The sequence below is a fragment of the Echeneis naucrates genome, chromosome 9 (genome assembly GCF_900963305.1).
Source record: "Echeneis naucrates chromosome 9, fEcheNa1.1, whole genome shotgun sequence".
Classification (NCBI taxonomy): Eukaryota; Metazoa; Chordata; class Actinopteri; order Carangiformes; family Echeneidae; genus Echeneis; species Echeneis naucrates.
In genome coordinates, this window is record NC_042519.1 from 8,477,124 (window position 1) to 8,599,503 (window position 122,380).

The 122,380-nt window shown below is 41.4% G+C and overlaps 11 protein-coding genes and 1 long non-coding RNA gene across 20 annotated transcripts; 8 read left to right on the plus strand and 4 right to left on the minus strand.

Annotated features, from left to right (window-relative positions):
• Nucleotides 1-1,880: 1,880 nt before the first annotated feature.
• Nucleotides 1,881-3,909, minus strand: LOC115049099 (uncharacterized). The gene is made up of 3 exons (XR_003841106.1): nt 3,790-3,909; nt 2,868-3,351; nt 1,881-2,373 (listed from the first exon to the last, which is right to left on the minus strand). It is a non-coding gene; the product is annotated as an uncharacterized LOC115049099 (long non-coding RNA).
• Nucleotides 3,910-7,873: 3,964 nt separating this feature from the next.
• LOC115048756 (dual specificity protein phosphatase 18-like) lies at nt 7,874-9,136 on the plus strand. The gene has a single exon (XM_029510488.1). It carries the CDS (start codon nt 7,908-7,910, stop codon nt 8,451-8,453), a length of 546 nt encoding a protein of 181 aa, XP_029366348.1. The 5' UTR covers nt 7,874-7,907; the 3' UTR covers nt 8,454-9,136.
• On the minus strand, nt 8,969-14,135 carry tgoln2 (trans-golgi network protein 2). The gene is made up of 4 exons (XM_029509864.1): nt 13,784-14,135; nt 11,240-12,210; nt 10,788-10,871; nt 8,969-10,683 (listed from the first exon to the last, which is right to left on the minus strand). Exons 1-4 carry the CDS (start codon nt 14,133-14,135, stop codon nt 10,678-10,680), a joined length of 1,413 nt encoding a protein of 470 aa, XP_029365724.1. The 3' UTR covers nt 8,969-10,677.
• A 2,495-nt stretch (nt 14,136-16,630) lies between these two features.
• tcf7l1b (transcription factor 7 like 1b) lies at nt 16,631-48,169 on the minus strand. 2 transcript variants are annotated; one of them, XM_029509839.1, is made up of 12 exons: nt 47,183-48,169; nt 46,982-47,054; nt 46,745-46,872; nt 29,224-29,307; nt 22,536-22,671; nt 21,991-22,093; nt 21,472-21,555; nt 19,572-19,715; nt 19,241-19,403; nt 19,037-19,144; nt 18,820-18,871; nt 16,631-18,227 (listed from the first exon to the last, which is right to left on the minus strand). In XM_029509839.1, exons 1-12 carry the CDS (start codon nt 47,366-47,368, stop codon nt 17,740-17,742), a joined length of 1,749 nt encoding a protein of 582 aa, XP_029365699.1. In that variant the 5' UTR covers nt 47,369-48,169; the 3' UTR covers nt 16,631-17,739. The 2 variants fall into 2 exon arrangements, with proteins under 2 accessions (XP_029365699.1, XP_029365700.1); XM_029509840.1 differs by having other exon boundaries at nt 16,633-18,227; nt 19,241-19,400.
• Nucleotides 48,170-61,648: 13,479 nt separating this feature from the next.
• Nucleotides 61,649-67,156, plus strand: ube2d4 (ubiquitin conjugating enzyme E2 D4). The gene is made up of 7 exons (XM_029509945.1): nt 61,649-61,930; nt 63,164-63,227; nt 63,329-63,360; nt 63,459-63,536; nt 63,697-63,802; nt 64,345-64,438; nt 64,541-67,156. Exons 1-7 carry the CDS (start codon nt 61,907-61,909, stop codon nt 64,584-64,586), a joined length of 444 nt encoding a protein of 147 aa, XP_029365805.1. The 5' UTR covers nt 61,649-61,906; the 3' UTR covers nt 64,587-67,156.
• A 431-nt stretch (nt 67,157-67,587) lies between these two features.
• On the plus strand, nt 67,588-76,675 carry dbnlb (drebrin-like b). Of its 4 annotated transcripts, XM_029511328.1 has the most exons (15): nt 67,594-67,796; nt 70,722-70,777; nt 71,001-71,113; nt 71,198-71,272; nt 71,595-71,744; nt 72,155-72,232; nt 72,701-72,852; nt 72,965-73,019; nt 73,274-73,345; nt 73,566-73,689; nt 73,987-74,103; nt 74,449-74,520; nt 74,739-74,797; nt 74,915-75,002; nt 75,678-76,675. In XM_029511328.1, the coding sequence occupies exons 1-15, from the start codon at nt 67,714-67,716 to the stop codon at nt 75,812-75,814; spliced, it is 1,431 nt and encodes a 476-aa protein (XP_029367188.1). In that variant the 5' UTR covers nt 67,594-67,713; the 3' UTR covers nt 75,815-76,675. The 4 variants fall into 4 exon arrangements, with proteins under 4 accessions (XP_029367192.1, XP_029367188.1, XP_029367190.1 ...); XM_029511329.1 differs by lacking the exon at nt 73,987-74,103 and having other exon boundaries at nt 67,600-67,796; XM_029511330.1 differs by lacking the exons at nt 73,987-74,103; nt 74,449-74,520 and having other exon boundaries at nt 67,597-67,796.
• A 3,299-nt stretch (nt 76,676-79,974) lies between these two features.
• Nucleotides 79,975-87,192, plus strand: arid5a (AT-rich interactive domain 5A). 2 transcript variants are annotated; one of them, XM_029510743.1, is made up of 8 exons: nt 79,975-80,086; nt 80,420-80,636; nt 81,758-81,828; nt 83,841-84,009; nt 84,091-84,143; nt 84,864-84,961; nt 85,045-85,204; nt 85,313-87,192. In XM_029510743.1, exons 2-8 carry the CDS (start codon nt 80,516-80,518, stop codon nt 86,543-86,545), a joined length of 1,905 nt encoding a protein of 634 aa, XP_029366603.1. In that variant the 5' UTR covers nt 79,975-80,086; nt 80,420-80,515; the 3' UTR covers nt 86,546-87,192. The 2 variants fall into 2 exon arrangements, with proteins under 2 accessions (XP_029366603.1, XP_029366604.1); XM_029510744.1 differs by having other exon boundaries at nt 79,987-80,086; nt 80,416-80,636.
• A 1,510-nt stretch (nt 87,193-88,702) lies between these two features.
• On the plus strand, nt 88,703-92,423 carry gins4 (GINS complex subunit 4 (Sld5 homolog)). Of its 2 annotated transcripts, none has more exons than XM_029510984.1 (8): nt 88,703-88,985; nt 89,089-89,175; nt 90,265-90,378; nt 90,466-90,563; nt 90,650-90,738; nt 90,903-90,993; nt 91,145-91,249; nt 91,998-92,423. In XM_029510984.1, the coding sequence occupies exons 1-7, from the start codon at nt 88,893-88,895 to the stop codon at nt 91,239-91,241; spliced, it is 669 nt and encodes a 222-aa protein (XP_029366844.1). In that variant the 5' UTR covers nt 88,703-88,892; the 3' UTR covers nt 91,242-91,249; nt 91,998-92,423. The 2 variants fall into 2 exon arrangements, with proteins under 2 accessions (XP_029366844.1, XP_029366843.1); XM_029510983.1 differs by having other exon boundaries at nt 88,704-88,985; nt 91,541-92,423.
• A 781-nt stretch (nt 92,424-93,204) lies between these two features.
• On the plus strand, nt 93,205-94,519 carry ppp1r3c2b (protein phosphatase 1 regulatory subunit 3C2, duplicate b). Its single transcript, XM_029511380.1, has 3 exons — nt 93,205-93,244; nt 93,357-93,426; nt 93,536-94,519. Exons 2-3 carry the CDS (start codon nt 93,386-93,388, stop codon nt 94,365-94,367), a joined length of 873 nt encoding a protein of 290 aa, XP_029367240.1. The 5' UTR covers nt 93,205-93,244; nt 93,357-93,385; the 3' UTR covers nt 94,368-94,519.
• A 959-nt stretch (nt 94,520-95,478) lies between these two features.
• On the minus strand, nt 95,479-98,145 carry phyhip (phytanoyl-CoA 2-hydroxylase interacting protein). Its single transcript, XM_029511277.1, has 4 exons — nt 97,969-98,145; nt 96,415-96,589; nt 96,100-96,217; nt 95,479-96,025 (listed from the first exon to the last, which is right to left on the minus strand). Exons 1-4 carry the CDS (start codon nt 98,143-98,145, stop codon nt 95,479-95,481), a joined length of 1,017 nt encoding a protein of 338 aa, XP_029367137.1.
• Nucleotides 98,146-106,689: 8,544 nt separating this feature from the next.
• On the plus strand, nt 106,690-110,114 carry polr3d (polymerase (RNA) III (DNA directed) polypeptide D). Its single transcript, XM_029511242.1, has 9 exons — nt 106,690-106,800; nt 107,786-107,950; nt 108,101-108,144; nt 108,243-108,397; nt 108,512-108,636; nt 108,729-108,888; nt 109,024-109,271; nt 109,347-109,499; nt 109,679-110,114. Exons 2-9 carry the CDS (start codon nt 107,792-107,794, stop codon nt 109,793-109,795), a joined length of 1,161 nt encoding a protein of 386 aa, XP_029367102.1. The 5' UTR covers nt 106,690-106,800; nt 107,786-107,791; the 3' UTR covers nt 109,796-110,114.
• A 621-nt stretch (nt 110,115-110,735) lies between these two features.
• On the plus strand, nt 110,736-120,836 carry LOC115049071 (glycerol-3-phosphate acyltransferase 4). 3 transcript variants are annotated; one of them, XM_029511028.1, is made up of 13 exons: nt 110,736-110,863; nt 111,444-112,043; nt 114,044-114,113; nt 114,215-114,515; nt 115,804-115,878; nt 116,004-116,093; nt 117,961-118,054; nt 118,165-118,280; nt 118,445-118,500; nt 118,606-118,691; nt 118,802-118,930; nt 119,304-119,383; nt 120,084-120,836. In XM_029511028.1, exons 2-13 carry the CDS (start codon nt 111,876-111,878, stop codon nt 120,190-120,192), a joined length of 1,374 nt encoding a protein of 457 aa, XP_029366888.1. In that variant the 5' UTR covers nt 110,736-110,863; nt 111,444-111,875; the 3' UTR covers nt 120,193-120,836. The 3 variants fall into 3 exon arrangements, with proteins under 3 accessions (XP_029366888.1, XP_029366889.1, XP_029366890.1); XM_029511029.1 differs by having other exon boundaries at nt 110,799-110,933; XM_029511030.1 differs by lacking the exon at nt 110,736-110,863 and adding an exon at nt 110,978-111,371.
• Nucleotides 120,837-122,380: the final 1,544 nt, after the last annotated feature.

The following is a 122,380-nucleotide window of genomic DNA, read 5'->3' on the forward strand; positions in this document are numbered from 1 at the left end:
AATTTATTGTCTGAAAGGCTTCGAGGTGATAGTTTAAGATTAATATGATTAATTAAATGAATATGATAAACAAAATCATTTGGTAATTCATCATGTCACATTCATTGCAAACAGACACACACACACACACACACACACACACACACACTTGCACACACAGACACATATACACACACAGAAGCATTCTACCATTTCAATTATTATTAAACTCTTAGTTATTATTATTCTGTTAGTACGTACAGTAAGTAATGCAACTTCTGCTTCCTTAACTCTGCCGCTCTTTGCAAGGTTAGTGATTTTAGTTTTTGTTAGATTATTAGTTTATTAGTAGGTTAGTTTGTTAGTTTGATGGGAGCTATTAAAAGTTCCTCAGGTTAGTAACTCTTACTTAAACTTAAACTAGGACATGTTAGTATCTGGTCAGGGAAACAAAACTACCCATCTTCTATTGTTGTCCATAACAGCACAACACATTCTCATGACACTAGAGGATGTTCTGGATAAAAGCATCCATGTAATGTGATTTGATGAACACACCTGGTACTGTGAGGCATGCTTTGATCTGATTAAAGATTAACAAAGAGGTATCAGGACTGATATGTTAATGTTTCAGTCAGAGAGAGCAGAGATGTTAGTAAGAGCAACAGGTGGGCCTTTCCAGCCTCACCATTGTTAGTATCAACACCATAAGGAGTGAGTGGTGGAGCTGAGGTCTGGCATGGCTTGTGTCTCACTGAAATACCTGTGATGACACCAAGCCAGGCACTTACCTCCAAGGTTCCACCACACAGTGCAGAGGCAGAGACACAGAGCTGGCCTCTGAGCGTGCAAATTTAGCTCTTAAAGTGTGACACCATTCACAATTTGATGAAAATCACTTTTGTTAGGATTGTTTTAGAACATATGGTCAGCTGTTTAATACCAGCCGCTGTGTCTGCTCCTCTTTTCAGGTTGTGGTTAATAACATTCTCCTGCCCAAGTCCTGAAACCCTTCTTGACTTACTCACTTCAACAATCTTTTTCATTGATTTTTCTTCAGTGATTAATATGAGGCGATTATTTCTGGAAGAAGGATTGCAGGATCATGAGAGAGGAGTGAGCGCCTCAGACTGTGCAAGGGGGTAAAGCAGAGGGTTAGTCAGTGTGTTAGAGATCCAGGCCAGCCACCAGCAATCAGATGACAAGTTAGTAATCAACCGACTGTTAGCAGACATTAGTACTGTTAGATATTAGTGAGATTCTGTTAGTGCAATCCAGACCTGGGTAAAAAGCTATTTGCACATAATTATTAGCATTTGCTGTAATTAGCTTGATTATCAGATGATGGGGCTGTAAGCATCAGGACAGTTTAATTAATGCCAGCAGGCATAATTTAGAAAAATACACACCATTCATTTTCAGCACCATTGTGATTATCTAAAAATCCCACCCAACTGGTACTTGAATGAGGGCATAATAAATGCTAACAATCATTTGTAAATATTTTTTTATCCCTTTTTCTGGTACATCCAGTGGCTAAAAGGAGACAATCAGGCATTTAAAAAGTTTGTAGCTATGAGCTTGTAGCTTCAGGCCCCTTACAGATAGTTTTTTTTTTTTAATCAGACATTCTTCATAATACACATGCACATATACAGGAGCGAACACACGCAGACAGACACACACACACACACACACACACACACCTACAAAATAGAGCCCATGCATAAACACATGCACTCACACTGACACACAAATACACATATCCATCCCAGTAAAAGGAGTAGTTCCTATAGGTCTATATAGTACATTAGAATAATAGAATTAAGCTTGCTAACAAATAAAAAAAAATTGTGCACTACACAACATCCTCACACACTTAAGCAGATGTGTGTGTGTTGTTGTTGGTTGTTTTGTTTTTTTTGTTTTTTTTTTTTAACATTATAGGATTAAAATATTAGCGCTTTCTGGTTCCAGATGTTGGGTCACGAGAGAAGTTAAAAAAATAGCAGGGCAGCCGAAGAAAGCAAACATGCGGTGTTCGATTGCTTTAGAGTCAGTGTTTTTGATCAATGATGAGAGAAAAATGTGGCAGTGGGGGTGTGGGGAGCAGTACGGGTATTACTCACAGCCAGGGAGAATTAGCCTACACATGTTTAGGATAGACAAAGAAATCATTTTAGACTCAAAACACAATCCACAAAATACCTTTCTGCTACATCGGATCATGCTGACACTGACTAAAAAGGGGTTGGTGGCAGTTTTAACTGTTCAAAGCTCTGTTCCTTGATACACCAAAGCGACAGGAGTCTTCTGTCAGTGGGAAAAGATGTGAACATGGCTCTTCTCCTCCTGATGGTACCGGATAGCCGTAATGGCGCCATGCATCAATCACTGTGGTAAAAATGACACGACAGCTGTTACTGTAGTGACTGATGGTGTGATTCACATTCCTGTCAACCTCATTACAAGACATACTTTCAAAGACTTGGTTTTTTTTCCCGTTGTGGTTTAACAAATATGCAAACATTTTTTGGATAATGTTGAATAAACAAATCTGGAAAGTAAATTATGCTAATCTGATTTGGTCATGGTCTCCATTTTTCTGTTGGTTTATCTCCCCTCTTAACTATAATCCTGGAAAAGAGTGAGCATATGGGGGAAAATATGGCAGCAATTTAACACATAACTAATCTCCCATGTTCTATCAGTTCCTCTGTTTATCTCCACTCTCAGCCAGCACCCGAGGCTTAACACTGGGACGCATACTGTATGTGGGCAAAGGCAAGATAACAGTCCATAAAAATGGGATCTGCATTTTATATTCATCCATATTGGAGTGGAAAGAGAATATGAGACGAATAACAACCACAGTGGTGCAACTTTACCGTGATGTTTTACTAGTGAAGGCAGCACAGCAGAGGGCAATGATGCGATGCTGCCAGGTGTACTAAGAGGTCCGGCTCAGTCCTAATCGGTTGTTTCATCAGTGTAACTGGAGAGGAACACACAACACAAAGCAGCAGAAAAGTGTGACTCAGCCCAACTGTCCTCTGGAGGTACCCCAGGGAACGTCTCCTCTTTCATTGCATTGTTTCCCCTCACTGCTTTTTTTTTATTTAGAGGAATGAGACTGAAATACACCCACCATATTACCCACTGAGTGAGTAATACTAGTATGCTCTTAAATGGAAGCTGTGTGACAGCGAAAATGAACCTCGTGGTTTTAATGAAGGTAATCCATCCTGTGCACATAACCTGTCTTGTGGCTGGCTCCCACGTGGCTCCTCCTGGTGTCCTGACTGGCGACATGTCAGAAGCACTGATGGTGAATCCAGTCCAGATCTCATGCAGCACCGACCACCAGGTTACCTTAAAAAAGTAAAAAAAAAAAAAGGAAAACATTTCAAGTCAAAATAAATGTATCATTTACATTTTTTTCTTACCTTACATATTTGCATATAACAGCACATATAACTTTATATGCACATAAAAAAAAATACTAAAAATACTGGACAACTTGTAACATATGGCTACAGCCATGTCTTCTGTATAACCTACAGCCTCACATTAAAAAAAACACTATTTCTAAGCCTGCATCCACCAGAAAATGTTTCTCTATAAATAAATATATTTTAATATTCATAAAGCAAGCATGTCAGAGTGAGGCGAGAGGACTAGGCCCTCTGGTGCAGGAATATCAGGGAGCGTCTCATTAGAGAACAGAAAAAGCCAATACAAAACAGTTCGTGGATATAAAAGAAGCAACAGCAACAACAACAATAGTACCTCTGGTTTTTCCTCTTTTACCTTTGATCCCTGGGTCCCGCAGCTTCAAACACATGAACACGGTGCAGAAAACAGCCTCATCTTCCGCTCCTTTTTCCTTCTCCATGCTGACAAAAAGCTGTTTGTGTGCTCAGGATCTGCAGTAAAAAAAAAAAAAAAAAAAAACCTTGTCGCCTCCCCAAAGCTACGCACTAACACCGGCCCAGAGCCGACAGCAGCTGCGCACCGACCGGAGGAGTCCGGTGAAAACGGGAGAAAGCGGGGGAAAGAAAATGGACGGGAAGGACTGAGCAGAGGAGGAGGCTCCACCGAGCGCTCCCCAGCTGCTGCCACAGGTTTACGGTCTTTTGTATGCGCGCCCTTCGTTCACCATCTGTGTTTCCAGGGCAACCGATGACTGCCTGCAGGCATCCTCATCATCAGCATCCAGCCCAAACACACAACACACACAACACACCCCCCCCCCCCCCCCTTCCGTCCACACACTGCTCATACAGCTATTTTTACAGTCATTTTAACCTTTATTGACGTTTTTTGTTTTGTTTTTTTTTTCAACTGGAGGATTCTTCTTCTAACTGTGGTTTCGTGTCTCTTGTGTGTGGGAAAACTTGAACACACACAAATCATGAAAACACGCAACGAGAATATTATATAACAATGATAATACATATTGCAGAAAAACAATCTGCGCTGATTTGATTAAAAACGCTCAATTTACATCAAACACGTTTATTCATTTATTTATGTGTTTAGCAGCCCAGTTGGAGCTGGTGGCAGAGGGAACTGTTTATTTCATTGTACAGCTAATATTGTCCATCCTGCTATCCGGGGTCAGGTCGCGGTAGTTAATATTATCGCGATTATTATTGTGATTAGAGGTTTTTTTTCTGATGAGTGGAAATGGTTTTTATGTTTGTATGTAAGCATTGCTTGGGCCTAAGGGTGGTGCTATTGGAAAGGATATTATGAGGTACTCACAGGAGACTGTTGGGATCTTTATCAAATGTGTGTAAGGAAAATTGACAAAATTCTTCGACAGGGCTAGTTAGTTTTTGTACAAGTTATTATACTGCTAAATTGAATGAGTTTGAAACCTGTGCTTTAAGTTCAGTATCTTTCATTGTCTGCTCTTTGACCCTTTTCTTTTTCTGACAGACCAGCAGTGAAAATATCAGTACAACAAGCTACAAAGAAACAATCTAATCAATGAACAGAAGTGATATTTAGATTTTAAATGAAATATTATTAACCTGACAGTGAAGGTTGCAGATTGTGTAGAGACTTGTGTGGATACTGATAGATGTTTTAGGAGGCAACTAGCATTTTATGCTATGAACGCCCTCTGATTACTTGAGCCAAAATATATCACGGGAATTTATTAGGTATTTGTCAGGATATTTTCGTCAAGATCAAAATGCTTACCTCTAGACCTTGCTACCCTCGGACCTGTGCCAAGCCACAAAAGTTTAAAGACCAAAGCAAATAAAACATGGCAAGAATATAGAATCCACAACAACCTATGACGGAGCCTCAGGCAATTGATTCTCTGTTATGTTGCCATAAGAGGTCATTTTCTTTGAGCTAAAGACACGTTGGTACCATCAGAGTCAGCTAAAGAGGTCTTCATGATGAAGAGGGACAGCAGAGAAGAAGCTTGTTGTAGTAACATAACATCAAGTTCTCATTCAACCAGCTGCTTGGAGCACATAAAACTGGTAAGGAAAATTCAACTTCACTCAGACTTGAAGCCAGAAATATAATCGGTAAACCATTTCCATCAGCCCCTCCGAGTGAAACTAAGAGATTTCAGTCTGTCTTTCACTGTCCCAAATAAGATGTGTGGGATGGGAAAGAAAACAGAACTGCAATCTGCAACGCTTACCAACATCTTTGTAGTTGTGTGTCTCTGCCCCTAAATGATCAAGCATAAATGTCAATCTTCCGTATACACACATATTTTGAAGTAAAGCGTTTTTTTTTTATATCTGTCCAGCCTGTGCTGTAACTCTGTATGGATCTGCATCCATACTGACAAACCTGAAAACGTATGCGCAGTCATCAGGTACACTGGGCATGTACCGGCCTGTGTAAACAGGAAGCAAAGTCTGTTTGCATATACTGTGAGTACCAGTCAGTAAGTAACTAAAAATATCTAGACGCAAATGCAAAGACCGTTCTGCCTCAGACACGTCCAAACCTAATACAAACACGAAGTAAAATATTGACAAATGCAGTATTTTATCTATATTTTAAAGGCATTGTAGATATACTGGGGCATCCAGCTGACCACCTGCTGTGTGCTGGATACCACACCTACAAATATTTCCTATTTCCAGAATAAGCAAAGATGGTAGATAAACATATATTATTTCGTCAAGATAGGCAACCATTATTATAAACTTTTAACACATTAAGCTGGCTCAGTTCAGCTGTGGGCTCATTGGTCGATGGTGGGTCAACAGATGACGGTTCAACTCAGACCTGCTGCAGAGAAGCCAGAATTCTTTGACATTTTTTGACATAGGGACCTGGCTTCGATTGAAAAAGCACACACAAAAAAAAAAAAAAAACTCACTGAGTCCTTGGAGTTTTTGGAGTCACATTAAGCCAAGCAGGAATAGGTGTTGAATCTCCTGGGAAGGGACAAAAGGACAGCGCTGTACATAGGTGATCTCTGATGAAGGATGAGTTCTTTAAAAGTATGCACAATGTTGTTATGCTATTGAACCTGGTGCATATTATCTCCAATCTGGAAAAACAACCTTTGAACAGCATGTCAGATTTACTGTCAAGTTTATACACTCTAATCTGGCCTGTCTTGGAATCAAAACACCTCAGCAGGATTTCTCCACAAACCTTTAGTCGGGCCACACGAAGGAAAACAAGGGCAACTTATACATTGTGTTGGAAAACACAAACATGGATGGAGTAAACACTACGGCAAGGTCTGCCATATACATAAATGGATTAAAGCATCTGATCCCACAATAATTTCAGTCCCTTTAATATAATTCATCATTCATTATCAACAGCACAGCAGTCTCATGCTATTACACACACATATTGCAGTGGGTGCATGTGAGGGATAATAATTAGACCTCTGTTGCTCTGGATTTAAATTCCTGATTCACACCATAAAAAGAGTTATCTGTCCTCACCTATTAGAAGTTCATCCACTGGGTCTCAGGCTCTGGAAGGTCATTAACGCCTTTCAAGTGCAAATCCCCGGCTCTGAGCAGATATGGTCTATCCCGTTAACTTTGGCTTCCAGCTTCAATTTGAACCCAAATTCATCATCATGTGTGCTATCCCTGCTCTTCTGAGTCCCTTCTGCATCTCTGTGTCAGACTGTCAGAGCCAGAGGCACATTGTTTTCAGGTTGTCATCTGTTCTATTCTCACAGACAGGGTATTTTAGTAACATCTTCAAATTTGGTCAAAGGTCAAGGTGACTTCACAAAACACAGATTTGGGTATCACTGACCTTCAGCATTAAAAGAGCCATTTGGACATGTTTCCCACCAAATAAAACCCACCTGGAGCCACAAAACCTATTTGATCGCTATAATGGAGATAGTTTTATTACAGTTATGCTGTGTATATAAGAACTGTAGAGCTGAAAAATAATCCCCAGCCTGTCGGCAATTGGTGTCACAAACAGGGTACGAGGCAGATTTGAATTGACAAAATATTGAAAAAACTTTTAGTTCAATGTTACAAGATCAACTAAATCTCCTATCATTTAACTATCATAACTACAGTGAATTTTCTTCTCAAAGCCACAGGGAGGGAGGGATGAAGGAGTCTTCAGGAAGTTGATTTTCAACTGTGTCGTTTATCGACCAAGCAATTCATTTAACACTCAGTTTTGTTTTGTTTTTTTTTGTTTGTTTATTTGTAAACGTTTTATCTCTTAACCAGCAAGACATTACAGAATTAATGAAACACTCGCCGTGTCTCTAACGCCTGTCAGTGGAACCGTTTCAGGCTACAATAAAACTAATCTAAACCTCAGCCAGCTGAGGGCGACAGCGTATCCGCTCATGTAAGTTTGGCCTTCCTGAGCTGCCGTACAAGCGTCAGCGTCCCTTTTCTGTCTTCCGGGATATTTGTGTGTCGGCGGTAAACTTGCTGCAGCAGATGCATCGGCCGGGCCCTGCAGGTTTCTCAGGTCTCTGCCGGGTCACCGATCACCTGTACCTCAGTAACGCCAGAGCTGCCAATGATCCGGCTCAGGTGGCTCGACACGACATCACCTGCGTCATCAATGTCAGCGAGAGCAGCGGCCGCCTCCCCGCTCCTCCGGGCGTGGAGTACGTCCACATCCCCGTCCCGGACTGCCCGAGCTTCCCTCTGGGAGATCACTTTGAAGAAGTGGCAGGAAAGGTCGAGCGGACTGCAGGGCGCGGAGGCCGGACCTTGGTGCACTGCAACGCCGGGGTGAGCCGCTCCGCCGCCCTGTGCATGGCCTACCTGGTCCGGCACCGCGACATGACCCTGCTGGAGGCCCACAGGTGGCTCAAGATCTGCCGACCCCTGGTCCGCCCCAACAACGGCTTCTGGAAGCAGCTCATCCGGTACGAGATGGAGGTCCGCGGGGAGAACTCCGTCCGAATGACCCCCTCCTCCATGGGAGATATACCAGACTTATATGAGGAGGAGGCCAGAAATATGACGCCAGTATGAGGCCATTGATGTGTGTTCCCTCCTGGCTTACTTATGGGCAGTGGGCAAATGCAACTACAGGACAACTCAAGCCCTGCACAGTATTTTCACGTCATTTTACTCCACCAACTTCATCTTGCAACTGTAACCATCAGATACCTTTAATATGATATGATATAAACCATGACTGGTTCATTTTGTTGTGTTAACTTAATTGCTCCCAGTCTCTTTGCCGTTTGGCCCGTTCAAAATATGAACTCTTGCTCCATTAAGTCTAAAATGTCCAGTTAACTTTGCATGAATGATTTTCCTTTTAAACTTCTAGGGTGGATCACTACTTGGTGCTCAAAGAAGGCAAATTCTAATATTTAACAAAAAAAAAAGAGAAAGCAGTTTGGAAAGTTGGTGTGTAATCGTTATTGCACAAACCATGAGATTTATCTTGTGATTCTTTGGATGAGAAGTGCTTTTACTTACAGAACGCAAATTCAGGAAACAAGCTCATCTGAGGCTTCAAAGTACAAAAGCATTTATTGCAGATTCAATAGTCATCTAACAGGGTTAAGCAAAAAAAAAAAAAAAAAACACCCTAATTTTAAGGACAGCAGTTTGTTTTCAGGGATAGCCATTCTGAACAAAATGAAAGAAATACTGCATCCTTAATTATTTGGCTACAAAGGCATTAAACTTCACTATTACAGCTATTCTGGTGGTTGTTTTTCCCATTTTGATTAAAAAAGAAAGATCTCACAATGAAAATATATTTTTGGGACATAAAATGGACTTTGATTTTCCTCTCCACAGAAAGGGCCCTCCTTAGATTACAACCACTGTCCCAGTAAAAATATATTAATTTGTCAAACAGGCACAATACAAGAGTCACACATTCAATCACAGTAAAATGATTCACAATTTGGCACAATCTGTTCATTTTAAACATCAACACGCACATCTAAAGGACAGTTTAAATTAACTAGTGGTCAATCTATCCCCAAAGACATACATTTTTCTCAAATAGTGCACCCCCAACAGCCAAAACAATACAGCTGTTGGCACAGTTTTCTCGAGCAAAATACTTTTTAGTCACGCAACATTTCAGACTACAGCTTCAAAGCAGAGTAACAAGAACCAAGTCAGAGAGATAACTGCCATCGGAGGTGTTGGGAAAACATATTTGACAGACTGACAACCAGCATTTCAACACCGCAATCCGTTCCACTAAGACAGTTTTGCATGACATTCAGATGAAAAGCGAAACATTTAGATGTGTGTATCAAACATTTATAGTCCCATGGTTCTGAATGTTCCTGCAGAGTTAGGGATCGAAATATTGACACCATTCTTATATTCATTCATTTTTAGCGTGAAGCAACAGCTCACAAGTGGCTAACTTAGGTTAGCATAACCTGGAAGCCCCTGAAGTAATTAAACATATAGCCTCTTGTTGGAAAGCAACCTGTTGTTTTAACACTTCGATTTCTGTATGGATATAACAAAAGAAATGCAAGTCATGGCCTTTACTTCTACCGATGAGCACATTTTGTCTGGCTAGCTCTTGCTCCTTGCTTGCAGTCTTTATGCTGGACTTGCCAATCAGAAACCGGATGGTGCTAATCTTTTCATGAAATTCTCAGCATTTGCAAGTCTCTGCCTGTAGTATGTGAATATTGACCAGGTATCCCACTAAGAGAATAAAGCTTGTTCTTACATTCATCTGGCCAACAACATGTGGTTGTAAGCAGAAACCCCATTGTGATACTTCAGCACATCTAAGTGGAATCTGGATACATTTTAGCAAACATACATTTAAAACATCTGCACAGTATGTAAGATTCAGATGGCTTATTCAGGTACACAGTGCGATCACTAATGTACTGTACAAACAAGGCTGAAATCCAAACAGCTAATATTTACTTTTGCTACTAAAATATCCTGAGTTGGGACCTTAATCAGGTCAAACTACTAGATTACCTATGAAGTGGAATAATGACACAAGTGCAAAGAACACATGCTTATTTAACCTTCACTGCATTTCACAAAGTCCCTCAATAAGGCAACGATTTCTTCTGCATAGTCATGCAATAAGCATCTAAGAGTACAAAATAGAACTATGTTCATTTAATACAAGATGAAATCAATGCAGATACACCAAGAAAATATCCAACTTCAGTACTCAGTCTTTTCTCACACAACCCAAAGTGTACCCAGCTGCTCCAGGCCACCACCTCCCATGAAAGACTTAAGATCACATCTAAAACAAAATTCAGAGAATTTCAAAACACACATAGTTAATGAGAGTTCATTAAAAATGGAAATAGAAAAAAGGGGATACGGGCTGTTATATCAGCAACTTACATGTTGTTCCAGCTTCTGATATTCTGCTGACTTAGGTCGACGAGCAGATCTGGATTTCTTTCCCTCCAACACAAAGGCAATTATCTGAGAGAAAACAACAACAACAAAAAAAATAAAAAATTATGGAGAAGTGGCTTTCACTGGCTTGTCTGGTGTATGAAACAAATTAGGATTTAATTAGTTCAAATTTCTTCAACAACAACAAAAAAAGTTGTATCTCATACTAATAGTTAAACATTTCTAGGAAATGTTTTTTTTTTTATTGCAGGAATTAAATTTTTATACCAGCATCGTATCAGTGCAATAAGTGTGAACCCACTCTTGGAAGTATTGTTAGCTTAGTTAAGCATAAAGCTAACTTGGCACATTGAGCGGCAGACAAACAATATGGGGTGAATTGGGCGTTTTCATGTATTCACTTGAAAGAGGTCAGAGTAAGAAGAAAAGGTTACCTTCCGCTTGTTGTGGTAAGTGATGTAAAGCACAGCCACCAGCACAGCTGTGCACACAAGGTAGGCAAAGAAATGACCACTTTCAGTGTCGTCCTTCATCTCAGGTGAATTATGCGAACTTGTGTCCCCTGAGTTGTCCTTGTGTTGCTCCTTTTTTTGGGTTTCTTTAACGTTGTCCTTCTCCTCTTCTGGTTTTCCCTTAATGTCCTTCTCCTCTTCTGGTTTTCCCTTAATGTCCTTCTCCTCTTCTGGTTTTCCCTGACTGCCCTTCTCCTCTTCTGGTTTTCCCTTAATGTCCTTCTCCTCTTCTGGTTTTCCCTGACTGCCCTTCTCCTCTTCTGGTTTTCCCTGACTGCCCTTCTCCTCTTCTGGTTTTCCCTGACTGCCCTTCTCCTCTTCTGGTTTTCCCTGACTGCCCTTCTCCTCTTCTGGTTTTCCCTGACTGCCCTTCTCCTCTTCTGGTTTTCCCTGACTGCCCTTCTCCTCTTCTGGTTTTCCCTGACTGCCCTTCTCCTCTTCTGGTTTTCCCTTACTGCCCTTCTCCTCTTCTGGTTTTCCCTTACTGCCCTTCTCCTCTTCTGGTTTTCCCTTACTGCCCTTCTCCTCTTCTGGTTTTCCCTTACTGCCCTTCTCCTCTTCTGGTTTTCCCTTACTGCCCTTCTCCTCTTCTGGTTTTCCCTGACTGCCCTTCTCCTCTTCTGGGGTTTTCTTACTGTCCGCCTGCTCATCTGGGTTTTTCTTATCTCCCCCATTGGTGACCGTTTCTCCTGGTTTTCCCTCACTGGAATCTTTACCAACAGTTGAAGTCTGCCCTTGCTGATTTTTTGGATTTACTTGTTTTCCTTGGGCTTCATTATTTTTGTTAATTGTTGTCTTGGCCATATCCTGAAGTTTGGATGCTGAAGTCGTGCTCTGACTTTTTTCAGGCACAGTAAGAGGGTGTGAGTTTTGAGCACTCTGTAGTGGACTCCCTGCATATGAGATAAAAACAAAGACGACAAATACTTACTGACAAAATTCTGCTTTGGTGACATGCACATCTATTGGGTGTTGTCACAAGTTCTTCACAACTCCAATAACATCGTAGCTAAGTAATAATTTCAAATTGCTAAATTCAGTACTACTACTTAGTAATTTACTATTTACAACTATACATAGGTACCTGAAATTTTAGAAGGTGTTTAAGATGTATTTTTTCTCTCTTGTCAGATGAACAAATTGAAAAAAGTTTAAGTAATGTTTATAGATTGTTTCTAAACAAGGATAAAAAAGGGAAAAAAACGGTTGGTTACTGACTGACATGTTCATTCATAACAACAGTAAGTATCTAATTTATTCCTTTACTCCAAGCTACAATGATGGAATAATAAAAAAAAAAACCTATTAAAGCATCAGCCATGTCAGAAACCCTGGGAGTGATGAACCATTGGTCAATTGCAATGACGCCATAATAGTTATTTAGTTTGATTAACTCCTGTGTTTGTTCAGCACTGCACTCTAAAAACCACAGTGATATGTAAAACCTCCTTGGCAGCAAAATGAGTCCATCAATGAAATATCTCTACAAAATATCTTGTTATTGTTATTATTAATTTTCTTATAAAGGCCTTTCTTCCTGTCAAGATTCTGCAGAAGTGATGACTTGATTTCACTAATTAATCAGAAGTTTGGTTTGGAATATACATTGCTCTTGTGAATAAGCAGAATAAATAAATGCTGGCTTGAATAGGCATATATATATATATACACACACAAGTTTTAATACAAGCCAATATCCATGTCTACACTGGCCACAAAATATAATTAAAATCGGTTGTAATACCTTGTATTTCTGAGGTTCAGTCGTCTATGGAGGATTGATAATCTTTGGCTAAATATCAATAATTTTGTGTGTTTGAGAGTGAACAGTTTTTAAGGGTTAAGTCATTCTGACTTGAAAGGGAAGGGAGGGCAGTGACAGTTAAAACCTTTGACGAGCTTTTCCTTTATGATTTATGATTTTATGGTCATTTCTACAATGAAATTGCTTACAATGAGACCGATGTACAGTAAGAAAGCCCTGAGTCTGCTGATTTATTTTTATTTAATTATTATTATTTTATTTATTTATTTATTTATTTTTCGTTTCCTGTAGAAGGAAAGATGGAGAAGTGAGCAGTTCACGGGAACCAGGCCCTGAAGGCCAAATCATGACCACCATGTTGTGTAACTCAGAAATGACCGGATAACCGCCTCCAGCTCACTTATTCCCCGTTCATGTTTCCGTGTCGACGCCGGTTGTCGGTTTATAAACAAACACCGTGGATATTACCGCTGATGTTTATTGATGTTTCTTGATGTTTCTCGATGTTTCTTGTCGGCCACGTTGCCGACGACCTGATTAGTTTTACTGGCCTCTTGAGTTGCTTTTGTCATTTTGTCATTGCTCCGTGGAGGAAAAGCCGCTTTGCCAGGAAGGCTTTGTGGAGGTAGTCCAACACTTAGCTAACGATGAGGCTGAGGCGGTGATGGAGTACAGAAAACATCGACACAAACTTCGCTCACCTGTGACGAAGCAGCAGCAGAGAAACATGGCGGTAAGAAGGGGAAGCGTCTTCATCTTGTCCGCACAGACAACACGGACTGTGTGTCCTCTCGTCTGTTCACTCGCTGTCTTCTTGTCGCTATTCGACACAATCCGGATTGACTGATGCGATTTGTCAGGTTGGAAGATGTGACAGACCTGGTTCCTGCTTCCGCGTACAAGCCAGCCTCGCGCCTCTTCTGCGGATGAAAACAGGCACGGAGGCCTTTGCTGCCCCCTGCAGGCGGAGCGGAGAGCCGTACACAGAGCGTCACATGGCGGCCATGTGCTCAGCGCCTTCGTGCTCAACACCAACGTCCATAGGTAGCCCATTTCAGTTTAAGTATTAGTTTATTGCTAAAAAAAAAAAAAAAAAACACAAGTCCAGGAAGATGTTGGCCTTGGCCCGGAGACCCTGGATCCACCTGTCCAGCCCACCCCTGATACCAATAAGTGAAAGGTGTCAGCCGAGGGCACATATCATCTTTCAGCACCACAGCCAGCAACGGCCATGGCTCATTTTCATCCATTTCCATTTTCCTCCATCAGCCTGTCAGGTTGAGCTGTTTATGCCAGTGAGTTTTGGTTTAGACAAAAATCCAGTAGGAAGACAGAAACTAATTGTCATCAGCACATCACTTAGTTTCATTTCATTGGCAAATGTTGAAACAAACGGAGGCCAAATATTCGGATTCTGTAGATTTTGCTGCGTGTGAGGCTGACATCCTCCCATTGTGCTTACAGCCCATTGAGGCCAACTGACCTAAGTCGCACACATGGTGAATTAAATTTAATATGTGTTACTGCGAAGGGTTTGTTGTTTCTAATGATCAAGTTCTAAAGAGTGGAACAGATTAGATTTGTGTACTTAATGCCATCTACGGGTTAAATGCTGACATGATGGGGATATTTACTTTACTAGGTGTGTCAAAATTTGACCTCAGCAGCAGATGGCAGTATTGATATGTGCTGCAATTAATATGAATACAAAATAGCATAAAACATCATGACATTGAATTAATTATTCTATATGTGAACCTAAGAGCATTTCAAAAACCCATCAACCCATTATGTTCACTCAAAGTGTATCAAACAATACATATTTAATCATTAAGTAAAAAAATATATTTACAAAAGTTATAAAGCATTCTATATGTCTAATAGGAATTAGAATTGAATGTGAAGTAGCTTTGGTGATGCAATAATGAGCTCAATACTAATTGGAGGTGTTTTACATCTCAGCTGGGTGTGGGGGATCCATTGGTGCTTGTAATAAATATTTCCTAACTGTGGCACTCTCTTTGACATTTGAAAAGTCAGACAAACCCGTCTCATTCTTGACACACATTTGCATTTCCATCTTTAAGGTCAAATGGGTGTGAATAATACATTAAGGAGGTTCTTAAGCTCACAGCCAGCCATACCTGTCTTCACAAAGGCACCAGCTGAGTGTTGCTAAGCTCGTTGAATGTTACAGAAACAATCAATTAGTACCACTTTGGGAAACCGCATGTGAAGCAAGTACAGCATCCTGTTCTTAGCAGGTCTTTAAGGTCATTAAGTCATGAGAAGGTATAGGATGAGCCTTCTCTGACCAAAACAACAACAGGCTTAATCTTCTGAGTCTTAATAATGCTGATGGGCGGGTGTTTGTTTTTTTTTTTTGTTTTTTTTTTTTTTGTTTTTATTATTTATTAATGAGTTAACTTTTTTTTTTATTTTAGTGACTTCTGAAATGGCAGTTCTCAGTGCAATATTAGGCAAGGGAACTATAACAGGGTTAACCTGGAATAATTTCGAGATCAAAGGATGGCCCAAAAAAGAACCTTGGCAAGAGATTGGAGGAATTTAATGAGCAAAAATTAACATGTATTAAATCTGACCTTGTGCTTACATGGCAGATGTTGAGAGGATACGAAACAGATCCGTTATTACAGTTAAACAGTGGCAGGTAACATTCTGGGCGAAGAATGCGAACTTTATGATGAATCACATCTTATTCAACCATATATTTTCCTTAATACTGAATAAAATGTAAGTGTATTGAAATCCTACTTCCCAGTCGGCAATGAGCTAAAATTCACCTGGGAAATGTTGTAATAATGATGTTGAAATAGATTTCGTGGCATTCCCTTCAACAAACAAACCCCTGAAAAATAAGCTGGCGTAGGTATAAAGATATGTTTACTGGGAGAATAGTTGCAAAAACCAGCACATTTGAAGTCATTCACTTGGGGACTGAGTTTCATAATAAGGATAGCGTCTTAGGAGAACTGAACATTGATGTATGGCCTTGAGGAGACAGATTCGCTGGCTGTTTTGACAACTCATTACCTGTAATTTCACTGACGGATCGGTGAAGTAGCTCAGAGAAGGCAGCCCTGAAACCACAGACTGTGTGGTTTTGCTTAGAATGATGTAAGATAGAAAGGCAAACAAGCAAAGACTTATTATGGTTAATGATTGCTTCACACAAAGCGGGAGGGACTGTATCGGGCAGGGGTTGGGGTACAATAGAAGCACATCCTCAGTCCACCTGGCTGCACTTTCAGGAGAGAGTCCGAAAAGAGATTTGATTTTTTTGTCAACATTTAGCAAAACAATTGCTCGACTCCTCTGACGCACAGTCTGTTGGATCATTTACATAGCATCTGTAGCCTCCGCATACAACCAATAAACAAAAGATGCTCCATTGGTGCTGTTTTTTTTTTTTTGTTGGCTAGAAAATCATATTTAATGGAAAAATATATGTAAACAATAGTGAGTTTGCCTAAGCTAGTCTCACAACCCCCCCCCCACACCCCACCATCCCTGCTGCTCTGACAAAATTGGTCCATCCCTGGCACTGCTGCTCATCTCCAAAGCCACCAAAAACTGTAACCTACCTTGTGTATTTTTTCACTAATTGAAATGCCTAATGAGGTCCCAGGGGCTCCATCCCATTACCTCTGAGTTAATTAAAGCCTAAGCAGAGTGCCAAACGGTGAATAAAGATGCAGTAAAAGTGCAAAAAGAAGAGCAGGGTTCGGCGCGCTGGGATGCGGCCAGCTTGCTTTTTTTTATCATTGTTGAGGGACACTGTATTCTGAAAAGGAGCAGATGCCTATTATTTTTTTATTTGTCTTTATTTCAGGCTTGATTTTTTTTGTTGTTACCCTGGTTCGGGCTTTTTTTTCCAATGTGGTTAGCCTAATTCTCATTTATTAAACATTCAGCTCAATCCTTGCCACCATTAACAAGGATTTTATGAAGATATTCTCTGTTTACAACTGGTGCATAACCTGCGCTTAAAAAAACAACAGGTGTGTTCGGGACTTTTATTCAATTCTCTTGTGGCTATAATGACATTATACTGCTTATTAAATCTCCAGTCAAGTCCTACAAAATGCAGTTATTGACTTGTTATGCACCACAGTCACTATTATGAGAATATTAATCAGAACCGCATTACCTTGTTAAAGAAAACTCTTATTATTAAATGACAAAAACATGCATGCATTTCTTTTAAGAAACAATTTCAAATGTTTATTTAACATGTCAAAGAAGGGACACACACTTGTGAATTGAAAAGAGGGGGTGGGGCTGCAATTATTGGCCAGTACTATGACTTAAACTTAATACTAACATTAATCAGATTTTGGCTAAAAAGAAAACATGTTTTTTGTTCCTTTTTGTTTTTATAAAGAAACTTTATGTACATTGGTTCTTTTATACAAGAGGTTCATTGGATAAATGCATCAAAAAGAAACCAGTTCTGCAGTAAACTTTACAAAAAATACATTTTGTTTCATTGAGAGATGTAGAAAAGGAGACAGTCAAATATTGACCAATAATATTTCTTCCTTTTCATCATTTAGAAAAAAAGTTGTTCTAATACCTATTTTAAAGAAAAGCAATATACAGCACAATAAATGGGAGAAAATTTGCCTTTGCGGATTCATTCAGTTGGTTTGGTTACCAGGGACAAGGGCTGCGACTGGAATAGGGCATGATGGGAGTGAAGGGCTGCCTGATGGAAGGGGGAAGCTGGGGAGAGCATGGAGGGGTGCAGAGAGGTGAAAGGGAGCGGCCGGGTGAGGATAGATGTGGTCGACTGGCTACCTGTAGTACCAATTGGGATGGAGATGGCGGGTTGGGATGAAGAGGAAGAAGAAGAGGAGGAGGAAGAGGAAGAAGAAGAGGTGGATCCAGAGGCCTTTCCAGGTAGGGAGAAGTGGTGTTGCATGCGTCCCTCCGGTTTGGTGGTGAGTGATAGTGGCTGGGCCTGCTCGGAGTGAGTGGCGGCAGGAGCAGCCGGGGAGGCCAAGGCTGCAGAGGGAGTGGCTGGTGAGTCCAACATGCTGCCATGGGACGACGCAGGGCTGTCGCACATCTTCTCCGAGGGCAGGTACTGCACACACTGCTTCTTATTTCTTATCGAAAAGTCTGGGGGAAAATAAAGGAGGTAAAGAAGCTGAATTATGGATCTCCCGCTGGCTTCAAATCTGGTTCAAGTCCCACAAAGTTGCCAGAGTAAGGAGCGAAGGAGTTATTATTATTACGACAGTGAAGAAGATGCCAGTGAGGGTCTGAAAGATGACTTGTTCAAATCAACTCAAAAACATGTTACAACACGGACTGTGAGACGGAATGTTAAAAATATCCAGATGGTGGAGAATCATAATGCAAAATAATGACACACTCCATTAAAATGGGCACTAAACTGTGGAAAGCTGTTTTTATTTTGAGCAAATTGCAGTGGTCATTTGGTTGCACAACAGCAGACATACCTGCCACTATTAGCACTGAACCTCATAAGCTGCTTGTCAAAGTGCAGAAGCAGGAAAGGAAGTTAGTATGTGTTAGTGAAGAGAATCCATGCAGGAAAAAACAGCAGATAAAAACAGAATAAACGTGCAGTGTCTCAGATTGCACCTGGTCTTTGCAAGAAAAATAAAGCTCTCGCTGTTAAGTTTCTACAGTTTTCTTTCATACTCCAAAACAAATAAAGGCTGTCGGAAAGTATAAAAGCCCTTACCTTCTGGTTTTGAGTCTGGTTTGTTCTCTCTCTTCCTCTTTTTTCTCTTTCCCTGCATAGATAAAACAATGTTATTTTTCACGTGGAAGTACATTCAGCAACTTCAGCTTATAGAACAAAAGTGTGGTTGCTAGAATTAACCCAGGTCATGTAGATTCAAAAAAGGTACTTTTCTAACCTCCTCTACCCTGTGACCGTGTAAAACATTCCTACTCACATAGTTATCTCGTGCTGACCATCCTGGATAGAGCTGGGAGTGAAGTTGCCTCTCTTTTCTGGCAAGCTCATAGTATTTGGCTTGTTCTTCTCTTGACAGGGAATGCCACTGCGGACAAAGACAGAGTATATCAAAGGACTGCTAAACACACACACACACACACACTTATAAACTCAGATGCTCATCTCTGTCAGTGCCACTTACCCGCCTTCCAAGGATCTGGTTGATGGCAGCGCTCTCTTTCAGAGTGCACTCTGCCACTACTTTGGCTCTCATCTCCTTCATATATAGCATGAAAGCATTCAGGGGCTTCTTGATATGAGGTTTCTTGTCCTCTTCTTTCTTGGGAGGAATGGGGGATTTCCTGCTAATCCAAAACATAAAAAAAGATGCTGTCAGTTAAGTCTTGATGGTGGAGTGGTACTCACAAAAAATAGCAAACACTATTGAAAACTGCAGCAACAGAAGCAGAGTTTTAATGACTAATGACTACTATTTAATGACTAGTCTAATGACTACTATGGATTGTTCTTACGCATGCATCGAGGGGCTGATGTTGTCACCGCTGGGCTCTTGCTTGATAGCAGGGGAGACGATGGCAGGATGGGGAATGCCGGTCTGGTGGAGGCTGTGCGGAGGTGGAGTCACCATGTGGGGGGAGAAACGGCTGGAAACCAAGCTGAGGAGGCAGAAGGAGGAAACATTTTAATAGCCCCGCAAAACAACAAATTTGCGTTCATCTGTTGAGAAAATGTTCAGCTAACTTGGCCCTACACTGTCCTGCTTTATCCTCGGAGTGAAGCTCACTGAGGTCATTGCTAGACTAAATTCATACACACAACGAGTTACATGCTTGCTTTTTGTTCAAATAAAGACTTCTTCAAAAGCCCCTTTCTTCAGCAATGGCTGGAGAAAACTGCAGTGTGTTGTTACCATGGTTACAGCATGGCCGTGACACCTGAAACCACTTTCCCTACCACGTTCCAGACCATGGAGAGCGCTCTGACAGCCGCACACACAGAACACCTTTTACAAAGTGGCTTTCTCAATTTCCAATTGTTAATACAAAGGAGCATTGTAGATGAAAAGGGGGCGGGGGGGGGTTAACCCTCTATCGCAGATGCCATAGACGGTGTTTAACAAGAACATTATTTTACATCCAAGTCTCTAATTTGTTACACCAACTGGCATGGGTAGCATTGCACAATATAGTTTTGTACTTGGATGAAGTGAGCCCAGAGTTATTGGCTTTACATTTTGGACCAAACCACAGTTAACTTTTACTGTGAGCTTTTGAGTGGTGCAACAATTTCAGGAAAGTCAATGATAACTGCTACTGCTTCTACAAATGTTAAAAGTCTTGCAAAAAAATGCAGCAAAGTGCTGATATTTTTCTTTTTTTCTGTTCTTTTCTTTGATCTATTGAATAAATAAATTATGCTATATAAACACGGAGGTGCCATATCTTTCCCCTGGTAATCAACCTATAGATATAACTATATCAGTAAACATCCTGCTCTGTCCCCAGTGACTACACTACTGCTCCTAGTGATGGCATGCAGTCAAGCTACACATTCTGGAAACAATGTTCCCATTAAGCCCATGTAATGCAGGATTAGTGTGGATTGGTGAAATAGTTGGGAATGCACTAAATCTGATCCATTGCATCGTATAAAAATGAGACTGAGGTGTGTCGTGATGATCTGAGTTCACCTCAGGATTGAGCGGCACATACTATTGATCACAGACCCCCTTCTGAATATTTCATCTCTTACTAACACCGGAAGGACCGCTACAAATCTTTCCCATTTTGACAGCAGGTCAGAGAGCTTAGTTTGATGGGACATGTACGTTCAGATGAGCTTTGATATGTCCTAATCGATTCTCAGCCCTTTCATCTCGGCGCCTTGTGCGCTGCTGTGTGTGTCTATGTGTGTGCGTTGTGCAATGGCACAACACTGGCCTGACCGCAGAAGTTTAGCTCTCAGAGAAAAGACAGGAGAGGAGAACTGAATGCCAATAATGTGTTCACTCTATTTAAGAAGCTGTACTTGTCCGTGATAGTCTCTGACCTCACATCCCTTTGTAGTCCTGATGCTGACGGCTGTCCGTTATCTGACAATGTTTCTCAAAAGTGGAAGTAGCTTTTTCTTTTCTTTTTTTTTTCAGCTCTGTTTCACTGTATCCCAAAATGTATGTGGTTGAGACATGTTAAGCAATCAATCATAAGAAAATGTATTCCGTTTCCTTAAAATGTTGCTGCAGTTTCACAGACTGGAATTTTAGCTGTACACCGGCCATTATTTCACACAAAGTCTAAAAAGACTGAAAAAGAAAGCACGTGAAATGTGATTACAGTCGTAGTCACAGAAGCAGCACACATTAAATGTCTCAACTAGGGAAGCTGTTGGTGTTGTTGAACATGAACTGCTCACCTGGACATGGATGCATTCATCGCTAACGCTGGATAGGGGTGACGAAATCCTCCAGGAGGGATGGAATACATGGGCTGGCCCTGCCTGGGAGACAGAGCGAGACAGAGGGAGACTGAGCGAGCGAAAGATGCAGTGTGAGGTGGATCAAACACAGCTGACAGCTAACCCACCAGCACTAATCCTCTACTCATCAACTCAAATCCCCAGCTTGTGGAACAGCACCGTTGCAATTGATTATGTGACCCGTAGCAAAACCCATAAATGTTCAGGAATTCCTCCTGGTAAACTCAAATGTTTTAATTTATCCTTGTTCTGATATGGTGCACCTGCACTTAAGACTACTGAATTCAAAAGTCAGCCATATCAATGTTTGCTCTCAACAAACATTGATACCATTTAAAAAAGGAAAAAAAGGCGTGAAAAGAAAAAGAACATTTTACTAAAGTTTTTGAAAAAAGCGACGTTTCAGTACTTTGAGAAAAAAAAACCCATCTGGCTGTGGCAAGAAAATGTACTTACTGTGGCATGAGCCATCCCAGAGGATGAGCGATTGAACCGACAGCACCAGGGGACAAGGGGTAATAGGGAGAGAGCTCTGATGGGTGAGGTGTTCGGGGAATACCTACATGAGGCACACACAGGAGAAAGAACCTTTAAAAATGCAGTACATACATGCTGAGGTTGCGTTCTTTTCCATTTGAAGCCCTTATGATAAAAATAAAACTCTTTTCCACACTCTTGATACTTGGATCTTTTGAGCATAAACTTTAATTGCGGCGATTTAAAGAGCAACTAGTTTGATGGAGGAAAAAGTTACAAAATGTCCATAGAAACTTTCTCAGTACATTCCAGACAGAAACAGCTTTGCCCGAATGTTTCTAAACACAGTGTTTCCTTTTCATACCTCATGACCCTGTCGAGCTCATTAGCATAAGTTTGTTTGTGCTCATCAGAGCGCCTGGCTCCTGGTTTCTGTGCATGTGTTATTGCTTTGGTCTATCTGGGTTCGCAGAGACTGATGTGAAGTTGAGCTGACAGTTTTTACGTGGATCTGCGGACTTCACCTGTCTTTGGGTCCAGGATCTCGGGAGAGAGGTGCGATGGCGGCGTGCCCGGGGAGAAGTGTTCATTGCTGTAGGTGATGAGCGGCGTCAGTGGGTGGACATGGTGGGCATGCTGCACCACTGGGACTTTATTGGACTGTTGACAAAGAATAAAGGAAGCAGGAATTTATTAGGAGGAAGTGAGTGACACAATCAAATCAGCAAAGTGAACACGCATCATGCATCAAAACTACTATGAAACAAGCATATTCCTTTTCCCTGTTCTGTAGGTTGCACATGACTTCTATGGGTCATTGTTCCAAACAAATGCATGGAGTAAATAGGCCATCACATGTGAGTGCCCTCCATGGTAAACATAACAGTCTGTGCTTGTGACCGGCCCTGTGGTGCAATCTGGACCAGAACCAAGGAACACTAAAAAGCCTTACAGACACATGCCAAGACCATTACAGTCATTTAGCTAAGGAGAGAACTGTTTGTTCAGTCCAATAAGAAAAACAACGGTGCCACAGAGTCCAAAAGTCACACCAGCAAGCCACAAACAAACACAATCAGGCTAAGGTAAACTAAATACCCATAAACAAGTGGAGACATCATCTCGCTCTCTGTCTGACAGCAGGCACTTGATGGGACACACATGGGTGCATTACACCGTCACGTTATACAACCCAAATGTTAGAAAAACACTTCAAATTCTGTATAACTTAAGATAAGCAATGAGGAACACAGAGTGCAGAGATGAGGGCTAACCTTTATACAAAGGCTGATTTCTTTTTCCTTTTCTTTTTCGCCGTTTGAACATTACTTTTGAGAAAGTGCACATATTTCGCTGACCAGCATCAGCACTACAGCAAGGATGATGAAGACAATAATAATAACCAGCGTCTCTACTTTCATTAGGCAGCGCTCAGTCTCGCAGTCATTTCCTCTGCCTGCCTGGCTGAATAGAGCACTTGTTGGCTCAACTTGTCACATGGGAGGGTCAAGGGGTGGGTGTGTTGGGTGGTGGGGGGAGAAAGGAGTCTTGTTCCTCCAGGCTAACCTTTCTTCAATATCCCTCCCCACCCCCCTTCTCGACCTCTCGTCTCTCTCCAACGTGGTCTGCTTGGGAACAAGGTTTGCATTGAGACTTCTGTAAACCCTCCTGCCTCACACTCCTTAGAATTGTTCCACATCGTAGCTTTTTTTTTTTTTTTCTTCTTACGCCACTTTTTTCTTTTCTTTTTTTTAAGGGTTTTTTTGAGGGTCCAACCTTTTCTTCCCTTTAAATCTTTAGCAAATTGGTTTCTCCGATGTCTAAAACAGGCTTTGATTCAGGTAATGCCAGATGGAGAGGGGAAAATATTTACTGGTGTTAAACATGGCTATATTAAGATCACTTTGCTCAGGACTTTTTTGGGGGGTTTCTCCAGACTAAGAGCATATAAGGTCAGTGCATATGTTGATGCAGGGAGAGAGAACACAACAGACAAAAGGCTTTGATAAAGCTTTGTTGTAGAAACAGTGTTGCCTCGGTAAGTTGAAATCCCAGGTCCCGCATGTCATGTATATTTGAGTTGTGCTTTGTTTTTCTACTTCATGTACAATATGCCTGCATTTTCCCTATACTGTGCGGGCTGTTTGAGACCTCTAGACCTGGGTGCCAACACATTTTGGGAAGCAGTTCAGTGAGAATTTGAAATGATTCCTATTCATTATTCATGTTGCGTGTACTAAACATGTTTCCAAGTTTGAAGACACCAGTTTCAACTCCAGGCCGTCTTTCAGTTCCACAGGAACTGGAAAAAAAATGGGAGTACACAGGTTCCACATATGTAAATCTACTCTGACCTCTATCATACCTGCCAGAGCTTCTCCGTTAGGAATAAAGGCTGTTACTTCATCGAGCTAAGAGCTGCCTTAAACTCACATTTTGAAAATTTTGAATTTTGAAAATCATTTTCTAATGAGTTAGGTTCTCCAGAGCTCTCAGAACATAAAATTGTGAAATTGAAAAACTAAGACTAATGTCCCAATCGTGACTCAGCATTGGCTCAACATTAATGTATCAATGTCTTCTTTCACTGGCTTAAGTATAGAGGTAATATTCTTCCAGCCCATGACAGCTTCATACGTCTGGTTCATGATCCACATGCAAAGTGTAATAAGGAAACCACAAGGAACATGAGCCGTGTTTTAAATATAAACAACACCTACGTGATAGGATGGATAAAGAGCAACCTGGAACCAGATGGTATCTACATCCACAGACAGAAAGCATGCTCTTTACATAGACGTGCTTACAAACAGGTCTGCCGCCGTATATATCTATCTCATCTAGTAAATGAAAACACCCTAGAATGGTTGTTCGAGTGACTGGACGTAGTAACAGGAAGGTTTTTTAAAGGAGCAAAAAAAAAAAAAAAAAACAGCAAAAAGTTGCTGAGCTGATGTAGAGAAAAGATGTCTGTCTCTTAAGAGGGTTTGAAGCTTAAAAAGGCCGAGGTGGCAGTACCTCGGCTGGCTGTCCAACTTGGAATGGTGCTAAGAAAAGCACAGTCCTTGGTCAATGTGGGTGGAGGGGTGGATTTCATTCAAGCAAACATGTTTTTGGATCCTGCACATCTGAATTGAATTACTAGGCAAATAGCCGATGGGGAAGAGAGCTTAGAACAAACTGAATAACCCCGCAGCTTTGTGTGTCTTTATGCTCAGCGATTCTGGGTGGGAGGCTCAGAGGCCTTTCAAAACTCCAGGAAAGACAGGGTGAAAAGAATGCCTGGCATGCTGAGAAATCCAAGCCTTGTTTGTCAACGCCAACAGGAAGCGGACGTGAGAGGGGACTGACCGTGTCGTATGTCCTTAAAATCAACCATTCCAAAACTATCCCATTCATCACAGGCAACGTGCGCTTTACGTCTGGTCATCGTCTCTGAAAAGGTCAATGGCAGTAATATTCTAGGTTATAATAATACAGGCCAGAGCGGCGTCATATTACCGGAGGGAATATCCCCAGTGGTCAATAAATAAATTGAGAGGGCTAGCAAAATCAGCACAGCATACATAGACACAAAGATGAACAAATCTCAATGGGATTCACTGTGCTAATAAATATTTTTAAACAGTATGTTCTAGTAAATCTGACGCTAATAAACATTGTCTTGCCTAACTTCTCCCATTCCACGATCCTAGGCAGGAATCAAACTCACTGGTTCCTTATTCCATTACTGATGAGGATTTTGTCTCTGCAGTGGCCCAGCAGGGCTGCAGACCTCAGATCAGTATTCAGTTCAGTCCTCCCAAAGCCTTTGATTTCATGATGGATCCCGGTTGTTCACTGCCTAATGTAAAACGAGAAAAACTCACCGGACTCCCAAAGGTCTGTTGAGTGAATGTGGGCCAAAAGCAAGCATATATGTGTTGCTTGGAGAAGGCAAAAAAAGGAAAACCTACATCTCTTTTGGTTGATAACTTGGCTTAAACTGTTGTGTGGCTGTGAGAGTTGACGAGTGTCACAGACACATGCACAAGCCATTTGTGGAATGCTGCTCTGGACCTCGCCACTTCAATTCATTTAACAATTGAGTGACTAAGTGACTTATGGCACACTGACAGGGCCAGGTCTCCTGTTGCCTTTATTACTCTGAATACTAATACAATATTGAAACAAAGAGAGGGATTCTTGTGCCCTGTCAAGTGAACACTAGCCCACATTTGAGCATTGGATGCACCGTGATCTGATAAGTAATGGAGGGACAGACGCGCCGGTCAGTTCTGCCTCATTAGAGTGTCACAGCTCCTTTTAATCCAGCGTAACAGTACTTGTCAGTGTGGTTGGTAGTGACACAGAGAATAGGCCTTATGGACAAATTACTGCAAATGATTGTATGCCGTAAGTGAGGGGAGTACACGGCCATGACATCTTCATCAGTGTGACTGTTAATAACTGTGAATAAGTTAGCTGTGAAAAACGATGAGGATGAAATGCAAATGATTCAGACAAACGCATCTCTTCTTCTCTCCTCTCCTCTCCTCTCCTCCCTCGTCCAGCCACTTCTGATGGGCTGACAAGTTCCTCATACGGCATCACCAAGCCCTGCAGCACCTTTGATGTATTATTCATAAGAAGGCAGCCCTCTGAACACAGGAGCTGATATGGGGGTTTTTGGGTGTAGCACCAATGCATGTGTGTTTGTGCGCATGATGGGGTGTGGTATGTTCATAGAAAAGCTTGTTCCCCTCTTCCCAGTCCTCCTCCCAACACCAACGCCAACACCAGCACCACCGTTACTACCAAAAGCAATACCAAGTGAATGCTAAACAAACCTGTCTGGTAAATAATTGAGGATCTCAGCCCAGAGCAGGCGCCGATTAGCATACAGGCCTTATGGACCCAATCCACCCAGTGACAAGCCTGATCTTTTCCTTTTTATGTCTGACGAATGTTCTGATTTCTATTTTATTCCATCGTCTCTTGTCCCATCATGGCTGCAGGATGCAGGAGTACAGGTCTGCTCCAGGAGTCCCTGCTGGTGTCTCCTCACCGCCTCTCCTTGGGTCTCTCTCTCTGGCTTCTCTTGGCCCTGGGCAGTAATCCCCGGCCCCCCATGTGAGCCCTTCCGCTCCCCTTGCTCTCATTAGTGCAGTGTTTGGGCCTGGGGAGCCAGCCTGCTGCTCCCCTCCCACTCTCCCTCCCTCTCCCTCTCCCCCTCTCTCTCTCTCTCTCTCTCTCTCTCTCTCTCTCTCCCGCTCCTCGGCTGGAGTAATGAGCCCATAATCAGCCTGGCTCCCTGTCAGCAGCAGCACACCAGAGGGGCATGTGGGCTCCTGGCCCAGAGTGGGGGGTAAGAGCAGAGCAGGGTGTTTCACTGTCTTTCCTCTGCGCCCAGAATACCCAGTTTCCCATCACACATCAAATGACCCTCTGCTAACAGGTCAACAGATCAAGCACGCCGACTTCCTCTTTTAGCTCACATCATGGAAGCAGTTACACTTTCAGGGAACTTCCCCACCATTTTACATTGTTTTCATATAAAACTGTTACACATGTTTGAAGAAAATAATGTTATCCCATATGCTGCAGTCATGGCCTTATCTTGTGCAAATGTGCAAATCAAAAAATGCTTTCATGTGTAATGTGAAAGAGTAAATGTCCCAGACCTCAGAAAATCTCTATTTACAAATACAAAATTGAAGGTGCTTAATATTCAGACGTGGGTAACATTGCTGCTAGAACACTATTCTATTGTTCACATTGTTAGCTGTCTATCATGTGTCTGTCTATATCAACTTTGCTAGTTTAATGACATTCAAAAAGATGAAGGCCAAACAAAAATAATAATAATAAAAAATAAGGAGAAGTGTTGACACTGAGCTACATTAAAAAGGAGCGGCAACCACTGAAGGACCAAAGAGAAACAATCCAACTTCAGGTCAGTGTGCTTTCATTTCCTTTAAATGCAGTTCCTATTGTTGTGATGTTTTCTCCTCATTCAATCCAGAATGCGAATTCACGTGTCATAATGCTACTCATGAATTCAGACAACCTTGCAACTACATAACAACACATAGTAGCTGCTGTGTCTAAGAAGAAGAACAATCAGCAGGGTCACTGGAAGGTCAGTATGTATTCCAATAAAATGTCTTTAATTGGTTTCCATTGAGACCTAAGCCAGTCCTATTCCCATGAGCAAACTCTATCCCCTTCACAACAATTTCCCATTGACTCTGCTCAATGAGGACTTTGTCATGTGCATCTCTGCAGATCCAGAGAATCCACCACAAACTCAGTGAACACGTCTAGCAGAGGATATGTAAGGTCAATGGGCTGTGCCACAACGTCTCTTATTATTAAAGGGTACTGATCGCAGCTTGCTCTGCTTTACCCCACTTCCCCAACCAGCCAGCCTGATACAATCGAGTGAGGGAGATGTTAGATAGATGCTCTGAGCCTCGTGTTATCTAATGTTTTCAATTCCCAAACACACATCCCTCAGCGAAACCACTAACCAAACAGGTCTGCTGAGGTCCCGCATTGTCCGGGCAGACTGACACACAGCGTGGTGACTACTTCACACCTATGTGGGAAAGTTCATGTATGACAGGGAGGGTTCAAACTTAGAGATTTATGGGGGAGATTGAGTTATTGTGTCAAAGACAGACAAGACTGTTCAGCAGTTGGCCTGCGGGTGCTGGGAGGGATGGTTAGCCGTGCATGGGAACATGCACACTATAACTTCATTATTGTCAATAACCCCATTATGGTGATAGTTTGATTAAAGCATTTATAGAGTTTGCAGTAAACAGATTCCCCCAATAAGTTGACATGATTTGTTTGATTATTGAGTTAATGTTCTGTAGGATTTAGCTGAAGGAAACATCTTGTTAGTGCCACAAAATAAGGGAGGCAAACTGAGAGATGGTGCTGGTGCTCTGATTCATAAATTTACTGACCACCATGTTGGAGTTATCTGGCGTGTGAAGTTTTACTGTGGCAATAATTTTTTCCCCTCGTCCTCCTCCAACTAGCCCTGCAGATCTTCTATTAAACACATTTTTTTTAGTTTACTCTGCAACCTTAAAATTCAGACTGAAGACTGCACATCTAGCAACAAACTGAAATGAAACTGAACTGATGTTTTTTTTGTTGGTTTGTTTGTTTGTTTTTTACTATTGTCGAGTTCAATTTTGAGTGTCAGTGTCTGCTTACTAAATGCCCTGGTGTTGGGGAGCGGGAGTCTTTTAGTGCAGCCGATCCGGGAACATCCAAAAGAGGCCATTTCATCTGCAAGTACTGTGGAGGAGAGAAAAAGAGCAGAATTAAACAACAAAACCAGACACAGTGCAGGGAAAAACATGCACAGCCATAAAATGTGTGTGTGTGTGTGTGGGGGGGGGGGTGCTTTCAGCAGTGGGCAGGATATTGAGACCAAATGTGCAGAAATGGCTCCTCTTTAATATTTACAATTACTCCACCACAGGGGAGTACATCTTTTCCTCAAGCGTGTAAAACTGGTATGAATGGTGTCAAACCCACAGAGATCTCCAGTAGACACCTGTACGAGAGCCACATTGCTGCTGAAGTCAGACAGTGATTTCTGGCACAGCGGAGAACAGGGAGAGCGATGTGAACACAGCGGACTGGTGGAGGACTGTGAAATTGCCGTTTGTCAGGGAAAAACAAGAGTCCAGCTGTGGGCGCCCATCGCTGAGCGGGTGGGAAGAGACAGCTGGAAGGAAGCCGAAAGCAGCGAAAGGCCGAGCTGCGGACTCAAAGGTAACTCCTGTCCGTCCATCTAAATCACTTTGGCCTTTTGACCCCGAATGAAGACCCTTCCCTTCTCAGCATAGCGTTTTCCCTGCTTGTATCAGAGACAGAGACATCTCTCTGTCTTTTCTTCCCAACTTGTCACAAACCTTCCACCACAGTTTGTCTTATTATTACCGCTCTACGTCCCTTCGCGCCATGTGCCATGGCGTAAGAGCTGTGTACTTGAGGAGAGGTTGTTGTGATGAACTGCTTGATACAACATGCTGGGCTTTTTTTTTTTTTTGGTTTTGTTTTGTTTTGTTTTTTGTCCTCTAGCAATGAAGATAGCATGAAGCCAGAGGTCCAAAGGCACAGCTCAACCATCTGGTTTGTGAATCAGTTTAAATACCGGATACAGCAGCTTGTCATGCATGTGGATTTTCTCCCTGGTACAATTTCAAATAATTAAAAAGGTTTTATATTATATATTTGGCTTTGCTCATCCAAGCACATGGATTCAGGCACAGAGAGACACATACCTCTTTATTTGAGTTTCCTTTTGGGGATGGAAATGTGTCATAAATTGTAAATTCAGTGTTTAAGAGGCAGTTACACAAACTCAGCACACACCCACAGTTACCATTCTGCACTGAATACTGTTGTTGTCATTTACATAGCATTAGGTTTATAAATACTAATTCACAAACAACTTGACAGTCACCCAAAGCAAACATCTGATGAATGGAAATGGCAAGACATTGTGTCTGAGATTTTTATAAAAAAGAAAAAGAGAAAAAAGGAAAAAAAGGAGGGCTGACAAAATTTATCAATGAATTTATGCAAAGCTTTGTCTACTTTTCAAAAGTTGGTGTAGGATAATAAATGATGACAAATAAGTCAACTGGAGGAGGCACACATTCAGGTTTGGATTTTTTAAACTTCATTCATCACTCTGGGTTTGTAAGGAGGAAGGAAGCTTGGATGGCTGTGGGTTAAAAATGGAAAAGACATTATAGCAGGAGGGGGAAAAGGGAGAGGAGGGGAAAAAAAACATTTTCAGGAATGAGTTTGTCGGAGCAGGCAGAGAGTATTGTTTCCTGACAGCTGGGGTCCAACAGAGCACCGAGGCAGGGGGAAGGGGACCATTTTTCCCTTCGAATAGGGGGGAAATTCTTAGAGTTGACATCAGCCCTCTTCATTTTCACTATACTGCTCAAGGCTGAATCGTAGGTTCCAACTAATGGGCCCAAGTCCATACAACTGTCAGGAGGCAGTTGCTTTTAGAGGCTGCTAGCTCCCTATTGAAACTTTACTCTGCTGTGTGCATGGTGCCTAATGAATGCTACTCTCCGGAGAGAAAATCCAAAACAATGCAGTTTTCTCTGTCTAATCTATGTCAATCATGAGTCCTTCCACAAATGAAACAAGCCCTATTGTGAGCATTTGGTCTAGCCCGGCCATGCCCACCCCGGCTCTCCCACCCAATCCATCCCTGATTTGACAGCTTCTGCCAAGACTGAGGAACATGCCCCTAGGCACTTTTTTTTTTTTTTTTTTTTTGAGCACCTACTTTTCTTCTAATTGCCAGTGTGCCCTATGGAGCAACTGTTCACACACTCCCTGAAACATCCAGCCAGGTAATGCCAGCTGCACACTGTCACATTAGCTGCAGTGCAGACCAGAGCAGCACACCACTCACTAACACATGATGAGAGAGGGAGAGAGGGAGGCTGTTTTGGTCTACGAGCTGTTTCAGGAAACAAAAGGCAAGGATTGCGGGTCATGCTGCTCAACAGAAACTTTCTCAGTGTTACGTTGAAAAAAAGAAAAAACAGGGGAAGTGCAAGAGAAAAAGTAAGGACAGGGCCAGTATGATTCAAACAATTACAACATGGCTTGAGTAATTTAAAATGTTAATAAAAGACTGAATAAGATTAACTTCAAGATATTTAATTGCGCTTGTGCACGCCCTTATTTTATTAGAAACAAACACAGACATATGGTCAGACCCCGCAGGAAAGCCTGCTCCAGCATGGGGGCTGGAAGACTTGGTAAATATACTCGGACAGAGTACTGAAAGAAATGTGTAGCTAAAGTGAAGTTTAGCTGATCCATTTTTGTAGCTCTCTAATTGTCTTCCAGCCTTCCCAGTCGCCTCCAACACTCAGAATAGACATCAGTAGAATGTGCTACTTTTACAGGACCCATATGCGACAAAGGTGGCAATGATGCCACTGAAATTTTCCAAAAAGCTGCACTGGAGCCCTTTGGTTTTTTGAACAGAGAGAATACAGCATATGCTCTGGGGCATGTGGCCTGCCAGAGCTGGGTTCTAATTGTTACATAGCTCTCACTGAGCAGAGGAAAACACAGCCAAGATTCTTTGTCATCTCTGAAGTGTGTGGTGCCATACTGCAGGCCAACATCAGAGCATGGAGAAGAGACAGATGTCTGGACATTTGCTGTCAAACTAAGTCAGACCCACTGCCAAAAGGACAGAAAAAAATCCCAAACTTTGCTCACAACTATCTGTCGAGTTCAGAACTGCGCTGAGAAGTCAAAATGGCTGTCAAAACAGCATAAATATTGAATTATATTTATAAAACTCTAAAATGTCCTGTGACAGTGTACTAAAATAATCAGGGACAAGACAAAGTTTGACTCTAGGAGAAAAAAGAACACGTGCTCAAAAACAGATTGTGTCTGGACGTTTGAGCTGAATTGGATTAACTCAATCAATCACCAGCAAACAATCAGACAAACCTCAAAGAAAGAAGTGAATATGTATAAAGAGGCAGCTCAGACGAAGCCTGACGCTTGTGAAATGGCTTCAGCCAACTTGTGGTGAATAGCGGAGCAGCAGGAATGCCTCCATGGATCGCTCCAGCAGATAATGTCAATCACCTACTGTGTGGAGAACCCCTCCCCATTGTTTTCTTTTACCCCCCAACAGAAAACAAATGGGCCACACAGCTTGCTGTTTGGCTGAGGTGTTAATTACCGTCCCCTGCCCATACGAACAACAGCTCCATACAATAGCTCTGTCAGGCCCCCACCACAACAGCCCCTCTGGTTTTCTCTGCTGATATGGCCTGCTCATGCAGGGCCATTGACACCTCAACCTGATCTATGCATGAAACACAATTAAAAGCTTTTCTGAGACAAAGACAATGTGATAAGTAGCCCCTGCCTTGACTCAGAGTTTGCATTTAGGCTCTTTGTTTGCCAACATTAGAGGCAATTACATTGACAATTCTTAAGCAAACCTCGGCAGTCATTGTGCTAATTAGTGTGTAATTGATGGGGAAACGACGGAGCAGCTCAGCTGGTCAGGCCTGTAAACCTCCACTGGGCCACTGCAAATTCATGTGAATGGCAACTGCGTTGTATTATCCGGTCCATGATGAACTAAGCACATTTGTCAGGGGGGAAGTTATTCATTCAATTGATCATAGAGGACAATCCAACAAGAAGGAAAGAACACAGATGTTTTTGAAAAGTTTTTTTTTTTTTATCCAAGGACTATATCCATGGAATTTTAAGCCGAGACGTTGGCTTGTTGTGTACAACCAGAGGAAATGTTTTACATATACAAATCATCAGATCTACTTTTTCAGCTCAATACGCCACCTCCTAGTTTACATTCTGTTAACCCTGACAAGCCTGTGGTGCTGCGGTGGAGCTAGCATCCTGCTAATGGCTGCCACATTTGAAGTGTCCATTAGCCCATAGAGGAATGAAGTTAAGTGACTATGACAGGGGTACTCCCTCAGTTTGTGGGGCCTCTATTGTGACCTGGTCGTTCATCCCGCACTCTCATTCACAGCCTGTAAAAAAAACTGGGTCAAAGGTCAGACATCCAGAGTGCTGCGGTTTCTATGGTAACATGGCCTATTAAGGCCAGGCTCATTGGCCTCTTAACATGCTCTTGTGCACAAAAGAACTATTAGTGCAAAGAGGGAGAGAGAGGAGTGAAGAGAGGAGGCAGCGTGAGGGAGGTCCTAACAACACTTCGTCAAGGTTTTTCCAAGATTTCCAAGATTGTTCCACACTCACGCACTCTGCCTACAGCTCCATTTGTACATAGCACATACTGGATTTCAGTCATCATTTCAAGGGCTTGAAAGGATTTATTTTGCTGCATGTCTCACCATTTATTCGTAGAAACTCAGTAAAAAAAATCTATATATGTGTTATATATGTCGTAACCGTATGCTCTGTACATACATTGACCAAAAGATTTCCAAGATTCAGCTCTGAAATATTCAATGAGCTATTCAGTGTCATATGACTGCCTCATGCATGCTCTGTACAAGGACGAGCTGAGAAGTCCTGGGAGTGTATTTATCGCAATTTCAGTAATAAAACAGCATTAACAGAGAACAAGGCCAAGATAAGCCCTCCTCATTCACCCCCCACAATCCCCCCAAAAAGCTTCTTTTACATTCTCTCCCAGTGAGTGAGCTCCGACTTCAGCAGGAGTCTGCATTTTTTTGCAACTCCAGCATTTATTTGTTTCAGGGTTCATTTTTTTCTTTCTTCCTTTTGCACGACAAGACGTTGAGTTATTGCTTCCTGAATCTACAGCGTTATCATGGACGCTCAGATGAGCGTTGAATGAAGCAGCCATCGTTCTGATACTTGTTTTTTAATCAGATACACATACAGTGAAGCTCTTTAACTGGGGTTTAAGTTGAGGAATAAGTGAGCAATTTTGTTATACAGCATAACAGCAGGTCATGTAAAACTGACTGTATAATTACACACATAAGAAAATAATTACGCTTCTGGTAAGAGCAGGGCCATCTCATAAAGACAGAGAGGAGGGCGCAATGCTATTTGAGTCAATTATGTGGAGTCAGTTATGTGGTTTCCGTACCTGGGAGATCTGCTCTCTGTGGTCATTGAGTACTTAATGTCAGTGTGATCTGATGTCAAGAGAGGCTACCCCTCAAATGTCACAGATATCTGCCTTTTCCGTGTCCTGTGGCATTGTTAGTCCAGTCGCACAGGAACACAACTTTTTACTGTTTGGGGAGTAGCCCCGTTTCATTGAAATTCACAGCCGTAAACGTCTGTATAATTAACTCCAGAGCACAAGGTGGTTACCAGCGGCTGGCTAGATGTTTACTGTAAAGCTCGACTTAGAAATCAAATGTGTGTGTAAATGTACGTGTGTGCGTATGTGTCCAGGTCTACGCCAGTGACACACAAGTGAGACCTGAATTTTTCATTTATGACCAAACACAAATTGACTGGAGACAGCATGGGTTACCAATATAATACAGGGTTTCCTGCCAAGGCATTTAGGAGGCAATAATAAGTCCAGCATGCACGCCTCACACTCACAAATACCACAGCACAGTAATCACTCCAGAGTCTTGGTGAAGACTTAAAAATAATCTTTTTTTCTTCTTTTTCCAGAAGGTGCAGACAAATATTTACCATCACTCTCCATGAGTAAATTTAAGTACGTCTGCTAAAAGTGTGTCTTTTTCTCTGACAGGGCACAGTGGCTGATTGTTTCCCTTTTTTTAGCTTTTCGTGGCTCTTAAAAAAAAAAAACAACAACACTAAACTTCCTAAGAGCAGCTGATGGAGGCAGGAGAGGCAACTAAGCACCTTGAAGGGAAAAAGGCAGTTTAGAGAAACTGAGGTGGGCATAAGTGGGTGTAGTGGAGACGGCGAGAGAGAGAAAAAAGGGCCCAAATTAAACACATTTGTTTCTGCTCTCACATACCACAAGTCTTATGAAAACAGAGGGCTGATTGTGTTCACTCTGCAAGTCCACCCCCCATCCCTCCCTTCCCCTCCTCTCTCTCTCTCTCTCTCTCTCTCTCTTCACCACCACCCAGCTCCAACCCCCACCCTTCCCCTCCTCTCTCTCTCTCTCTCTCTCTTCACCACCACCCAACTCCAACCCCCCACCCTGTCCTGAGCAGCAACAGCCCCCTCTCACTCACACACACATACACACAGCTGCCTGCAGATGCCTCCTGTGTTTGCTCTCCAAGAGCAGGCGCAAATCTCCAGACCCCCGCAGACTTCTGGGCCCTGCCTCATCTCAGTTTTTACTAGCTGACATCCCTATCACCCCACTGCTAACCCCACTCACTTCACTCGTCGTCTCCTCTCCACCACGCCGCCTCACCCCTCCATCCAGCTCTTACCTGCTAGAACACACTCCCGCACTCACACATTCACAGGCCACAGCTATGCTCACTCCTCTTGGACAGAGGCTGACTGTTAGAAATGAGACACACATTGTTTATAACACATTTGCGAAGACAAAGTAGGAAATCCTTTGAATGGAATGGGCAAGACGCAAAATAATTCTCTTTTCTGCCATTTTTCCCCCCATCAGACAAACTTTAGCAAAGCATAATCATTTTGGGCCTGAAAATGATCTCTGTTGGCATATAGCATATTAGACAGGATCTGATTGAATTAAAATATTTTCAAAAAGTAGCTTCAAACTTCCACACAGTGCGACACAGAGCACAGCTTACTACCATGACATTCCCCTGGATTAGTTATGCGTATTGTCGGGAGGCTGCAGGGAGGTCTGGAACGTGGCCAGAGCGTAGATTTTTTTATACCTGAAACATTTGTAATAGTTGTTCCCCTGCAATCTAGAGGCTTCATTTTCATCATGCTGCACATAGTGATACTGACTGCTAAATCATGACCCGCTGATAGGTGTGGCTGTAAATTCAGTTCATGCTCGCATCCAAGGGCTCATCTAACATGTCTGAAACTTGGTAAGGAATATGTGAGAACATACAAGTTTTTGGAGAGAAAAAGTCTTGAGAGGATCCCCTACTTCTTCCAGCTTCAAGTCTCTTGAGGCCAAAGTTATGTAGTAGAAATGTGAGCGAGCGACTTGAAACTGCCATTTTTTCATTTGTTGATATTAAATGAACTACTTGAATTACATGTTTTCGAGAACCTAATGTTGATTAATATGGACTGCTCCAGTTTCCAGTCGAATCTGCGTTCACAACATTAACCAGAGCACTGAAAGCTCAAGGCTGGACATGCTATTTAAAAAAATATATACAGCTGCTGCTATCTTTCAGTTTCAATACAATCTAATGAGAACAGCAAGGTGATTACGATCGGGGGCTGCTGTAAATATCAGATTCCCAGGGACAGAGTTTAGGAGAGGCCCCCTACAATTACACAGTACTCAGGAATGCAGAGCATGAAGCACAGTAACATAGAGCTGAAGACAAATGCTCACATCCCATCCTGGATGTTTTAACTCACACCACAGGACGCAGTTGGTTTAGGAAGAGCGTTATAAAAAGTAAAAGAAGTTCATCTTGGAGAGTAGTTTCTGAAAGTCCCTTATCTGCACTACAACACAGCAAATTTTTACTGAATTCAAACTGCACACTTCTGTAAACAATTACGTGTTAACCCTAAAACTGTAAGTTGCTCAGAAAGAAAGATTGAGAGAAAGAAGGAGAGAGAGAATCAAGGGGGAGCGACTAGAGAAAGAGAAGGGTGCTTGTGCACAATTAGAGCAGGGATTTATGGCCTGAGAAACAATTTATAAATCACAGCGCCTGAGCTAATGTGCTCCAGATTGTTCTCCATGCAGCTGCAATTTTGGTCTGCGTGAAACGGCATAATAAACCTGGCTGGAGGACATGTATGGGTGGGTGGGTGTGGGTGTGGGTGCATGTGTGTGTGAGCGTGAGCGTGTGTGTGTGTGTGTGTCTGGTGGGGGGGAGGTGCAAGGAGAAAAGTTGAGATTGTGGGTGGGGGCTGATGAGGGTGAAGTTTCTGAGGTGTTCTCAACGAAGAAACTGAGACGTGTTTCTTTTTTCATGTGTGTCTGGTGTTAAATTTTGCTGAGGTGCAACTCAGGGAAAGGAAGACATTCTAGCTCTATAAAGGATGTTTGCTCATGTAATAATGGACCAACACGGTAGCTGGACAGCAAAAAGCCAATGAAACGCCTCCAAAACAAGAACTGTAACTGAATAATTACACAAGTTTCCACTGAGAAACAATTACAGTTTCAGGGCCAAACTCTGAGCCAGTTGTATGAGCTCATTGTCAAACTGTGAACTATACCCTCATAATCACACCCTTGACGTAAGTAAAAATTAATTTTAACATATAATAAGAGAAGACAAATGTTGCAAACTGATCCCCTCATTGTGGCTGCAAGCTGGTGTGGAAGAAGAGATCGGATGTGCTGAGGGGAAGCCTGGGCTTTTGTGGCCACTCAGCCAACTGGCCCTGAACCTTGACCTCTAACCCTTCACCCCGGGGGGCAAACAAAGCTCTGAGTGACATCTGAAACTAGACACTCTGTGGGGAGAGAGTGTCTGGACAGGACTCAAATAACCCCATTAACTCGCAGAAAAGATTTATGGCTTTTTATTCTCCCCCTGCAAATCTCTGAGCTGAAGAGTCACATAGAACTTGTCAAAAACAATCAAGCAACTGGAGGTGTGCGAGAAGTTGCATCTTGTTTACTTGCCAATATCTCCATCTTGCATGACGATAAGCAAAAATGTTCCATAATTAACGACTGGGAGTAGAGTTGTGATTAGCAGGGAGACGCACATATGCCAGCAGTTAGTCTGAAGCAAAATAAATTCAGCTTAACGCAAGCAGCATGAAACTAATCTTCAGGCGGGTTTAAGAGAGTCACTGATGCATTTTCACCAGCGCCACTGATGGATTCTGTACAATGGGTTACGTAAACAGCTCCAGCATTACTATCCTGTAAACAAAAACAGAGAGAAAAGTTGATGGTAAATGTGCTGTGGTGAATACGAGCCTCCGTCGCCAGAATGCTGAAAGCCAGTGTAGTATTTAAATCAGGCAAGGAGGGAGGAAGACTGGGCCAAGCATTCTGTAGCTCAGCTGTGAGGCTCTAAGCCGTTGCCCTAGGGTCTTTGTCCTGCCTTTCAGGGCAAGTCTGAGGTAGTCAAAGACCCTATTCATGACCGGCGCTCCCCCTGCCAACACACCCATACAGCCCCAGTCAAGTCAGCCGAGAGCTATAGAGCCTTCCCATTTCACACGAGAATCAGACCTGCCCCTAAAACCTGCTTCAGGGATTTCCAATAGCCAGCCCCTCCAACCCATGTACAATTCAGACAAAAGGGCTCCTTGGCCTACTCCATGTCATATAGGTCTGATTAGATCTTTTTTTTTTTCCTAATGTAGCTACTCTAAATTTGAAGCAAATAAGTCAGTTGTATTTGTAGGGATGTGATATCTTGCCATGTAAATGGATGTGGGATTCTGTCAGTGGAGGCGTGGAGCTGCCATCCAGATGCGCTCCATCCATCGTTATCATCCGCCGCAAGATTCACCTCACGCTAGAGCACATTTCTCAACCCATCTGACCAAATCAACAGCTCAAAACCAAGAACAAGGAAACTCAATCATACCAATCATCTGGGGGGAGATAGCCTACATTGGGGAATCCCGCTAGCACTGAAGAGCCTCTCCTGTCTGAAGAGCACATGGTCCTCAACCACAGCCATTAGTCATAACTAATCAGGAGCACAACCTCATAATTTTAACTTGAGCAGATGAGGTCAGGAAAGAGTGATATGTCCTGCAGCCAAGGCCAATGTAAAAATATCATCCCGCCGGAGTTTCTGCTGCTTCTGCTGTTTATTCTAACAGGACGAGTCTGGACTGAGATAAGGAGGCTACCCACTTTACATGACTTGTCCCTTTGCTGGGCTTTAATCAATTTTGATGCTCTGCAGAACATTGTGACTTCTTAACAAGTACAATTGGTTTATGAGGGTAACTAGGGCAAGCAAGGGCCACCCAAAGTTTAAGTTCTTATCAACATTTGGGCAAGTGATCAAGTGAAGAAATGTCAGCTTAATAAATCAGTAGAAACTAGTCAAAACACGACCAGGACTATATCCTAAACTGAAATAGTTCACCCGAACTTAAAAACAAAAATATTTAACAAATAAATATATTTATTGTTTAACTACAAAATTATGGCCATTTTATAGAATGTAGAACAAATATAAGCTTTTTGAAAGCAATTGAAATATTGCCTACACTAAATTATCCTAAACTACCTGTGAACCAAACTACTTAACACAAACTTTAAAAAGTAAAAGTTAGCAGATATTATGCCCTGCTCATACAAATGTGTTTAACATGTGAGTCCTTCTAAGGTACATGGGCCCAAATATATGACCCATTACACTCTCACATTACTGAGGGTATATTAGTCTCATCAGCTGACTGCCAGTTACAGTAAAATTTATTCGAAAAGTTCAGGTTTTCGTCTTTATTTTTTGAATATGGACTTCATGGTCCAACTTACACAATGCAAAAATCACAATGAGGTACAGTCATGATTGATTGGTGTTTAAACTAACCCTGTCGGCCATAAATTCCTCGTGGGCTGTGTGCAGTAGGTCACACGTGTTTGAAAGTGCAATGTGTTGATGTGACATGAGTCCGCCAGGGGACATGAGCCGCACCAGCGGTCCAAACCTGCTGCACCGTTACTGGGACAAACTCAGCGGGATGCAGCCAAACTGATTTATAACTTCAACAAGAAGAACAGCTGCTCTGCTCACTGTCAGCTAACCTCATCCTGTATGGATATCCATCCCCTCCTTAATTTAGTATGACCACTACAACCTCACTGATACTACACACATACTGTTACACATAGCAACATGGCCTTAAACAGGCGCTGCACAGGGGGAGAGAATTTTCATGCCCTGAACGTGAACTGAAACGGAGCCTGATAGAAATCTCGGTAGTACTGATGCTACGTGCATGATCTGATAGCCCCTTGCTGCTCGCTGATTGGGCTGACTGTAAGGAGATGGCGTAGCGCTGTGGTCCATGGTGGAAGAACTCTGCTTTGTGGGAGACGCAATCCTTCAGATAAGTGAGAGCCTCATGGTCTGGAAGCCAGCCCACTTTGGGATAACAGGCGAAGTGATGGTAGGACCCATATCTGCCCCAGTCTACGCTCCCACCACCACATCTGATCAACAATCTCTCCTCCTGACTGCTCTCTCCCTCTCCTGCAGCCTGCAGTGCTTAAACTGAAAACAGCTGCTTGGAATACCAGACTGATGAAACTCTGTTTAGAGCTATTTCTTCGTGCTGTACAATCATGTTTTATTAGCATGGAGTGAAGCATTTAAGGTACAATTATGGAAGGAAAACATTTCTTTATGTGAGCTAAACAGTAGTGGTTATAGCTATGAAAGGTCCACATATAACGCTGTCACCCCCCACACACACACATTACACAGATATAAGTGTTGCTACAAGCAAGAAGTTACTTTCATTATCAGTTCAGATCTGAATGGGTTGAAAATGTGTTAACAATCAACAGAAAATTCATCAGTAATCATTTTCATAATCAATTAATTGGCTCATTTTTCAATGTCAGATTCTCAGTTATGCAAACTTCTTGTTGTTTTGTTTTCATATTTGACAGAAAAATGAGGAACTTTGGGTTTTTGGGTGTTACTCAGACAAAAAGATCAATGATATTTTTTGATTTTATAACACACATTTTTCACTATTGCGTGTAATATCAAAAACATAACCTTATCACAAAGGTAATAATTCGCTAATTTACTCAGACTAATGTGAAGACAAAACGAGCTGAAAGAACTAAATCGTTTCAGGACTTTAGTCACCTGGAAGTGAGACAGATTCCAGATAAATCCAGGGGCTCTCCCTTCCCCCCTTTCTTACACCACGACTCTACGTTAATACCACAGAGCAGACATGACTAAGCTGGTATTCACCTGACACATGATACATGTCTCCACCTCCCACACCTGCATCACCTACTTCATGGAAAGACTTTCCTTTTACATAACTGGCAGTCTCACAGAAACAGAAACAATATATATTCCCTTTCTTTTCCATCTGAACTCTGCCCCGTCATGGTTAAACTCTGCTGTTCACAATTCCTAAAGAGCAGAGACCTAACACGTAGACATGATCAGCAGCTTCTTCAATAAATAGCCAGAGGATTTTTTTTTCCACTGATATGCCTTAATATCAAACTGTGCAACAGGTCTTTTTTTTTTTTTTAAAGGACACGGTCAACAACACATCTTTCAAAAGCCTCCAAGCAGCAGAAGCAAAGCCAAGATCCGTGGGGGAACTCAGGTGTGTTAGAGATGTTCACCTTTGGCCAAACATATCTCAAGTTTTCCCAAAATTTTACATGTAAAAGTGATGGATCAAAACACACGGCAGCTCCGGCCAAACATAGCAAATGAGAAAAACACATAAATTGATAAAAACACATTTGCACACATATTCATCTTGGCACATCAAAGGGATTCATTGATGTCACTGAACATGGGGAGTCTAGGGCTGGAGAGGGGAGATGTTGGTTATCCATTCCTCAAAGGGTGCTGAGATGCTCCTGATGGGCCCCGCGCTCGAGAGCCAGAGAGCACTATAAACAGAATTTCTAATGTCAGGCGGAAGAGTGGGCGGGTGGGTTAGGTAGTGAACTAGCAGGCTATGGGGTAGCGGGAGGAATTTACGCCAGCCCGTGCCTTCCACAGAGACTGAAAAGGGAAGGATACAGACCAGGGCTGACACCATTTTACACAGCTCTACAAAAGTGATGTTGTGAAGTGAGCACCAGCACAAAATGCATGTTCCTGACGAGCTCCATGAGAGGCGATCTGTATGAGACTACTAAAGACTGCTACAACAGATTAGTTGCTCAAACAGTGAGCGATGTATACGCGCAAAGTGGAATATTAGAAACATGACAATATAATTACCTCTCTAAACTCCTTTGTATTGTGTTGCATTAATTCAATCTGACCTTGTTTACCCCAAATAGTTGTTGAAACATGTGAGTTTATACGGAAGTGACTGTATTTTAAAATGTCAAAATATATCCTAACTCTGTCCCCTCTTTCTGGTCTAAATCAAGATTATTCTACTATTTCTAAACATTTTTATTTAATTTTTCAAACGTAATTAAATTTCCTCAAGCACGAACAATGAGTTCATTATCAACCTGGATCACTCTGGGAGAGAGCTCTTAGCCAGCAATGGCATTACTGCGAGGATCTGTTCCTAATTGAACAGTGCCACTAAACTGATGTAGATGTGTTTGCCTTTGAAGAAAAAATCTTTTAAAAACTATAAACCTAGTCAAAAAATGTTAGGTCTGTTGACACAGTGCTTGGTTGAAAAAATATTTGCGCGCCAATAGTCAGGAATACAACACTGAGGGTTGTCAGGTTGTGAGCCCCATACACTGTTCCCTCTGTTGCAAAAGTATCCGCATAGCCTCACCTGAACACCCCGCACACCCCCACCACTAACAGACTCGGCACACACAAATGTGGAGCATGCATGGATGCATGTGTGTACATCGACACACACATACACACAAAACGTGCAGCAAGGTGAGTGAAACGGCCAAGTGAGCCACCTGATGAAAAGACATCTCAACACAAACAGTTCTTTGCTTATGCAAGGAGAGGCCCTTTTATTCAGCGGGACAATGTCTGTGTTGACTTTTCTTTGTCTGCACATTTTTAAGCACCAAAAGCAGCAGAAAGCTTGAAAAAAGAGAAGTCAGGAAGGCATGCAATGGTAGCCACTGACATGTTCAGACTTATACGAACTCCCCATTCATATCTCAATCTCAAACTATTTTCTATTCGACAATCGTGCTCTAGAGTTCAAGGGTCCTGCTGCATTTTTGGAAAAGATATATTTGAGCGGCCGACCTCGCTCTCGTTCGCTCGCCACCTCTCACACACATGAGGCATTTCACTCTTTAGTGATGATGATGATGATGCACTAGCTGAGTTATCTCGAAGTGCTGGTGAGGCTGACAAGAGGTGTGTGTGTGTTCACCAATTAAATCTGTTACTATAGGAACAATGGAGTGATGATCACATCAATGGATCTGACAAACAATAAGCTGGATTTGTCAGTCTGACTTCGTACGGAAAAAAATAATAACTCTTTGACTCTGAAACCCCAGAGCAGGCAGAAGTCTGGTGGAACATCTCTGCAAACATAAAACCTCCTCCTCAGCTCTCGGTGGATTACAGCGGAATGTCAGCTCCACGCAGGCTTTAAATCAGTTATGCTTGGCCCTCGGGGGAACTGTGTGCTGATCCCATGTAGGCCTGTCTCTCATTGCTCATGATAGGGTTGCCACATCCAAATTTAAAAGTTTGGGCCTCAAATCCTTCATCATGCAACACATTGCTGAGCAAAATCACAGCACAGTGACTCTTGTGCAACATCTTGTATCTATTATTCACCATTTGCCTTCCTTCAAATCCTAGCATGTACCATGTGTGTGCATTACACAACAGTACACAAAAGATGTCCAACCTGTAGGGGGAGGTGTAAAATGATACAAGCAGGAAATGTAAAAAATGTACCCAAGCACACACTGTTCAGTCTGTAATTACAAAAATATTTACATTGTTACAGAATAAAACTGCTGCGCTCCACCTGGAAATAAAAACCACCGGCCCCTGTCGCCTGGTATTTAATCACACGATTTGTGTGAGAGACACAACTTTCGTGTGTCTCATGCAGCACAAGTACAGCCACATACCACACTGCAACAACAAATCTACCAGTCCCAGCAGGATTTTCCAAGAAATACAATAGAACAATATAATGTTTGCCAGCGCGGGCATTGTCTGTATCTCAAGACCAGCGAAGGGGACAACACAAATGAGGTTACCCTGTGGGCAAGTTTCAACCCACAAGCCAATCAGCATATCCCACAGCATGATAGATAATGCTGCGCATGATTTGCTGAACTAAGTTGTTGGTCAGACGTAGGCTCGCGCTGCTGGTAAATATCATCCAGTAAATCTCAATTTATTCAACTTTATCCACAGGTGTAAATAAAGTGACCCCAGAGCTTTATGGGATACCGAGTCACTCATCAATCAAATCCACTGCATTCTCACTGAGCCCTGAGCACAGCAGCAATATGGAGACCCTGAGACATCTGTTAAGTATGCCAGCCATTGTCTGCCTGCTTGTTTTCTGCCACGGTGATGATTGACACAGTCAGCTCACTCTGTCCCATTGACCTCATTCCTTTTTTTAAAACGGGGGATTATAGCTTCAAACTTTAAACCCAATTATTTATCACTTTGCCTCGAGGAAAGTACTTTTAATTTTCAACTTTGTTGTGCTGAACAGAAAAAAATAAACAACAAGGAAGAGAGAAGATTTCATAACACTGACACAAGAGAAAACAAACCACACTGGATAAAAGGTGGCATTGAATTCCTTATTTATACAAAAATAAGGTACTGTTTTCATTCCATACGAAAAAAAGAACCAGATATAATAATGTCATTATTCCTCCAAAACTCTGGTGGCCAAAAGCAATGAGGTGGAGGATCTAGGCGCCAGTATGTATCACCTAGTTTGAGCAGGGTAGCCATTTAGTTAATGAGCCCCAATGGAGACCTCCAATGAAGCCATCAAGACTGCTCAGAATAACAATGGTCAACTAACGCCTTTCTAATTGAATGGAAGATACAGGGAGGTGAGGGGAGTGGGCCTGGAACAGTGAAAAGGAGACAGAAAAAAAAGAGGTGGGTGGGTGGGGGGAGGGTGGTAGAGTGGAAGGCGATGTGAGGAGGGGGGTCTTTTCAGTCAGATGCCTGCTAGGCCTTAACGAAAGTACTTGTTTTTTGGGGCGGAGAGGGGTAGGGGTTAGAGGGGGGGGTTATGACATGCATTGGGGGATGGACAAGCTCGGAAGAACACAGCTCTCCAGCAGGGATTATTCCAAGGAAGTTTGCATAGTCCCATTTGAATTGTATTTTACGAGTTGCTATTCCAAACAGCGCTAGTTAAAATTGTCTGAAAATGTTGAAACACTCAGTTGGAAATCACCGTGTAAGTCATCGAATCGCAGACCACGTCCTCTAAACCTCAGCGTGGCATTTTTCCTCACCCAGCAACTTTCTTGTGACTTCATTAGTCATGTTTTCATCATTCCTAACTGGTGTGAAATTATTGTTAAGTTGCAGCACTTCCCCACTCTTCCTGTTAACCATGTTAGAGGTCAGAGAAACACACACAAGTGAACAAAGTTGCACAGCAGGAGCAAACGAGCCATCGCAAAAAATTGATATTAAACATGATAAGTTCTTAACAACTGGTGTGATGCAACCTTGCATGGAAGTACATGAATCATTGCAAACTCTTCATCAGTGACAGCACACTGGCTTGTGACTGTGGCCCCTTATCTAGTCTGTCATGGTCGCTGCAGGGAAATGCCTCCCATGTGTGTCAAAGTGAGGTATTACATTGTTATTACAGTAGGATATGACTTCTTCTAACAGTGTCTTCTTTTCAATTTTCTGCAGGGAATGTTTGCACGACTGTGGGGGTCTAAAATAGACTAAGATCTCATCCAGCAAACTGAAGAAATCCCTCAATTGAAACAGCCTAAATCTAAAAAGCAAAGCAATTTAGTGAGAGGAAGTCAGCTTTGAAAAAATATCTTGCAATACTGAAATAAATTTCTCAATACACAGCAAAATATGAGTCCCTGCAGCGGACTGACAGCAGCAGCACATAAGATAAACCCAGATTTAGTAAGACAAGGTCATAACAAAGTATATAATCAATACCCAGTGTGAGCACTGCAGTGTATTTTCAGCAAGGAACTGCCATAAATCCTTCAAAATAGAGCAGAATAACTGATTTGTCTGAACTGTGAGCTGAATGAGAGGCTGTCAAATGTGAATCTTGTCGTGGGTGGGTGACAGGGAGAAATGTATATCCCCAAAAAAGAACAAAGAAGTAGTTAGTACTCCTTGAGAGGCCACTCGGAGGGAATATGGCGGTCTGGCAGTGCACAAGGAACTTTTACGCACTGCCAAAGTTTTTTTTTTCTCCTGCTCTCTTTTTTTTATGCAGAGTGCAATTGAATAAGAAAAATGGACACATGCGCAGGGACACTTACTGTTCTGGCACTGGGGGACAGGGAGCCGTTGGATAGGTAGGGGTTGCTGAGGTCTGGGATCATGAGAAACGGGTAGCCTGGATAGTGAGGACTCTTAAAAAAGCCACCATCTTGCTGCCTCCTCAGAGCTGCAGGGATAAAGAAAGAAAGAAAAGTCAGAGTTAGTATTAAAAGCTGCCTAATCGGCAGCTGTAGTCCAGAGTGGATTTTACAGTGTTTATTTATTTTGTCCTTTACCTTCACTGAAGTAGTCTCTAGTTTTCTCATAACTTTCTGAGTCGGGTCTGGTTTGGGGGCGCCTCTCTGCTTGCTGACAAGAAGAACACACACACACACACACGGAGGGGAAGAAACTATTGAAACTTTCAACAGCATTAAATCACATCAGTGTTAATGTGCGTGGTGGAGATCGGTGTCTATGTGCGCTACAAGCCTCACCTCCGAGTCCGACGAGCTGCTGTTGTTTTCCGACTCGTTTACTAAGGAGGATTTCACATCATCCAAATCCCTTTCCGCAGATACATTCTCGGATATCTTTTCCTCCTGCTCCCCTTCGTCTTTAAAAGAGATCATTTCATCATTGGCCCCCAAATCATCCCCACCGCCTCCGTTCAGCTGTGGCATTTTGGCAGAGCAGAGGGTGTTCAGCCGAGGAGGAGGAAAAGACGGTCGCAAGAATAATAGACTTTTTCTTTTTTTTTTCTTCTTCTTCTTTTTTTAAAGAGCCACTGGAGTATTAAACCAACTACAAGAGACAGTTCATGGTTCAGATCTCCCTTTTCATCCCCTTAAACGTGGTCCCGAGGTCCATGGCGAGTCCGGTAGTAAATCAGTAATAATAATCCACAGTTGGAAGTTAGAGCCGAGGGGGGAGATATCGGTGAATCTTTGGCGTTGGTGGCCGGATGCGCAGCAACTTGGCGAAGTTTGGTCTCCTTCTTCGCAGTTTGCGGACAAACTTGCGGCCCCTGAGTGTGCGCCTCCGCCGAGGAACGGGACTGTGTGTGCTGCTCTTACAGATCCAGGGAAACCGCATAAACTCAAGTCCGACCGACGGAGGGGCTCAGTCAAAGAGAAGGAGGAAACAGGTCCGATTTCATCTCCCGGTATCCATGCACAAGAGGGAAAAAAAATTCTGCTTCACACAAAAAAAAAAGAAAAGAGAAAAAACGCGCGACGTTTTGCTGCAGTTTTCTTCACTTCTCACTTGCTTTCTTTTCCCACCTCCGCAAGTTTAAAGCGCCTTGTTGTTGTTTCTCCAAAAAGTCGCAATTTTTTTTTTCTAAAAGAGAAAAATCATATTAAAAAAGAAAACCCGGTGCAAAGTATGTTTTTTTTTTCTTTTTCTTTTCTTTTTGTTTTTCTCAGCTGGACGTGCTCGCCCTTTCCCTCCACATTGCTGCCGGGGAATGCGCCCTGAAAACTACTTGGTTGTTCAAGTGGAAGAAAAGCGCAGCTCGTCCGAAGAGGAGGAGTTTGAGCTGAAAGCCGACACTTAATTCACCACCATGTAGATCAGCTATTCTTAACCCTCAAGCCACCAACGCGCTGCCACCACAACACACCATGAAATGATCCAGGGCATGTGAACACAACAAAGGTTTGCACGCCGGGGAGTCGAGTAAAAAAAAAAAAGTGATCCAATCACGATTATTCTTATTGTTCGGCATTGTTATTGGAATTTATCATTATCATTACTGTGAACATACCAGAATATATCCCTTATGACTGGAGTTAAAGCGAATTTAAACACTTTATTGTAATGAGGTGTGTGACCTGCCAATATCCCCCAGCACTGTGCAGGCAAGCAGCGCAGACCACACTGTGTGAAAATGACAGGCCAGGTCTTAAGTGAGAAAGTCATAATTACACACTGCCATGCAAATTGCACGTCTGCATGTCCTGAAACAATACGCTGGGGCAGACAAATACCTGTGATAAGCGTGGCCTATATGGTACAACTACAGGCACGGCTGGAGTGAGGTAAGAGCCAGCACAAGCCTCCCTCTCTCACTCTCTCTCACTCTCCAGCCTCATTGTATATTTGAGGAACAGGATTGGAGGCCCTGTTTTGCAAGCAGCCTTGGAAGAAGAAGGGAAGTGGTTGCTGCTCTTTCTTTGTGTGTGTGTGTGTGTGTGTGTGTGTGTGTGTGTGTGTGCCTGTGGAGTAACCTGCATATTAATCTGAATCATGTCATGTTTTTAAATGTATTAAAAAAGACAGTAGCCTTTGCTGACAAAACACTGAAACTTTCAGGAAGTCTTCTGAAGTGTAACACACCAGCTAACATGTTGGATTCTTTTAGAACATTTCCTTAGCTCATCCAACCTCCCCAGCCCAAATCCACAGGACCCCAGACTTTTCTTTACATCTGATGCAATTCGATGTTGTCTTGGAATTTCCTGTTTTATTTTGAAATTCCTATTCTCCTTGTTTTTCAGTTTGCTTGCCTCCTCTTGTGCCAGTCTAATTGTCTTTCCTCACCCTGATTGTGGTCACCTGTTCCACATTACCTTGTGTATATATCGTCTGCATCTCCCTTTGTTCTGTGCCAGTTTGTTGTATGTTGTGCCGTAGAAGCCACCGCACCGTTAAATCCATGTCCCGTGCCTGGTCTAGTTTCCTGATTTATGTTAATACTTTGATCTTTTGTATCAAGCTTAGCCATGTGATTTGTGTTGATACCTTGTCTAGTTCTCGCCAAGCATTGTCGTGCACCCTTTGTTTCTAGTTCTATAGTAATTTCCAACCATTTGCTTGCATCTTTTGTTGCTTCTTTTGCTATTCATTTCGCGCCAGTTTGTTTCCTTGAAGGGTGATTTTGAGTTGAACTTTTTAAATAAACATTTGTTAATTTGCTACTTCGTCTGGCAAGTGGTGCATTTGGGTTCAGATTCACAGTGTTCTGTCACAGGCGTCCCCTGTTTGAGAAAAGAAGTCACTGATGTCGTCGACTGCATGTCAGCAAGCTGAGGGTTGACTGACAATCCAGCAGTGTCTCCACGGGCCTCATTAGATCATTACTCCTCCTGGGTGCTGGTGTGTGTGCGCGCGCATGCATTTCTGTGTGTATTTGTATTCAGTCAAAAGCAACATATACTGTAGTTGCATACGGCATCTTCTATGAAGTGCATGTAGGCTAGTTATACATAGTGGATTTCTTATTCACAGACAGGCACATGTTTGCACTTGCATTTACAAACACGCACATACACACCCACAGGTGAATATTTACCCTCAAGGCTATACATCATTGTTTTTCTTGGCTACACTATGCAGGGAACATAACCGAGTGCATTTTCCAAACTATGCACAGACGAGTTGTTCCCTTTTTTTTCGTCTTAATTTATGATGTGACCCTTTAGTTAAACGGTGAACATTTTTCCGTACACTAAACTAAGACAAAAGAAGAAAATACGGTTTTGTTTTGTTTTGTTTTTTTCTAAATCTATTACATGTCAGAGAAGTATTGGACCATGCAAATCCCAGCAGGTGCAATTACAATTATTCAGTGCTCGTGCACCACAGCCTTATAAATGATTAATAAAGAAATCAAATATTAAAACAACTCAACACAGAAAAATAATGATGACTTGCGTAAGCAGTCGCTGAACAGGAATATCTCTTAAATAGCGACATTTCTCACTCACGCATAAGTTTCAGCAGTGTGCTATTAAGCGCCACTGGCATGTGGTGAGTAGACCGCTGTTTCACAGCACAGTGAGATATAACACTTCTGTGAGAAATAAAATGATAATAAAAAAAGACTGTGTTTGGGAAGTGTTTTATTCCACGGTGACAGAGAAGTCCACTCTCTACAAAACAACATACTGCCCCTTGTTATTAATCCATTGCTGTAATTGAAATCAAGAACATTAACTGGTAGCTTCGAAACTGTAGTTATTTTGTTGGAGAATCACACATTCATATTTACTAACAAATAGATTTCAGGTATAGTTGATATGCTTTGTGCTGATACAAAGCCCCTCACACCAATTTATTCATCACACCAGCTTGGAAAAGTTGACAATCGAATATATGTTTAATAGGAAATTCTTTACACCTGCATGATGTGAAAGAGGTCGGGTTTTTTTTTTTTTTAATCTTCTATATATTAACATATAAATCCATGTCCTCTCCCGATGACTACCTTGTTAGAGAAGGATTGGTTTTAACTGGGAGTTGATGAGGGGTCAGGAGAGATGCGAACAGCCACAATCTTAGCCTGGGGGCAGATCGACTGGTGGCCAGAAAATTTATTCAGAGGGTGCTGTCCCTGCATCTGCCTTACTTTGAAGTTGCTCTCCCAACTCTGGCTTGTTGTACGTGACTGTGTGTTCATTTTTTTCCTCACTAAAGAGAGTGAAGAGGAAAAAAAAGCATAGATGGAGCTTTTAGTGCGTGCGTGTATACATGAATGTGCCTCTGTGTGTGTGTGTGTTAGCGTGGCGCTACACACATGTTGTGTGTGTTTGAAAAACAGTGAGAGCAGAGGAGAGGAAGCAGGAGATGGAGGAGAGAGATGCTCTGTGCCAATCCATACTCGCTTTGGAGAATTCAAGGTCATCCTTTCATGTTTTGCCAACCATCGGTCAATCAGTTTCCAATCAAAGTGGTGCTTAATTCAGCAGTAATTCCCATCTCCTCATCACGTCCTCGCCTCACTGTTTCAGGGGCGTTAAAGCAGTTCCCTTGTCGATCCTCTGATCTGCTGCAGTGTGTCCAACATATTTTGCCAGGCCAAACCCACACTGTCAAGCTCTCTAATAATACTAGTTAAAGTGTGTGGAGGACATGTCAGATCACACAATGTGCAACTGCCGCTTCCATCTATCTCACTTCAGGAGACTTAGGTATCACTTAATTGTCTTTGAAGTGTATCCAAGTTGTGTTCCTTCATTAATCCGCAGAGCCCTCCAGAATGTCTACATTTGGTTTTGTACATCTTAACTTTTAGAAGACGGAGCATAAAATTGGTGAAAACAAGTCTGACAGCATTATGACGGATGAGGTCTGTACCCTGTAATTTGTGATGCTGCCTTTTACATAAAATGCTTCTTTACATATGTATACCACATTTGGTTCTTTGTGTTTTATTTTAAAAGGGGACTTATCAAGTCACAGCTTTGAATGTCTGCAATCTCTTTATATTTCTTAAACATGCAGAGATTCCTTTCCCTGATCCGACTCCTTTCTAAAAACATCACGTGTTAATCAGCTTTCTTTCTGACCTCACAGATTTAAAAGGACAAAAACAAACTTCATCCAAGGGACGGGGTCCAGTGCTGATGAACCACCTCTTTTGCATCACCACTCTACTATATTACCTCACCTCTTCAGTCATCGTGCTAAGTATGGATGGGAGTGCCTCATGCAATCATGGATCTCACAAAAATAACCTCATATCCGTTTTAATCCGCAGAAAGGTCCGCTTTCCAGGCTGGTATGGGCGTATATGGCATTTAAGACTGTGTGAGGATATGATTAGATGACAGTTTTTACTGCCTGAAGGGTGTAACTGAAACACTAAACTGTAGAGAGAGAGCAAAGTTAAAGACTGTGTTGCAAAGTTTTATCCCTGCCTTTCTCCTTTTCTCTCGTGTTGTTGCGTTTTGCATCTTTCCTTTTCTGGAGGAGTCCTGGTTCCACAACATGAATAAACACTCAATATAATGAAGTGAGTATTGACTCTGCTCATTTCTATATGATTAGACAGACTTGAGCAAATATAATGAATGAATGAATGAGGGAATGACTAGATGGATGGACGGGTGGATGGATATTACCTTAAGGCTCATCAGTGCTGTTTGTGCACAGGGTGCAACATTATAAGACTTAAAAGACATCAAAAATGACCAAGTCCTCCAGTGTAGATTTACATGCTGGCTGAGAAATGCTCGCTCATGCCTCTTGACTGAAATACATGTTCATGTTTTTTCTCTATAGCAGAGGATGCTTTTAAGGAGCATTATTTCCAAGAACTTCAAAGCCTGCCAAAAGCACTCTCCCTTTTGGAGGGTGCAGCAGCTAGAAAATATATTTTTCAAATGGACAGGAGGAGGCCTTCACTAGTATTGAGGTGATGCTAATGCAATGTGGCACTAGTTTTCAGGGTAACTCAGTTTACAGCACAAAACATACAGCATTTACGAAATACAATTAACCTTTTATGGGCTTGATTTTACATAAACTTTAATTTCTCATCATTTTAATTACAAGAAGGCAAATATACGCTTTATTTTGCTGTGTCTATTTGGAAATTAGTTTTTTATAGTGCAAAGGAAAAAAACATGCCCAGCCAACAATGCCAACAGGTCCTCATGGACAGTATTTACTACGTACAGCTCCAGCTACCATAATTGTCCCAAAGCCTCAGTCCGACTCGTTCCAGATGCTGTATCCAGGCTTTCTGCTATCGCCTGGTTTTATTGATCCAGTTAACATTAATGTTCACAAGGTCATGATGTTCAACTGTCTGTGTTTTTTCAGCTGCAGGCGCATTGCACTGCTCCTCAGAGGACTGGAGATTCTTTCCTGTGATGTAAACCCTGCTAAAGTGAGAGGCTGTTGACTTTATTTAATATGTCCGCCAGATTTTTTATGAGCATTACGCAAATGAAATGGTTTGCATTATGCGTGAACCATACGTTCCACGGAGGCATGCACGGCTGCAGACAGCTGGAAGTAACTTGAGCCCCTCGGTCACTTATCAGCCCTGGCATCCCTGCCATTTCCCATTGCCATCTTCAAGCCAGAAGAATCCAGCCATTGTTTTCATCTCTGTGGGCCCTGTGTTAACTCAGCAGTGCCTTGCTGATTGTTGCCGAGATATTAAAGAAAATGGTACATTTGTCTTTGTCCACACTGCCCTGTCTTTTGACATCCAAGCTTTTGCTCTGTGTGTGTATGTGTATGTGTATGTGAGGGGATTCAACTTGATGCGGTTGTGGAGAGCAGCTGCACCTGCCCTGTATGTCAACAACAGGGTCTGGAGCAGACACTCAAGAAGAGAGGTGGCTTTCACACCACTGGCCTCACTGAAGCTGCTTACTTTCCAAAGACAACAATGACCACGCTGCTCGGCTGCACCACAGAGCTTTTAGGCTCTATAGGCCTGGCGCCTGGTCTGTGTGGCCTCCAGATTATCTCCCGACCGAGCCCCTCTATATACAAGCTTATTGGACTTCCTCACGTCCTCTTGTTTTCGTGGCTCTAAAGTTTCCAGGATGCTTTCTGACTGTCTGTTTTACACATAGAGACAGGATCCCCCGTGGGGGTTGTTAGGAGGTTACAGGGGGGTAGTAAAGGGGTCAGGGAGAAACTGTCAGTCTATTTCCTTTCTCTGGCCTTGGGAAACTGCACCACAAGTCTTTTGCATATTTTTAGTGTCCTTGCTGGTTTTTGTCTGCATGTATCCCGAGGAGAAGTTATTCCCAGTCCATGAAGACTTTTGTTTCTCACATGATTTCTTATTATTAGTGTTGTCTTTTTGGTTCCCCCTTCTTCCTTAAATTCTCTAGCTATGCAATGACCAGCACACAATCTGTCAGAATAATGCGCAAGGTCTGGAAAGCATCATCTTTATGCGTTGGTCTGTAAATCTCTCTCCTGTGCAGAATTACTGCACACGCCTGTGCTTGTGATTGCCTTATACTTGAACATCTACAGCTGCTAGTGTGTGTGTGTTTGTGTTATTACTTTTTCTTGATTGTATTTCATTACTATATCAACATGGTAGTCTTTTTAGTACCCACCAAATTTCATACACTTTTCCATGTATTTTTCCTTATATTCCTTTTATTGTATGAGTCCATTTGAGTTCATATTATGTGAATATCAGTTATACTAGATCATTTGTAAGTGTTTTGTTCATTTGATAAAGCGTTTCTTAATGTGCAGGGTACAATGGGAGCAGTGTGCTCTTTGAGAGGACACATCTGAACAGTAAGAAGTGAATTTTGGCATGATTGTAGAGAAAGCTTTGTGCAGATAAACAGTGAAAACAAATCAGTATTTCAAGAAAGATGACATTACAGACACCCAAGGTTGGATAATTATGCCAATAGCAAACATTTTGGCAAACTTTGCTCTATAAGGTCAGAGCAAATAACGAGCAATTGCATTAGGATGACAAAATTAGTTTAACCCTGCAGGGAAGTTGTTTAATTTACACTCAGAAAACATTTGAGAGAATTACCTTAGCCATGCCATAGCCCAAATAATATTGCTCCGAGATATGTCTTACCTGCTGCACCGCATTTCTTTCTGTGTTATCTCAAGGTGGATCGAAAACTGCCTCACTCCCTCACTCTCTTTGCAGCCTATTCATTCAAGTGTAAGCGTCTAGCCAGCTGTTGTTCCTCTTCTAAGTAATTGCAGCTCAACTAAACCACTGTATACATTGTCCTACAGGGTTTACATCTAAATTATTATAATTCTTTGTATTCAGGCCACCATCACTATTTTTCTTGTCACTCAAGTGTCTCATTGTCATATATAAGTGCTGTAAATTTTGTACATGGCTTTGGAAATAGACTGTAGTGAACAAACTGAATTTAGCCTTAAAAAAAGCAACTGTTTTTTTTGGTTTTTTTTAAAAGTCCTCATCGATATTAGATGTAGTACAGAGAGCAAATATTCACACTAACATTTTCTTAACCAGAGAGTTCCTCTAGTTCTCTAATTCCACAATACAATTATCACTCAGTGAATGGGGAGTTACATGCCAATAAAAATAAGTCATTTCTGCTTTTGCTTTGGCCCACCTCTCTATAATGCTCAACTCTGCAGCTGCACTGCGCTGTGGAAAAAAAACAGCGCAGTGCAGCTGGGCTCCTCAAGACAGGGAAAGGGGAATTTTAATCCCATTTTTTTCCTTTGGCACCAGTCAGATTTATTTGGTCATAAAGAAAGGAAAAGCACCCCACCATCTGAGAAGGAGTGGGAAGTGAGAAGGCAAATTATGCCAGATCCCCAATTGCAGACTTAGAAACACAACAGGCCAGGAAATGAATCCCCTGACAGGTCAAAGTGCCCGAAACACCAGAGGAGTCTAATTAAACCAGATAGTGACACATTTCTGGGATACCTGGACAGCTCCGATCAGCTTGTCATGGATCCCTAACTGAATTAGCACCAATACAGATTTTTACAGTGACTTCGCTCTCAGTAACACCTTGAAGCACATAAGTACAACAGCGAAAGGCGAACCTACACGTGTCGCTCATCCATTCCCTGCAGCGTGGTCTGAAAACAAACTATCCGTAGAGCCTGAAACCATTTCCAGCTGTCACGTCCCCATTCCAGTGTAACTCCTAACCTGATATGACAGGGCAAGACGAGGTGAGGGTCAGGCCTCGAGGAAGATCCAGAGCATGTAACTCAAACTATGGGCATTATATCCATAAATGCCTTTGGTTGAAAAGTGAGAACAGCCATGCGCTGCACCTATTGTTTCTCATGTTACCTTTATGAACTTCTCATCTTACATCAGACACCACAAGTCTTCACACATGCAACAACAGTGAGGCAAAGAATAATTAAAACCCACAGTTATGCAGCAGTGGACTCTTAACTGAGTACATTAACTTTTTGTTTTATTTTATAGTCGCAGTAAAAATAATTTACATGCAATTTATAAAGTATGACACGTTGCTACAGATTAAACTCCACAGCAGTTTGAAGGCTAACGTAATGAAAATGAGCTCAATCTGAATAAACAACAATAAAATGCTGTTTCCACTGGGCTCCAAGGGTCAACATAATCAAATGATGTAGTTCACTATGATTTAATGATTGATTGTTCATCTGCACTTTTTGCACTATTTTACTGATAATGTGTCTGTACCTTCACGAAAACTACTTTTACTGGATTTTTTTTTTTTTTTTTTTTTTTTTTTTACAGTTTTCTAGTTTGACCCTTGCTTCATCTTAACGCTTATGTTGGGGAAGCCAATGCCATTTTTTTAAGTAGATATGTAAAACAGCCTGTTAACCGTTTTAACTATACCATAAATATGGCGAATATATGCTTGCATGAAAAGAAACAAATCACTTTGTTGACAGACCCAAATGTGAAAGCTATCAAGGGGGCTCTGCACAGTAATCTATTAGCAATGCAACAAGCATCTGGAATATGGTTCAAAACTGGAGCTATCTTAGCTCTATAAAAAAGACAAACGAGTATCCCTGTGAATGTCCAGAGAATACGCATCCCCTTCTTCCACAAACACTGAGGCACAGACAAGGCCAGGCCGCAGGCCACAACCCTTTTTGGTTCAAATGCAGTAAAAAAAATGTTGCTATCGCTCAAAAACCTTAAAAATAAACTTCACAGGAAATATTGCGTGGATGCTGTTTCACACAGACACAAGAAGTTAAACTGACATTCACCTCGGCCACTGCTATGGTCCCAAGAGGGTTGCAACAAGTTTCCATTATGGCAGCGTCGTGTCTCTGTTTAAGTATCGTAAACGTCTGTTGCTCTGAGGAGACATATTTAATCGTACTGCAAAAACAGCGTTTATATGGCTGTTTATGTGCTATCCTGTTTAAAAGGTCAGGGCGTATATCTGCCCCATAGTCCCAGAAAGCATCTAAGCCCCATCTGTGGGGAAATTATTACATTGGTGTGGTGAGAACATTACAATACAACCTCTCCTTTCTTGGCCACTTTTCTTCTTTAATAATATACCTCACCCTCTGTTAGCTGCTTAGACTCAATTTCGATTTTTTGTATGGGGATGATTGTGAACTTCAACTTCCATTGAAGATATGCAAAGAATGCAAACAAGGAACAGAGCTCTACACATGTACCAAAGGCAATTAGGGTGTTCGATATAAAACAGTCATTCTGCACATTGTCCACATTTCAATCTCTGTGAATGACTGGTATTTTAAATGAAAGATGGTGGGCAAGAGAGGGGTAAAAGAAGCTATTTTGATGTTTTGTTTTTTAAGGGGTGCGTGTGTTGAAGAGTGGTTGGGGGGGGTTAGCTCTTTATCATGCCTCACTATCCAACCTCTTACCTCCCTCTTTGGGCCTTTAGGAGCATCCTGTGACCCCCGACCTCCTGGACAATAGAGGCCAGGACGTTTCCCAGTGAGCAGCGATGGAGCCAACAACAGGAACATGAGGGGTGCTCCTGGGAAACAAACTGTTTATTGTGCAGCAGGATGGACCACCACCCCCCCCCCCAACCCTCCCGCCATGCTCCATGTCACAGTCACTTACTTTCGCACACAGTCAAAGACACTAACTACACACCTCTGCACTGTAAAGATCCTGTTGAACAACAGGTGGTTGCTCTTACCTCTGAACCATGCAGCAACTGTTTTATTCAAATGTCCTATAACTTACTTCTGGAGAGCGTCCATGTGCGTCTAACAGAATCAAAAGTGATAAGTGTTTCCCTCTCACCTAAGCCACAAACGTGCTGCACCTAAATAATATACTTTTTACTTCTTTTATTATTTTCTGTTCTATAAATCTGCTCTTCTTTGCCCGTGCCCCAGGACATAGCCTGTAGAAAGCATTGTTTTTGTCTTGCCATCTCCCTCATTTTTGCACCATTGCAGATGATACATTTATATTTAGTCAAACTTTCTATTTGATAACAATACCAAGCCATTTGTTGGTGCTGCCACTGCCTGTCTGCTTCAGAGGAAATCCCTCCTTTGTCTCTCAAGGAAGCTCAGCAAACTGGGAAAACCTGAATTTGTCATCAGAACTCAAACAGCTGGAATGCATTTGATTATGTGGAGTCACCACTAAATGTATTAGTCAACACTCAGACTAGTTATTACCAAGGCTCTGGAGACCACTCATTGCAAGAGCAGCACAGTAAAAATCGTTTCCAGAGCTGTCAATCAACGTGCCAGAACTGTGGTGCAACTCGGAGACACAGGGGACTCTGGGGATCGCTCTTAAAGTGCTTAACCCCAAAGGATTACTGGTTCTTTATGAGTATGTGTTTGTCTGTGCTCCACATGATGCCTAAAAGATAAGGGTGGATCAGAGGTGACAGACAGGGGGACTGCAGGCTCTGGAGAGTTTTAGAAATACTACTTTTTCATTTACTTCTTTACATTGCAGAGAAAGATATTCAACTCACTGCTTTTCTTTCCTAATTAAGATATAACATCCAAAATGCATGATACACTTATAATCTGAAGGATGCTTTAACGTGATTTTAAAAACAAAGTCATCACTCAGCTTGTCACTCTAAACAGTCCAGTCACCAAAAAACTAGAGGAAAGCAAAGTAAAATCAAGTATTATATTTGTGCTTGGACCCCTGCTTGTAAAAGAAACGCCCCATAACCAGCTATGCAAATAGGTCAATAAAAGCTGGCAAGTTCTCCATGGCCACAGTTGGAGCATGTAAAGCCATTTCACTGGCACATCCTTGAAGCTATAAATGTTTATGATTTCATGATGTAAACCTGAGAACAACACATGTAGTCATGCACCAGGTTGTTTTAGTGACTGAAAATGCAAGAGGGAGCTTCAAAAAGCTCTTATAATGAACTTTTACTTATTGATCCAAGTTTTTAACACTCACCAACACTGATAAACACAAAAGCAAAAGGAAGATTTGAGATTTGAGGAAAAGCTCAATGATTTTCTAGGTCAAAGGCCACCTTAACACTGACAAGCAAAATCAAATCACAGCTAAGGAAATGAGCCATGAAACACTGATTGCCCCATACATAATGACCCTTTTTCCAATTGCTTGGCTCAAGAATTATTTGATTGTGTATAGTGCTGACTTCACTGCAAACACGAGCAGTGCTTGCACATATTGCCTGAGTATATAATCAAATCAAGACCATTGATACAAGGAGTGAACAAATATCTCTTAGTATGTGGGAACAATATGGATCTTTGTTCCACAAACAGAGCCCTGAGAAAGCGAATACACTGACCGAAGGTAAAAACACCTCTGGGGACTGGGAGCCCAGCTTGCGCTCAGCATTAATTGGTTGTGCTTTTATTGGATTATTCAGACATTAACAAGACTGATTTAAGTTAATTTTGAAAATGACAGTGAACATATGGGCTTTGTCACATTGGCAGCCATGGGGAAAAGGGCCACTGAGAGAAATATGCTTAACCTCAGACATAGGTTTAGCATGATTGCTGCACTAAGTGGAATGATTTCTACCATACAATGGAACTTTTACTGATGATGATTCATGTGACCAAAAAGACAGATCACTGGCATTTGCTGAGTCTGGGGTTTCAAATAACAGCACTATAGGCTATATTCCCCATGAGACAGGTCAACCAAGCACCTACCCCCACCCATATCATCCCAATTCTGACACATTCACACCTTGGCTCATACATCAATTTGGATCTTGGGGCACCAGCCTTGTAAATAAAACCTCAACCTCTGGATATAGGTGGGAAATTCCCCATACAGGTCAGTGATATGTTACCTTATAGAAAGAAGGACATTTCTTGTTTATTGCTTTGAACTTCTAGGTAGCATACCCCCATATCTGAGACACTGACTGGTGTGTCTGTCATTCTGTCATTTACAAACACTTTAGGTTTAAAGTATACAGTTGCAAGCACACCAGTGTGATTTGAGATGTCAGAGGAAACTACAGTAGGGTGACTATGGGAGGCTTTGTGAACTGAAGCTTTTCGAGCCAACAAAGTGTGGGCTTGACTGTGTCTGAAAACCTCATGCTGATAAATGGCCTCTCCAAGTAGACAAACTCAGAACACAAGGCCCCTGCTGCACAAGACCCAACTGCTACCTCTGCTGCTGGCTGAATCTGATTACAGTCAGGCCCTGAGGACAGTCAGGTCATTGAGAGCACAGAGATGAGCAAACAATAAGATATTATCTGAAGGAATCTTCAGCTTTCCAAAGGAAAATGGTCCCTCTCAGTGTCACATTGATGATAGGATCCTCAACCTGACACTGAATCAGCCATTTAAGAAGAATGAACACTGTGACCCATTCATACATACTCACTAAAATAATGAGAGCTCTTTTTTCACCCTTGTTTAAGATATATAAAGGGGAGCTCATGAGGCCTTGCGAGACAAGCCTGTGCAGAAACCGGAGCATGCAGCTGACTCAGATGAATATGCCTTTACAATGATTGGGTATTGAATGAACAATTCTATAGTCTTTCTCTTTATTCTTGTGTGCATGGAAATAATACACGTGTTTGGCTTCATTGCACTTTGCTGCTCCATTGTTACACACTTCTGCACTTAAAAAATATTTGAAAGCAATTCAATATAATTATATAAGTATGCAACATACAGTCTGATAAATCACACTGGGAATGTGGCAAAAAACCCCTCCTCAATCAAAACTGATTATCACCTATCTTGGCAATGTCTCTTCTGTGTGTTTGTGTTTTGGTTCTTTTCAAATAGTGACATCTTGTGGACAGCTGGCCTCAGTTATTGTGCTACAGACTACATCATGTTTAAAGCCTTGCATTGAGGAATGTGAGTTGTTAACACCATCCTTTCTATATCTGTTACAACTGATTGAACATTTTATTGGTCATAATTTAATTACTTATTCATTACGATGTGGGAATACAAATAAAATAATTATATGTAGCTCAGGCAGAATCTAATTGCGATAAGGGTAAAAATTTAAAAGACAGCTATAAAATGTGTGTGGGGAAATGCATCTTGATATTTATATGGATTAATAAAATATAATTTATCCTGATAACATTTAATTTAGGTACCACTTTTTGATATTACATGCTTATAACATTGAACTTGTTGAAAAGATCTCTTTGAAACGGGCAATTGTTTAACAAAAACATTTTGGACTACAACCATGGAAATCGGGTTTGTCACTTCACGGCGAATTCGAAGACGGTTATCGCGATATTACCCGAAACAGTCTGCCAGGCACCAGGGGAGCAGGGATGAGAAGACAGACAGTGAAACATCTCGGTTGTCCTGCTCCAGTCTTAAGAAAGACCACGCTTTGACACACCGCTTGTCGCATAGCTTATCGCTGAAAACAAGAGCCCCAAAGCCTGCTCGATGTCAGACGTGATTTGCTGACTGTACGTTCAGTGAGATTTGAAGTACGCGGCCACAAAAGCCAAATTGTATGTGTGCGGTGCTAACTGTTAGCTGACAGGCTAGCAAGCAGAGCCATTGAAGCAATGGCGTTGAAAAGAATTCAGAAGGTGAGTGTTTATCTCCTTCGCGTATCAGTCTTCAGCTCCCAGTCGACACTTCGTCTCGGTTTGGGCTCCCTCTTTGGGGGTAAAGCCAGTCTGTAGACCTTTCTGTAGCTCGGATTAGCCTCGCTTGGCTTTTTGAGCTCCCCTTTTTTTAAATAAAGCACAGACAAAAGGCGAGCTAACCGCCGGTGGCTCCGGTGGTGCATTGCTACAGTAAACGCCGGCCACCCGTTACCTCTGAAACAGCGTCATTGTTTTTGACAACCACGACGTTTCTTCGTGTGTAATATTTCGTTGTTTTTGTTTTCTTTTCTGACACACAGCTTAGCAGCTTGTCCACACTTCAGTGAAGGTGGCTAATGTTCAGAGAACATGTCGTAAGGCAGTGCAGCCTGTTGGCTGGTAGTCGTTTAGCAAAGATTAGTGCGAGGCCGAGTCCTTTGGTTTGATTTGGAGACATGTGCAGGGTTTGTTGTTGAATTTTTAGCTTGTCGGTTATCTTTATCTTTGTGGTTGGTCCCTTGGTGTGTAGCCGACGATGTGTTGAATGGCAGCTGCTTGCTGGTTGCCAAAATTGAACCCTAGTGTCAGTGTTGCCATATATGGAGAGGCAAATGGGGCACTGGAGCAGGCCACAGTGTGTATTTATATAACAGAATAGATAGGCTTCCTTTCAACAGATATGAAAGAACAGCCTTAATCTATTAATATATTTAACTCTCTGTCGATCATTGTCATTTTATGTGTATAAAATGATGGGGATATGCCTGTGGCCTTTACATTTGTCACTTTATTTTATTCTATTTTATTTTATTTAATTTTTTTTGCTTTAATTTTGTGTATTTGTTTTGGTTTACTGTTGCCTTTTATTTGCTTTGCACGAGATCTGTCAACCAGCTCAGCCATTGTCCATGAAAAAATAAATAAAAATTAAGATGAAAACCAGCTGTCTGATATCCATCGTATGTTTTCATGTATGACCCCCCCCCCCAAACAGGTGAAGCTAGCTAGCTCAGCTCCTGTTTAGCCAGACATCCTTTACAATCTTTACAAGTATTTGTTGTAGATATCGTTCTCTTTTTTTCCCATTATTTGCAGTGCATTGGCGTAGCATCAGTATATTGCTGTAACAATTACAAATTCCTGTGTTTTCCTTGCAAAGAGTAAAGTCATTTCCGCACTTCAGTTGAGGAATAATATCAAAGCTGATTCGTTCTGTGATTGTCTCACCTTTAGGAACTATCAGACCTGCAGAGGGACCCACCTGCCCAGTGCTCTGCTGGACCAGTTGGAGATGATTGTGAGTGATGTTATGCTTCAGTGAATATTATTGCTATCTATGTATTTTCATAATAGTATAGAGTTGCTTGACAGGATATCGTGACCTTTTTTTCCCCTTAGTGTTTCACTGGCAGGCAACAATAATGGGCCCAGTAAGTGAAACTTTTAACATAATGCAATTTAAAATATGCAACAAAAACAATGAAATTTCCATAATTTAATTTTCATGTTCTTTTTTATACTTCATTAGAGTGACAGCCCATATCAGAGTGGAGTGTTTTTCCTCACCATTCACTTCCCAACAGATTATCCATTCAAACCACCAAAAGTGAGTAAACTAGCTGCTTGTGTGGAACATAAGGCATTGACACATCTTGTCTCATTGATATTCACTTAATTGGTTTTTGTGTTTTAATTTACTGTGGTTGCAGTAATTACATTGTTCTCCTGTTTTTGTTTTGTTTTTTTGTTCTCCTGTTTTGTTGCAGGTTGCATTCACAACTAAAATTTACCACCCTAATATCAACAGCAATGGAAGTATTTGTCTGGATATACTGAGATCACAATGGTCACCTGCACTTACAGTTTCAAAGGGTGAGGAATAACAGGAGTTTTAAATTAGTGTTAGCATTTTTATCTGTTAAAATAGTTGTGGATGTTGGCCCAAAGTGTACTGAACTAGAGCTCTGACTATCAGAGCAAAATTGAATGTAGACATTTTTAATCTCGTTAGCTGCCTTGTCGAGTCAAAATGTTAATGTCAGCAGGGTTGACTTGAAAAACTGGTATCGACCCATTCCTATTCCTTTTTTTTTTTTTTTTTCCTACAACTCTCTTGGTCTGAAATATTAAGTCAAGATGAGACTTAATGTGAAAAGTCTCGTCTATCAGGTCTGTGAAATTAGGACTTATGTTGAAATGTGTAGAGAAACGTCATGTCTAGGCAAAAGGAATCCAGTTTCCAATGATTTTTTTAAACACTTTTTAGTTCAATGTTTTTTTAATAGTATACACAATATGTCTTTGATATTGTTCGTATTATTTAGGATATATGGCCATTTTAAGTGGCCATTAAGTGGCTCTTATAGTCCAATCAATGTAAACCTAAACTTATGTTCTGCTTCATTCCTCCACAGTATTATTGTCGATCTGCTCTCTTCTTTGTGATCCAAACCCGGATGACCCACTGGTACCAGAGATTGCCCATACATACAAGGCTGACAGGGAAAAGTGAGTGTAAAAAATGAATGTACTGATTCATTATTTTGGAGATAAAGCTCTTTTTGTAGAGTTCATCTGAAACTTTTCTCCCAAACTTTGCATGTTTTACAGGTACAACAAATTGGCAAGAGAATGGACACAGAAATATGCAATGTGAAAATGCCAGGGAGATCAAAATACAAATGAGAACAAAAGAAATATGTTTGATTAATAACTTGAGGCAAATGAGCAACAGAGGGGGGAAAAATAGACAGCTCATCTTTTGGAGAAGGCAGCGATTCAATGAGGTACAGTGCCACCTGGCTTTCCGTGTGCTGAGCTGCTACCATGTGCTGTCCTTCATGACTTGTATGGATCTGCTGAGCAGGACCTGATGGGCTCCTTAAAGCACTCCCATATGGAATAACGGAAAATCTTCACAGCCCTAATCACCACACTCTGACTTTAAGATGTTTCTCCAGCTATTTTGGTCATCACTGTCATTGTTGCTATTCATGTGCATCATTTTCATTGTCAAAGAGTCATATCATTGTGCTGCTAAGAAGCAAAATGTTGGATTGATCTAGGAGATAAGCTCTCCCTTCATTTCAGAGGCACTGTCTGTGCCACACTGGATGTCTTGTTATTACTGTATTTAGTGGCCTTTCTGTGTTATTTTCAAACGGTATATGTGCAATTGAGGCAGAATGTTCCCTGCTCTATATAAAATGGTGCAGTGCCATTACCAGCAGCTGATCTGTTGGCACATACTGTCTCTACCCCAGAACAATGTGAAAGGTGTAGAAGATTGGTTTTGATCTCCCATTGCATTTGAAACTGCAACAGTATTATGTGGTTTTGAGACACTAGAGAGCTGCTGTTAACTAACTTGTCTCACTGTTGTGGAGCTGCATGGAGCAAATGTGAACATGTATTTTTCTCACAAGTAAACACCCGTGGCTGGTGTCCATAGTGCACAAAATATTACTGTTGTGTAGCTGTGAACATAGCTACTCTTTGGCATATAGCTACACTGTGTGTCTCCACCTCAGTACAGTTACTCAGGTATCGAACCAAACCATCAGCCTTTACATGCAGTGACCCATGGTGAGATTAGTTACCTGGGCCCATATCATCAGGCTTTGGAAAATTAGTACCAATCTAAAAACTGGTTTGTTCACACACACTATCACTCATGCTTCCTGATGAAACGAAGTTGGTTAGAGACAGATCAGCATTTCTGTTTTTCTTTTTTTTTTGTTGTTGTTTGTTCTTTTAAAGTACATGTTAACATTTTGTCACAGAGGATTTCCTTCTCCAATTCTTTCTGTCACCGTTTCTGTTTTTGGGCAACATTTTGGATGTGAACAGCTGTTAAATGATGCTGTTAAACATGTACATGCTACTGGTTTTCAAAAACAAAATGACCTTTGGTTATAACTGGTGTCACATATTGAAAAGGGGAATTTCATGACAGAATTTACATTTTGCAGAACCTAGTAGTGCTTTCTAATGTATCTAGTTACTTTAGGTGAGAAAATACAGTAACTTGCCCCAATAACTTGCTCTAATATCAGCTGATGTATTTGTCCCACAGTGGGAGAATTTGTTTCATTACTTTATGTATCATGATCAAGTCAACATTAACTCGTTATAGTTGGAAGATTTATAATCCACTGTGACAGTAACATCTTTTGTATTGTATCCTTGAAAATTTTTGGCTTTTTTTCATTAATGTCACCAGATTTGAACCTGATTGTGATGTGTCATAATGTAATATTAGTTATACTATAACCCATTGTGACTTATGGATAAAGTAGCTAGGAAACGCTATGATTTTAAGAAAGAAAAATCATGGCTCATAATGTGCTGATGCTGCCAATATAAAGGGAATTAATTGATCCTCAAAAGAGGAAGAAATATTGCTATTGAAGCATTACTGGATGGATTTATCCAGGAAGTTTCATAGTGGAGCATGAAAATTTTAGAAGCTTTGATTGTAGAATTAACACAATGGTTTAGGCACCAAATATAGAGAATGGCCATTGTTAGGCGCCGTAGAGACGGGTCAAAACAAATTGTCCTGAAATACAGTATATGCTAAAGGGTTGTAAAACTATATCCTCTAAAAGCAGTGACATTTTTTTTCCTGCCATACTACAATTTAAAATAACTTGTGTGAAATAGTACTAGACTTTGTGTGCATTGTTGTTTGTTCATCTGGCTATTTATTTATTTGAAAGCTGAATATCTTCCAGTTGTTCAATTGAATGCAGCCTCAATTCATCATGTGAGCGGTGCTATATTGACTTCCTTTGTCCAGTGTGCTCAATAGAGTTTATATAGGCAGCTTGGCATGCTTTGCACTCTGGAGAACCTTCACACAGCCATTTGCTGGATATCAGGGATTTCGTTACAAGTCATCCGCCTAACACCTTGACTAAAAATTTAGCCTTAACCATCATTTTGTATATATAGAGAGAACGTGTCATGAACTCTTAAATTTGCTATCAGGGCTGTGTCCCCCAAAGTGGGGGATTCATTTCATTAGTAGACATGGAAACTTGCTTGAACAATATAAAAAAAAAAGTTGTTGAAAATTTTCAGCCTGGCTTTGTCTGAACGCAGGACCAGCTTTCATGCATCTTAAAATTTTGGAATATGTGTGCTTAATCTGCCACCATGAACGTCCACAAGTCCTCACATTATCCTACACAAGATAACTATTGAATTGTCATAACATGAATAAAGTTCATCTTGGTTTACCGTTGTCTGTCTTATCTGGGAGATGTAACAACTAATAGACCCAGGTGAATGTTTTAAAAAGACGAGGCAATGAAAGAAATGGCCTTGTAGTTGAACGGCTTTCCCAAATAAGGCCAAAACAACATTGTGGTAAAAGTCACTGTGGCAAAGTGCATACCTGGAAGCGCCACACTTCAGAGTGCGTTTGATTCAAACAACTTCCCCGCGAGGTTTCTGCGGTGCAGTCAACACAATCTAATCTGTACAGATCATCAAATCCATTTCCTGAAATGAGACATTGCTGCATATCAGGGATTACTCACAAATCGCATCGCAAATATTTAAATCCAAGACCAGAATAACGGAAAACGAAAAAAAAAAAAAAACGTATAGTGGCTCAGAGCTTTCGGGGCGTGGCGTTTATACACATGCAGGCCACCCTGGCTGAAAACGTAGCTGCTAGCTAAAGCAGCTTCCTGCAGCATCATCATCATCACCACTCCTCCAGGAGGAAGGGCGCATCCCGGATAGCTAGCTGGCTAGCTGTACTCGGCACAACGATGGCAGTCAACCTGAGCAAAAACGGCCCCGCACTAACAGCTGCTTACAAAGAAGTGGTGGATGAAAAGTCTAACACCAACTGGTAAGGAGCAGCCTTCCCGCCCGGCGTCCGCTCCGGGAGGGAGCCGACACTGCAACTAAAGTGTCGGCTAGCACTCAGCTAGTCGACCGGGAGTTCAGTCAATGTCCAGCTCAGGTTGGATAAACCTCACCTGTGCCCAGTGGTGGGGGGTGGTAAATTAGCGACGACGTTAGCCCAAGTCATCTTTATTCAGACTTTATTTAGGCTCGTCTCATATTTCCTGCCGGTCTGGTGTGCAGAAACGCTAAAGGTGAGCAGACGGGGACCGGCTCATCACGCTAACTGCCGCTGAACTCTCCAATCTCCGTGTTTTGTCTCTTTGGTAAACCGATATGTCGTGAAATTGAACTAATGCGTTGCTAGCCGCCTACTTCCTGGTAATACACCATCAAAAGTTAAACGGGGCTAATATGAGAAAGCCAAATCCAGGAACTTCCTCTTTGCTTGCAGGAGTACTGTGCTGTAGTCTGCTCACCTTGAGCTTCATCTGAAAGCTGCTGTGTTTAAGGATGACCTGAATCCATGAATCCCAGGCAGCAAATGCCAAGGGAGTCCTGCTGGCCCCATGTTCACCCTGAGAGTCTGCTCTTCCTGTTTCCCACTGCTTTTTTTTTTTTTTTTTCCAATAAGTGGCACCAACATGTGCAAAATAATATCATAGTTCATGTATTGATCCAATCAATATATTTTATTTTGCAAATACTGACTACTAAGTCCAATCCAAAATGGAGACATAATGGTTACTGTAACATATACCCATCATTTGGGATATAATGTATTACATTGCCAAATAGAAACTCTGTCATCTGTTCTGTACGTGAACAGGTGAAACAATCCTCCAATATGTACTACTGAGGTTAAATCATTAATACATCAGGACCAAAGGCCCTTTAATAGTCATTGTAATCCTGATCCAAAGGATTTATTTTTTCGGCATTAAATCAAAGCTTCACCTCCTTATGGTTGGAAATTACTACTGAGTCTAGAAATAATAATATCCATAACATAGTTTTAGTAAGTTGTTAAGGTTAATGCATACCTTAACAACTTACTGTGCATTTAACCAAACCTGTCACATTTAAAACTGCTGGTATCCCATGTTGTCTTTGTCTTTTGATAAATATGATTGTCTGATATTTTTGGACTGTTTGGTGTTGAGACAAAAGCTGCTCTTCCAATATCTAACTCAAAGAAGGTAACTAGAAAGTGGAAATGGTGTTACTCAACAGAAGAAAACAGAAGAAAGACTTTTCACTTCATCCTCCCTGTTGATTAAAGTGACAAAGGGACGCTGGGGTATCTTCTGCAGGAAATGGCCCAGAATTCATTCAGGTTGTGTATGGCTGCTTATCTCTGCTTATTTTCATTTGTCATCTTTGCGGACACTTTTCATTTTGCAAATGAAAAGTCAGCTAAATCTTTCCACAACCTGTTTAAATAGTTTGTATAGCTGATTTAATATCAGATGTAAACAACAGTAATGTTCGATATTTATATTTATCAGGGGTTTGCCAAAAAATCAATTTGTATAAAAATCGCAAATCTCATATACTATGATTCAGAATTGATTTAAAATGTCCCAAAATTGATTAAAAAAAAACACACAGACTGTCTGCCTCCATTTTGACCCCCTCAGAGAATTTTCCTGACAGATATGTTCCTTTTTATTCAGAATTTAAAAAGAAAAAAGACCGGGGTCCGTTCTCGTCTTTGGGGGGGAGCAATCTCTGGGGGTTGGACCACTGTCTCATCTGGTCTAGTCTCTAGAGGGTCCAGTCTCTGATCTGGTCTAGTCTCTGGGGAGATCCTGTCTCTGGTCTAGTCTCGAGTCTAAGTCAGCTCAGTCTCTGATTTAGTCTCTACTCTCTGTAGGGGTCGGATCTCTGGGGGCGTCCTGTCTCTGGTCTAGTATGGGCTGGTCCTGTCTCTGGAGGGGCGCCATCACCAGTCTAGTCTGGTCTGGTCTGGTCCGGTCTAGGAGCTGGGGGCATTGCCGTTCCTTGCTGTAGCTCAGTCCATTACTTGTCACCAATTAACCTGTTAATGTAGACATGTTCGGGTGCCCACACTGGGAATCAAACCGTGTCCTTATGGCGGGGCAGCAGCGCTAACCACTGCGCCACCTTGCTACTTAGGTCACTGGGTACATTTACATCAATTAACCAAGACATGTTCAGGTGCCCCCACTGGGAATTGAACCGCAACCACTACGCTTAAGTCACCACATTCATGTATTTATTTATTTATTTATTCATGGGTAGGGGGCTCCCCCACTTGGAGCATTTTCCAAACAAATATGTTACTTTTTTAGTCCGGAAAAAAACAAAAAAGCGTTTATCTAAAATGTCGGCCAGTTCCGTGTTATTCTGTGTTTATAATGGATTCTGTTTTTTCGTGATTGCGGATTTTATAAGGAAGACTGAGCTTGACGAGAGATTTGCAAAGGGAGGAATCCTCATTAACTGCACTATTTTCATTTATAGAGACACTTTTATTTTGGTAACTTAATGCAACAATTTAATCTAAGCATGGATAAATGTTTAAAACTAAATGTGAAAGAGACACTTTAATGTCCATTTGTCATTCTGTCTTGCAAAGCAGACTGGAGTAGATCATGAGGATCCTTTGCACACTTATAGATTGAATTGAACAGAAATCATTATGAATCAAATGGTTTTGAATCAAATCATGAGATTTGAGAGAAAAGATTCCAACTCCTAATATTTATACTGCCCTAGTGCAACTGTACAATGTATCTTCTTAGGGCTTACAGTAGGTTTACAAAACATCTCCTGTTCGGTTTAGTGTGAAATGATGCGTGTCAAAACTGGGACAAACTCCTCTATCTGTCTGTTTGATCTGTTTTAAGGATGTATTTTAATATCTTTAATCTGTTGTTTGCTTGCCCCCCCCCCCCCCCACCAGGGCCTTGTTCACCTATGAGGGAAACAGTAATGACATCCGTCTGGCAGAAAAAGGCGGTGAGTTGAAATTGCAGAAACGTTTTTATGATCTCAACAAGATGAAATCAAACGTGGGCAGGAATTTCATTGTCAGCAAGCAGCTTTAGTTGTGGAATATCAGCACAAAAGGACTGCTAGCCTCTGCTGCCTCACCCCATCATTTGTAAGAGGAAAGAAATGTCCACAGTTACACAACCAACCACAGTAACCATTTAACTTTTCCACAATGTTTATGTATCAGATGGAGGACTGGAGGAGTTGGTTGAGGAACTCAACAGTGGAAAAGTGATGTATGCTTTCTGCCGGGTCCAGGATCCAAATTCTGGCCTGCCCAAATATGTCCTCATCAACTGGGTTAGTTCTACAAAACTAGTGTTTATTTGCTGGCCTGCTTTGTTGTGGCCAGTGTTAAGCATGTGGAATAATCTTGTTTTACAGACTGGGGAAGGAGTGAAGGACGCCAGGAAAGGAATATGCGCAAATCATGTCAGCTCCATGGCCAATTTTCTTAAGGTGTCACTACTCTCAATTTTTATATATTTTAAATGTTCATTAAAGTTTTTGAAGGTTATTTGTGTGCAAACAAACATATGACTTTGAACAGGCCTTACAATTAGTAACAAAGACAATAGTAACAATAGTCTACAGTGTGCTGCAGGCACTGTTGAAATAATACACTTGTTTTTTGAGTTGTGTCAATGTCATTTATACTGTTATACCAGCTGATAGTGAATATAAACAAACCAATTATGCACCCACAAACCGAGATACCAACTGTAGGTGTTTATGTGATTGTCTGGGTATCAAAAGGAACTTTCTCTTCCCTCTGTTTCAGGGTGCCCATGTCACAATAAATGCTAGAGCTGATGAGGACGTGGAGCCTGAAGCCATCATGCAAAAAGTGGCTAAAGCCTCAGGAGCAAACTATAGCTTCCACAAAGAAGCTTCCAACCGCTTCCAGGACAGCGGTCCTCAGGGTCCTGTGGTATGTACTCATGCTTGCTCGCCTCAGTCTGCAGAAAGATAAGCACTGGGCCAGATCATAACTAGGCTCCATTTAATTATTCTTTTTTTATCATTTTAATCTTCCATTGTCAACATGAAAGCTATCATGAACCAATGTTTCCAAGACAAATATTTGAAAGTGCTTGGATAACTTAAAGACAGAAATTACACAGAAAGTTCATAAGTTTGGTTTTCTCATTCCTTTCTTTGAGACAAGGCCACCATCCCAAAGTAATGTGCATGGGATTGGGGAAAAAAATATATATTAAAGAGAATCTTACCAGTCGGTTCAGTTTTATGTTCCTGAGGTGTTTATAGCATGCTGTTTTCTTTCTTATTGAAGTAAAACTATGTTTAGACGAGCATTAAATGGTCTTTTCCTTCCTGCAGGGCTCAGTGTATCAGAAGACCAATGCTATGTCGGAAATCAGAAAAACCAATAAAGACAATTTTTGGGCACAGGCAGAGGTAGGTAACCTGATGCCAACTTCAACTCTTTGACAGCACGAAAATACAAAGTTTTAAAACTCACTGTCATCATTTTATTTTTATATGTAAAATGATTTTGAATAATCAACACATTGAAATTCCAAGAACACATTTGCAAGAGTTTGTAGTTTTGAAATTTCTATCACATTTCCATTTCCCTAAAATCTTATTGAAAAATGCCAGTCAGGCAGTTTATCTGTCAAAAATCTAAACATATCAGCAAAGGCAGGATTGTACGTTTGTGCTTTGTCTGCTGTTTTTGCACAGCAGCACACCTGCCTCAGATAGACAGGAAGAAGAGAGCGGTGCCTATTGCCTGAAAGTTGTTTTTTTTTTTTTTTTTTTTTTTTTAACACACTCTTTCTTACATGATCTATAAATAATGCCAAACAATGATAGTGATAGCAAAGTGGTAAACCAAACCTGAGTCTCTTGATCTGCTTTTAGAAAGAAGAGGAGAAACGGCGGCTGGAGGAGCGGCGCAAAGCAGAAGAGGAGCGCCAGCAGCTGGAGAGAGAGAGGAAAGACAGAGAGGCGAAAGAGGCAGCTTTGAGGGACAAAAGGGACAAGGAGAGGGCCTCTCAAATCGAGCAACAAAAGTAGGTAGCGACTGAAGAGGCATGCACACCGGTCAAGACAGGTTCACTGTAGCATCTGCTGAAAGGATAAAATTACATTTACTCTTCTTCTAAATGGCCTTTTGTTTAATAGGAAGTACCAGCAGCAGCAGGAAGCTGAGAGTAGAGAGCAGGAGAAACAACGTTGGGTGAGTGTCTCATTGTCTGACAAAATCTCACTTTGAGCGAATGGTCCTTTTAACTGCCAGAGACATAAGGAACTGATGTGAGTGAAGTGAGCGTGATTGTGGATAGGTCCAAAGTTTATTTTCATGTTGAGCGTTACCACTCTTCCATGATTGTGTTGATGGTTAAGCGTTTCAGTTACATAAGCTCGCCCTGAGCAGTTTAGTCAGAAGGTAGAGAGTGTCAACACTGTCAACATTGATATGAACACCATCAGGAGGAGCAGGAGGAGAACCAGGCAGCCCAGAGGAAAGCAGTCAGGAGAGGTGAATCAGTGGAGAAGGCCAATGTGAGTTTCCCTTCCTGAAAGTGGTCTCGTACAGCCGCTCTGCTTTCCTTTTACTTGCTTATTCCAAGAGATGTGAACACACCCGTTTTCTTATTCTTCTCTTCTTGTTTCTTTCCATAATACACAAATTTCACTGTCAGAATTCATTGCCATCACATCTTCAATAACCAGTTGTCATCTAATACTTATCTAAACACTTATCATTTTCTTTTTTTGGTAGGAGGCAGCTTCTCTCATCTCTCAGCGTGCTGTGAATCCCAGAGAGATGTTCAAGCAGAGAGAGAGGGGAATAACTCCCAGTGACTCGGATGCCCCCTCTGCTGCCCCTGCTAGCCCTCAGCCAGGTATCACCCAAAAATGAACAGCAATGTCAACATAAATGTACTTGCTTTTCCTGCATTACTGCAAAGCTCTCCTTGCCCAATCTCAGGTGCAAACTGGTGATTTGTGTAGACGGGACTGCTGTCTCCCAGCGCCATCCTTTTTAACTTCCCATTAGATAGTCTAGTTAACTCATAGTCATACTTAACATTGTGTGTCCGTCATGGTGTCCTCTCCTTTTCTGCTCAACCTGTCTGCTCTGTTTTTTCTCTTGTCCATTTCGTGCATGTTGTGGGGGTTCCATGTGTGTCTCTGCTCAGGGCGTCTGCAAAGCCCTTTTCTGTCTAAGCAAGTGTATGAGTCTGAGCGAGCCAGCTCACCTCAGCGTCAAGCTTCTCCTGTGCCAGCACGCACCGCCTCTCCTGTCCGTGCCACAGGTGTGAGATTTACGCAAACACACCCACACATACATACACACAAAGAATATACAAAAGGTGACAGTCTTGCATTTAAAGCTACAGCTAATAGCACTGTGCTTCATTTTTCTCAATGCAGTTCTTCTGTGTCATCCTCTTCATATTCCCTACAATCATTATAATCAATTTCATCATGAGTCATGTTTCCATTGAGTGTACTTTCTGTTTTCTAAGAAACCCACAGATTTGTGTTATGTCTCCTTGAGTGAAGTGAATTCCCCTGGTGGTTGGTTTTCAGCCTGTGTGGACTTGTGAACGTGTTCCTCTGTGTATATGCATGTCTGTGCTTGTGTTTTGGGTGATAAGAGCCTGATGTGGATGATGGGCAGTCCAGGTGTGAGTATGATGAGCAGGAGGCGGCCCCCGTGGAGCAGAAAGGTGGGGCCCACTTCACACAGCACAAGCCTTAGTGTTAGCATCAGCTTTCCAACCCTCCAATCTGCTTATGATTCAAGGGGAAAAAAAACCCATACTGAACCCCTCAGTGTTATTTCCCCTTAGCATCTCTATGCTGTCAGGGTCAGCTGCTGCTGCCACCTGCTGGCAGATAGACATCCCAGCTCAGACACAACCTAACTGGCACAAATCTCTTTCAGAGGAGGCACCGGCTGCCAACTCTTACATCCAGGAGACAGCTTATGAAGAGCCTGCTCAGGTGGTTGCACATTTAGCATTAGCAGTTTTGGTTTTTGTTTGTTTTTTTTGTTTGTTTTTTTTTTCCCCATTATCTGAATGAACTGTGAAATGTAATCTGACTACATGCTTCCTCCAGGTGGAAGAGAGTAACTTGTACGAGGCACCTGCTGAGGAGACCTCAGACAGAGGCATCTGTGCCAGAGCCTTATATGACTACCAGGCTGGTAAGTTATTACCTCCGACAACTGCCACCACTCCCCTTCACTCAACAGCACAAGTCCGTCATGTTAGATGCCACATTTGCCATTTCTAGTTTTGACATTTACATTGGCTGAGAGAGAAGTAGCAGCAGTGGCGTGAGGCCTCTGCAGACACAGTAGAGGCAGTGGAGAGTAACAGAAAAAGGGATGGGTGGTAATAAAAGTTTTCGGCACTGTAACTCAAAGCAGTAATACTGTAGGCTGTTCACAGATTTTTATAGACCTCAAGTAAGATTAGATTTATAATGTTATGTCAATGACAAATGTCAAATGACTGCATATCTGAGACATAAAGTGTCAATAAGTATCACCAAATGATGCAACAGAATGATGAGTAAGCCTATAACCCACTCACAAAATTATATATAAAAAGTTTAACTTAATTACATTTTTTAATGTAATATTTAATCATATTTTTTAATAATTTACATTCAGCCAATGTAAATGTCAAAACTAGAAATGGCAAATTAATGAATTTATTTAACTTAAATGTTTTTATTAGTATTATTATTTTCTGTTTTATAGAACTATCTTGAATGACTCAAGTCTGCCAATATCCCAAGGAACCTGTGTCACTAATGGTTAAATTCGAAGATGTTATATTAGAAAATGTGCATTATGCTTGATTTTCTCCTTCAGCTGATGACACAGAGATCTCGTTTGATCCCGACGAAATCATCACCGGGATTGAGATGATAGACGAGGGCTGGTGGCGAGGCTACAGTCCAGACGGCCACTTTGGAATGTTCCCAGCCAATTACGTGGAGCTTATCTAGCCCAGTGCGACCACCACAATTACCACCCCACCCCGCACAGATCGACACACTGGCAGCGTCAGAGGAGCTCGGCTGTAAAACAACACATAGCAGAGTCATTCATCGCACACAAACAACGAGGCCAGAAGAAAATGAGCCTCCAAAAGGACCAATGGACAGATGGTAATAGTGGGCCAGAAGCTTTTGAAATCTCAAGAAAGCAATTCCAATAAATTATTAATGCAAGCAGCTGATAGGCTAAGACCAACCTCCCCCACCCCAACCCCTTCTCAAGACGAATGAGTTTCTTTACCTATAGATGTGATACAGTAAAATTTCAACCTTTGTTTAGTCTTAAATTGAATTATAACACTTCTACATCATATTCCTTACAAAGTGACTTCAGTTCTACTTCAGGTATTTTGTTGTTATTTGTAGCAAATGCTCCTGTACATTTCAGGAAAAAAATCAAAGATGGTGGTACCAGCTACAGTGTAATCTTTTGCCTTGTTTTCGCCTTCCTTTACCGGCAGACTGAATTTCCTTTTTTTTTTTTTTTATTATTTTTAAAGTGATTGACTTACAGCCTGTGTGACCTTCAGACCCTGTTTTGCCTACTGATCTGACTGTGTTTGAAGTGAATATTTAAAAAGAAAAAAAAAAAAAAAAAGATCACATTAGCTGTGGTCCAGGTGGTCAGCTTGTCAGTGGGGAATGCAAGTGGTTAAGTTCCCTTTAACTGTGAGAATACAACAGTTTGTTTTCATTGCAGTTCCTTTTTCGTCTGAACCGAATCATTTTAACATGTTTAACTTTTCAGGGAAAAGCTGAAGAGGGGGGGAAAAAAAAAAAACTGAGGTCAGCATAATTTTTCAAACAATCGGCTCTTACTGGTCTGAGGGCAGGATGTGTAACATGCCTCTTAAGAGTCATGTTTGATAATGTGGTGCCATGTTGAGAGGAAGTGAATGCACCCTGGAAAGCTAAAATTTGTCAGAAAGTTGCTCTTTTCATTACGTGGAGGTCAGACAAAGTGGACAAAGGGAAAGAGTTGATCATGAATAATAATAATAATAATGAAAAATAAATTTAAAGGGCATCATGTATCCATTTCCTTATTCATGTTTGTTTTTCCAGAGTCTATTATAATGCAAAGACATTTCTTCATAATAAAATCAATAAACAAAACAGCTTTTTTCATATCCGTCTGAAGAAGTTGAGTGCGATATTGGCTGCTCTCACATTTTGAAAAAGCTTGAAATAATGCAGAAAGCCTTGAGGGATTTTCAGAGGTCTAACAGGAACTCAGACTTATATACAGGCTCGGTATGTGCTCTACAATCAGTTTCCTGGAATGAGGCAACAGCTGGGGAATTTACCTCTAATGCATAGGTTTCATTTTCACACTGAAGATCAGATTTTACCTTTCCCACATCCTTCAGTTACACTTTAGTTTTGGTGAATGTGAAATGATGCACTTGACGAATTCTTGACGTATCAAATTAATTTATTGCAATGTGACTGGATATCCCGTTAACAAGGGCCCCCTCCTGCCTCTGATGCTGCTTGGCCCTTTTCATTGTTTAACTGGGGAGCTACCCCATCTCCACCCACACTACATATAGAGATTACATATCCACCATTGGAGATGTTAAAATTGATTTTCTTTTTGTACATTTATTTGGTAAATTCTCACTTTATAACTCGGTATATTATTATTTAATATCAAGAAGAAACTTAAATTAGGTTTTAAAATTTGCAGGCCTTGGCGTCTGTGCAGTGTGTATTTATTATATATAATCAAACACTTAAATGAGATTACAAATTTTAAAAGCAATACCCAAAATAGCGCTTGTCCCAATTGCTGTCTTAACTTATATCATATTAGATGTGCAATTGTTTTTAAAATCTAAATTGATATCAGATTTTCATGATGAGTCAAATTGTTTCTGGATAATTTCCATGTGCACCTACATCATCTAGAAAGTGTGGGCATAAAAATATTGACTCCCACTCAGCCCTAAATGATTTCAGGTGTATTTCTACAAGTTTTACACTTATCCCTAAGACCTGTTTATTCCAGATAAAAACATTTAGTTGCACCGAGAATGACACTTTTTCAACATGACTGTAATCTTCAGCCAGTTGAAAAATTTGCAAAAAGGTTCCCAGGATAGTGACTCAATTCAGACAGGAAAACTTTTCTGTGATGGATTCACAATATTCTCTAGTATGTTCTCATTTGCGCCATGCTGGCCTCACCCCAACCTCATATGTTTATGACAGTGAAAGTCTGAGATGAATAGCTGGGGATTTTCACAGTTTTAAAACCCATGTTTTTGCTCATCAACTCCACATTTGTTGTCAGCAACAGGAGCTAAAATTGCTCACAAAAGCACGCATTTCTACTTTTGGATGGAATGAATTATGAATACATTATCATTGCAATTCAAATTCACAACTCATCTGATCTATTTCTGCTATTATTGCTCATGGTTTATTTAATCCCGCGGTGTCAACATTTTAACTAGTTGCATGTGTGTATGCGTTTCTATGTGAAAATTTCTGCCTTGGTTTAATATCAAATTTCTCTCAATTTTTACAGATAATTTGGTTCACTGTCTCTTCTCAACAATGAAAAATGCTCATAAAGCAAAAGCAAGACTTGTTTTGTATCTGTTAAACAAACGAGAAAAAAAAAAACCCTGCAAGATTTGGGCAGTTAGTAGAATATTTGGTTATTCTGACATTTAAATGTTAATCATTTTTAAATGTCACACTCTATCCGCAACAGATGGAGGAATAGGGCATCCCCTTTTCAAATAGATCAAAAACATGTGGAGGAAACGTGGATAGTGTCGCGTGCAGCTTCATTGCTCATCTGTGTTTTTTTGCTATGAGATATGTGTAGATTTACATTATGGAACAACAAAAAGGGAAATTGGGGAAAATGCCATAACTTATAAATGTGATGTAGACAAAAATGATTCAAAAATACTAGCTCATGGGTTGTTTCTTTTGGTTTTAATACAAACAATGGTAAGTTGACCCCGGCGCTCTCCAAGGCCTCTGGTATGTGACCACAAGTAATATGAAATGTTAGCACAACGCCCTATGATTCATAACTGGCAGTAGTGGGATCGAGAAGACCGTTTTATATTCAGACATTGGCCAATCCCTCATGGAAAAAGCTGCTTCTGCATTGTCTTGCTGATATATTTTTAACCAATATATTTCAGGCAAAAGTCCACGGAACCATTTTAAAGAAGCAGAGAATCACTTCCTCCTTAAAATGTGAAGTCTTAAATCTCTGTAAGGGGCTGAAAACTTCCATTTCAATAGATGAGAGCTTTTTTGAGAAGGCGTTTACTCAGCTATTAGCCGTTATGAGTCGAAACTGCATCAGTGAATTCTACTCAAAGCACAGATAAACGAAATCAATATCCCCTTTTTTGGTAGCAGCTTTATTTGCTGTTTCCCATGGAGGACAGGCTCGAAAATAAACATGACGTACTTAATTGTAAATGATATAGACTGCACTTCTATGACACTAACATCACCATCAAATAAAATAGGTTTTCGTAGCGTACCAATGCTCTTATATATTGCTCCATGTCTGCTGTTTTACCTAATATTGTGTGTAAACTGAAAATAAATTAAGGGAAGTAAGATGCTTTCAAAACGCGAATTCATTGTGGCATTTAATACTTCATGTTTTACTTCTTAGAAAATACGGTGTGGTTGCAGGAAGTGTTGCCTCTTTTAAACACATTAATACTCACTTACCTTAATGCTAATTGAAAAGCACTTAAACAAAGCATTCAATAAAAATCAGCAATCCAAAGCCATTACTTTATTCACACATTCACCGTGTCGTTTTCCATCAGTCTATTTTTAAGGCACCAGTTCCCTAAAGATATTATATTACAACCCAGTCCCATATTTTACGCCATTGGCCTAACAGCATTGACTTATGGGAAGTGTTACTTAGTGTCAAGTGACATTTAAGAGTTTTAACCTTAATTCTGGGCATCAGCTGAATGTTTCTTTCACTTCCCCAAATTCAGTAATTTTAGCGATTTTGAACGCTGTGGGTGATCAGGCTTCAACAACAAACAGAAATACTCAATAATATTCTTTTTTATGTGAATTAATTATTATCTTTCTCTTATGCCTTTGCAGTGTCTTCAAACCCCCACTCACACCAACAGATGATTTAAAGGCACCGGTGGAACCTCAACGTGCCCGATAACATAAAAACTCTTCAGGGTTTGAACCCAGAACCTTGTTGCTGTAAGACCACTCGACCAATGTGCCACTCTGATCTTCATTTATATTTATTTACACAGGACCTTTACTAGCTTATTATAACATGGAAACTGTACAGTAGAAAGGAATTTCTAGTGTTCATCTTATTTTTGTTTTTATCTTATTTACTTACGATTATGCAATTTGTGATAAGGCACATAGAAATATCAGCGACATGATAGCAATGAACATTGGACTTCTGAGAAATGCAAAATGAAAGGTCACAGTTCTCTGTGTAGATTCATATTCAGTTGAAATTAGAGCCAACATTTGATCCAAAGTTTGGTTTTTCTTTTGTTTTTTTTTTCTGAAAGCCAGAAGATGAAACAGAGAGAACAGACAGACATTCTGAGAATCAAGTAAGAAAAACAAAAATCTCCCAGGCTCATTTGCTGTGGCGCCATCAGTCAACCAATGAAACCCTCCTGTGGAGACACCTTCCTATTTCGAGGTGTGGAGTTGAAGAGAGTACCACATGAGCTAATGTCACAACACACACTCAAGTCGGAGACTAGAAAACAGCTACTGGAAATGGGTGAGAATCATTTTTATCTTTGTTGACACAGATACTGTTCTGCTACAGGTTGAGTACTGTTTCAGTGAAGTTACACTTCACTTGGTGAATGTTAGCACTTTATATTACATCGTTTTCTACAAAATATGAAAAATTGTCTCCTTCTCAAAAGTTGATTTATATATATATATATATATATATATACACACACTACCAGTCAAAAGTTTGGACACACTTTCTCATAGTGCATCCAAACGTTTGACTGGTAGCGTATATATATATATATATATATATATATATTTAAAAAAAAAAATTCAATCAAAAGCTCAGGTTTGTATTTTAAAATAATACAACTTATCAACACAGTACTGCAAATGCAAGCTTTGAAACGTAGTTTAAACACCCCTATATCGTAACGGTTGTATGTTCAAAATTATATCTCAAAAACAAATTTCTTCAGCACATGAAATGGAGAAGTTAGAGGCTACTGAAAGCAGAATTAAAGGTTCAAGCCACAGCACAGGAAATAAGTGATCTCAAAAGCAAAGCATATTGGTTTTGCACACAAGTGATATCACTGTGGGTGGAGGGGCCATGGTGCAGTGAGTTTGTGAAGCATAATATTTCATTGTGTGATTCTTTGCAATTGATTATCGATCTTCGTCTTTTTTTCATTTTCTCTCCATGTACATAAAGATATATATAGACATTTAAAGAAATTTAAATCAGAAATAATATATCCAGTAATTCTCAACATATTATGCTCCTCTATTAATTCTAATATTACATGCTGCTTCCTTTTTAAATACTGCAGTTAAGATTTCACAATATCATACAGTGCAGCATAAAAGGGGTTCTGTTCATGAGCAGGAAGTGGTTTTGCAACCTGTGGTTTTATATCAGACTCAGTTAACAATATTCTTCAGATTCTTTTTGCTAAGCTTCACCTGATTACTGACTATTTGTATTGGAATCAGCTTTGGGACTGTATATGCGAGATGTGTTTTAATCTGCTTGGGCTGTGCATTGCTACAAGTTCATTTCTTCACTTTGCCACTCTGAATTGAAATATTAAAGATATTTAAGAGGCTGTTTCTCAGAGCAAAGTGGTAACTGCTTTGTCCCAATGTGTTTGTTTGAAGCTCAAGAGGACCAAAGTGAGACGTCACAACAAACGGCAGCCAGTGATGAAGAGAAGGGGGTTATGGACCAGGTACTTAACTTAACCCACTGTTGATGAAATGTCAGTTGGCTTTCTGGTATCAAGATGGGCAATTTCCATCAGTTACAGTTAATCAGTGACTTCAGACATGACTACTCAGAATGAGTTTGTGTTGTGTTTTCATTTCCCCTTTTTAGTGAATTTCAGATAGTGGCTTTCCTTTTTTTCTGTGCCGATTGTGTGGGCAGTGATGTTTCATCTTGATGGCAGATTGTGAAATGACTAACACAGAATAAGTGATTCTGCTTTGTATTCTGTCAGGGCTAAATGCACGCAAACCACAATATTTCACATCACAGTGAAACGGCAGGAGGTCTTCATAGCCACTATTCTTGTAACTGAAATGAGAAATACAATATGAGAAACACAAATTAGCTCATCAAATTTCCAAGACAAGTTAGTTGAAAGCCCGGTGGTTTCTGTGGTGACCTCTGGCCTGCCGATAGCATCGATCCAGTACACCACTGACATTCATTCTGAGAGTCACATATCAACACATTGACATCAACAGCACCCACATAGTTTTCCAAAAAAAAAAAAGAGAAAAAATCATCCAATGGAAATCAACTGAGTGTTTCACAACGATATTCTCTGTCTCGGGTAGAGTGAGCTCCACAGAAAGGAGGCTTCAGTACGTGGTTTGAGTGCAGACGTTTCCTGTAGGCAACCATTGATGCATAAACCTGAAAGTTTTGTGAATCAGACGAATGTGAACATATGACTGAAGTAAATAAGTAAATATCTGGGCGTGCCGGTGAATTTCTACACAACAGCCTAAGCTGTCATGCTCACATCACTGCAGATGCAACTTTGCACATTTATCAACCATCTGCTGTGCCGGAGATACAGGAAATTCAAATGAGCTTTGGGAAATGACATTTTCACACACACCTTCTTACGAACAAAACAGACAAAAAGAATACAAAAAAACGACTGTTCTCCCAGCAAAGACACAATAGCAGTGGAAAGTCAGAGGCTGGGAACAGCAGTGTGGAGCTGCTATGCTGTGACTCAATTGGGGCTATCTTGGTTGGAGACCTGCACCTTCACTATTACTCACTGTAAAAACGTACTTCTCGGAACCAGGAACCACACAGAGGAACTTGATTCAATATGAAACCGCTTTGAGCTGTTTTGTTGTACAATGACTGCCTCAGAGAAAAAAAAAACCTAGCATCAAAGTAAAATATTGACATTGTCTATCCCCATCTCTTGTTTTGACAGCCAATATATTGGAGCAAGACTTCTCTATTAATATTGCTCTTGCAGACTGATGCTTCTTTTCCACATGATGAAAGAATAGGACGGACTCTTCAGGTTTCATTTGTGTTGGAGGTTTTTTATTTTTTACATTTTTTTCAAAACTCAGAAAGAAAAAAAAGAAACCTGAAGAAACCTGTCCTCATCAACAGTTTGTGGTACCTTTACTCTTTTCTTATTGAAATCTTTGTAACTGAGGATTTCAATTCTCATTCTACCTTTAGCATTGCTTTCTTGCAAACCGCAAATTGTGACGTCACAAATTTCTTACACTGGAATTCTGGGTAGTCTTAATTCTAAGATTTACATGCTAACTTTTTGCAGTAAGTTCTGCAAAAATAAATCAAACATGCAAATTACATTTGGCTTTGCCGTTATCAATACTGGTTTATATTGCTCATAAAAATTCTTGTCATAATTCCTTCGTATGGCATATGTTTGTTTTTAAGATGACATTTGTGAAACAGGTGACTGACAACTGTAGACCAAAAACCCCACAAGTCTGCTGCTATCTCTCCCCAGACAGGATGTGTAGCGGTTATCTATTGAAAGTAGCGGTAAAACCCTACTCTGATTTTGATGTTTCACTTCAGCAATTGTGTCCCACGAGATGATTATGTGTGTCTTTTTCCCATCCATGGCAATACTGTCAACTGTAAAACATGGTTTCCGTTATAAGTGCAGTGGAGGCTGTCACATTTACGGAACACGCGCTAATGCATGTTCCCCCGTCTCTGCTGCAGGCTTCTCCTCCTGTCATTGAGATTCACGACTCCAACAATGAGTCTGAGGGAGAAGTGAGGCCCAGTCCAGTGCAGATGGAGGAGAAGGCTTTTGTGTCACGTCTGCACTCTTTTATGAAGGAAAAAGGCTCGCCCATAGAACGGATCCCACATCTGGGCTTCAAACAGAGTGAGTTTAACGTTCATTAGCAAACTACTTTCTGTTGAATAATAACAATGTTCACAAGCGTGTTTCTTTCCAACATCACAGTTAATCTTTGGAAGATCTACAAAGCTGTTGAGAAACGTGGGGGCTATAATACAGTAAGTTCTCGATCTTTGTTTGACTGTTGCTCTCAGTTCTCTGGCTTTGTGTGCTCGTTTCTCAGTGGAAAGCAAGTCATAGGCCAGGTGCTGCTGCATGGTGGTTTTTTACCACACTGGAGGACATTTAAGCCTCTGAGGTGTCAGTGCATCACTGTGTATTTAGCATTCCCTTTGAAGATGACGCTATACTGCCTGAGCATGCAACTGAAATAGCTGTAAAGCAGCCAAGGTAGCAAGCCCTCTCTTCTTCCCATCACCATGCACCTGGGTGTAAACACAACAATGTAAGCCACCGATGAATGAGTGTATTTTTAAAAAATGAAAAAGTCCTTTCATTTCTTAAATCCTGCAGTCATAGCATTTGAAGAGAAACCTGTCCTTCCTTAGAAACACTTCTAAAACTAGACCTGAAACCTAGTACAGTGGGGCCCAGGGACTTTGTTTTGGAACCTGCAGGGGCAGGGTAACTTTGCAACATGAACATCAAAATATATTACATTTTGAAATAATTATGAATGTACCTATAAACTTCAACAATGTTTCAGTGCAATTTCAGCCCAAATATTTTAAGCTGCCTTTCAGTTTGTATGAGTGGAAGAGACTGATAATTAGTTTTATGCATTACTGTGATAAAGCTTTGATTCCTCCTAAAACCAGTTACATCATGGAATTGAGCCATTTTAAATATGCATTATTTCCCATTGTATTAACCAACAGGTGACGGCACAGCGTCTTTGGAAAAAAGTGTATGATGAACTGGGAGGAAGTCCGGGTAGCACCAGTGCTGCCACTTGCACTCGCAGACACTATGAGAGGTGAGAATGAGTCTGTTTCCAACTCACCTGCTGAGTTGCTCAGCATATCAGACAAATCCCTAATCAGAAATGTGTTTCTCTAGGCTCGTGCTCCCTTTTGAAAGACACATAAAGGGAGAGGAAGACAAACCTCTGCCACCGAGCAAACCACGGAAGCCTTACAAGAGAAACTTGGATGGCAAGGTCAACAAAGCTGAGATGAAGAGGAAAAGGCACCAGTCGGCTAGAGACATGGAATCTGAGGTAACAAATATGTGTCTCTGATGGAAGGAGAGAAACATTCTCTTCACTTCACTGCAAATACATTTGTTTTGTTTGTTTTTTTTAAATGTCCCCTGTATCGTTTTATAGATCCTCCCCCAGAGGAGTCCAGAGGCTGTCTGCCAAAGTGCTGCTCTCTGGGCTACTACCTCTGACAGACACCATCCATCAGACAGCACTCAGCCAAGCAGAGCCCCCACCGATCTTTGTCATTCTCTATACCTGCTTCCGGTCCCCACATCCAACCCATGGACTACTCACTGCATCGCCACCCCAGCATCTGCTGCTGGAGAGGTCATCTCTCCTCTGGAGAAAAAAAAGCGAATGGCTCAGGCCAGTCTTAACTTGCCCCTGAGTCCACAGGGCGAAGATAAAGAAAGGCCCTCTGTCATCTGCTGCTCCCAGTCTCCAGTCCCGGCTTCTTCTAGCCAGAACTACAACTCCTCTGATGGCTCCCCATGTCCTCTGTCCTCCTCCTCTTCCCGCAGCCCTTCCCCTCTTTCTGTTTCATCAGAGGACGCTCCAGATGAGAGGGAAGATAAACCAGCATCAAGCTCAGAAGTGAGCCAAAATAATTCAAGCTCTGTTAAAAATACACCCAACTGTGAAGAGGACAAGAAGTCAGCAAGTTGTACTCAAATTTCCAAAGACTTTGCAGGAACAAATAAAGACATTTCTCTAAACAGCTCCCCATTGCTGACTGCTGACGCAATAAAAAGCCAATTTAAAGAATCTCCCTGGAAAGGGAGTGTCAAGTATGTCTCCCATCCTTACCACCCATCCTCCTCTTTCGCTGAGATTTCTAAGTGTGTTACATCTACCTCTAGTTTCACCAAGGTTATTCCAAAATCTGCGCAGCTTTTGAGGCCCGCCCCCATTCGACCAAGTTATAAAATGCACTCGAATAGGGGGCCACATCAGGATGACCCTCTGGCTTGTGCAAAGAAGCTGAACAACATGGCTCCCTGGCTTTATCAGACAGAGAAGAGGGAGAAATCCAGGACAATGCAACAAAAATGTCCTCCACCTCAGCAGAGTCTGCCGCATTCCTCTGTTCCTTTGCCAGTGTCGTGCATCCTATCAAGCTACGATAAGTCAGGGAGAGACTCTCGGCACCAGCCTTCATTGCAGCCTTTGTTTGTGCCCCACCGAATGAGATTACCTCAGTCCCAGCAAATGTACCGTCACGTTCCATGGGGTCCGACTCACTCTGCCCTCGTTGGGCCTACTGTTTACCCATATCCCTTCTCCGTTCCTCTGGTAAACCCCCAAACTGGATATACTCTACCTGCCATGAATTCCATTTATTATCATAAAATGTAATGATAAATTGGATTCATTCAGTGGGACAAACTGGTTACTTTGGTTACAGTAATTAACTGACTTTGACACCAAACACCAACACCAAGCAATGCTGATAAGAAAAGAAATTGGAACAGCAATGTTGAGAGGATTTAAATACATAGAAAAGATGTCAGCTAAACCAGTTGAACTGTCCACGTATGTTGAATCAGTATGATATTGTTTTGCCATGAACTAAACAATAATATATATACAAATCTGTGGTAAAGATAAATTTAAAGCGTTGACATAATGACCTTTGAATAGCTGTTTGCCCACAAAACTATATGTACAGTTAAATGAACAAGTTTTCATGTCATATGTTCATGAATATGATAAATTCACTGCATATTGCTCAAACCTATGTGGTTCAGTTAAAGAGAGAGAGAGGACAGATTATGTAAAAAACATAGTTCCTCCACTTTTTTCCTCAATTGCACAATCAATTCCTCGGTTTGGAAAGTTGAGAACTTGCTGTCCTGGTCATCATTGTACTGTCTTGTAAATTTTGTTGACAAATGCGATGAATACTGTGACTGTCTTCAGTGTTTTTTTTAAATATATATTTCATGCAAATACAACTGTCAGTCAAATGTATTTAAACAGAGAATGAATGAATTAATAATAATTCAAAAATACAAAAAATATAAAAATGTTTGGTTTTTTGCTCTTAATTATGTCAATGATTCTGGGGCTTTACTTTATTAGCTTTATCTTTTAATATATATATGTTGGTTTTATTAATTTGCCATCTGATTTATGAGTGAATGACAGCAGGTCACCAGCGAAAAGACATTTGTGAGCAAGTAGCATGATGGTGGAGGAGCAGCTTTGCCAGCTGGTCAAGTATACCGCATGGTCCCACGGCCCGAGTCAAGCCATCATATGCATGACAAAATTCTGGCTGTTACCCTCCTGTCTTTGCTGACATGTGTATCAAGAACTGCAGGTGCGGAAGTAACATCTGACAATCATGCTGTATATGAGCCAGACTTGGGCCGTGGGACCGGGGCATACAGTGGGCCAAAAGAAGCTCAAGTATCTGGCCCAAGTAGAGGCCAGATGTGTCTTGCTGTGTGGGAAGCTGTGGCTGCAACCGTGCAGGTTTTATGTAACACAGATAAGCCCAGAGGAAGCCACCGTGAGAACATATGCAATACCAAGCATCACTGCAGCAAAGTGGCAATGCCACAGCAGATGCAAGATTTTTACTTGTGAAAAATGATTGTGTGGCAAGAGCCGTAAATACAGAGACCAGATTCCCCTGAAAGCCAAAATGTGGCTAGAGACAGCTAGATGAAGCAAAAACAAATAACATTTCAGTTAAATTCACAGGAGCTGATGACTACCTTGTTTAGACTGATTTCTCAGTAAATGATGGTTTATTGGTGATAGTTACTGTATGTTCTTACATTGCCTGCAGCCAGGAGTTGGAAATTATCATATTTCACCAGCGCTTTTCCATTTGCTGAATTCTGTCTTTACTGAACTTCACTCCAGTGAAAAATACTTAAAATGCTTTCTAATGCATCCTCTAATGCTCATACTCATCTCCACCACTATTAGAGTGTCCTGCGTTGTTGTTGGCCGGTTCCTGTTGAAAAATGGCAGTGTGGAGACAGCATCAGGGGGCGGGGCGGGCTGTACGATCATGCCAATCAAACTGTGACGCAGAACTTTAACGCTGGTTAAGGACACGCCCACCCGCTACAAACAGCGGATGCACAACATGAAACATGGAGGAAAGGGAAGGAACTGCGGTCATAAAAAAAAGGAAATGCAGCTTCAACAAACAGTCTACCTGAGGGTAAAACCAGTGCGAGGCCATTACGCAAAAGAGAGACTACTATTTCCCTAAAGCCTACCATACAGTGTTAGCAGTAAGGTGAATAACCCCTGAGTCTGGACTCTCAGGAAGCCGAGCTACTAAAATATGGCACCTACGTCTTTTGATTATACACAACACAACACGAACTCTCGTCTCAGTGTCTGTAAACAAAATCATTTAACTGTATGATCCGTTTAGTGGGTGAACTCTGGAGCTACTAATATCTTTATACACTCATGGCCGTTAGTAACGCTGGACGAGTCTAGCCTTGAAAACAATACACAGGGCTAACTTCCACCAAGCTTTATCCCGCGAGACTTCAGTGTCAGTGGCGCCAATTGACAGACGCAGTAAAGACGCGCAGCATTGTCGAGAGTTTCTGCGTCTCTGGAAAATAAAACGTTGTAGTTTGTTATGTAGTTCAGTTGGGACGTAAAAAAAAAAAAACACGCGTCAGTTTGACTCGTTTTGTCGCGTCGCGAAGAGGAAAGAAAAGAAAAGATGTCGGACACTTTGTTTGACGACGGCAGCGAGCAGGATGACATCCAGGAGGACGTCATGACTCCGGCCGAGCTCATCGCCAAACTAGAAGAAGTGAGCAACAGATGGCGATGTTAGCGATGACACGTCCCCGCAGAGGTCCGGAGGTCTCATGGGTCTCACGTGTCTCATGTGCCTTGTGTGTTGTTGGTCGCAGGCCTGGCTGAATGAGAAGTTTTCCCCGGAGCTGCTGGAGAGCAGGTCGGAGGTGGTGGAGTGTGTGATGGAGCAGCTGACTCACATGGTGAGCGTGGCGGGGAGCACCTTCTGGTCCGTGGGCCGGACCGGGTGTTTGTTCCGAAACCTCATTTGTAAATCTAACCGAGCAGCGCAGACACGCTGCAGGAGATCAGCCCACGACTGATCGGACTGAGCCGTGAGCTAAATTCAGATTTAACCCCGGCTTTTCGGTCCTATGACTGAGGTTCTTCCCCGGGGGTAAATCCCCGTGGGTAACTTCTGCTGAACCTGCCCCGGAGCAACTTCAGATGGTGAGATCAAAACCTGTCAATAGCCAAACTACTGACGGATCAGATTACTGGGAATATCTCAGTCTTCGTTGCATTTGTATTTCCCCAAAAGGAGAAATCATTATTTACCAGAGACTGTAAATAAAGATGGGCTCTGAGGCTGTAAAGAGAAGACAAAGCTGCAATCATTACACTTTCGGTCTACCTCCTGACTATCAGTGGCGGCTCCATTGCTCACAAAAACAAAGCAGGTTGTATTGAAGTCTATGAGGAAATGGCCCCACCTCTTACTTTTTTCATTTGCTCACTAAACTATCCTAATGAGTTTATGGTTCAGATCTCCAGTTTCAAGTCTTCAGTTAAACATGATGTTCCTTCTTTAAAATAATGGCCCCATCTAGAGGTAAATCTTCAGTAGCTGTACACATTGGCATGCAAATATGTTTGTAATGAAGCTTTAGTTCATGTCATTTTTTTCCATAACCTACCTATATATTTTTTTATGTGAGTGATTTGTGGATTGCGTGTCTGTTATATGGGGGTGCTTTGTAGATTTCTTGATTAAACTACTGGATCTCTTAAATTTCCTCTGGGATTAATAATGTTTCTATCTGTCTATCAAATATAAAATTCCTCTTTTTGCACTGAGGAGAAAAATTTGTGTGAAAATGTTTACTTTGCTGCAAAATTTATTCAAAATTTAAGTAGTAACATTAAGGGTGGAACCTGCCATCTCTCAATGTCAGCTGGGATCGGCTCCAACCCCTCTGTAACTCTTACAGATGGGCAGTATACATATTAGATGGGACAATCTTTTCTGGTCACTGAATAGTTCTCACACTGGTGGTGTGACCTATCGACAGGAAGCCAACTTGCAGCGGGTGAAGAAAGGGGATGCAAAGGCCAGCGTCCATCGCATGGAAATAGACAGGATCCGCTTTGTTCTCAGCAGTTACCTGCGTTCTCGTCTGCAGAAGGTCGGTGAGGTCAACAAGTAGAATAAAGTTTTCATTTCAGTGAGGAGTTGCTTTCAAACTTCCTGATTTTTGTTTGGTTTTGTCTAGATTGAAAAGTTTTTCCCACACGTCTTGGAGAGAGAAAAGTCTCGAGGCGACAGCTATCCCTCTCTGCTGTCACCTGAGGAGTTTGCTTTTGCCAAAGAGTGAGTTTGGATTAATAAGTTCAGCACTGTTTGTTTAGACTGCTTCTCTTTTTGTGTTTAAAAACCTGTGTTTGTCTGGCCTACAGGTATCATGCTAACACTGAAAGCTATCTAAAGGCTGTGGCCCTGAAGCGCATGCCCCCCAACCTACAGACAGTCGATATGCTCAAAGCAGGTAAAGTCTCTTCTAGTCTTGCCTCATAATCTCTCCTTCCTTGTGTTTGTTGTTAAATGACTGAAACCCAAAGTCATGGGCATGCACCAGCAGATGGTGGCTTTTGCTTTGACATTTTCACTGAGTGTGCCACTAAAATCCCAGGTATTCTAATGTAATTCCAGTTCCTGAACCCTGCTTAGACTCTTTTGTGTTTCTACGTGTGAAGGAGAGGCAGGAAAACATCTTGGTTGAGCCTGAAACAGATGATCAGAGGTACTTAACTCATCAAATTGTCACTTGATATGTTGTCAGTGTTTTCAAAACTCAGTAGGTGGCAGTGTTACCCTCACAGACCAGATTCAGACCTGTGTTTTCTGCATGGATACTAAAACAACTGATATTGTCTCTGCTGTCCCTTCACCAGAGAGTATGTTGTGGACCTTGAAGAGGGCTCACAGCATCTAATGCGATATCGAACCATAGCACCACTTGTTTCAAGTGGAGCTGTACAGTTAATTTGATCATAGAGGTAAGTAAGAATGAGGTTCTGTGTGTCAACTCTCCCATGAACTCAGTGCTGCCCTCACAGCTCCTTGTACAGACATCAGCTAATTTATTTCTGCAGATCTTACATAAGCTACTGCCTGGCAGTGACATCTGGATGTATTTTTAGCTCTCGCTCATTTTATTTTTTGCATTGCTCATTGTCTCTTGGCAACAGATTATGACAGAAAGGTAACACAATAGGTTTACAATACAATAGACTAAACCATAGTGTACAATCAAATACAGCTGATGCAGTGTGTTTCATATCTTACAGATCTGTATGTGGTTTTGGATGGCTCCAGGATCAGATTGTAAACTGCATGGGCACAGTTTTCAGTGCAGAGTCTTAATAAGGGATCTGCAATTTAACCTGCAGAGAGCATATCAGGAAATGCATCACGTGTGTCAGAACTGAGGACTTCATTGCTGGCTGCAGCGGTGACATGTTGACATGGTACTGATGGTACCGTGACTTCAAGCTATCTAAGACAGCGTAACTGTCTCTACTGATGAGAAGTGAAGGCTGTGAATGAACCAAGCTAGCATCTGCAGTGCTCTGGTGTTATTTTTGGACTCATTTGTTTTGTTTTGTTTTTTTTTGCTTTTTCATTGTTGTTTTTTATAATCATGTTACAACATAAGTTTGGTTATATAATGTGTTATAATGAATGCTGTTGTTCAGCTTTGTGGGACTGTTTGTAAGGCTCCAATATGCCAATTTATCATTCCAGATGACTGGACCACTGGCCAAGTGCAATTTCATCACTACACTTGGCATCACAAGGTGCAGATGTGCATTTGTGGACATATATAAAAGACAGTTTGAATTTTTTCTCTCTCTCTTTTAGCAAAAGGTAAACATGAAATATTACAAATTCAGATATTGTTGTGTATCTCTCCACCTTGAGTACAAAAATTGATTTCTTCTGTTCTTTAACAAAACTCGTGTTCACCAGTTTGAATTTTCTTTTGATTGTATGTTTTTAGTTTCCCCCTCAGGATATATGGAGCATTGTGTGTTATGTAAGTGTTTCTGAGGGAGCAAGCGGTGCATTATCAGAAACAAGTATAATCAGAGTTGATGAATGAAATTGAAATGAAAATAAGATTCCCTCACATATTGAAAATGTGCAGCAGAAAATAAAACGTTAAACGAGTACAAATGATTATGAGCGTTTAAGTGTTATTAATCACAGCATTCAGCTTCATAATTTAACCTCTCAGGGCTCTGTGTTTAGCTGCATGCAATTGCAGAAGTTGAATCTTAACCATTGCGGCTTCTTCCACACTAACATTCTGAAGTGCTCAAAATGCAGACGAGCCAGACATCTAAATCCATCTTTTTAAGAGCGTATGACGTGTTTCATGTAACTCAATATGTATACACGTCCTGTGCTTGATTCTTGAGCGTCTTCCCAGACTAGATGACTGGCATGCTGAGAAGTGTCACATGCTTTGGGATAGAGGCCCTGTATCCAGGCTGATCCATGTCCATTGACAGGTCTGACATTAGAGACCAGGATAACTGGATAGCTTCCACAATGACAGGCAGCGCTGAATCCACATACAGTATAAACTTTAATGCCATGTCAGCACTGAGACAACATGGAGGTGTGTCAGAATACAGAGACATAACGTAACTTCACATAAATCCTTACAGCGAAAGCACTGCTGTGGTAACACATACTCACAAAACACAACATTTACTGTCATATTATGAGTAAGGTTACAAACACGGCACAGGAATGAAAAGTAATGCCCGTAGCTGCATGCTGTCTATAAACGGTATTGCATGCAGCGCGGCAACATTAGCAGAATACAGACGCAAGTCTCAGCTGATTGGTCAGGAGAGAAATGAGGGGGGGAGCACACAACATGACATCTGTACTGAAGTAGTATAAATAGGACACTATGCCAAATCCTCTTGTGGCCAAAGAGGCAACTCATTCTAAAACGTGCCACTCACGTTGGTTTGAAAGTAAGATTTTTAAACATTTCAGACCTTGGATTTATGATGATGGTATATTTTCAAATTTTATCAAAGTTTTGTCTGTTGTGATTCTGGCATTTAGAAGTTTTCCATGTTCTAGAGCCCCTAACTGAAGAGAGTATTCCTAACATGCAGCAGCACAATCCCAGCATGGACATCTCCAGCACAACGTAAGCTTTTGCGGTGGTGATTGTTTCTGTTGGCTACATTATTACTGTACGGTACTAATGCGCCCACAGAGCTACCGGAGTGTAATCCCACTGTTTTATCTCCTGTCAGCATCCTACCAGTGCTGGGCCTCGGGTCAATGGCCCAGTCAGCTGGACTTGTGGAGCTTGCTGTCAGGCTGTGCTTGAACCAACGGAAACAACTGTGTCCTCACGTTTGGGTTCCCATCTTGAAACCCCAGCGCCCGTGCCTGCGCCCTCAGGTTTCAGATCAGCCACGCAATGACCTCCTGAGTTTGCTGGATCTCTTAGATGATGAGGTTTTGGCACCAGTCAAGAACAGACGTGTGGTTTTCGCCGACTCAAGAGGGTTGTCACTAATAGATGTGCGAGAGTTTTCTGATGAAGAGGAGCAGTCTGACCTCGACCTGCTGCCGTCGCTGCAGGGTTTGGGAAGCATGACGGAGGATGGCTACAGCTGCACCGTCAGCACCTGCTGCCCAGGAACCCGGCTTAAACTGGGCTTCATGCAGCCTTCCGCAGATTTCCAGGCCTTCCGCGCCAAACTGGCCAAGAGCATGGTCATTCTGGAGACCTGCAGCGTTAGTGAGCAGTCCCTCCGAGGTACTGTCCGGGTAAGGAATGTCAGTTTCCAGAAGGATGTGCATGTGCGCATCACTTTTGACTCCTGGCAGAGCTACAAGGAGGTCCCCTGTACATACCTGCAGAAACGCTTCGGAGGACCACAGACAGACATCTTTGAGTTCCACATTGCCATTCCTAAAGTTCTAGATGCCAAAAGGAAGATAGAATTCTGTTTGAGTTATTTACCTGGAGGGCAGAGCAAAGCTTTCTGGGACAATAATAATGGAAAGAATTACAGCATTAGTGTGTGTGTGAGCTCACATCTCTGTTGTGGGAGGAATCTAAATGAAAGGGCATGAATTACTCAACCTGGAAAGACATCTGCTGCATTATACATAGTACATCAATCTTCATTTTCTTTATTACTTCTGCATTAATCTCACTTTGAATTGGTCCTGATATTTTCTTAAATATTTAGATATTTCAGTAACTGTTTTGTATTAAAACTGTTTGTAACTGTTTTGTTTGTCTATGTCACATTTAGCATCTCATGGTTGACCTTGTTTTTCCAGTCTACACTTTCATGCGCGTGAGGGAGGGGGATCCCTTTCACCTTGGGCATTCATGGGATTCCCAAATAGGTCAGAGATTACTGGTGAGGGGCAAACAGAAGCACGAGAGAAGCTATTCTTAGCCTTGTCTATGGAGCCAAGGTTCACTGTTGAGGATTGGCTGCAGAGAACTCTGATAAAATCTTCCCTCAGTATTTGAAACCCCAACTGTCGCCCTCCTTTCACTGTCACATTGCACCTTATTTTTTTTCACAATTCGTCATCTTTTATGTCACAAACGATGACAACAAAATCCCTTTATAACTCAACATTTGGCTATTAGGAAGGATTCATTTACTCAGCAGGGATGGTGAAAACTAAAGTTAAAGCTGCAGCATAGCACTAATGTCTCCTTATTTATCTCCTTAGAAGCAAAAAAAATGAATTTGTTAAAACCTTAGTGACTTTTAAACTCAGGACTTAAAAAAGGGGCATGCTTTGAGCATTTACTCTTACAAGAAAATCATTTGTTGGAAGACTAATAGAGCAACATGAGACAAACAGGAATTGAATACAATTTATGTGAAAAATGTACATGAAAGAGATTTCGGAAATGCAAAAAAGACTCCAGAGATGAGATGACTCTCATCAAACCAGCAACAGAGGTTATCTCTTCTGTTTAGTTTGGCAGTCATGGGTGGATGTTTACTGTGTGTTTGGCAGAGTCCTGTGATACACACTGTAAAAACAGTCACAATTCTACTCCAGGCAGAAGGGAAGTTGGAAAACAGCATGCACACACATCTAGAGGTGGGCTGTTTCCACTGTGCTGTGACCTACACACGATGAACCCTGCTGTTTTGTCTTTCCGGACTGTAGGCTCTCATGCTCCCCGTTCTGTCTTACCACAGCATCTCCCTCAGCGTCCTACACTAATGTTGCACACTTTGCAGCTGGGGTCTTTCTTAGCGTTGGCAGTTGTCAGACTCATGAGCTGGTGGTGTCCACTGATCAGCTCTACGCCGCCCTGATCCAAAGGAACCGGATCTGTAAAAAGCACTTCGAGGATGACTTCGCTGGCATGGCAGTACAGAGGCTCTTCCCCCGGCCTCTGGGGGGCGGTGTACGTCAGGAAGGGATTACTGGCCAAGTCCAGCATAGGGAGACGAGTGCGACAGAAGGTATCTCCCTCAGAGCCAACAGGGGCTAATACCAGCACCACATAGTGGTAGGCCGTGTACATACAGTAGAAGTCTGCGAAGTACAGCGAAATTTTTGGATTCAGGAGGTGCCCAGCTGGGATCTGGAAACGCAAAGGGCCATATGGGGAGTCTTTGGGGGGGAGGCCTGTGTCAAACTCTGTGTTGCAGCTAAAGAAAACTCCATGCAGCTTCCCATTGATAGGAGAACCATGACTCCCACTGCTGTCTTTCAGGGCTGGACGCATCACACCTCCACATTCCTTCCTAATAAAAAACAGAGAGTTACACTCTATTGCTAAAGGTGTAAACAATGATGAGACAAGAAATGCAGCGCTGACCTGACATTGTCAAAATAGCTTGGGTGCTGGTTGCGGTAAAAGACGGAGAATTTCAGCAGCCTCCCGGCGGAGCCTTTGGCCTTGTCAAGAAGCTGCTGCAGGTGCTCCATCGCATAGTCTGCAAAGTTGTTAGGTTATAATCATTTCAAGTCTGCACAGCTTTCAAATGCTAATGGATATATGCAGTGCTGAAACGGGGTTGTTACACTGTCATTTCTGTTCAGCCCCTCTTGTATTTGCTTCACTTAAACCTCTCATACTTGGCTGCATACATTATCAGTGTCACTTTAGCTGTCAGGGCTCGACTTGTCTTACCTCCAGTGCAGAACTCCACCACCTGGCTCCACTCCGACACCAGGTAGTCACCATCGGGCTGTCGGACAGCGGTTTGCACAGCGACACAGTACTCTGTGCGCGGGCTGAGGAACCAGTGTCCCCTCACCGCCATGGGCAGGGGCACGGCCTTGGCCACCAGCTTTGTTGGCACATCCTGGAGGACGATGCAAGAGAGAAGATGCACTGCTATAACAAGTTGCTGTGCCTTTGAATTTACATTTCAAAGCAAATTCAACTGTGAAATCATCCACTTCCCTCCATTTAGTTTGCCTTATTAGCATGATATTCCACATTGAGCCCAAGCTGCTGTAACTCAGATACATCTAATCAAATCAGCGGCTTTGTTTTGGCCAAGGTTTCTAAGCAGCACAGCTAATTACTGTGAGCTCGGAGGTCCATATATCCATGGTAACATCGCTGATGCAAGTTTGTTTTTGCCACTTTAGATATCAGAGAGAAGGAGAGAGAGCATATCATCCATTTGGGAGCAGCTCGTTCGGTATCAGCCCTGCTGTGACTTCACAAAAGCACATTTTCAGCTGTGCAATACCATCTGTAATGAGAAGCCATAATTACAGTCAGTAGTTTGCATCTGAACTGAAGAGAAATCAAATGGCAACTTCGGCAACTGGAGCTAAATTTATGCTAAAGCCATGTTAGCAACTCTGTGTTGGGCACAACAGTGCCTTGAGATAAAAACCACATCAGCATGCTAGCATTTTCATTTTGCTAATGTGCTAACGTGGAGATGTTTGCCACCATGGCTTAACGTGTTGAAATGGCCCTGATAATGGCGCTCAATCAGAAGGTTCAGAGGAAAAGTCAATTAATCACAAAGTCAGCAAATTTAACCTCAGAGGATAATGCACATTGATCTGAGATATGAGAATTTTTTGTTTGGAGCCAATCTGCTGTCAATCAAAATAAACAGCTAAATATGTGAATTTGCATTAAAATATCTGTTGTTAGAGTTTGAGTGCAGCGACATATCCAGGAAGTGCAGGAAAACAGGAGTGGTTCCAGAGGAATGCAGAAGAGAAGAAAATAATGCACCATGTCTTTCCTTTTGCATTTTGAAAACTTTGGTTAAATTGTGGCTTTACTGATCTCAATACTTTAAAAGCAATTCTGTGCTGTGGCTGAATTTGTCAGTTTGTGTCCACTTCATGAAGAAACAATGTACAAGTGAGTCACTGGCCTGAAGCTGTTGACTGCACTCATTTTCGTTTTCGCCTGTACTGGAAGTGACTGAAAGCAACCAGCGCTTTCTATGGAGCAGTTAGTCCCTTCCGTTACCAAAGATGCTTCCCTGCCTCATTTAAGTTGGCCTTTATTATTTCAAAGGGAAATATACTGCTGAGGGAACTTCAGTCATGCAGTGGGAGGCGATTTTTTTCAGCAGCATAAATTGACTGGTGCGAATCTGGAACATGAACAAAGACAACCTATTGGGGAGCACATTCATCTCAGGAATCAGAAAGGAAAAGGTGTATGACCGGAGGTTGTGCATCCGCTTTAAATGGCCACACTGACCCTGTGTTTAAAGCGGTTGGGGTCCCTGCTCTCTTTACGGCTCAGATCGATGAAGAAGTGTGTGGCTCTGGCGGTGTCCTCAGGGGTCATATCCCACATGATGCGGAAGGAGTCGCAGGTCACCTCGCAAATCTGAATATTGCACGGGGTGGAGAGTGGAGCATCCATTTCTGTCATCTGCAATTAACACCAGCGATAAGAGAGGAGAGTTAGATGAGAATGTAATCTGGGGCTGTAATACCAGTGCTGCAGAATGCAAACATCTGGTAAAAGGGATTAGATCCAATCACAGAGCGCTCCAAAGTGAGCACTGTACAGCAGATGAGTGAGACCACAACAGAAAACGTCAGAATCCAATTAACCTTTCATTTACAAATCAGTGTCCCAGCTTTTTATTTACCATCCTGCTCTTTTTGTCCCCCTCCCACCCCCTTTCCTTGCCTTTAACTGACATTTCTCATCATTACGCAACTCGATGTGCTCCCAGCTGAGTTACTGGCCTCTGCTATCGCCGTGCATTTCGTAATCCACCTACAATAGTCTCCCAGCAACGACACGTCTGCAACCTCCCTCAGTCATCTCCTACAATTTTCAAGGAAAGGGGTGACATACAAATGCGCCGCTGCACCCATCAGCAACAATTTAAACCAAAGGTAAATTCTGAAACACTCCTACTTCCTGTCTCAAGTGCACACTTTTTTCAAACAGCCAAGCAAGTGTGCTCCCTGCAACACAAGGGAAATCTGCACACAGAATTTATTTCATCTGGGCTGAAAGAGAGGAGATTTAAGTGTGTGTCAGTTGCAGATTATGCATGATCATATTTCCTTGGTTGCCCATCAGTGATTTGATCCAGGCTGCTGCAGACAGCCTAGAGTGCCAGCCCTGGGGGCAATCTGTTGGTCAGCCTGCGTTTGTCTTTGATTAGCTGTCACCTTCCCCTTTTCTGAACTGAGAGTAAGTTTCCACCGCGAGTGCACAACATAGTCATCTTCTTTTCCCTGAGACTCAGTGCACATTCATTCCTCCCTCCACAGTTTCTGCTGATTGATTTAGCAAAGCCCTTTCCCCTGTGTTTCCTCTGCATTCAAGTATCTGAACACCAAAGCAGCACACAGATTTTTTTTTTTAAAGTCTCTCTCATATTGAGCTAAGTATGCAAAGTCACAGGTGCACCTAAAACAAGCTTCTATCATTTTAGCACAGAGAGCGTAACATACACATTTTGCTGGACTACAGATGTCGGGTGTAGAGTCATTGTCTTGGCTGCCGAGTGTGCGAAGGTGATCTCCAGTCAGTGTGATGGACAGGCTGCGGCAGCTTATTAAAGCCTGTGAACTGTGAAATTTGTGCGGTAGCTCGTTCACATGGGGGCCAGGGGAAAGAGAAATTGCATCACGCACGTGTGTTTCCTCGAGTCGGTATTCCAGCTACTGTTCTCCTTTTGCAAAATGGTGTCTTTTAGAGATAGAAACTGGGGCAAGGGGAGATTCTCACAGGGCAACTCATCAAAACCCCATCTCACTGTGTGTGTCCCACTTTCAGATCGAGTGCACGTGCACACAGTTCAGACACAGGTTTCTATATCACTCACACAATCCAACAGCACGAAGTCATAAATCTGTCTGTTCAAAGAAACGTAAACGTTATTTATACATCAGTTTATTAGCACCCAGCTACCTTTCTTACACAAACTGAAATACACAAATACACAAATGCTGTGAAACAGCATCATAAAAGAAGCTGCTGCATTCATGCATATGGATGAGGGCTCAGAAAGCAGCTATGATTCTAAGTCTGATTTGTTTTTACACGAATAGTTGGTTGCAAAAAGGGTGATGAAAAGGCATAATTTTCTCAGCACATTTTTTAAACCGACGATGAAATAGGCTGACACATTATGAAAGGGTCAGAAATACTGTGTGATATTCCATAAACAGGATATTGCGTGACTAATACAGTTAAACTGAGCGTTAACACTTCAGAAAATGAGCAGAAAATCTCATTACACGAAGCAGTCGGTGCTGCAATATAAAAGATCCTCACAGTCGCATGTAAGGCAATGTTATGATAGAACGAATGTCATCATCACACATATGAGGGCATCATGCAAATAAAACTTGTGCACTTAACACCCCAGCTCCTGCTTTTATCTGATTTTATATATATCATCTGAGGAAAGCATTAATGAAATATTCCATGACAGCATATATCGATATCTGATGTCCCCAACTACAGAGCGCACTACAATGGATTCATGTGCTGAACACTTATAAGCATTGAGAAAAACACAAAACAAAATAATTTCTTACTTGAATAGACTGAAATTTGTGATGGGAGAAGATTAAAGCCAGGCTGGATATCTTCTTTTTCCGCTTTTCCACTTGACTCCACTGCTGCAGTCGATGATAGATCCCACAGGAAAACTGATTAGGAGGTGAAACAAACACACAGCCTCCTTTATCTCTTCCTCTCTCTCTCTCTCTCTCTCTCGCTCTCTCTCTCTCGCTCTCTCTCTCTCTCTCTCTCTCTCTCTCTCTCCGTCTTTCTCCAGCACACCCTCTGTGGCACACAAACCTTCCAACCCCTGCGCCCCAATCATTTGTGCTCTGCACTCAGCATGATGTGTACTTGACTCCTATGCAGCGCTCACAGGATAACCTCAAACCTGAAAGATGAAAAAAAAAATAAAAATAAACAAGTAAATAAAATAAATAAAATAGAAGTGTGAGCGTGGGGAAGCACTTAGTCAATCTTGTCAGCATTGTGCTTTTGCCAGCCGGTCGTACACATCACATCACCCGGCAGTAAATCTGCCTCAAGGCCCAAAATCCACAAACACTCTAACATAGACTGAACATTTCACAGCCTGCATAAATGTCACCTCACAGATATGGAGACTGTATGGGCAGTGGGGGTGTGAGGAAAACGAATGAACCTTTTCATACTCATTCCACTAGACACTGAGTATTCAAAAGAGATTACGCTGTTAGTGGTGTCCCAGTAATTTACATAGAGCACCATCAAGACTTCAAAAATATACATGTGCCAACTGTTATGCCATATGGACTTACTCCACAGGGCATTTCCCCCGGCCCATATGGAGATGAGCCACTATGTAAATCCAGAGTAAGCAGATTTCCACTGGCATTCATTTTTAAAGAGATGTTTTTGTCGCAGTTCAATTTCAGGAGACGTGTTCATCTAAGGTTTCAGCAGAGATTAAGAGGGACCCTCCCCACATTAATGCTGATAATCTGCTGCCAAAACGATGGGCAGCAAAACAACTAACAAAGGGACAAAGTAACAGTGAGAGTGCAGTCCTTTGTCAAATACACTTTATTGGTATTTTCAAAAGTGACAGAGATATCTTGTCAAAATTCCACAGACAGTATGTGGCATTGAAAAGCTTCATTTATTTCTAGCCAGCCGTATAAGTGATACCCTCAGAGTGTAATTAAACTGTAATCATCCATCATTAGTCATGCCATGACAGTTTGCCTCTCTCCAAATATCCCTCTCAGCCCCAGCAGAGGGAACAGAGATTTTCCTCTATTTACGAAGGCATTTATTATGTTAAGCAATACATTTCAGTGATGTGTACCCACACTGGGATATTTTTCTGTGAAAAAAAAAAGTGGATTCATTCATCATAGTCCAAGATTTACATATTATGTGACCTACCCCAAGGTCCGTGCATTTTCTGCAGAGCCAGACAGGTTGGACTGTGTGGCTGGCTTTGAAATGGCCCACAGCAGGATGGTACCAGAGCACCTCATTCGAATCTGTGGTCACATTTCACAGCCACCTCAAGCTGATCTTTATCATTTTCTTGGCTTAATCTCTTGTGGCTGCTTCTTTAGTCACTGGTATGCACTGACAAACCTTTTCCTCTCTCTTTTGCAAAATTTACACTTGTCACACCGTGGTGAGGTTGTCTCGTCTTGGTTTTATTTTGTCTTGTCATTTCCTGTTTTATTTTGAAATTCCCAACTCTCCTCTAGTTTCAGAGCACTTGCCCCTCCTCGTGTATCCTGTGCGTCTCCCTGATTACCATTGTCTCCACCTGTTCCCCATTTCCCCCACATCTTAAATAGTCTGGCTTCCCCTTGTCTTGTGCCAGTGTGTTGTCGATTCATGTCCCACACCAGCGCTACGTCCATGCCACAGTCCTCGATTCAGTGAATTTTTGTTTGTAATTTCCATACCTTAGTTTAGCTCTTTTTCCATAGCCTTTTGTGTATCCTCTGTACAAGTGACTTTTTGTTTGTAGATTCTTTTTGGATAGAGGAATGTTCATAGCTTTTGTGTTTTCCTTGATAAGAGTGATTTTGAGTTCTAGTAACGTTTTATAAAATTACCTTTGTTTCCCCGCTTAGTAGCGTGAGTGAGTTTTCTTTTGTTTTATTAGTCAGGGTTTTTCCTCCCTACGGAGTGTTTTTGTTTTCACCTTTTGGTTCCTCTAGTGTAGAGTTATCAACCTCCTTTGGGAGCAATTTTTTTTTTTTTTTGTTCTCTAGCTGATTTACAACCTAGTGACATCCCCGTAAAGTTAATGTTTCGCAGCCCTGTTGGTTTATCACTCAGTTCTGAGATCATTGCTGTCACGAATAAAAGTCCGTGTCTTGCAAAACCTCTGCAGTCCCAGCAGTCATGTGACATGTGAACGAGAGACTCAAACACTCTCTGTCCTTATTTTTTCAAATATGTTTTAATAAGTAGCAGTAGGAAAATGTGTGAAATGTGTCAAAGCCTGTTGCCAACATCTGTAATTTCTCTGTCAGCCTGACAGTAAGAACTGTGAACACAGCACATTTCTTGAAAAGGAAGTTTTGAAAGTTACTTATAGTTTTTGCGCGTAAAAAAAAAAAAAACTGCATTTCATTAATTTTGGTTTAAACTTGGCTGAATCAGAATAGCACTGTGTATTTTCTTGAGCGATGTCTCTGAATCTGATTTCACAGGACATCACAAAGACACGCTCCCCTCTGATGCTGAGGTGATGTTACAGTTGGAAACATTAGAAACCAAAATGTTCACTCTTTAAGACTGTTTAATACATCAAAAAAGAGTTTAGAAATGTAAAAAGGAAAAGGGTTTTGCCAAATGCAAACACAAACAGCTGGTTGAATAATTTTTTGACTGTAAGATCTCAATAAAACGTTAACAGAGATTCCTCCTTTGACAAAAACATTTATTGGAGTGTATTTTGTGGTCAGAGGTTGTAATTCATGACCTTTGACCTACGGTTGTGCCCAAATTGACTCAATTGGCCAAAACTGTAGGTCATCAATAAAATTCAGGACCTTTCAGTACCCAATTGTCTCTCACAAGCACAAAGCATTATGGTATTTATGTAAAAACATTTGAGCTCTTTGATGCAGAAATATAAGATCAAAGGAAAAGGTCCAGTTCATATTTCTTTCTTTAAAATTTTTATTCAAATTTAGCACACAGAGAAGGGGGCGTGTGTGTGTAGAGCGGGGGGGGGGGCAGAATAGGGAGAGAATGGGACCAGGAGGAGGGAATACTCAACACTGGGAGCAGCAGGAGTTGCAGGAACATTGGGTAGCGATGATTCACCACTTGCAGGATGAAGACGTATGTGATTTTATTTTTTTTTATTTTTTTTTGGAAGGGATAATGGAGTAACCCAAGCTGGGAAGAAACCAGAGCACCTGGAGAAAACTCACAAAGAAAGGAAGAATATGTACATTCCACACAGACGTCTCCCTCGTAGTAGGACGAAATAATACACTTCGATTGTGCGCAGCCATACTTTGTTTTGTCAATCTTTGGATAGCAATGAAAATCACAGTGCTTTTTAATGCTACACAGAGATTGATAATGACTCGTTACATCAGGACGTCACAGGAAAGCCCCACCACCAAGAAACTCATCAGATGTTCTCTGGCTCAGTCATGAAAGTTTTGTCGTGGGGCCTCATTTTCTTTTCTGGCTGTCTCTGAGGTACCTTGGTGATAGGTGGGAGGGGGAGCTTGCGTATTTCATGTTTAGGATTGGAAGGGGTAGTTGTGTTGGTTTGAGAAGCCTTCTCAGGTTTAAGATAATTTAATCTTATGCGAACGGGAGCCTTGGTACGCACAGATGTGCCTTCAGACCTTCGCTTTGGTTTAGTGGGGATGTGTGGCAGAGGGCTGAACCTTGATTTACCTATAACATCTGGCTGTATCCTGGAGACTGTTGGAGGTAGGGCTAGTTTTTCTGCAGGCCCAATCAGAGCCTTGCTGGCTGCGGTGGTTGGTGCAGATCCAGTGTTTAATGTGTTGCAGATTGGTGGGAGGCAGATCTCAGTAATTTGGTTTTTGCCAAGTTTTTCCTTACTGCTCATCTCCTTTTGGGGCACACTGGAGCTGCTCTTAGGTTGGGTGTCCACAGAGTCAGCTTCAGCTTTCTGCAAGGCCTCGGACATTTCATAGTTTTTCCTTTTTTCCCTAAGATACAGCTTTTTTGTGGTGTTTACTTGGTCAATCAGTTTGTTATTCTGGTCTTTGTATTCTTCAGCAATTTCTTTAAACATGTTTTCTGTGGCTTTTAATGCCTGGTTTTCTTTACATTTCTCTCGGAGTTTCCGCTTGAGCTGTGAGACCTCTTCTGACTGGACTGGAGTTTCTACTTTGCACACCTGTTTCCTCAGCTCCTCACACTCCTTCTCTTTTTCCGCTATGATCTGATCCTTGCGTCTCAATTGCCTGGCCCTCTCACTTAGCTGTGTATTTTTTGAAGCTAACTTTTCTAAATACACAGGATTTTGGTAGCATTCAATGGCTTTTTGGTCAACATAAAATTTTAAAACCATATGCTCAGCCATTAAATCTCTTTTTTCCCGGGTTAACGTATCTATTGTTTTCTCCAAGCCGTGGCGTTGTCTCTCAATGGCAGCCATGGCTCTGTTCTTATCAGCAATCTCTTTATGATACATTTGTGCTTTGAGCTCTTTTTGTTTATGAATATGTATTTGATTTTGAAGTTTATCATTCTCTTTCCCAAGGAAGGAATTCCTTTCCTTAAGCTTTTCAACTTCTGTTCTCAATGTCTTAATTTCATTGTTGCTCAGATGTTTCCTTTCTGACTCCCTTTGTTTTTGGTTCGACAGCTGTTTGTAAAAGATGTCTCTCTGCTGTGTCACCAAATGGAAATCTTTCTCCCTCTGGGAAAAACGTCTTTTGTATTTAGTGAGCATGTTAATGGATTGAGTTTTAGCTTCCATTTCCGCTCTTAAATCCTTAATGAGTTTGTTTAAATTCATGTTTTCATTCCTTTCGTTGCGGAGTTCAATTTTCGCTTGTCGGTAAGTCAACTTGCAGCTCTCCATGAGATTTCTTGCTGCTTCTATCTCCCTCTGAAATAAATCAACAAGGCTCCTCATTTCTTCGTCCTTCTCCAGGGGAGCCATTAAGGATTTTGTTATTGGACTGAAATCGTAATCTTGTGCCATTTCATCGGTTTTCTCCATCTCAATCTCTTCAAATAAAGGCTCCATTGTTTCAAACAGTTTTGATGTCTGTCGAGTTTCGCACCAGGTAGTTAGCTGGAAATGTGTCCGCGTACTGACTGAGTTCTACACACGCCTATATAAAGACGAAATGATGACACGACTGTGACATCACACTGCCTTTGATCCGCCTTTTATGATGTCACGTGTGACATCATCATGTATGCCTTGGATCTGCGGTCTCGTGGTTTATCACAGTGAACTGCCTTGGCCTGTTGTAGCTACATGCTAATAACTAGAAAACTCCATGGAAATCTTGAGTGCCACGGCGGCCGACGAACTCAAAGACGAACTCAGACGGTCTGCGAAATATGGCCGCACAAATGAGGAGTTCAGGTGTTGCTACGCAAATCTAGAAATTCTACTCCAGCGGAAAATATTGAATTGTGTTAATTAGCTGAGACAAATGTTTGGAAATATTGAACATTAATGACATGTTTATTCTGTTTCATTTCGGGAACCTAAAAGTTTAGGAACACAACCTTAATTTTCACAATTTCAATTAAAAAATAAACATGGGAAGCCCAAAACTGACTCACATCTTAAACACCCCACCCGTACACCCGCCGTCAGCTCTGTGTCCCGATTCTCCGTTCTCCCCTAAATCCCGCATACCTGTGCCTGGACGTCTGAACCCGGGGAGGACGTGTCCTCTCCGATATTGGAGACAGGCGCATTTTTTTTCCCCACACAAAAGTTATACCACGGAGGAAACAAAAATGTTTTCTATACATGGATGGAAACCAATTGAAGGAAGTTTAGAAGGAAGTTTCAGATAGAAAATTCTCTGACCCAGCTTGTAGCTTTTGAATGCTTGTTCTTGAAGCCTACAATTAAATCTGCAGCTTGGGCCACCAGTCAGACACAGTAAACTTTATAATAACATAGAATTATTTCCATTAATGATTTAAAAAAATGTGTGACATCTAAATTCAAAGTCTTGGTTTTAAGTGCATGAAATGTAGTAATTATGACAGAGTTGATCTTGTGTATGTCAGTTTCATGCCTTCATAACATTTCGAAACGGGAAACTTCATTATGTAACGACTTCTTTTTAACTGTTTCATGTGTGCCATATATGAATGGGTTTATTAAGTCATGACATAGGCCAGATATAAAAACACGAAGTGAGATCTGCGCCTCCTCCTGCGCAGCTTTGTCCTTTGTGAACTCAGAGGCTGACGACACGGCGGAAGTGTCATGGCGGCGCACACTCAGCACAGTCAGGTCCGGCTATAGCGAAACACAACTTGTAATGTCTCTCCCCCTGCGACTTTGGACTTGATATCTACTCAGGGCAGCAGAGGAATCGAAACGTAAGTGTCCTTAGAAGCACGGAGTGTCTGCCTTGGTCTGTGGCAGCGTTAAAGTCCAGTATTTCTTCTGTGTGTGCTGTGATTTGGCCACGTGTTGCTGAATTTTTTGCTGTGTTGTTATCACAAATCTAAGGCTGTGGTGGAAAAGATGCTGTTTAAAGAGGACAGTTGGCACTTACTCACTTAAAATGACTCCCAGCTGTCTATCTCTGAACTTCAAGCGACGCTGTGATGCATGGCTTTGTTTTTCCCTTCAATGGGACACTGATTTTCTACATGTTCACCTTTTTATGTGACATACAACAAATTATACTGAGATACTTAAAATCTGCGAAGAAAGCAGCAATTCTTAAGGACACTATACTTATAACTGTCAAAGAAAAACAGTGCAGTTAAGTTTAATCTGTTACAGCTGAGGACTTATTGCACATGTTGTCACTTCAACAGTCACAGAAACCTAAGAACCACTTTGTCATGGTCATGTCAATACCTTATTATTTTTCAATGCAAACAAACCAAGTATATAGACAATTTATACTATAACCAGATACTCGACCACGTTTGTGAATAAGGAGCCTATGAGAAATGATCTTGAGTAACTAGTACATTGATTGACTTGCTTACTGAAAGAAATTAACTAGCATCTATCTCTACAACTGATTTAACCTTTTACTAGCACAGCCATTTTTGAGCAAGGACGATCAAATATTTGCAGTGATTCAAATTTGTTGCTTCTCTTTGCCACAACCAATAGTAAACTGATTGTCTTTGGATTTTGTGCTGTAGATCACAAAAAACAGACATTTCAATATGACACTGTTCCTCAAATGAACATCAAACTGACCTTTTCATTTCTCTTTTTGTGGCATTTTGAACACACAAGAACAAAAAACTAAATCAATACTGAAAGTCATTGTTTAGTTGGAGCTCTATTAGTTCAATATGATACTCACGACAATAAACATAAAAACTACAATGTTTCCAGATTAAAATGGCCGATTCAGGCTCAAATGATCCAAGTGGCCAGCGTGTGCCAGTTGCTGGAGGGAACAGTATGGGACTGCTGGGCCGCCGACCGTCAGCCGGCATCTCAACGGGTCGCCTCCCTTCAATGCGATCAAGAGACCTAACCCTTGGAGGAGTGAAAAAGGTACTTTACTTCGCTAGACATTGTGTTCAGTTAATAATAAATACATACGGTAAATTATGTATTAATCATTTGCTGATATATTTCAATTTTCTGAAAGTTGAGACCAGCTTTTGTTTATGTTTTCTGTTTTGTTTCTTTTTTTCTCTTTAGAAAACGTTTACACCCAACATTATTGGCAGAAAAGCCAAAGAGGAGTAAGTTCATAATTGCTGTTAGAGGAAAATAAATGTCCTAGAGTAAATGTATAGAACCATATTTCTAACTGTTTAACTGTAATTTACTCTCATGACAGAACAAAAGTTGAAGATGTACAAAGGAAAGAGAGAAAGGATAATGAACGAGGTCGTGGTCCGAGAGAACGAGGCAGGGGCCGAGGTCGTGGAGAAGTCATCCAATCCCACTCTATTTTTGAGCAGGGGCCAGCTGAGATGATGATGAAAAAGAGAGGTAAATTTAATCTGGATAACAAATCTCTTACAGCTTACAAGTTTGTTTTGGGTTTAGTTTTTTTTTTTTTTTTTTTTATTAATACAATTTAGTGAGTTTGACTCTTAAACACAGGTAGCTATGAAAGTGAGAGAGATGCTCCAAGCATAGGGCCTTCACCCATCATCAATATTAAAAAGGAGAAGAGGGAGACTGAGGAAGAGACCAAAGAGATCCTTCGCAGTCTGGAGCGAGACAACGTGAGTCCTGGTTGTTTGTCGCCTTTAATAAGTCTTTCTTTCTCATGTCTTCCCCATGAATTTAACTTCCTCTTCCTATTGGCTTCGCTCAGTTTATAGACGATCCCTTCCTGAAGAGTGAACAGAGGAGCTGCCCTGTCCAGCTTCCCCTCGCTGTATCAGGCTGGGGATTCAAGGAAGAATTTAGTGAATCTTCAGTAAAAATCGAGAAGGTTGAGGATGATTGTGAAGTTATGGAGCCTGTGGTCAAAGGTAATGGCAGTTTTGGGGGGCAGGTTTGACAGCTTCACTTTGATATTTCAAATAGCTTGTGAAAGCAGGAAAATAATTCAGATCGTGCTTGCATACATAGCTGCTCTCTCAAAATACATATTATCCTCTCTTCAGTCAAACAGGAGCCAGAGGAAATGGAAATAAAGAAGACAGAGGCAACTTTCAAGCCTCCTCCACTACCTGAACCTGATATTCTTCCAGACTTGCTGCAAAGATGGAGTCTGAGCAAGGATGAGGAACTTTTATTTGTGCAGCTGCCTGACTCATTGCCTGGACAGCCTCCCACCACGGAGCACAAGCCAATGAAGACAGAGGTGCAATCAGAGGATGGACAGTCTGTTCTTCTGAAAACAGAGTCTCAGGTAAATACAGTCGTCATCTGTGTGTTAAATACATGATACTATTGAGGTAATATGAGGCATTTTGATCTTAAACAGGAAGAAGAAACTGAAGACAACAGTTGCAATCTGAAAGATCTGCGGGAAGGTCTTATAGGAAAGATGTTGGTGAGGAAGTCTGGCCGGGTACAACTCATACTGGGAGACGTGACTCTTAATGTATCTCTGGGAACATCATGTGCTTTTCTTCAGGTATGATTGTAGGATATTCATTAAAGTGACTCTCTCTACATCAGTTATCTTTTCTATATATTTTCAGTTTCAACACATTTTTCTTTCCGTTTCACTGTTATTTATTTAATATAGAATAAATATTTACTCTCAGAACTATGACATGCTTTTTCTCTGCTTCCCCACCCCTGCTGTCACAGGAGCTTGTCTCTATAGGTACAGAAGGAAGGACAGGTGATTTGACTGTGTTAGGAAAAATGAAACACAAAATGGTTTGTTCCCCCGACTTTGAGGCTCTCCTGGAGGGCAGTGCTTGATGCTGATCAGCCTCCTTAAGCTTGATGGATGCACTTGTGATATATGGTGATGACAAAATTCTCACTGTTACTATGGACTGCCCCCTTAGAGCTTGACATCTAATACATGCCTATCCTTTGAGTTTACAGAATGTGGCTATAATTGCATATCGAAATACAATATCTGTAAATAAGGAACATAACTGAGGTCTTATTTGCTTCTTGAGGAACAGCAGTGTTAATTTATGGTTGAAAGAATGAATGGCGTGCCAAATATCAATTTAATTTTCAATTCACAATCTGAAATTACTTGAGATTGTACATGGATGTAAATGTGTGAATAAAGAAGTTTTTGGTATTAGTATCAAATTATTAAATTGCTTTCTTCACTTAAAAAAAAAAGGAAAATAAATAAATATATATAAATATATATATATATATATATATATATTTTTTAAACTTATCAAAGAAAACCAATATTTTTAAGTGAAGACTAATTAATATATATATATTTCTTTGATAAGTTTAAAATTGTTGTTGACTATGATGGTTTTTTTTGGGGGGGGGTTTGTTCTTTTTCATGAAAACATGTGCCAATTAATGGCATGAGGAGTAAATGTGAAAAAGCATTTATAAGCAGTATATAAACATTCAATAACTAGTTTACATACATACTATGAAGAAGCTCTAACCATCTATACACTAGTTGTCATAATGTAGAGAAATACCAACACCTGTGGCCCACCTCCAGATGGTGACATTATTAATTATTAAAAAAAAAAACAATAATAAGCCTTGTCAATACGAACGAGCCTTGTCTTTTACGAACAGAAACATGGCCGCCGGCCCAGCGCCCCGTGCAGTGTCCGCTCCGGACCAGCAGGGGTCAGGACAGACCTGCAGGCCCCAGCCGGTGCTACATGGGGGAGGGGGGTGTTCCGGTAGAGGGCTGGTCGGCTCCGATACGTCGCCGCCGATGTCTGCTCGTGTTGTCCACCGGGTGGAGTTTGGCTACAGTCCGCAAGACAAAGACCAGCGGTGGGCCCCTGAACCGCTGCCGAGACGGAGCTGGCCTCCCCGGGACTGAAGGTCGGTGGACCGTGAGCAGCTTTGCGTTAGCGCCGTGACGGCCTAAGGAAGCCGGCTTATGTTGAAAAAGGTTGGCTCAGCGTTTTAATGTCCACCCGGCCGGCCGTCTGAAGGACTCGGGGCCAGCTAGCAGGGCGAGGCGGGGGACCGGAGACGGCGGTTAGCTTCCACAAGCTAACTTTAGCACGGATTTTAAGGCGTCAGTATAAACCCCCGGCATCGACACTCTGGTCGTGTCGGTGTTTGACTAACATTGTGGGGCTGGGAGGCTGCTAAACCGGCACGGAAAGGCCAGGGAAGAGACGCGTTAGCCCAGTGTTGGTGATCCGGGATGGAGCCCCTCGTTAGCCCTCCTGCTGCATCATCCGGAGGCCTCTAACGTTATCTCCGCGCCGGGCCTGACATGCAAACCTGTCTGCTCCATCTCCGAGATCAGATACACAACCACTCAAAGACGCGTTTAAAGATTAGTGTTGTGTGTTCAGTCTCAGTGTAGCCGCTGTCAGAGGTAACTCCGACGTTGATTCAGACGCCTGTCTTGCAGACGGAGAGGACTCACTGTGTTTCTGTGTGTTTGCAGGTCTGTGTGAGACCAAGCTGCAGTGGCCCCGGATCTTCACCAGACAAGACAGCCACCTGTTGTGCTTCACTGTTTTTGTCTCTTTGGTTGCCTCTCTGTCACTGGAGGGAGGATTCGCTCAAACAACAAACACATCTGAAGCAAGGACAATTTTTTTCCACCACAGCTGCTTTGAAGACTATTTCCCTGTTCCTGGAATTCAACTTCATGCTGTTCATGGTGAAAATAATGAAATTCACGAATATTGCCCAAGAGGGCAATGCTAAGATGGCCTCTTGTACTTGTTTTAGTATGAGGAGAAGCTCTGTCCCTTAGTTATCTTGATGAAGGCCTTTTTCTGACAGTAGATAAAGGGCCAGGAGGTGGAGAGCCATCAGCTCTGACCTCTGGTTTCAACTATTGAATAGCTTCCATCACACTCCTGACTTCAAGATGGAGCTCTTCTTCAGCCCTTTTGACAACTTGGTGTGTATCCTGCTGGGTATCTCCTTCACTGTCTGGTTCACCCTGCTGTTGGTCTTCATCATCGTGCCTGCCATCTTTGGAGTGTCTTTTGGTATTCGACGTCTTTACATGAAAACTTTGTTAAAGATCTTTGAGGTAAGAACTTATTGAAAAATGGCCCAATATGAATCATGCATGTTTACTTGTGGGTTGAAGTTGACGATGGGCTGTAAACACCATACCCTCAACATAAAGAGAGGAGAAGTGTTTCTCCCCATGTCTCTTTATCATCACTCACCAAATATCCTGTTGTTAAACAAACTGTTTCTTCAATGCTTTTGGCTCTCTGCTTCAATGACAACCTTTATTTGCTCTCACTGTAGATCTTTTTTTCTTCCACACCCTTTGAATCAACACAGTGTGTTGATTATAGACAACTCAGAGCAGCTACCTGAATATAATTTCATCTAGTAATATATACAATATAGTTTCTGCTTGTCTTTAGCCTCCAAAAGTGGACATAGTTGTAACTGTCTTGTACACACTACCATGACAGTCACAGAGCAACTATTTATTTGTTATGTAAGTAGAGAAAACTGTGGGGCAGAGCATGCCAGTGAGCTGTACGTATATTGCATGTCCTCAGGGTTGCCTTTTTTCCATTGTAGAAATGAATATAAACCATGGCATGGCACTACTGGATATGTATCTGGTATAACTACGTCTACCTTTGGTGTAGCTTCACTAGTAAAGCTGTCATCACTTTCTAACATATACACTGAGAGCAGGTCTTGTGCCAGAAATAAATGCACAAGTGGGAGATGAGAGATTTTCTCAGCTCATGACTCCACTAGCAACCATGAGCTTCAGAGAAAAGGTCAAAGGGCAGCTATGTTTGTACCTGGTTTGTACCATTTCTCTTAGCATGTTGAGGTTTGTCTTGGGTGTGATAAGGTGTAAGTCAAGGCTTTTTCTAACTCTTATACAAAATGCTTTATATAAAAAAGTCTTCTCTTTCATTTGCAAGTCTAGAACCACATCGCTAATCGGATGGGCCGGCTTAATTTTGTTTTTGTCTTACTAAAGAAAGCAGTTCTATGTGATCCTTCTCACCACTCAAACAATCATGTTCAACTGCTGCTGCATTTTCTGATAACTCAGTAGTACAGCTAGTCACAACATAAACTATCAATAAAATAATTTAATGTGCAGTAATGTTTGTGCCCTGTCAGTCTTGATAGTTGCATAAATGTCTTAAAACTTTTTAACCATTTGTTAGGTTAGGGTGAGTTTGGTAGCCACATATTATATAAAAATGTGTCAGACAAAGAAAGGTTTGGACCAATGTCATAAAAAAGATGTGCATCCATTGATTGAAATATGGAGAAAAACCAGTCACACGCCTTAAAGACATCATGTTTTTTGTTTTGTTTTTTTCTCCTTTGCACGGCGTCTTTAGCCTTGAGGTGCAGGCAAAAACAGTGTATTACTCAACATTTTTGGAATTTGTGACCTTGACTCGACCCTGAATCTATGATCTGTGCAAACATGCAAGTGCAGATGACATTGCTGCGCTGTACGCCAGTCTACTTCTGAACGTGCCATTTTCTTCGGGTTCTAGTTTCAACATTGATAAGAGCAAGCTTGGCATTCTGTGGTATGAAGTGTAGTCTGGTACTGTGCAAATCCAGCGCCTCCCAGTCCATAACTTCCTCATCACTGCTGCTTGTCTTACAGTGAGGAGAACACTATGTCCTTTTCCTACCTCTCAGTGGACATTACCTCTTAGTTATTGTTTTAGTATGAACGTGTGTATAAATCTTTATGCTTTTGATTCACACAATGCATTTTTATTACTTAGTTGTATAAATTATAAGCCATGTGTATTAAAGGCCTCTGTGAATTAAGAATCTCTTTACTCAGCTTTAACAACAGTTTACAAAATAAACAACCAAACACAGAATAGATAGGTTAACAACAGAAAACATCATCAGTCAGCTCTTGTGACTCTGTGACCATAATGAAGAAATTTCTTGTGTTGAAATGAAGAAAGTTAGCTAATAAATCATGTTGCGATATGCAGAAGTTCAGGAAGCAGTGTGGACTGTATTTATTGTGTTTTGGGGCCTTCATGGGTTTTTGTTCCTTTCCTCTAGTGGGCCACACTTAGGATAGAAAGAGGAGCAAAAGAAAAGAATCACCCTCTTTACAAACCCTATTCAAATGGTAAGATGTGCTACCAGTTTGTTTCGACACGCATTCATGCACAGTGAGTTTATTTGTTTCAAAGGCAAGTAATGCTGATATACTGTCTCTGGCTTGTTCAGCAATCATTGCCAGAGAGCCAACCTCCTTGGAGCAGGAGATCAAGGAGATCCGGCGGAGTGGCAGCAACAGAGACTTTGACTCAGCCTCTGAGTTTGAGATGTCTGACATCTTCTATTTTGCGCGGCGGGGAGTGGAGAGCATCATGGATGATGAGGTGACCAAGCGGTTCTCTGCTGAGGAGTTGGAGTCCTGGAATCTACTGACCCGCAGCAACTATAACTTCCACTACATCAGTCTGAGGTTGACCGTCCTCTGGGGGCTGGGCCTGCTGATCCGCTATGGCTTCCTGCTACCTCTCAGGTAGGAGCTGTACTTCCAGTACAGAGTTTGTTTGATTTCAAAAGTGTAACTCTTACATCTCTAAACTCAAGACTCAACATACTGACAAAGGTACAATTTACATTTTAGTTTGATCTCGACAAGTAACTAGTGGTTTAATATGGCAATAATATTGGACAGTGACACTGACGCTTGTGTTGTGTATGTAATATGAAGTTGTGTAATATTGAACGAACAAATGTGTTTCTTCCGCTCTGTTTTTAAGTTTCTCAAAACAGAATTTAAAGTTCAAGATAAATGCCAGTATTTTATTTTATGTAAAACCTCCATGATTATAACCCAGGGCTTCACATTTGATGATGATTGCAGTGCTGCCCCATGAAGAGTTTTTCTTTAAATCCCTCCTTTTGCCTTGTTCTGTTGTAGAAGTCTCCAATATTGAGTCTTCCTCTTGTATTAGCCTTATTTTTCCATTACAATTGTTATGAAAATGTTTTTGACCTGTTTAATGTTGTTGTGGTGTGCAGTAAAGCTGGAAGAAAACTAAAATACTTGGTAATGATGCAAGATATAACGGTGTTCGAGGTGTTCCTACTTTGTAAAAAGTAATTGCACAAATTTTGACACTGCTCCACAACACTACAGAAACTTTAAATGTTTGCACATGTATTGAATATAAATCAGGGAGATCCTTGTCCAGGGTGATCTTAGAGCGGCACAAGGACAGCGACTCAGTACTAAGTCTGGCTGGCTCACTTTTAGGTGCAAGTGGGGAAACGAAGCAGCCCACCACCATTCAGACATGCATCATGGATTCCAGTGTCTTTATAGATTATTCTCTTTTCTGTGCTTGTCCGGTTAAATATTGGCTTGGTTTACCACTTGAATGAAAACCTAACTTGTATAATGCTTTTCTAATCCTTGCCTGATTGAATCAGCATCTTCTCCAACCCTGGATGATTAGTTTATCCAGATTAAGTCGACCTGTCGCTCATAGTAACCACTGCCTAATATTCCCTCCCGCGGGTGATGGACGCGAGTAAAATAGAGCATGATAATTTTATGTGATAAGAACCCCACTCTCCTGGATAACATGAAATTAAATGTGACCGTCCTTAGACAGTTTAAGCACAGAAGGGAACATTTATAGCTTAAATAATTAAGCATCATGCTCTTCTATTTAAATGTCAGTCAAAAGATTACTTAAAAATTGTTCACTTAAAGCATCTAAGTTTATTTTCACTATTTTACATTTGTTGTAAAACTCTGTCGAGGGTGACTTGTAATCTGTCTTTCTGCCTTCGTCCAGGGTAACTCTGGCGTTCACTGGTGTTGGCCTTCTAGTGTTCCTCACTTCTGTTATAGGGCTGCTGCCGAATGGAAGGTACACCTAATGATCAGTTTTTCTGTTTAAATGTATCAAAAATTTCAGTCTGCCTGCTGGGTATTATCATCTACAATATGCCATTTTAACACAGAGTAAATGGTGTTCTTGTGTGCTTCTTGTAGGATGAAAAACTTTCTAAGTGAGAAAGTGCATCTCATGTGCTACAGAATATGTGTTCGAGCTCTGACGGCCATTATAACCTATCACGACAGGTAAAGGACCTACGGTGTTTTCATCTAGACTTCCTGCTATAATATTCATAGCCCCTAACAGACGAGGACAAGTCTGGTAAAGGGAGGATGAGCAACGACCGTATGCAAATACATGAAACAGTTAAGTTATAAATGCAGAGTAATCTAAGTCAGACGCACAACTTGGCACCATTATGTCAAGAGAAATAAAGGAAGCAAAATAATGATCCCTTAAAGACCCATATGAATCAGTCTGCACCATATGGTTTGTTACACAGAACCATCAGGGCAGGCTTTATTGGAAAGTGCTTGGACAAAAACTGGTGCTTTGAAAAGCTATTTGGCAGGTGATTGCATGAACCATCTGTCTATCATATGACAGCGTAGGAAAGCAAACCACAACAGAGTACAATTTGGGAAAATGTGAAAACTAAGTAGCATGTTGGTATTGATTCTTGGTTTATTCTTGCAAGACAAAATTGACTGTTTTGCAGATATCAAGACAGTTGTTTCTCTGTAGCTAATATTAATGTAGTAAACCAGCTGCTTAGCATGGTGAAATTATCACTTCCAATTTTTGCCAGTAGTTTATTTAGATTTCACCATTGAAATAGCACATGTATAAAGCCTCAGATAAAGTCGATTGAAGGGCAGTTGCAAAAATGCAGCAGTGCTCCTCCTGATTATTGGTTTTCAGAGGTCTGATGCTCAGTTGTTTACTGTTGTGGAAGTAAGTAAGCTATTTGGCAAAACATTAAGTGAACATATGTTTCAAGATAAGGCATTTATAGGGCAGGTAAGAACAATTTTAGATTTTTAAGTCATATCTGAATCCAGTGGTATGTAATATAAAAGTCACTGAAATGTTCTCATGGACTCATTATTCTTCTTAAACATGGTCTGCCACACAATCTGTTTTCATGACATTGGAGGCCACCATGAGATTACATAATCATAGATCATTTGACCATTGAGAGGAGAAACCAGGGAGTGTTAACAGTTGCAATGTGAGCACCCTGAGTGCAAGTATGAAAGGGAGGGGGCTCTGGGCTAGACTGTCTACATTCATATTCATTGCAGCAAACATTGTGAGCCTCAGTGCAGCACAAAACTCGGCACGTAGCAGGCTACAGTGGTTTTTAACACAATATATGCATTCATGCAGAGGAATCGAAGGTGGATTGAGCACTGTTATTTTTTGTTTTCATCCAAGTGAATATTTGGTTTATAAGTTAAGGGGGCATTATGTATAAATTTGGCAGAGTGAAAATAACAGAAGTCAGAGCCTTATCAAGAGGATGGCACATGCAACAGGATGTGGAGGAGGAAGCAAATGATTTTTTTCACGCAAACTAAAGTGCACAACAGCTGGTGTTTTTGCTTAGCAACAGCACAAGCTTGGCTGATTTCCTCTTATTCATATCAACACTGATAAAGTACCTGTATGAGATGATGGTCATTGCCATTTGTTGTTGCTGTCTGTATGTCTGGCCAGAGGACTTTTCCTAGCATGTATTCCTTTCTGGTGTGCGGCTAAAAATACACAAGAGACACAGAAAGTTGTGTACGGTCTCTCTGTCTCTATTTAAGATCGTAGCTCTATTTTAGGACTGTAGACTAAGTCCGTTCAAGTCCTACATGCTATGGGGGTCTAACCTTTAACAGAGGCACCAGGGGTAGCTTTATTTTTCACCAGATGACAGGAAGGGGTAGGACCATGTAGAATCATAGTTTGTACATCCGATTGCGTGGCTTTCTCCTTCTGCACTAAAAGTGCATTTCAATAAATGAAACCACTCTCTGGATTTTTGTTTCTGTTCTTGATAATAAATCCTCCAGGATGTACCTTAATGACAAATTAACAGTCTTCCTGTGTCCACTTTGACAGTGAGAATAAACCCAAGAATGGAGGCATCTGTGTCGCCAACCACACATCGCCCATTGATGTCATCATCTTGGCCAGTGATGGCTGCTATGCTATGGTAACAATACTGAGCAGGAAACACTCACACGGGTTGGCAGCTGCTTCTTTGTTGAAATGTATTTCCAAGAAATAATTGATTGGCTATCAACATGAATTAATATGTGTCAGGTTGGCCAAATTCACGGTGGTTTGATGGGGGTCATTCAGAGATCTATGGTCAAGGCCTGTCCGCACATTTGGTTCGAACGCTCAGAAGTCAAAGACAGACATCTAGTGGCCAAAAGGTAGTATTACAGTCTTTGTTTTTATTTAGTTTATTGCTCTTGCACACTTCATTCTGCATTTATTTCCCCATTTTATAACACAATTCCATGTTATTCTGTTCAATTTTGTTTGTCAGTTCTCAAAGTGATGCTTTTGGTAATACCCTCTTGTCTACTTATTACAGATTGAGCGACCATGTAGAAGATAAATCTAAACTGCCCATTCTCATTTTCCCAGAAGGTGAGCTTGTCAAGGGATTGGGACTAGACAAAAACTTTGTAAAATCACAGTCTGTTTTTCTCAAAGAGGCTTTTATTTATTTATCAAAAACTACTTAATCCCCAGGTACCTGCATCAACAACACATCAGTTATGATGTTTAAGAAGGGCAGTTTTGAGATTGGTGCCACAGTCTACCCTGTGGCCATCAAGGTGAGAGTGATGTTTTTATTGCCTGTTACTTTTTTTTTTTTTAATCAATCATTACAACACTTTGTTAAAACCACTGCATTTAATCATTCTGGTGTGTTTGAATCTCACAGTATGATCCTCGATTTGGAGACGCGTTCTGGAATAGCAGCAAATTTGGCATGGTCAACTACCTGTTACGTATGATGAGCAGCTGGGCCATCGTGTGCAGTGTCTGGTACCTCCCCCCTATGTCCAGAGAGGTAAGACAGACTCTTCTTCTAGTTTGATGGCTGAAGTGGTTTTCTATCTTTGGTATTTGACAACCAAATCTACAATGATTCAGTAGCTGTAATACTAGCCTTAGCGTGTGTTCAAGCCCTCACACAATGATTCAGATTTTTGTTATATTCTCCAGGCCCTCCCAATGCTGCTCATTTGTTTCTGTAAATCCATGAAAATTCATACAGCTAGACAATACCACAATTGTTTACTTGACAATAAAAGTATTTATTAAATCAGCTGCAAATGACATGGCTCCATATTTGAATGAAGCTTTTAGCTTTGATGATAGCGTTGTTACAAATGATTTTTATGGCCCCCTGAGTTTACATTTATTTTGATCTTCACCAACAGGAGGGAGAGGATGCTGTCCAGTTTGCCAATCGTGTAAAAGCAGCAATAGCCAGACAAGGGGGGCTGGTCGATCTCTTGTGGTAAGATAATAACCATTCAGCTCAGATGTGCATCATTAATGTTCTAATTGAGATAGAAAGAAAAAATGGCTGTTGTGGAAAAGGCGAATACATCTCTGTTAATGTTCTTATGAATTCGATACCTTACACATCACTGTTAAATGCAAGAAATGTTGTTAGTTAAGCAGACTACATTCTGACTTCACCTTTTTAACTTCAATTCCAGGTTAGCTCATGAGATTAATTATGACCGGCTTCCTTTTTTTAGTGCCCTACTTCATAGGCCCTGATATTTTGCTTTTTGGCCTACTGGAAGTTAAATCAATCAATAGTTGTGTAACGTCACCAAGTACATCTGTGTTTTTCTGCATTGACAAGCAAAAATTAAGACAGATCCAGAATAATCATTTTAATGCCACCAACTGTAATGTAGTGATGAGATGAATTGAACACTTGTGACAGAATGTGAGCTATAGTTCAGAAACATTTGAGTAATAACACTCTAAATGTAATCATGGTGCATTGTTTTTTTTGGGGGGTTTTTTTTTTTTTTTTTTTGATTCAGCAGGACCAGACTATATACTGCCTGTGATATCTGTAGTGCAAGAAACACTGGTACCGCATATTTGATGTGCATTTCATTTCTCTGTTAAGATGAGTGAACTCCATTATTGTCTACTACATCAATAACGATGATGAATGATTTCTCACTGTCTTGCAGGGATGGAGGATTAAAGCGGGGAAAAGTAAAAGATACCTTTAAAGAAGAGCAGCAGAAGTTGTACAGTAAAATGCTGGTGGGCACCCAAGAAGACCGCAGTCGCTCCTGAAGGATCTGTATGGAGGCGGACTGGCTCAGAGATCCACTTGTGCACCTCTGACTAATATGTAGTCAGCAGGACTCACTCTCTTTTGGCGTTCCTGGTCTGGAAAGTTCCCTCTCAGATGTCAACAGCACTCCATTAGGCTTCCTCAGTCACTGCCGCAGCCTGGCATGTTCAGTTTGCATCACTGTTACAGGTCTATTTGAGTCTGCTGTATTCTGTTGGAATAGTTTGACTGAAGCCCCCTCGCTTGCATTAGACATTAATTAAGGCGTGAACAGAAAAGACAATTGTCTTCCTCTGTGGCAGTCTATTGAGGGAAAACTTGTATTATCTACCACTGAGTTCCTGTCTTTGTTTGATGGTTTTCATTTTTATTTTAATGTCATGTTTGTATTGCACTGTGTTAACATTACAGACCTGGGCTGTATAAGAGAGTTATTGTAGATAAAAACTAGTTTGTTCTAAAGCGAAAACCTGTGACTGAGTTGGGGTTTTGCATGACTGGCTTGTGCCCATGCTCTTAGGGCACTTTGTCAGATTTTGTTACATTTCAAATATTTTTATCGGCTTTTTCCAAGAGTTAAAAAAAAACAAAAAAAAACTTGTACTTTAAAGCATTGTGTTTTACATTAAGACCTCCATCAAAACGTGGTCATTATAGGACTTTGTTCCAGTGGAACTCTTCATATGTTTTCTGTTTCCACTGAATGTGTAAACCCTCACATTATGAAGTGGAAATTGTACACCCACAGTTACACTGATGGAGTTTGATGGACTGAGACAAATATTCATGTTCAGCTAATGTGATGAAGGGGTATTAGTTAATTCATTAACAATTTATTTTGGTTGCTTTTAGCATTGTCCCTTTAAGGCCTGTGGCACACAAGTAGCAGCGTAGGTTAATGACCACACCTCACTGAAACAGTTCTAAGGTTATTAGTTAATACATGTTTATCCTAATGCACTCCTTAATAGCCGTCATATTTTCATGGCTTCCTGCAGTGATCATCTTGCTTATTTTAAGTGAACTCTAAAAGCTGTTTGTCTTTATCCCTCCGCCCATCTCCTCCTGCTTAGCAGCGTCTTTTAGGAGGTTTCAAGGAGAGTCAGAGTGGCTCTTAGTTGGGCTGAGGAACATGGTGGGGTTTGGGAACAGGTTTCTTCCTGAGCCATCCAACCCTCTTTCAGTTTGCTGTTATCAGGGATAGTCATTAAGATAATGTCAAAGCTGTTCTTCAGAATAAATGTTCAAGAATGTGACTAAAATGGACTTCAGCATTTTTTGCACACGTGTTTAGCTCTCTGAGGCAGGCACAAATGAGTCTAAAGATTATTACAGGAGCATATGTCAAGATTAAGAGATTTAATCAAAATTTTATTCATTTTAATGCAGCATTAAAGAGTTTGAAGTTAATTTTTTACCAATGAATATAAAAACTAATCCTTAAAACTGTAGCGACATAAACAACAGCAAATATTTCCCAAAATCAAATAATTTTTGCAATTGAATGTTTTTGCTTTAAACTGTCTGTAAAAGCAGTTGCTTTTCTGTGCTATTCTTAACAGGAAGACCTGGACTCTGGTAATATTTCCTGGCTCATATATTCTCTAGCGTATCCCCAAGGTACAATAATTATGTCCAACATGAAGCCTGGAAGCTTTATTTAGAACAATAAATATTTTTGCATTAATGTTCTCAGCTAACTTGCAGCATGGGGTATAAACAAGATCTCGGTTGTATATTGATGATTTATTTTTTATTTTTTTTAAACAGTTGCCACATCAATACCCAGAGCCTCTTCTCCCGGCAAGAATAAATTGCCTCAGTCCCCTTTCAGCAAAGTTTCCCCTTTAAATGTTCTTGTTTCCAAACCAGTGATGGAAATCACAGCATTCTTTTGAATCTTGGTTGCAAAACTTTCAAATGGACCTGTTGACACTGGTGAATTTAGCACACAGTTCCCAGAGGAGGACTAACAGGAAGCTGAGAGAAAAGCTCAAAAGGTTGGCTTTGTAAACCATGCCATGGTTGAACAGCTCACTAACAGCACTATGGAGAGCCACAGTTAGGCTGTAGCAGTCTTTGTTTTACCCCAAGCAGGGGCTGAGATTGAGATGGCACAGATCCATCAACTCCAAGTACGAGTTTTACAGCTCTGACTTTGAGCAAACAGCTGAGCTGTAAGATATT

Excerpts from the sequence above, each read along its gene's own strand:
- arid5a (XM_029510743.1), top strand. The coding sequence starts at position 80,516 with ATGAAACCCTCCTGTGGAGACACCTTCCTATTTCGAGGTGTGGAGTTG. Across the intron at positions 84,010-84,090 it reads ACATCTGGGCTTCAAACAGA|TTAATCTTTGGAAGATCTAC; the intron begins GTGAGTTTAACG and ends CCAACATCACAG. Across the intron at positions 84,962-85,044 it reads ACTCGCAGACACTATGAGAG|GCTCGTGCTCCCTTTTGAAA; the intron begins GTGAGAATGAGT and ends GTGTTTCTCTAG.
- gins4 (XM_029510984.1), top strand. The coding sequence starts at position 88,893 with ATGTCGGACACTTTGTTTGACGACGGCAGCGAGCAGGATGACATCCAG. Across the intron at positions 90,564-90,649 it reads GAGTTTGCTTTTGCCAAAGA|GTATCATGCTAACACTGAAA; the intron begins GTGAGTTTGGAT and ends TCTGGCCTACAG. Across the intron at positions 90,994-91,144 it reads CCTGAAACAGATGATCAGAG|AGAGTATGTTGTGGACCTTG; the intron begins GTACTTAACTCA and ends TCCCTTCACCAG.
- phyhip (XM_029511277.1), bottom strand. The coding sequence starts at position 98,145 with ATGACAGAAATGGATGCTCCACTCTCCACCCCGTGCAATATTCAGATT. Across the intron at positions 96,590-97,968 it reads CCAACCGCTTTAAACACAGG|GATGTGCCAACAAAGCTGGT; the intron begins GTCAGTGTGGCC and ends ATCGTCCTCCAG. Across the intron at positions 96,218-96,414 it reads GGTGGAGTTCTGCACTGGAG|ACTATGCGATGGAGCACCTG; the intron begins GTAAGACAAGTC and ends ACAACTTTGCAG.
- polr3d (XM_029511242.1), top strand. The coding sequence starts at position 107,792 with ATGGCCGATTCAGGCTCAAATGATCCAAGTGGCCAGCGTGTGCCAGTT. Across the intron at positions 108,398-108,511 it reads GATGATGATGAAAAAGAGAG|GTAGCTATGAAAGTGAGAGA; the intron begins GTAAATTTAATC and ends TCTTAAACACAG. Across the intron at positions 108,889-109,023 it reads TATGGAGCCTGTGGTCAAAG|TCAAACAGGAGCCAGAGGAA; the intron begins GTAATGGCAGTT and ends TCCTCTCTTCAG.
- LOC115049071 (XM_029511028.1), top strand. The coding sequence starts at position 111,876 with ATGGAGCTCTTCTTCAGCCCTTTTGACAACTTGGTGTGTATCCTGCTG. Across the intron at positions 114,516-115,803 it reads GGCTTCCTGCTACCTCTCAG|GGTAACTCTGGCGTTCACTG; the intron begins GTAGGAGCTGTA and ends GCCTTCGTCCAG. Across the intron at positions 118,692-118,801 it reads TCTACCCTGTGGCCATCAAG|TATGATCCTCGATTTGGAGA; the intron begins GTGAGAGTGATG and ends TGAATCTCACAG.
- tgoln2 (XM_029509864.1), bottom strand. The coding sequence starts at position 14,135 with ATGGGCTACCTATGGACGTTGGTGTTGAGCACGAAGGCGCTGAGCACA. Across the intron at positions 12,211-13,783 it reads CTGCTGCTGCTTCGTCACAG|GGAGTCCACTACAGAGTGCT; the intron begins GTGAGCGAAGTT and ends TCTCATATGCAG. Across the intron at positions 10,872-11,239 it reads CTTACCACAACAAGCGGAAG|ATAATTGCCTTTGTGTTGGA; the intron begins GTAACCTTTTCT and ends GTTTTCTCTCAG.
- tcf7l1b (XM_029509839.1), bottom strand. The coding sequence starts at position 47,368 with ATGCCACAGCTGAACGGAGGCGGTGGGGATGATTTGGGGGCCAATGAT. Across the intron at positions 47,055-47,182 it reads GCAGCTCGTCGGACTCGGAG|CAAGCAGAGAGGCGCCCCCA; the intron begins GTGAGGCTTGTA and ends TCTTCTTGTCAG. Across the intron at positions 19,716-21,471 it reads ATGAATGCATCCATGTCCAG|CTTGGTTTCCAGCCGTTTCT; the intron begins GTGAGCAGTTCA and ends CTGCCTCCTCAG.
- ppp1r3c2b (XM_029511380.1), top strand. The coding sequence starts at position 93,386 with ATGCAGCAGCACAATCCCAGCATGGACATCTCCAGCACAAC. Across the intron at positions 93,427-93,535 it reads ATGGACATCTCCAGCACAAC|CATCCTACCAGTGCTGGGCC; the intron begins GTAAGCTTTTGC and ends ATCTCCTGTCAG.
- ube2d4 (XM_029509945.1), top strand. The coding sequence starts at position 61,907 with ATGGCGTTGAAAAGAATTCAGAAG. Across the intron at positions 63,361-63,458 it reads AGGCAACAATAATGGGCCCA|AGTGACAGCCCATATCAGAG; the intron begins GTAAGTGAAACT and ends ATACTTCATTAG. Across the intron at positions 63,803-64,344 it reads TGCACTTACAGTTTCAAAGG|TATTATTGTCGATCTGCTCT; the intron begins GTGAGGAATAAC and ends ATTCCTCCACAG.
- LOC115048756 (XM_029510488.1), top strand. The coding sequence starts at position 7,908 with ATGCATCGGCCGGGCCCTGCAGGTTTCTCAGGTCTCTGCCGGGTCACC.
- dbnlb (XM_029511328.1), top strand. The coding sequence starts at position 67,714 with ATGGCAGTCAACCTGAGCAAAAACGGCCCCGCACTAACAGCTGCTTAC. Across the intron at positions 67,797-70,721 it reads GAAAAGTCTAACACCAACTG|GGCCTTGTTCACCTATGAGG; the intron begins GTAAGGAGCAGC and ends CCCCCCCACCAG. Across the intron at positions 73,690-73,986 it reads CCCTGCTAGCCCTCAGCCAG|GGCGTCTGCAAAGCCCTTTT; the intron begins GTATCACCCAAA and ends GTCTCTGCTCAG.